Source organism: Gymnogyps californianus, chromosome 3 (assembly GCF_018139145.2).
Source record: "Gymnogyps californianus isolate 813 chromosome 3, ASM1813914v2, whole genome shotgun sequence".
Lineage (NCBI taxonomy): Eukaryota > Metazoa > Chordata > Aves > Accipitriformes > Cathartidae > Gymnogyps > Gymnogyps californianus.
Genome location: NC_059473.1, coordinates 25,034,989 through 25,139,175, shown reverse-complemented (window position 1 = coordinate 25,139,175; position 104,187 = coordinate 25,034,989). Strand labels below are relative to the sequence as shown.

At 40.5% G+C, this 104,187-nt stretch overlaps 1 protein-coding gene across 9 annotated transcripts; it reads left to right on the top strand.

Moving 5' to 3' along the window:
- Positions 1–4,602: 4,602 nt before the first annotated feature.
- RPS6KC1 (ribosomal protein S6 kinase C1) lies at positions 4,603–96,942 on the top strand. 9 transcript variants are annotated; one of them, XM_050893337.1, is made up of 16 exons: positions 4,603–4,707; positions 9,474–9,509; positions 13,977–14,097; positions 23,256–23,371; positions 25,412–25,505; positions 29,910–29,969; positions 30,802–31,164; positions 46,261–46,379; positions 54,226–54,318; positions 66,106–66,153; positions 67,755–67,887; positions 77,137–78,714; positions 78,986–79,075; positions 90,890–90,972; positions 91,696–91,791; positions 95,537–96,942. In XM_050893337.1, the coding sequence occupies exons 1-16, from the start codon at positions 4,603–4,605 to the stop codon at positions 95,645–95,647; spliced, it is 3,246 nt and encodes a 1,081-aa protein (XP_050749294.1). In that variant the 3' UTR covers positions 95,648–96,942. The 9 variants fall into 9 exon arrangements, with proteins under 9 accessions (XP_050749294.1, XP_050749295.1, XP_050749298.1 ...); XM_050893340.1 differs by lacking the exon at positions 4,603–4,707 and adding an exon at positions 8,187–8,197; XM_050893338.1 differs by lacking the exon at positions 29,910–29,969.
- The last annotated feature ends 7,245 nt before the right edge of the window (positions 96,943–104,187 follow it).

The window sequence follows — 104,187 nt, the reverse complement described above, 5'->3', positions numbered from 1 at the left end:
TGAACAATCCTCTGTCTGTCGATGTTGCTTGAATAAGCAGTTGAAACACTTTCTTGAGGTCTTCTGAGGACAGAGTCAATGCTGGCTCTGTTCACTGTAAGGAAACATAGTACAAAGCATATGAAATATGATAGTGCTGAATAGTGCAGATGCTGTGCAGGAACTGTAATCAAGTAAAATACTGTTTCTCTGCATTTCTTTTACTTGTGTCATAAAAGGGACTTTAAATAACAGTAATTTTAAAGTTTTCCCAGGAGTGGTAGGGAAGACTGGAACTGGAATAAAGTAGTTATGTTAAAAGTGTGCTAGTTAGGCAATGTGTCAAATCCACTCTGGGTTTTCCACTTCTTGGACACAAGTTACTTACTGGCAAAAGGTAAAAATACCCATCCATTTTCTGTTAGTTTCTTCACAATGTAATAAGAGAGCAGAGCTACTAGCTCCATAATACGTGGGTAGTAAAAGATCTCCCAACTATATTTTCCAGACCTACGTTATCTTGGTAATTTGTTCTTTTCTATATTTTTGAAGTATTCTTATGTATTAGATGTATTTCTAAGATAGAAGACAGTAAGCCATAGCTATAGCAACAACAACAACTGCTGTTATTTTTAGGAGCAGAGGGAATCTTCCCATGGAATGCAGTTATTTTCTGTATTTTGACCTGCATAAGACACCCAAGTTACTCTGTCACTTCAAAGGTTTTTACATAATAGTAATCTCAGTAGTGATGCTGGAAAAAAGGGAAGGGGTGAAGCTCTGGGTTTTTTTAAGATAAGCCTTAATGAAAACGAAGATATGCTGATAAGCATAAAAGATAATTGTGTAACAGACAAAATAGAAGATAAGAAAAAGATTAACCTATTGATATGATGCAAATTGTTTCTTATCTCAATGTTGCTATTATTTCTTGCCTTGACCTAGGAAAGTCTTAATAAGCCAGTAACACTTAATTGCAGATTGTTTACTCTCCTCTAATTATTATTTTGTGTATCTATCTAGGTTGGCTATACCATGTTAAGAGATATTCTTCAAAATAGGTATCTCCAAATTCTGATTTGTAACTAGAAGCCAAATTATTTTATGAGTCATTTGAGCTTTCGAAACTCCCTAGTGAACGCAGGCTACTGACTCACTGAGGGATGTTTTGATTGATTATACTGCACATAAGAACAGCCATGGTTGTTCAGATCAATGGTCCACTGAGCGCAGTTTCCTGCTTTCTAAAAACGGTTAGCAGCAGATGCCTAGAGATGTGCAGGAGCTGGGCAAACTTCAAATGAACACTCTCCCTGCCTCTAGCTGTCTTCAGTTCAGTAGATTGCCTAAGCCTGATGTGTTTGTCTCTTTAGTTACTCTCAGTGACTCTTTCCCCCAAGTACTTGGATTTGCGAACTTTCTGCGTCAGCAACATGCTTTCACAAGAGTCCTGCAGGTCTAGCACTCACTATGTGAAGAACTATTTTATTATTATTAATTTTATGACTCATTCATAGCAGCTTCACTGGCCTCTTGTGTTCTTGTGTTAAGACAAGAACCCCCTGGTTCTTGTGTTAAGAGAGACTGAACAGTCCATCCCCATCCATCTTTTCCATGCCACTCATGATTTCATGGACGACTATCATGTCCCCTCATGTTATTTCTTCTTCCATGCTGAAAAATCTCAGACGACTCCATTGTTCCGCATGAAGAAGCTATTCCATGTCCGATCATTTTTATTGTCCTTCTTGGTTCAACCATGGAGTTATACAGTTGCAATATACTCTTCTCTGTCTTGTTCTCTACTCCTACTGCTTCTTCTCCCTTCCTCCTCCCACCAAATCGCTAACTTTTGAGTTAGACAGCATTTCAAGATGGATTTTTTTTCTCAGAAGATGCATCAGTTGGCTATTGAAATTTAAATGAGATCTATTATATAATTCATCAGGGATTAGTCAATGATGGCTTCAGTCCCATTGATTTCTGTTTATACCATTAAAACCTCAAAACTACCACATCTTATGAGACGTTACAAGCAAGTGTGGCTTCATAAGAAAATTTATACCAGAACTGGTTGTCTAATCATGTTATTACACTAGAGGGTTATATGAGTTGCATTATGTATCAAATAATTAGTATACCATGCTAGAAAATGTTCCTTGTTTACTTGAGCAAGTGTATTTTCAACCAGCTGTTTGTTATTTGAATGTGATGCCACTATGTCTGAGTAGCTGCAAGCTTCCTATAGCTAAAAATAGAGAAGATAAGAATAAAAAAGTATCCTTGAGATCATTCTGTCCAACCCCTTCATTTCAGATCTAAACAAACCTCAGATTAGGTTCCCTCATTTGTACATTAAAATTACTCCAAAGAGAAGACCTCTTCTTGGAAAGTCTCTTTCAATGAAACTTCAACTTCATCATCATTGCTATAAGAGAACAGTTGCTATCTAATGGAGTTTGATGCATATCTTTTAGCTTTGGGACTTAGAAACTTGCTTTGGAAGAATGATGATCAAGACCAAATTATCTCGGAGGTGCTCCTTTTGATAGTTACTTCCATGAAGTTAGATGTACCAACACCTTGTCAAAAGATGTAAAAGACACGCTCTTCCTCTCTCAGAAGATAAGTGAGAGTGGCAAGTGAGATTCTAACAATCAATGTCCTCTTTCTTCCCCATTCCTTAATAAAATGTTCCCCATGCAAAATAGACCAGACCTATCAAGCAATTCTTAGAGATAAAAAGGATAAAGAATCTTTCTAGTAACTCGATAGCTGGGAATGTCAAAGTAATTAAAAAAAAATATTGAGAGGCGGGACGCTATAAAACTCACATTTGGACTGTTTCTGTCCTATGATGTGTTACGAAGAGTCATTGTGTTCTCCCACAGAAAACGACGTTTCTCTGGGATAGCACTATTCAAAGCAGCAGCTGTATCTGGATGCTAGAACACTTCTGCGTGGAGCTCCTCTGACCTGACTTTGCTAGGCTCTCCAGGATTGTCAAATCAACAGTTTTCTGTCAGACCAGCCCTGGGAGGGGAACAGCTGGTCCACGCATGCCTGTTTCCCTGACTCTGCATGTTTGCAGGACCTACTTGCCTCTGGTATGCAGGTTGGAATTCCCATTATAATGAGATATGAATTGAGTGAGGGCAGTGTCGAAATTAAAAGTAACAGTAATCTTGTAAGGATGAGGTGAAACTCTGGCAGTACTTCCACACAGCGTCACACTGAAACTGCTTAGAAAGACTCAATGGTGAGCTTGTGCTTCCAGATCTGTAGAAGTGAATCTGATCTGGAACTCAGAAAATGAATGTGATTATAGAAGACGACCTTTCATTTACATAGCAATAATTGAGAATGTTGTAAACATTCATGATGCCGTTCAGTCATCCTTAAAGGAGAGACACTTGCTTACTATGAGCTTCAGTACAAGAGTATCTCATCTTTTACAAAGAAATGCAATTAATTATTTTTCTTTATGTCAAAGACCTGCATGAGATCAGAGATATTAATAACCTGGTAATGAAAAGCTGATTTTTGAACATCTGCTATTAAATGAATGAAAACACAGTGATAAAAAAAGAAAACATTCTTAACAGTTTATATAATCTGAAGTGTGATCTCTATTTGTATAGATCTATGTTGGTATAGATCGTGCTACAGCCAAGTAATTGAAGGTACCTGTAATCTTACGATAGGAGAACATCTTGCAGCGCAAAGTTGCGCTCCTTTGAACTGAAGCAATACACCTCAAACCCTAGAGAGTTTCCTCACACCAAAGTGTTTCGCAGACCTGCGCGCACACGAGAGCCCATCTGCAGGGAGAAGTCCAGGTACAGCTTAAAGAATCTGGAGAAGACACGAAACACAAAACATGGCGATTCGGTAGCCATCAAACTTGCCTTTCTCTTAACATTCCTCTTTAAAATCCGTGAGTCATTTCTGTGTTGCAGGCCTTTAGATTTAGGGCAGCATATCTTAAAATAGCCCACGGCAAATGCTGGAAGCAGCGTACCAGCTCTGTCAGTGGAAGGTCTCATTACAGATTTGTAGACGCCATGGGTTGCCTGTATTTGAAGGGGGCTCGGTGGTCACTGCTGAGTGTAAATCCCTCACAGGCGTGCCCTAGCAGAGTACCTTGAACAGGACTGGACTGCCGCAGGGCTGTGCCTGGATGATTTGACCATGACACCCTGCCCTCATGCACGCTACGCAGACTTCCAGGCTCCGGGAAAGGCGGCCACATCCAAGCTGCCTGTTAGGAACCGGGCATACACAAAACCGGCACCTGGAAGCGGTGTGGCAGGGAGAGGGCCCGGCCAGGCCCGGGGCCGTCCAGCACCCTGGCGGCTGCGGCGCCCGCCTCTGGCTCAGCCTCGGCCCAGCCGCCAAACCCAGTTAAAGAACACCCACAGAAGCGCCCGGGCAGCCGCCGCAGGGCCGTCGCCCTTCGCGGCGGGCGGGCGGGCGGCCGGGCCTCCCCGCGGCGGGGCGGGGCGGGCCCGGCCCGGCCAGGCCCCCGGCACCGCCCGGGCGGGGCGGGGCGTTCCTGGGCGCCGCTTCCGCCTGGGTCGGGGCCCGGCGCGGCGGTGGCGGCGTTGCGGCGGGGGGGGCAGCATGCTGAGCCCGCGGGAGAGCGGCGGGGACCTGGCCCGCTTCTACACGGTGACGGAGCCGCGGCGGCACCCCCGCGGGCACACCGTCTACAAGGTCACGGCGCGGGTGAGTCAGCGCCCGGCCGGGCCCCGACCCCGGCCTCGGCCTCCTCCGTGCCGGCTGCCCGGGGCGCCGCGGGCCGCCGCCGTGCCCCTCGCCTCCTCAGGTCCCCGGGCCCGGCCTGCCTGTTGTTTGGTCTTTAAAGCTGCCGCTATGTGCGGAATAGAGCCTGTGGCGGGGCTGCCGATGGGGATCCTGGCGTGCCCTGCGCGGATCAGGCCGGTCGCGACGTGGAAACCCCTCTCAGGGACGCGGGTGGGAGGGAGGGAAGGCTCGGACGCGGCTGCGTCTCCGTCTCCTGGGCTGAGCCTCAGTCGCCTCCTGCAAACTTGTAGCTTCACGTAACGTTGTAATCGCCTCAAACGCGCTTTGCAATTAACTGTCAATTTCTTTCCTGTTTGCTGCAGGGCGTACGAGAATAGCTTAAAAACGAACAACTCTGTCTTTCTTTCTTTTTTTCCCCTCTTCTCCCCCAAATCTCTCGGATAGGTTACAGTTGAATTGCTCTGTCTTCCTGCCTGCCCCACAGTGCAGTCAGGGAAAACGAGGGCACAGAGTATGTAGGTACAGCATACCTGCGCTGGAAGTGCAGAGCTGTCTGAGTTGAAGAATATTTAGACAGCCCCTTTCTTAAGCACTTCATGTTCCTAGGGTTCCACCCCATCTGGGCAGAAGAGGGTCTGGGTGAATAAGAGAGGAGGAGAAGTAAAATAGTAGGAGAAGAAGAAAAGCTGAAGCAAATAACTGGGTATTGGGAGAGCTGGCTTGGTCCTAGTTTTGCTGAAAGCTGCTTCTGTTCCCCTAGGGAAGTTTCTTGCTTTCTTTTTTCCTCCACTTTCCTATTTAAGCCAAAAAGGGAGGGGAGTAAGTAAATACATGGAGATAGGTGCAAGAGGAGTGGGAGTTCAGGTCACAGGTATGGTGGGATATATTGAGAGCATCAGAAAGTGTCACAGAGGGACAGAGTTTATTTAAATGACCTGTGATCTTGTAGTTCCTGCAGCTGTAGATGTTCTGCCTGTGAGAGCAATGTATGTTTATATGCACCCTTGCCTTAACTAAAAGAATACAGTGTTCTGTATGTGTATATATATTGTAGTGATCAGGTTGTTCGACTATGATCACTTTGTGTGACTTGTGAAATTAAAAATCTTTTTTATTCTTTTGTCAAATATGTGTATACAAGTCCACTGAACACAAATATGGGATGTGTTGAAAACATTCTTTTTAGTCCAATAAAATGTAGTATTTGTTAAGGGGGGGGGGGGGGAAGAGTTGTTTTTCCCTATGATGTTTTAATCTAAAAAGCCTTTCCTGAGATAGAGGCAAGGAGGAAAACAGTGCCATCGTCTTTCTGCAGTAGCTCATGATGGGCGAAGTCTGTGTGTGTGTTTTAAAAAGTTGTGTCAGTGCAATAGGGAGTAATAGGAATGAGCCAAGACTTATGCTTATTTTGGTCTGGTGACTTTGTTCTTTTTGGCTAAAGCCGGTTAAAATGCTCTGTGATACTTTATTTTATGCAGAATTGTTCAAAAGCAAGTTGTGGCTAACTAGTGAAGAATGTCACTCTTTCTCGATGTTCCATAAGTTGTAGATGCTCTGGTGCTTTTCCAAGCGAGGCAGTGCAGAATCAGACAGTGTGCTGACTGCGTGTGATTTAGTACAGAGCAAGGAGCTGATCAGTCTGTGAGCTGTCCAAATTAAACTGAGCTAACCAGAGATCATTAGTTCTTCAGTGTGTTTTGATATCTAAAATCCTCGAAGTGAAAAAATATTTCTCTTTTATGCAGCAAAGGATGCTTTGGATTCACAAATGTAGAAGTATAAATAACTTTTGTTTCAGTAGGGCTCTGTCTGGTAATCTGTTAACATAGTACTTGAAGTGAGGATTTGAGGAGTTAGATGCTGAACAAAATGATTTAAAAATAATTCAATGTACATATCTGTTGCCCTCCCTTTTTCTCTCCTCCTATTCCTCCCTCCTGTTCCTGCGGTGATCTGGCTCCATGGTTGATATCACAGCACTACAGCTGTATTTGCTGATCTGATGCTCAGCAACTTTGGGGGACCGCCAGGAAAAAAGTGAGGTGGATCTTCCTGTTGTGTTGAATACCCTTCTGGCTGAGATCTAGGGTACTCAGTACGTGCTAGTGGAGATTTCTGGTTCCTTTCAGTCGTGTATGAGTGAATCCTTTGTGAAACGAAGTTAAAGGAACTTTCTGTTCCAATATAATGATAGATTAATAATCATGGATGAGAAAGCACTTGTTTAGTGTGTCCTAAACATCTGATCCAAAGGCACAACTACCCATGCAGTCTCTTGTGAGTGCTAAGGTGGTCTATCCTTATTGCTGCTTTTTCTTAAAGGTTTTGTTTGTATAGCAGAGAATATATATTTTATTTACTAGTAAACTGTAAAATAATTGTAAGTGCAGACAAGATTAAATGAATATTGGATTTTTTTATATCCATTTCCAAAGGCTAAAGAACAGAGATATCAGCAAGTTGTGATACGAGGAGTGTTCTTTAATGATATCTGAAAATGTAGGCCACTAATAAAAGTTCAGATAATTTAGAAGATTACAATTATTAATGATAATTAAAATTCTAATGAGTTACGTTGGATAGCTGCAGGTCAGACAAGGAACAGGATAATCTGAAATACTTTGTTTGATGGTGAGGATCCTTGTAGGATCTCTGTTTTCAGAGCCTAACACAGTAATTATGCATTTCTTGGCTCATTGGTGGGTATTCTAATGATATTTTAAAAGGTAGATTAAAGTTGCTCGTATCACAGGTATGCAGAAGGAGCTGACTGCATTGATCCTTGTGGGAGGATTAAAAAAGTGCACTGAAAATTTGGGGGATTGGATCATCTTTGCCAAGTCTCTAGGTTGATTGTAGGTTGGATTGAAGGGGCAGACCTCTTCTGAGGTTGACCTTCAGAAAAGGATATGAAGAACAAAGTAGGACACCACATAAATTATTACGTACTGACTTAAAGTTGGCATGGCTGGTAGATATAGAAGGCAATGTAATATTAGAACAAGTGTGAAACAGGGCCTCTGGGTTTTATTCCAGATTCTTACTAACTGGCTGGGTAATTACTCATCTCTCTGGGTCTCCTTCTGCCCATCTGGTAACTTACCTAGCTGCCAAAACTGTTGCAAGGCTTTTACTAAAGGTGAACTGTAAAGCAAAGCAGTTGGTGTGTGCCCTTTGGTGTTCTTCTGTGATGTGTAGCCATGCCTATGATATCTTCTTCCCCCAGCTCTACAGGCTCCTTACATCAAGTACGCCAGCTATTAGAAAAGAAGGTTAGAAATATTTCACCAATTGTACATATGAACTGCCTGGTAGTGAATGAAGGAGCAACAGCTGCCAAGGTTAAAATTGGTAAAGTTGCCAAACATTAGATTACTCAAGAGTGAGGAGAAGTTGAGGAAGGTTTTATCAATGTAGACTACGCTGGAAGAAGAGGACTTTGATGTGCAAGGTGAGAGAAAGAACTTAGACTTGTGAAGGAAAATGTTTTAGGTCTTTTGGGAGGTTGCTAGAGAAGGTAACACTTCTCTTTTCTGTCGTCTCCTCCAAAATGTGTGAAAGATTACAGTGGCTGGGCTGTGTAGTAAACTGATGTTAGGAAATCTGGGAGGCTTTGGCAAGGATTCTTGAAAAATGAAAGGGAGGAAGAGAGCTGGTTTGTGGGAAGTATGAGGGGTATGTTATTGTCACTTAGCAAGAGGAAAGTGTGGATTCAGTGACTTCCATCTTAAAGCAACAACTGTGTGGTGCTTGCGATACAGCGGGATGGTGTTTTAGTCTCTGGGGTGCAAGCTTGCGCTTGCCTATATGCATCACCTATTCACAGCATTAATTATTCTGGGGTGTGTCAGTGTGTGGGTAGTCTCAGTTTGGATTGAGAATGCCTTATTTTGCTTTAGCTAACAATAGGCTAATTATTTTGTTAAACAGCTTTGGCTGAGTTATAATGAAGGATATACTAACTTGCACAAGATAATTGCAGTTATGAATTAAAGATGTCTTTATTTGATTTGTTTATTTGTGTGGATATGCTCTTACTGCTGTTTATAAGCCCAATACAGAACTTGGATTACAAAGGCTTTTGCGATCAATATTTATTTAAAGAAAAAAATCCTGACAAAATACAGGCTTCTTTATGGTGTGTAGCCAAGCCTCGTTTTCACTGTGATTTTCCTCTGGACAAAGTCATTTATAATTAATTAGGCAAAGAGTGTTTAAGGAGAAACAAATACACAAGGATAGAGTCAGACGTGTGTGCGCATTGATGGCTGTAAGTAAAGTGGAAATACTGTCTTAGTAAATGCAAAGCCTCACATTCACAGTGAGGTTGTGTGCAGCTTATATTAAGCCAAGTAGCCTTAATTAGCTCCGCTTATTGGGAGTAATGTGGCCCTAATATGAATTAATAGGAAGAGACTGGAAAGATGATGGGGGATGTGCTCTATGTAGCTTAGTTTTGTGAGATGCCTTCTGTACCATTTTGCCTAGAATGTGCATCTTTATTTCTAATCACAGTGACTGACTCTGCTGCTAAAATACCTCACCATGTTGTATTTGGATATTAGACTTCTCTGAAACTAAATGAAAACATTTCTGAGTGCAGAGGAACATGCAACTGTTTGCCTTTTTCCAGATTTTTCTCTTCAGCAGCAAATCGTTGTATGTTACTCTTTAACTTCCAAACTGAAAATCCAAGCGCTTATATGGTTTTTTGTTTTGCTTTTCAGATTGTTTCAAGAAAAAATCCAGAGGATGTCCAGGAGGTAACAGTTTAAACTTGTGCAAATGTCTTTGTGTATCACACTATGCCTTTTGAAGCATCTTTGATGTAATTTAGCAATTTCTGTGTGTTTTGTCATTGTAATTGAGCAAACATTTTTTTGTATGTTTCCATTTGTCTTCAGCTTTCATAGTTGAAAAGGGTAGCTAGCGTAACATGTTGCAATTCTGCCCTCAGTGATGAATCGTGACTTGAAACAAAGTCTTAGGGAGTGAAGTGTCTTTTGATGACAAAACTGCTTTGATAACTTTGCAAGCTCTTTTCTCAGGGCTGGAATTGGCAAATTGATGGTTACTTAACTCCTACTGGTAAAATTAGAGATCAGTCCACAATCCAAGTCTTAGGTCTCAGCTGTAGGTACTCTTTTCCTCTTTAACCAATACTTCACTGAAAAGCCTACATCATTACTGTCTATTAGTGAAGAGAGAAAATGGAGGAGCGTAGGAACAGTTGAGAGAGATTAGACTGCAAGTCATATATTACGCCTCTCTCTCTGAGGCTCCTTAAGTATTTTCCAGTGATATGCTTTGATAAAACTTCAAAATTGCTTACTCTTTGCCTCTTCCAAAAAGGCTCTGAATAAGGGTCTGCTGTATTCTTGTGCCTCTCAGGAACCATTGTATTGAGACAAAAAAATACATCACGTTTGTGTGGGTTTGTTTTTGTTGTTGGTTTTGGGGTTTTTTTTTTTAAGATTAAAAAACTTCTTTTTCCCTCTTGATTTCTTCTGGACTAATGACTTGACATTGATACTATTATACTATGTACATGCAAAATCTTCCTTCGAAAGCACAACCTTATGGCTTTTCAGACATTATATAACATATGCATATGTTCAATTTCTGGTGCAGTCTCTTACTACAGTTGAGGAGAACCTGGATAGTTGATGAAAGAAGAGCCCATAAATGAATTCATTGCATCTCTGTGTGGTCAAACATGAGTTACTGATTAGTGGCTTGGCAGAGGTGAGAATTGGCTAATACACCTAACACCCCTTTGTTGCATCCTTCTTTGAAATCTTGAGAATCAGACAAACATGAGCATTCATGCTTTTTGCATTTTTTTAATTTCTATAAGATTAAATTTTTAATCTCTATAAGATTAAAATAGCCTATTAGAATCAGAGATGATCATGGATCTAGTTTTAGAACTGCATTACTGTAGTTTGTAGCTTGATGTTCACCTTTTCCAGGGAGACTCCTGAATTGAACCTATTCATGAGCACATTCTGCCATTACCTTAATCTTCATTTGTGGGAAAAACACTTTATAGCAGCTGTTGATGAGCCATTCATCAGAAAAATATATTGTAAGTGTCTTTCAGCTAGAGTATTGCATGAATATATGTTAAGTAGTTTTGAAACAATAGTAAAACCATATCTTTTAGTCATTGCTTTGGTTGTTGCTTTGATCTGTGTCTGTAGGTTAGCCATGCAGGATTCCACAAACTCTAGTCTGCAAGAAAACATAAATGTGCTATGAACTTGTGGATGATTGCTCTTTTCCACCCTTCGTTGTATCAAATTAATTATCTTGCATGTGATAGCATGTTAGGTGTGGTGTGAGTCTGTTATAAGCAAGCATCTGAAAGTACCTAGTTATTAAAAGGAATATCCTAGATGGTAGTTGCCATGAGGGTGAATTGTAGTCAGAAAACCACATATGTTGGGAGCTTTTCTGTTATACTGACTTCCTATGATACAAAAAGGATTGTGGGCAGCCTTTGAAAGAAAAAGAATATGCTCCTAACCTGTTCCCACTCAAAATAAATTTACCTCAGTTTTCCAGAATGCTCAATTAGAAATTCAATAGACAAAATTTTGTGCACACAACCACCCTGTTGCTTTATGATCTGTCTCGTGCAACCCCTTTCCTGCACCCATATAGGACCACTTAGCTGTGCCTGCCTACTCGCTGAGAAGTCTCTTTTAATGTCACTGCTGTGATGTTAATACATACATTACATATGTACAACTGTACATAAGGCTGCGTACTGTGACCTCAACTCTACTTGCCAGTTTTCTGTCACCTCTTTTAACTGCCCTTTGGGATACAAGCCTTTCATACAGTATCTCTCCCGCTGCAGCTGATTACAGTTCAAGATAACCTCAACTGTTGTTGTTGGGACAGGAATGAAGATAACCTTGTAAGGGCTTTCTTCTCAAAAGGATGAAAGAAGTTACTGTGAAGTTGTGTGTGGAGGAGTTAACACATACAGAAAGGCTAGCAGACTTAACTTTAATTTCCTTGCTTCTGGGGATTGATGGTGGCAACATGGCGTGTGAGGCAACTGTAGCTAGGGTAGTCTTGTGGGTTTTTTTTCTCTTACTCATTCACGGAGGAGAAAGGGTTGTTCAATGTGGAACAGATGAGTCTCATGAGTTAATAGGGATCTACTGGCTCTAGCCATGACAAGCACCTTATTGCATTACAAGTCTAACATATGTTTTATGATACACTTGCTGTGCTTCGTTGGGCCTCAAAGTACAATGTGTCCTTGCTCCAAATCTGATTTTGAATGAGTATATTAGAGTGGGAACTTTGCTAACTTTGCTGAGCCGCATGCATGCAAAGGCATGATTTCCATGGGCTTGTGAAGGGTTTTAGGATGACCTTGACTGCTTTTGCTATGCAAGCTACTTATGGATATTTATTTTTTTTTCTCTTGGCTATTGGGAGATCACTTGCAGCAGTAAAAAAATGATACTTTTTTAGTGGAACTGAATCTCATGCTCTTATTTTCTGGCAGCTTTTCACGTTGTCTCCAAGTACTGACAAGACAGTAACTTAATGTTTCAAGACTTTGCCATCTTAAGCAATTTTATGTTCTATATGCACACTGCTCAAGAAGTGCTAATCATCCACTTTCTGGATATTGGATTAGATGGAAGTACAGCATTGAAAAATTATTGTTTCTGATAGCAAAATGACTAGTTGGCCTTCTTGAGAGATTCTGATTTTTCTTCCCTTGTCTGTTGAACTCCACCAAGTACTAGTTGTAATTGAGTCCTGGAAATCTGTGCACAATAGGTGGGGCTGAATCAGGACTGCTAGTTTCAGTATAGCTAAGTTTATAAGGTGGATAGAGTGTTGCCATATTAAAGCTTTGCATATCTACTGTTAACAGTCCTGTTACCTTATATCTGCATTGTTCTGTAGGTAGGACTTGCATCTGCTGAAACTTAGAAGGCCTCTGACCTTAGTGTTTAAAAAAACCAAACGCCTTCCAAAACTCCAACAAAACAACAACAACAAAACCCCTCTAAAATTAAACCTTTTACTTAGTTCTAAATCTGATTTGGTTGAAAAAAGTAGTTTTTCAATTATGATCGCTCATGAGAAGGCAACCTCTTAAAGCAGTCAGAAATATTTGGAATCTTTTAAATTGTGGTTAGTTGTATTAAGCTAATTGAGACATTTGACTGATGGAACACTGGAATCAACTACTGAATGCATTGCAGTCTCTCTTTTTTTCCCATGTTCTATTTTAATCACTTTACATTAGTGTTGAGGTTTATTATGATGGCTTAGTGAGTCTGACCAAAAATGAAGCCAAGATACAAAATGTCTATGTTCATTTTTTTCATCCTGATAGCAAACCTGTTAGCAGTCAAGTGTAAATTTTGTTGCTCAGTTCTTTCCCTGGCCTGATTTTCCTCTTGGGTTCTCCTCCTTCCTTGAATGGAAAGCGTAAAAAGAATGGGATGGAAGAAGGATAAAGTAGATACCTGGCTGGGAGATGACTACTTCTTTCTGGAAAGGATGGATCAGGAAAAGCTGATGTAATGAACCAATGCTCTCTTTGCATTCCTGAAGCTGGAGATTTTGTCTAGATTACAAACATTGACTAGGAACATAGTCAATTTTTGATCAGGGTTATTAGTAATAAACCAATTTAAAATGTGGGCTTGCATTTACACCTGATCAACATTTTACATAAATTAGGAGCTGGTTTGTAGTCCTGGGTGTTTAATGTGCTGTCCTTAAGGATCCCTTACTTGTATTGATTTCTCTTCCCTCATTTTCTCTTTTGCTGTTTTCTCTTCCCCGTACCTGCAGCTGTGCCAAGCACAGCATGCTATTGAGCGCTGGATAGTGCAACGCTACTATTCGGCATTTTTTCCTCTCTTACTGGTTCCCTGTGTAGCTCTGGATCTCAGTGTGACTGAAACAGTTCTGCCTTTGCCCTCTCTGTTTCCTTCTTTCAGCTTTTACTTAATGTTTTTTTCTATGCACTGTAGTCTTATTAGCCAAAATGGGGGTTGGGGACAGATAATGACCATTTTCGGTGGTTGTTACAGTTGGCAGTTTAGATTGTATATTTTTGTTAAACATACCAGCTGAAGGTGGTGGTCTGATTTGGTTAAAAAAAAAAAAGTATTTGTGGTGTGATGCAATGCGAACAATGGACCTCACTAATACTTCTCTCCTCTCCCCTTTCTCTGCTTCAGATAGTCGTTTGGAAGAGATACAGTGACTTTAAGAAACTGCACAAAGATCTCTGGCAAATTCATAAAAACCTATGCAGACATACAGAACTCTTTCCACCTTTTGCCAAAGCGATAGTATTTGGTAAGCATAGTTTCTTCCTAACTTGCTGAAATTCTTTGATGACTCAGTATGTATAAATACATCTTGTTTTGCAGCTGCATGGAACTCTTTTCCATGTGCTTTTACTACTCAACTTTTTGGTTTGTTGTGTCTTACTTGTAGGTGTGCTGATGATATAGCTTGATACTTTTATTTATTTTTTTAACAGTGGTAGTTATGTCCTTGCTTCCATATGAAGAGATATTAGCTCATATTTATTGATGTATATGTTCTGTATCTTTACAACATACATTCCCTGTTTTCAGGAGCATAAAGTCTATATTAGCTTTGTGAACAGCACTTGAACAATCAATAAAGATTTTCATATATGACCTCTCTGAATTTTGGTGATAAGGTATAGTAAAGTATCAAGTGGTTGTTGCAGAAAAGAATTTTTTGTCTTAGGAATTTGATTGTAATTATGAATTTTATCTAGCTAGGCTTTTGAGATCACTTTTACATATAGCAGTTTAACTATTTCACCAAAACAACCCATAAAAGGATTGTGACTCTACATGAGAAATACATGGCAAAAAGTAATTAGCTCTTAAAAGCCAAAGGTCTTAACTTAATCCTGATGTATATGTCATCATGAATGAACTATAGGTGGACTTTCAGTGAAGTGGTATTACTCCATATAGAACTCCACCTACCACACTTTTTTTAGCAGTGTATTGTGTTTATAAAATAAAAGGTGGTTTTTTTTTTTGTTAGCGCATGTTCTTTGTGTTCAGCACAAACTGTTGCTGTTTTTTCGGTGTGCATGTATATCACACAATATGCAGTGGGTTTTTAAGCATTTTTCAGCATTTTTTAATGTGTCCAGCATATTTGGTGTCTTTCTTGCATGCATCTACCATATGCTTTGTGAGTGTTTCTGAGGCATTTCTAAGGTGTTGCTAACTGTCCAGGATGGGTTTGGTGCTTTTTGGTGTGCATCTACCATGTGCTTTCGAGCCTTTTTTCCAAGCATTTTAACATTTTTTTTTTTAGGTGTCCAACAAGTGTTTGGCATTTCTTTACATGCATCTACCATGCGCTCTTGGTTTGGTTTGGTTTTGGGTGAGCTTTTTGGTTTCTAAAGTGCTTTTGTGGTTACTAAAGCATTTCCGTGGCATTTACGAGTTCTTCTAGTGTATTGTTTTTTTAAAGCATCCAGCCTGTGTTTATGCTTTTTTCTGGTATGCACCTTGCGTGGTGTTTGGTGTGTTTTGGCATGCATCTCCCATGTGCCTTTTTTTGGGCAAGGTTTCTGATGTGGATTTCAGGCATTTTTTTGTTGTGTTTTTTTGGTTCCTAAGGCATGGCTGTGGTGTTCTTTGTGTCCAGGATTTCTTTGGTGTTTTTTTGGCGTGCATATACCACACAATTTTCTGTGGGTTTTTAAGTGTCCAGCATGTCTGGCCTTTTTTTGGCATACATCTACCACTTACTTTTTGAGTGTTTCTAAGGCCTTTCTAAGGCGTTGCTGACAGTCCAAAATGTGTTTGGTGCTTTTTGGTGTGCATCTACCATGTGCTCTTTTTTGGTGTGGTTTTGGAAGGCTTTTCAGTTTCTAACACTATCTTGGGGTTACTGAGGCATTTTCATGGCATTTACAAGTTGTTTTAGTAAGTTTTGGGTTTTTTTTAAGCATCCAGCCTGTGTTTGGTTTGTTCAGGTTTGGTTTGTTTTGTTTTTTGTATGTACCTTGTGTGGTTTTGAGCATCCAGCATGTTTGGCATTTTTTGGCAAACATCATCTATGTGCTCTCTGCTTTGGCAAGGTTTCTGGTGTGAATTCTGCGCTTTTTTTGGCGTGTTTTTTGGTTCCTAAGGCATTGCCATGGCGTGGTTGGTTTGGTTTTTTTTTTTTTGGCGTCCAGCATTTCTTAGGTGTAGCTTTTTTTGTCATGCATATACCACATGATTTTCAGCAGGTTTTTAAGCATTTTTCAGCATTTTTTAATGTGTCCAGCGTGTTTGGTGTTTTTTTTGGCATGCATCTACCGCATGCATTGTGAGTGTTTCTAAGGCGTTGCTAACTGTGTGGAAAAGGTTTGGTGCTGCTTTTTAGTGTTTTTTTTAAAGTGTGCAACATGTGTTTGGCATTTCTTTGCATGCACCTACCACATGCAATTACTGGGCATTTTAACAGGTTTTTAAGCATCCAACATGTTTGGTGTTTTTTTGGCATGAATCTACCACATGCTCTTTTTGATGTGGTTTTTGGCAGGCATTTTGGTTTCTAAGTTGTTTTTGGTGGGCTTTTTGGTTTGTGAAGTATTTTTGGGGTTACTAAGGCATTTCCATGGAGGATGCAAGTTGTTTTGTGTTTGGGTTTTTTTTTTTAAGCCTCCAGCCTGTGTTATGGTTTTTTGTATGGACTTTGCGTGGTGTTTAGTGTCCAACATATGTGGCGTTTTTTGGCATGCCTCTACCATGTGCTCTCTTTTTTGGCAAGGTTTCTGGTGTGGATTTGGGGCATTTTTAGGTGTGTTTTTAGTTCCTAGGGCATGGCTACGATGTTATTTCTGTCCAGGATTTCTTTCATGGTTTTTTTTTTTTTTGCATGTGTATGCTGCGTGATTTTCAGTGGGTTTTTAAGAGTTATTCACTGGGTTTTTTTGTGTGTCCAGTATATTTGGTGTTTTTTAGCATGCATCTACCACGTGCAATTATTGGTCATTTTAATGGGTTTTCAAGCTTCCAACATGTTTGGCTTTTTTTTGGCATGACTCTACCACGTGCTCTTTTTTTGATGTGGTTTTTGGCAGGCTTTTCAGTTTCTAAGGTGTTTTTGGACAGGCTTTTCAGTGCCTAAGGTGTTTTGGGGTTATTAAGGCCTTTCCGTGGTGTTTACATGTTGTTTTAGTGTGGTGGTTGTGGTTTGTTGTTGTTGGTTTTTTTTTTTAGTTTGTTTGTTTGGGTTTGTTGTGGTTTTTTTTTTTTTTTTTTTAGCATTCAGCATGTGTTTATGGGTTTTTTTATGCACCTTGCATGGTGGTCTGAGCATCCCGCATGTTTGACATTTTTTGGCATGCATCTTCCATGCGCTCTTTTTTTTGCCAAGGTTTTTGCACCTTTTTTTGGAATGTTTTTTTGGTTTCTGAGGCATTGCTGCCATGTTGTTTTCCATTGTCACGTTGTTTCTAATATGTTTTGGTGGGTTTTTAAACATACAGCACACTTACGGCATTTTTTTGGTGTGCCTCTATGACATGCTTTTAAGTGGTTTTAGCATCCAGCATGGGTTTGGCTTTTTTTTTTTTTTTTGGCATCCTTCTACCATGTTTTTTGGCATGCACGTAGTGCATGCTTCTGTCTGTATTTGCACATGTTTTCCATGCATTGTGCCTGTTTTCCATGTTTGTCATGCATGTTTCTTCCATGTGTTGTGCATGTTTTAGCATCCAGCCAGTGTTTAGTGTGTTTTGGCATGCATCTAGTGCCGATTTTTGCAGGTTTTTTGGTGTGTAGCATTTTTAGCAGTTTTAGTGGTGTTGGGCATGCATCTAGAGCATATTTTCCCACATTTTTTCCTCTGTGTCTCACATTAGCATGTTTTAGCATCCAGTGTGTGTTTTGCATTTTTTGGCATGCATCTATTGCATGTTTTTGCATGATTTTTTCCTTGTGTCACCATTTTAGTGTGTTTTAGCATCCGGTATGCTTTTGGCAGTTTTTGACATGCATTTACTACATGCATCACATGGAAAAATGTGTGAAAAACATTTTTAGCATTTTTGCATGCTTTTAGCATAAGCTTTTGTGCACTTTTGTGCATCCTAGCATTTTTTCATGGTTTTTCTGCATTTTTAGGTTTTTTTGTTGTTGTGTGGTGATGGGTTTTTTGTTGGGTTTGGGTTTTGGTGGTTGGTTTTTTTTTTATATCCTACTTTTTTTGGTGTATTATGCTTTTTGATGTGGGCTTTTTGGCGTTTACTATTACTTCGGATAGTCAATCCTGTCAGTTTGGAGAGTACCAAAACTGAAGTTGTTTAGTCAGCCTTTTTTCCACTGCTTTGTGTGACAGCACTGTAATACTGCCTGGGGTTACGGTTCTGTGGCGGTATTTGCTGGCCCTCCTTTGCCTTGAGTGCCGGAGAAACTTATGAAACTCTCCTGGAGACAAAACCTCAGCCTGAAAAGCACAAATTTTCCTTTTGATGTTTCAGGAGCAAATACTGCCACAGACTTGTAATTTTTGCTACTTAGTGTTCATTTTTGATGACTGCTGCATGTAGACATGGCACTGAGATGCTTTAAAGAATATAGTAACATAAACAACTTTGAACAAGTTGAAGTTAACTTATAACCCAAGTCCAGTCTGCCCCTACAGCTTTGGGGGAGCCTCTGACTTAACCCCGTGTTGTGTGGACCACCTAAGTGAGAGGCAAGGAAGCTGAACTCTGATGCAGATTTCATGGTTGTCTGCACAGAGCTGGGTAAAATTCCTCGTTTAAATTGTCTTTCACATCAGCTAAATTGTATCCAACTTTTGTGTAATTTTATTTTTGCTTATTTATGAAGTTGGAAGCAGGGTAAGTTTCGGTGCTATGTCAGAACTTGTGCACTAATGGTTAAATAGAGAATGTAGTATTAGTTTCATCTTGAGATGATTTTATATCTGATTTACGGAGTAAAGTGCTCACTGGACAAATTATTTACAAAGCTAATATTTGCCAAGCATGATTTAATTTCAGGTAGAAGATATGGTAGCTGTTCATAGGGGAGGAAAGAGAGGGGTAAAAGGAAAAGAAAATCAGGGTGGAAGAGAGTACGGGCTTCTAATATATTGAATAATTTTAAATTGCCAGAAATGCAAATTAGCTGTTTTTACACTAGCTCTGTAAGCAAGGGAAGAATTGAATGAAATCCCTTCTGAAAGACATCCTTCTTCTATTGTATTTGGTGAACAAAAGTGGCTGCAATGTACATTGTAAGAGAAGGAAATCTACAGAATATTCAATGTAGTTATTTACAAAAAAGCTCTTTGAAATTAAAACTAAACCAAAACAAAACCCACTACATTTGAATGAAGCCGAGCCACAGAAGAATACAGGAAAGAGGAGGTAATGTAAAAACACATTTTAAATGATTGGTACATGGCTGAAAGGAACAGAAATGTCTGATTCTTCTCTTCAATTTAAGAATTATTTTTTCTATTTAAAGCATAAAATTTTACTGTGTATCCTTCCATCTCACTTCTACACATAACTGTTGTGTGTTTTGTTTTAATTTAAAGCACTTATCTTCAGATCAGTCCTAGTATTTTTTTGTACTAGAGGAAAAATGTAATCTTAGTAGATTTTGAGTTTTTGACAAACTTGTTTTCAGTCTCATTCAGTTGGTGAGCTGCAAAGTCCATCTCTATTAAGATCTTTTGTTTTCAAGCTGCTTTAATGGAGCATTTCTGCAGTGTTTCTTCCCTGTGGTGATGTTTCACTTGCTGAAGCTTTTAAACTAGTTACCAATTAAAATTGCCAGTAGCTGCTGGCAACTTGTTGATTTTTTTTTTTTTTTTGGATATGTGTGCTTTAAATAATGTATACATATTGTTTTGCAGAGAGTACACTTTACAAAATGCACATGGGTGGTTCTGACAGTCGAACTTGTTGTAGAAGTATTAAACCTGAGCAGAATCTCAAGTTCAGCATTTAGAGTTTCAGGAGATGGTGTGGAGAACTGAGATGTATTTAAAAATGAATGGGTCATGCTGTGCTTCCATATTTCATGCAACCAAAGGCTTGCCACATCTGCAGAACTGAACTGCATTGCGTGTTTTACACCACAGGTTTTGATAATTATAACGTGCAAGTGCATGTATTTTTGTGCTGTTACAATAGAGCTGCTCGCATCAAAGCACAAAACTTGTTATGGGTGGGAAAAAGAAATCATCTCGCTTTTTCTGTACTTCACTTGAACCTTTTCCACCCATCTTATGGAGAAAACGTAATGAACTCGAGCATGGGAATCTAAAATGTCCTAACGGATCCAGCTGTTAAAACTTCCCTGAATTGTTATGCAGCAATTATGATACCTATTTCTGGGAAGTGATTACTCTCCTACCCTAATGTGCATCAACATAATTTCTTCAGTATTTTCAAACTACTTTTTTTTGTTGGACACTTTAAGTATTCCCATATGTTGGCTATATATGGCATTTTACCAAAATAATGGTAAATCTGTACTCAGCATGTCTTGTATCTAACAACTGCAGAAATGTACTCTAGTATAAAAAATACTTTCCCCCCCAGAAACAAAAAAACCCCAGATATTGATAACTTGCTAGCAGTTAGTCAGAAAGATGATTCACATTATAAAGCTCAGATAAGGATACTTTTTGGATTTGAAAATACCAAATGAAGTAGCATATTTAAGAATTGGATGTCATGTACAGTTGGAAGTCTTGTGAGAAACTAACTGAAACATGAATACAAACGTTGCTAGGTATTTTGTTGTTCAGATCTGCTCCACAAAATGAATTGTGGATTCTCTTTACAGAAATTTACATTTGGTTTCCATGTATATAAGAAATTTTAAATGGTTCATTGCTGGAGGAATAGCAGAACTGTGCTAATGCATTTGTTATGTGCTAAGATTGTAGTTGACACTTCCTAAAACCCTGGAAAGACTTGATCCCTATAATGAAGTTTCCATATGTCTGAGAGATGTAAAGAATAGTGGAAATAACATTGATTTAGATGCAGGAAGAATTCATGATAGAAGTGTTTGAAGAGTCAGCTGGATATCTAAGCACCTTTGAACATCTGATTGAGAAGGGTGATAATGAAAGTGTTGAGCAATACAAGATTGCTTGAAATTGTGAAAAAAGGGAGAGGGAGGAGTTAGGCAGGGTTGGCTGGGAATGAAACTGCCAGCAAGATGCCTGATAATCTGTGAACAAACCAGTACTGAATTATGTTCTTCCTTCCCCCAAAGTCCTCTAGTTCTGTAAGTAGTTGTCCTGATAGTGTATCATGATGCTGATGAGCTGGAAAATGTGACAGTGACTAATGTTTTAACGGCGCTGTTCAAACATGTATTTTATTTTTTTTTTTTTAGCTCAGCTTCCTAAGAAAATAAGGCTTATGTAATTGTGCTGTCAGAAAGTCAAACCTCTTACTCATGTGGCTAATATCAGCTAAATTTGAGAGGAAAGGTGGTTGCAAATGTAATTATATTTCTGCAAAGTCTGTGAAATGGCAGCTGAGTAAGAAGAGAGCGCGTGCTGTGGTGCTACCAAGGGCCGGGCAGGCTCAGCTCATACCTGTGAGTTTGCAGCTGCCTGGACAATTGGTGAATGCACACTGGTCAGCCTGGCAGTGCTGGTCCTGGCACGTCCTGTCTGGTGCCCAGTGGAAGTATTGAGAAGATGTGGATGAGGAAAATTAGTTTTTATTGGGTTTGACAGAGTAGATCGGGGAGAGAAAGGTCCCTGGGAAACCAGGAAAAATATAGAATTACTTGCTTGCAGAAGTTACCTGGTTTTGGCCTTGTTCAGTGTTTACTTCTTTGCAATTGATTTTCTATTTCATTACAACAGTGTTCATATTATTTTGTAGATTCATTTAACTGGCCTATGCTGCTGCGCTTTGAGGGAAGTTGTTTTTTCATGATGTCCTATTTTGTGTGGAATGAAGCAAAAGCCCTAATGCACCACCAGTGTTGCTCTGAAGACATAGGAAGTTTGATGTGCAGTTTAATAGAGCCTGATTTCAGTGTTACCACTCAATGTGGTAGCATTGCCTTTGCCTTCTTTCTGCTTGCTTGTTGCTCGCTTTTTTGTATGGCTGCTAAAGTTTGTACGGCTGAAAGGGCAGGGTGAAAAAGTCACGGAACCGATCCAGCTGAAAATTAGCCCAATGATGTCTTTCCTTTCCTTTCATGGAAAAATAACCCCCAAAAGCTTTGTTTGTGATCTTGTGAGTATGTGTGTGTCTTTCTAGTTTTATTTTCTTTTTTCTGGTACCACATGGGCAGGAGCTATTTACTTGAAGAATTTCTGGAAAGAATCCTGCTTTGATACTTTCTTCTGGGATTATTTTTTTGCTTGCTCTGAGTATAAATGAATTTTGCTTCTGTATTCAGTGTTTCTTTTGTCCTCTTCAAAGGTTAATGCCACAGAGCTGTCACAGGTGGTTCTTATTTTTCTGGTCATGCTGTTATAGCAATACTGTTTCTTGAACTTGTCTTCCCAGTCCTTTTTTCCCTCTGTATAGCTGTTCCAATATCTGTTTCATTCTCCTCCAATTATTACTGTTAACCTCTGCCCTTTCCCTTTTGTAAACTTGTAACTATTTCAACAACAAAGTGATGTTGATATGAAAAGCTAAAATAAGTTGTGTGCAACTGTGAAGAATGTGAATTTAAGGTAGCAATCCAAGGGTTTTCTCCTGAGAAGCAAATCTCTTCAGGTGAACTGTGGGATTATTTTTTCAATACGTTTTTTCTAATTGGAATGTCTTGGGTGCTGGGTAGGGAAAAGGGAAGGATCGTATGTTTTAGTAAATGAGCTGCTTCTCAGCTCTGCTTACCTCTTGAATCCAGGAGGAGATGAGACCCTGTCTGCATGGAGCTACTTCAGAGGAAAGCTTCAGTGCCTGGTAGCAGGGCTTCACCATCTCCCCTACACTGTCTCCTCCATAAATGGCACCTTGGAATTGATGGTCTGTTTGGGGGCTTTTAGCAATACTTTGTTTACTGTCTGCTCATATTGTGCGTTGTTCTTGAGAATATGTGAAGATTGCTCAGCTCCTTACAGGATTTGGGCCATAATCAAGGCTGACACTGACTGGCATATTGTCAAATTGTGCATGTATCATTTGTTGTTAGATAACACTGGACATCCGTTAGCGTCTCTTGGCTAATCAAGACTGTTGCCTCACATATTCTTACAATGAGAGGGCGAAGGATTCTTGTCGTAGCTGCCAGCTTTTATCATCCGAGTGGACTGCAGAAGACGGGACTCTAGGGACAATTGAGAATAGGGAGTTTGAAGATTTGCTATGTTCTCCTGAAGCATTGGAATGACTTTCATAGACTCAGGGCATTGTCTCCAGAAGGTTGCTTCAGTTTTGGGTTTTTTTTGTGGTAGTTATTATTGCAAAATAATTGTGTAGTTATTTCTAAAACTGTCAATCTATGTGTCTGTTCCAGGGAGATTTGATGAAACTGTGATTGAAGAAAGAAGGCAATGTGCTGAAGATCTGTTGCAGTTTTCTGCCAATATACCTGCTCTTTATAACAGCAAACAGCTTGAAGAATTTTTTAAGGTTTGTTAGTATTTGCAGAACTATTTGCTTCTTGCTGATATGAATAAAGTATAGTGCTGATTCTGCTTTACTTTATAAACTGCGGAGTGACAGTAAGCTGATCTGACATGCTTTGTGAAGTGACTGGGAGTTTTCCATTCACTCTAGAAATGTGGCTTTAAAAAAGAACCCCATGCCACACCTCTACAAGGTGGTAAGTTTTACAGGAACTTCAGGTGAAGGGATTTGGAATTTTTGTTTATTGAATGATGAGTAAAACCTGTGATGTTAAATCCAGGTGTTCAGAGGGGAAGTAATAAAAATATTGTCACTGTTTCTATATTTTATGTAGGTGTTTATAGTTTCAAACCAAAGGAAGGAAGACTGTCTAGACTGTTTTCTTATGGCCTGTTATGGATTCAGGTCAGTGACAACAAATTTGGCATATAACTAGTCAAATGTGCTGCTTGTACAGTTTTGTGAGAACCACTCTCCAAAACATATTTTAGGACAATACGTTGATCTGGACTTCCTCTTTATTACATCTGAAGCAGTTTGTTTTCAATAGTTCCTTCAAACCTCTTTATTTTCAGTAGCTTAGTCCAACATTCTGCAAACACATAAGCATAAATTTACATGTAAACATGTTAGTAACTCCCTGGAATTAAGGAAATATCAGCCAGATGAGCATGGGACTTAAGTGTATTAATGTGTTAAGTATATTTAAATGACACATATGCAAAAGCAAAATTACAGCGAAGCTTAAAAATCTTCACTTGTTTTCATGATGCGGTTATTGCAGAGTCCTTTAAAATACTTAAAATAGTTTTCTTTAAGCTTTGGTGGCAACAATGAGTGGGAGACTGAGTTAGAATATTTTACTTTTCAGTTTATTTGCATTTTCACTTTTTCAGTTCTTTGGAAATACTTGTGTGTTTTTGGGTGTTTGTTCAGAGCTCTCTTCCCCTCCTCTGCTTAACAAAAGTATTAGTTTTAGCCTTCCAATGGACCTTTTCTGGCTTTGCAAGGGAATGAATAAAACTAGAAAGACATTAATTTTTGTAGGAGCAAGTACGTCTACAAGTGGAGTTATGCAAGTGTAATAATTTAGGCTCATTTGTTAGCTGATGTTGTGTCATGTTGTCCTGTAAGAAAACCTTAGGTTTTGATCAGTCACCAGCTCAGCCCATGTCCTTTAGCTCTGCTCACAGGTGGTTTTGTTCCTTTTCAGATTTTGGTGCAAATAGCCAGGGAGAGAGAGACTTGGACAGTGAAATCTTAGAAACAACTGGAGTGCTGTGTGTATCTATGTACTATAGACTCCAGAAAAATGGGCTGGCTAGTGTGAAAATGCGCTGGGCTAGTTCAAGACAGATTAGCAATGCCCGTTAGTAACCCTGCCTTGGAAATGGTGCAGTTTCTATTAAAGTTGCATGGAAAGTGTGCACCTGAGAGGCGAAGCAGAAATTAAAAAAAAAAAATAAAATTTAGGTGGTTTCTAGTGCAATTAATTGTTCCTGTTACTGCACTTACCTTTGATTCCTTTCAGGTGTGGGAGGAAATAATGTCCTCCTCCTATGCCGGGATGGCCTTATCTTCCCTGTTTGTCCAGTCTGGACTACGACTGAACTCAAGATAGTGGGTCATGGGTGGGACACTAGCCTGCTGGACAAACACTCCTGTGTGAGGGACCTGCTGAGGCTGGGAACACCACTGAAGGGCACAGACTGTATGTACCACAAGAGAGCAGGAGCATCGCTGTTCTCTCCCTGTTAAACTCAGGGGTTTGCAGGCAGACCTGCTGCAGCCTGTATGGTTCAGGACTCTGAAGCTGCAGTAGGCTAACTGTTAGATACCTAGACAGTCTGTGGCAACCAAACATGGCCTAACCAAAACACCTTGTTTAATTTTGCAGGCGTATATAGTTTAATTAAATGCATTAACTCTAAAGTAATGGAGCATTCACTGGTTAGGAAATCTAGTTTTGACTATCACTTCTATATAATGAGACTTTCCATAGAGCACAGCAGCTAAATAATTCCTTGCCCTCTTTCTTTTCAGGGTGGAGAGGTGCATGATGGGTCTGAACTGATTGGTCCTGTTGAGCCTCTGTCTGACACTCTAACTGACAACCTGTCTGACTGCAGCTCTGAAGGTTTGCTTTCTCTTCTCGTGTAACCTTATAGCGCGATCTGTTTTAAAGCAGCACGTAAATAACAAGTGCCATATTTGTAGGAGCATTGGCATCCAGTTTCTGTTTGCTTGGTATGACAGAAATGCTGGAGCTGGGATTAACAAAAGAGAAGTTGGGCTCAGCACAGCTCTGTCTGCACTGCTGGAAGTTTGCTTTTAACAGGAAGTTTTCTGGGAGTTTGTCTAGTCCATTCTAGAAGTCCTAGTGCTCTATTGCTCAAAAAGAACTGCTTTTGGTGCTAACTGAACCCTCTGGTTTAAATGTACATAATCCTGCCTGCTTCCAAAAGGTTGGGGAAGCAGTGTGGTAGTGTTCACTGCTAATCATGACCCAAGTGTCAAGCTGTAAAAATTTGCAGAGAACTTTAAAACCATTTTGAGGTTGATCAATAAATACAAAGATGACTGTCTGAATTTGCCTAGACGATGAAAAACAGGTCTAAGATTTGAACTGCCCCATTAATTTCAGAGGGTTCTCATTCAGCTGTTCATGCTCTGGGTGTCACCATGCTTTCAGTGCTTAGTGAAATCCAGCAGAGAGTTGGTATTGTATTTTAAAAGTTTAAGTATGTCTTCTGGATTGAGCATATGGGAGTGGTGAATGTTAAAGCCTACTGCAGGGCTCAGGGAGATCAGCAAGTTAAGTCTCTTAAGAAAAAATGCTGGCAGTTTTTGTTTGCTGAAAAGAACTCCCTATTCTTGAAAGTCTGAGAGATTGTGTGTTAGAGCCAGTGCGTGCTATTTTCAATTGAAAACTGGAAATCCCTTCCTTAACTTACTGATGTTTTCTGATTGTGCTATGCCACTGGAGGGTGTGTCCCTTTCCTATAATTGCATTTTGTTAGCACAGTGTAAAGATGTACACGCTGGCTTGGATACCATGTGTAGAGTAATAGTAGTGGCACTTCACTTACACTAAATAATAGTATAGCTGTAAGGCAGGGACAGTCAGCCCAAATAAATACTGTGCTAGGGCTTCTTGCCTGCCTCTGGAGGCTGAGCTAGCTTAAGCATCTCTGTGGATAATCATCTGCCAAGTACCATGCAATCTTTTAGATATTTATGTATTTCTGAGTTATGCTTGGGTCCTTGTGACTTCTAAGAAATTCTTTTCCAACCCTTGAGATTTTCCTTTGGAACTGTTTTACACTCATGTATAAATACACATTATTATGTCAACACTTATTAAGCTTATTTGGGAGAGGGGGTGGGTTTCTTAACTACTTAATTTCCTCTGGTCTTTCTGGCATAGAACTTGCTTTGGTAAAACTCTGCTTGAATAACAAGAACTGCTTGTGTTTTCTAATAGTGGTTGGTTTGTTTATTTTTTGCTTGAGGTTGTATGACTTGCCACTGGGATCTCTCTATGTCAATAACTTTGTGCTTAGTTGAATGATACATTCTACGTGGGCAGTGAGTTTTGCATTTTGTTTTGTAGTATCTTCTATGATGTTAATGAACTAATGCCCCCACAATATTTCGTTTTGTGAAGGAAAAGGTATAGTGCTGTTTAATTACAGAGGGTAGTTATGATAAATACCGCTAACTAGTTTTAAAGGGGCACTATTTCCGTGAAATTTAACATTCCAGTTTCTGACAATGCACTCACTTTACACTGTGCTTTATAAAAGAAAAAGTGCTTCTAAAAATGCTTAATGTGAACGTTTCTATTCTTTATTCACAAGGGCCTTATTTTTAGAAGAAAACCACTTCCTTTATGTGAGATAAAATATTGAAAAGAAAAAAAATGCTGTAAAGTAGAAAAATTCTTTGATACCTTTCTGAATCGGCTGGAGTGCTTTTAGGGGATACTTGCAACAACTATGAGCACAGGATTTCCAGATGCCAAATGTGACTTTTTGTGGAGTTATGTTTTGCAAAAACCTATGTGTCTTCCAGCTCATATTTTCTTATGTTTGAAACCAAATTTTGGGCAGGGGGGAGACTAGGGACAGAAGGAAACATCTGTCTTTTAGTCCTCTAGATGGCAGTGGCAGTACTCGGCTCTGAGTCCTTTCCTTGCCTCTCCTCAGGGCATCCTGCCTGCATCTAATTTTTCCCAGTGTGATTATCATAGTTAACTGTGACTAGTTCACTGTGTTAGTTTTTGTGAGCATTCAAGGGTCTCCACGTGGGCACTGCTCCTTCAAGCTGTTGTACTGAGAAGTATCAAACCCATTCCTTAACAGGTGCTGGTGTTTGCTTATAAGGGTGGGTTGTGTTTTGTCACTTTTACCTGTTCTTTTCGGACAAAGTTCATTTTGCAGAAGGTGTGCACGTTAATGGTAGAAGATGCAAATTGATGGTAGTACAAATGTTTTTGTACCAAAATAAGCAATAAGTATCTTGCTTGTAAAAGCAGTTTGGCAGTTCATGCTTTCACAGGAACCTGCTTTTCAAGAGGCCAGGTTACCCAGGCTTTCCAACAATTTTTGGAAACTGCACTTAGTCCTCATATATCCGATGAAATTGCACAAGGCAGAGACAAGTATAGGAATCTATGTTCAGTTTCAGCATCATTTTACTCATCTAATATTCCTGACAAACAGTCACTCTGCCTTCCTCTCTGGGTACGTGGGATAATGTTCAAATGTCCAACTTCCTCTCCAAAAGTCTTTCTATACCAATCGCCAAATTCTTTAGAGAAATTCACCAGGAAGCTCATCTTTCCCCCCGCCTTCTCCTCCCCCCCGCCTTCTGTTTTACCACATTCACATTATCTTCCCGGAAATAAGCATATGCAGTTCAGACTCTTCCTACCTCTTGGGCTGACTGGAAGCCCCATGACTGTGGTTGTGTGGTGCCAGACCTGGGCTCTAAACCTGACCTTAAGCAAAGTTTATTAGCTCAGGCTCTGTGCCATGCTAGCTGTGTTCATACAGCTCCTGGTCAAGTTGGCTGCAAAAGAAGAGCAAATGTAGTTTTTTTTGGACTGTAGGGAGAGGAACGTGGGTCTGTCTGAAATCTGCTGTGTGGACGTGCTCTAATTCATCTTGTCTGGGTGGCCAGCACACCCTTCCCGCAAACCCCCAGCTTTTCGATTCATTCTCTCTATCTGCACCCTTTGTCTGTCAGTCAGCTCTGCTTCCACCTATACATTCCCTAGCTAGCAATTTCTCTTCACTGAACAAAATAACTTGACTCCTCTAAATGTTATTTCATAAGTTCTCAGTCCTCTGCACCCAAATTTGACATTGCTCTCCCTAAATTGGGCAGGTGAAAGGCCCGTTATTAATACGCTAATGAATGAATCTTCTGTCTTCCTCCAACTGTTCTGTTGTGAGGTTGCCTTCTTTCTCACAGGACTTGGGGCTACACAGGCAGTTTTCTTCTCTGTGTGGACACTTTGCTTTATGTCCCTCCCCTGAAAAGATCAGGAGCATTGTCTTCTGTGCACCCTGTCCCCTCCTCTCAAGTAGACTTGTGTCACTAAGTATCACTGTCGCTTGCTTTTCAGACAGAGTGGCTGGTAATCTGTTCTCCTTCTGTCTTTTTCCTCTCACTCACGTTGAAGGAACTGCTAGCTTTTAGAAAAGCAGTATTTCTACAGTGCCTTCTTACTCCTCTTCCGTAAGTTGTAAACTCCCTCTAACTCTAGAGTTGCAAAATCAAAAAGAAAGTTTGAGTTAGTTGCCTTTGTGTCAGCTCCTTGCTACTGCCACATACTTTTTGAAGATAAGTCAGAACACGTTACCTGATAACATGGATAAACTCTTGACTCTGTCGATAATACAGAAGAAAACAGACATCAGGTTTTAGCTCAGAATTTACTTTCTCTGTGTGTACAAACAGCTAAATGTCTTGACCTTGTTGCCTGTTTTATTGCCTCAGTGGGTACATGTGCCAAGGTGATAAAACAAACTGCTACTTGATATCCAGGTGGCACTGCCGAATTCATGGCTTGCTCCATATGTCTCATGCAGGGTACTATTCTGGAATGACATTTTTGAGACTGAAAGCTAGCTTTTTTTTTTTTTTTCCTTGGTGTGTAGGTCCCAGCTTTGAAGGCTCTCCTGTTTTAAGTCTCCTTAGCTGTAAATCATCAGAGCAGTGAGAGATAGGGATTAAAGTACTGCTGCTGTTGAAATTAGGTGAGTTGGAGTGCTGAGGTTTGAATTAGCCCCCCCCAAGCAAACACCTGGGTTTTGTTTTTTAACCTCGGAGGTGACAAGAAATGGCAAATCTAATACCAGTGTCACAATTTTAATGGTGATGGATATCTCTGATAGCTGGTCAAAGAGCAGTTTCATATTATATACTTTTACCTGTAGTAGGGTCATGCCCTTTCATTTTAATGGCAAGTGAACATCTAATCTGTTGTACAAAAGGATGTCAGAAACATTTTTGTCATTCTTGTCCTTTTCAGTTCGAAAGGATTTAAGTGGGCTTGATGATGTGACGCTTACGAGCCAATCAGAATGTGGAGGTGAGCTCTAGAAGCTGTTTCCATTACATTTGTGGAATTTAAATTATTAGAAAGTCATAATTATGAGTGAATGCTTTTTGTGAATGATAATCCTTACAGAAATGGTGTATGTGTAAAATATCTTTGTTGCCATTTATTTCCAAATAACCCTCCTAAGTTGCTGTGGTTTAGTTACTGAAGGTCAGCTTGCAGTAAGTATATATACTTTTAGCTTATGGCAAATGTAAAACAAAAAAATGTTAGCTCAAAGTTCAGTGAAAGAGGTGTAAGCTAATTCATTTTACCACGTTAGCAATGAAAGAAGGCTGTACATGATAGATGTGAGTTAGTGCTGCATGATGCATAAGCTGACAGTAACTCTGTGTTAAATTCAAACTCCGAATTTACTGGTTTTGGGATGCTTCGTCTTACTGATTTAAAACAGTATGTTGGGATTTCTTGCAACAGTAATTTGGCTCCTGCTGATTGACTTTTCTAATAGCACTCACACAGAAAGTGTTAGTTTTATAATTTCCTGGAGCCCAACTTTGAGCTCCAGGTTTTGAAAATTTAAGTTGGGTGTTAGATGTTGGTTTCTTAATTCTCAGTATTAAAATGAAGACCAGTTGCTCTGCAGAGTCTGTAGCTAATTTTAAAAAACATGTTTCTATAGCTACTAAAAAATAATTTTTAAGACAGCTTTACGTGCAGGGGATTTCTGTGCACAAAGTCTCAGGAAGCTGCGTAAGTGAGAAAGAAAGCTAAGATCTTTGGAAGGGATAAAGAATTTTGGAGGTTCCTAAGGTATATGAGAAATCTAGTATAATGTGTGTCTTTCTGACTGTGCTTTCAGGCTTCTCCAGTGACAGTGACCTGATCTCTCTGACAGTCGATGTAGATTCTCTTGCTGAGTTAGATGATGGAATGGCATCCAACCAAAGTTCTCCCAGTAGAGCTGTTGGCCTTTGCCTTACTTCTGAACCCCCAGTACAAAGCACACTGGCACCTGAGCAGGAGTGGAGCAAACCTGAAGGAGAGAGGGAAAGCCATAGTTTGTTTACTGGAAGCTTAAAACCCAAGCCTGGCAAACAAGACTACTTGGAGAAAGCAGGCGAGTTGATAAAACTGGCCTTGAAAAAGGAGGAGGAAGAAGATTATGAAACTGCCTTCAGCTTTTATAGAAAGGGGGTTGATCTGCTTCTGGAAGGTGTTCAAGGTATGGGTCTTCCCATTATGTTTGCCTTACCTTTGATTATGTGTATTTGTTTACGGTGTTTCCTTAGTTAATATCAGTTTACTGCATTGCAAAGAGGTGATACGAAATGCAGAATGATGTGTGCCTGGCTTTCGTGTGCTTGATAGCTGCTGTGCATATGAGAGAGAGAGAGAGAGAGAGAAATCTTTTCTCTCTAAGACTGAATGATAATTTAGGGTCTCATCTTCCAAGTGCCAAATATCTTCTCTTAAAATTGCGGCACAACCTTCGACTTGCAGGTAAGTAGCAAAGTGCTCCACTTTTGCCTCTTTCCTTTTTATTACCTAGGCATTAATTAATATGTGGCACTTGCAGCACTGTTGAAACATTATTTAATTTACATGGTTAAGTGAGGATTAATTATCCCCATTTTACGCATAGGGAGAGGCAGACTCAGGTTAACTTCCCAGTCACAACAGGATTAGAACTATTCTTGGCTCACAGCCTCTTGCTTCTTCCACTAAACTGTTCTCCTTTTGTAGCTAAAGGATGCAACACAAACTTACATGCCTGCAATGCTAGAGGAGAACAGGATTATGTTTTTTTCAAGACTTTGGTGTGTCAATATATGTCTGCAAAAGCTGTTGTTAACTGACTATATGCAACTACATGCAAATTTCTGCAGAGTCTCCTTGCACCTTGTCAGTCAGGGAACAACTTTTTCCCCTTCCATCTCTAGTTCTTGAGAATCTAGAGTGATAACCTCATATATTTGCATTTTGTCCAACAGTGGCTTAAAAATATAAAGCACGGGAAAAGATTTGTTCTTTCCTGGACTGAATTCAGGGTCTGTGTATTGTGCTTCTGTCCCATGCAGATCGAATGAGTAAGATTAGAATTGTAGCTTTGTTTGACGGTATACAGCACAGATGCATTATGCTGCTCCAGATCGGAACTTAAATGCTAATGTACCAAAGCATACACTAGCAGAAGCCTTTGCTGCATCTCAGTACGATGCACAGCAGTGGTCCAGACCCTCTGAACGGTTCTAGGAATGGAATTTACCTGCTGAGCTGCTTTAATGGGGCCTGGCAAAAAATAATAGATAGGTTACTGATGAAAGCTAGAGGTGTGGGCCAAGATATGTGCATAGCCTTTTCTTAAAGTGTCTTATACTTTTTGGCAAAAGTAAATCCACCTCTTTCTTTCTGAGTCCCAGCAATGTCAGTAGGGTTGCTGCTTTGCTGGTTGTTGTGGGTTTTCAATAGCATCCTATCTTTCGTTGCCCATGTTGTCAAAATGCTTTTCATTCTTGATGTTGAATGTGCTGGCAGTCCTTCTGTTGGAGAGCCCAACTATCCTTTCTTTGCTGATACACTTCTTCATAGACCTGTGTGCCATTTAGTTATGGTTTTCTGAAGAATATCCTGTTTTGTCATAACCACTTCTGTCTTCTTGCTGTGATGCAGTTTTAAACTGACAGTTCAAGTTTCAGCTTCAAAAAGCTTTCTTGATTAAACAGTTTCAAACTGTTAGGGCATGAACACAAGTTGGGCTATTGCACATCAATTGAGCTGTGGTAACTATGCATGCATACTTGAGTTGTGGCAGTGGTTAAACATGTTGGCTTTGAATCCATGGTAATCCTTATGGTAATATGTTTACCTTGAAGTTGTGAAAGGCTTTTCTTGCATGTGTTGTAGGTGACTTGCTCAGCTGATGCATACTGACTTGTTAAAATAGGGTGGGTTGAGCTTTTTACTTACATTTGCTAACATTTCCTGCAAGGACTTTTGCTTCTTTGCTGTTGACTAGCTACTCATCCAGCTACCTCAGACGACTGCTAATCCTTTTCTCTTGCCCACTGGTATTCATGCTTTTCAGGCTAGGAAAAAATTCAAGGAGTCTTAGAAAAGTGTGATATTCTGCCCTGTTTCCCTGATGCCACTCAGATAGTACAGTGAGTGTTATTAATAAATTTATAGTGGTGGTACCTCTGTGTCTGTGTGGGTGGAGGTGTTCCTGATGGATGAAGAGATGTGTAGCCAGCACCTGCAACTTCTGTGCAGTTCCTGACATTGCATCTGTACAGCACAGGAGAGGTAATAATGGGAATGAGTTGCTTTTTAACTGGCATCTTATTCCTTGGGAACATAAATGTACACAGGCTAGTTCCTAGCAGTCAGCTCTTCTTTCTCCTTTCTCTGTGTTACCTTGCACGGCTGTGAAGGTGGAAAGTGAATGAATGTTCATCCTCTGCTGGGTGCTTACACTAGATTTGGGTAGATCCAGCTCATTTCGTGTCCCATTCTCTTTGGAGTTTCTGCAAGCTTGCAGGGAGACACTGATGTCCTCTTTATAATGACAGGGCTGATTCAAATGCCTTCCTAAAAATATATGCCTTTTCAGGATATATGAGGACAGTAAAAAAAAACCCCAAACCAACAAAAAGCCGTGAATAACTGTCTGTATCACACTTTTTAATGTAGCTACTTTGTGAAGGTGGTATGTTTAGCATTGATATGTGAATATTCACTGTATGTTGCAATAAAAAAAGATACCTTAACCTAATCACTTCAGCTATTTAAACACCCCTGGTTATGTATTTCACATGGATAATAATGTGCTCCTTTCAAAGATAAGGATGGTGCAATTGTTACAAAATGCCTCCGGTCTTCTGCCATTGATTATTTTCAGCCTATTTTGTCTAAATAAGCCTTTGTAATATCTGAAAGTGAAACGCAGTGTTCATATATACTTAGACACATGTAAAGTGACATTGCCTTTCAGTGTACAGCCATTGCAGAATGTGTGGCCTCTAGAACGGACTGGAAGTGACTTTTGTATGTAAAATGGTAATACATATTTTTGCCACGTGGTGGCACTAAGAAAATAGAAATTGACACCTGAAAATTGGACTCGGGAAATGTAACCAGTGTAGCAGGAGGAAAAAAGAAACATCATCCGTCCTCTGTGTTTCAAACTTCTCTCAGAATTACCTCAAATGTAATGCCTCTGTAAGTTGGTTAGATGTACCTGAAAGATAAGGGTGTCTCTGTCAGGCGTTCCTTTAGGCTTGGTACAAGATCTGCTTCCTGCTTAAGGCTGCCTCGTCAAAGTTGTGTACAAGTAGGTTTATTACTGCAAGTTTATAGAATTGTGTTGTTTAGTTTGAAGTAACTGGCCTCCATAAAGGCTGTCGGAGCACACTTGAGTCTGTTATGTTCCTGACGACTTTCCAGCTCTCTGAGCTGATGGCACTAATGCTAGACGAGGCAGGTGTTGCATATGCTTACACCAAAGGAATGTCCATCTTGACTTTGTTTTCAGCACACAGCACACTCTCAGAAGTATGATGGTGTTAATTATACTGCGCAAGGTGCATATGTATTTTCCTCTGCTAGTCTCTTGCAGAGTTTTAGTACTAAACCTTTTAATGTCCTATTCATAGTCCTGCCAAAAGGCCTAATACGCATGTCACTTGGGGAATGAACGCTGTCTGCGCTCCTAGAGGCTGGTGTATACCTTGGACTCTGGGCATCTGCTCTTTATACATCTTGGGCCTATTTCTGCTCCGTACATGCATTTTAATATTAAACATGTTTGTCAGTGGGAAGGAGAATGAATTCTTGGACTGGCAGTAGAGCCCTTGGACTGCCGCTGAACTACCTATACCTCTTGTACCTCCCTGTTTCATTTATACCAGAGCTCCCTCGCGTGCGGTGAGAGGGAATAGCTGCCATCATTTCCTTTTTCCTCTGAATACGTACTGATTCTGCTGCCCCTCTTGTGTTTTCTGGGCATTGCTGTGTGCAGGATTTTGGAGCTTTTGGAAGGCAGGTCTGTAAGGGTTGTGTAGGATGGCTAAACAATTCTCCAGGAGCTGAAACCTTCTGGAATTCAAATTTTCTGCCTTTTTAAGCATATTAAGTATACTAACTGATAGAAACTTTGGCTTACAATTATAGCTGTTCCTTTGTTTTGTTAGCATGTCAGAGCACTTTGAGGTCAATGCGTTGCTTCAGGCCTAGTGATGGAAAAAATGCACTAATCGATAGCAAGCCACCAACTTCTAGGCTGGAAGTTAACTGTGTTTTATGCGAAGTAGTGCTTGCCCTGACTTTGGTGTAGGGCATAGTTTATGTTAGGAAAAAATAGATCAGGAGGCTAAAATTATGGAAAGAGTTTTTTGTAATAAAGGAGGGAGTCCTGTTTGTATAAACTGCTCCTCTTTTTCCAACTCCAGCCGTTCTCAAGGTATATCCGTTATGGATCTGGGCAGTCTGAGCTGTGTGATAAACACAGAGTTAACACTATTGCTTATTGCTGGGTTTCAGTAACTTCAGGCACATGATGAAGCAAGAACGCTTCACAATATGGTCAGTCTAATTCATGTAGAAAAGTACAGGATCTAGTCCATGTGGTTTAGAAAGCAAATGTGTTCATTGCTGGTCTGTTACATACAAGGCTTCATGATACATATTAACATCCGAAGGGAGATGAGCCATTTAGTCTGTCAGAGATTTGGGGTGTTTATTCTCACAGGTGTAGCAGCTGTGGCTGGGCACAATGAATATTTATTTGTTTTAGGGGGCTGGTTCAGCTAGGCAGCATGGACCTTGTTGCATGAAGTATGTGATGCCTCTTAAGTCACAGCAGCCACAAGCTGTTTTCCAGGTATCTGTGTTTTGCATTAGGTATCTACAACTTCTAGATAAGCTGCTGGTGTCTTTGAAAGCAGACTGCGAATGTCAGTTTTGCACTGCTCTGTGCTATTTTAATGTTTATCCAGTAAACAGAGCTGGAACAAAAATTACACAAATTACTGGAACCTTGCTAAAATGACTTTGACTTTTAACCCAGAAATGCATATACAATGAAATGCTGGGAATACTTTGGACAACTAGATGATATTTTTGGATATACTGAAAACAAACCAACTTGTGCCTAATTACTGGGATTATGATGGGCTATGATTTGAACTTGTGATGGAGCCAGGGATGCAAACAGGAGCATGCTTGACAGAATGCCAAGAAGACAGTACTTTATGAAAAGAGGAACAGCTATGGCTGTTCCACGAGGGCGTTTCTGGCTTCCAGAGTGAAAAGCACCTTTGCTTGTTTGTTGAATGGCACTTATGAAGACAACTTCTGTTACAATACAGTAGCTATTTTAAGTTCCTTTCACTTGTTAAGTCCTCTAAGTAGTGTTTCTCATTGAGAGTAACAATCTCTTAGGCAGTTTCTGAGCTACCCAGCAGCTGTGCCTGATTGGAGCAACGTCTTTGAGGAAACAACAGACATGTTTTCTGAGAAGATGCATTGGGGTGTGAGCTGATGTCTGCAGGGAAACCCTTAGAGTTGTGCTGGGCCCCACAGGGAAAGGTTAATGACAGGGTGACTGATGGAACTGTAATTCTCCCCAACCTGATCTCAGACCTCTGTGCTCCTGTGGTGTATCATCACTCGCATTATTTGCTGTTGTAGCCTTATGCTTCCACTGAGGCTGGAACCAGTCAAGACAAAAATTTCCTGCCCCAGTTCCTTCCAAAGGAGCTGAAAACCATCTCTGTTTCCTGCTATTGGACTGTGAGGATGCTGTAGAACTGTTTGGGTTGGGCTTTCTAAGCAACCATACAAAGTGCTCCCTCTTTCCTAGTGCTTCATACAACTTTGAAATCACAGTTGCTGTTCCAGAAGGTTAGATGTTTGTGAGAGGACTTGTCTGTTGACAAGCAGCTAGATTAAGAAGGGATGTTGGAAATACTGTGGTTTGCTTAAAAAAAAGTCATCTAATCCCACTGTGCTGCCAGTGATGCTGAAACCCATGCTAATATGGGCTATGAGCTATTCATGACTGAAATGTGTTGGCTTCCAAGCCCACTGCAGACCACACAGAGCTTCAGAGCAGATTAGTGCTATAGGATCCATCACTGTGCAGTAGATGCTGGGTGGATCACCCTGAGTGATGTCATTCCATATGCAAAAGTACTGGCTTTAGATACTTCATCATGGCAAAACACTAAAATACAGCATCTGCCAATAAAGTATGGTGAAGTTGGTTAATGTATAAATACAGCCAGATTCAGCTATGTAAAGGAATACTTAAGGCAAAGTTCCACTTAAACTGCGAGACTTCTCTGCACCAAGAGGCTGATAAAGGTCTGGGGTTTAGTACTTGCTGCACAGCTTAGAGCCTTACAATACATATAAAGGTGAATTGTAGCAATACCTGTAAGCCAACATGTAGGGCATGATGCAGAGATGACTCTGAATGTGGTTGCTTAGCATGTGGCTGTTAAAGAATGAATAAATATGTGACGAGGTGGGCCTTACAAATCTGTTCTTTCTTCCCTCTTCTGGGGGACACAGCTAGCTGCATTGGCTTGGTGTGGATCTGACCTTTCCAAGATTTCTGAGTCTGTCCTCATAGCAGCTCCTTGCCAGGTTGCTGCTTGTGCCCAGCCTCTTCGACAGACCTCTCTTCCTGCCTGCACAGCCTTTTATCTCAGCTGTTGTTAGCCAGCACTTAGCTGCAGCTAAGTGCATTAATCTTCTTTTGACTGTTGCTATGTGGGGTTTCTACCTCCCATCAGAAGACCTAGTAGGGTTGCCACACTTCTTCCAGCATACAGTGTAGACAGAACAGACTGATCTAGGTTATAGTGCCACTTCTGTCCTTAGGTGAGAAAACTGACGTCTCTGGCTGCAGAATTAAATGCCTCAGGCAGTGTAGGTAAATTGAGGCAAATTACTAGCTGGAAGAGAAAAATTGCATAGATATGTTTAAGGGCATGAAGCTGCATGATAATCAGTGCTCTGATCTCTCCCCCCCCAACCAGTTCTTGCATATACAGCTTCTCTCTTTTCACATCCTCCCTTTCTCTTTTCCTGTCCTCTTTCCCTCTTTTTCCTTCCAGTATCTTAAAATAGCCTCTCTAGCTTCAGACCTGCATAGAAGGACTAGTATAGGTTTGATCTCTACAGGGCCTGCCGCTGGCCCTTCTGTTTTAGATATTTTAGTGATTGCTCATGGAAAGATACCATTTCCCATACTACTATATAAAAGTACATATGAATTGTATTTAATGCATAGATATGAGTACTATTAGACCATCAGGATTGATGAATCTCATAATTGTTTTTTCATCTGTCTTTTTTTTTTTTTTTTCTTTCTGCCATACTTTATGCTTCAAACTGCAGTAACTTGTTCTTAGTTGAAGGGGTAGGTGTCTGTGTGCCTGGGTTCTCTGCTCTGAAACAAGGAATGTTTGTGGTTGCTAAATCTAATTTGGACTTGTCCTTTTACTTAAGAAGGAAGAGTGCAGAGAACTTGGAAAATCTTTTCCTCTCTTTTGTGGTGGTGGCCCGTGTAACTTCTTTCCTTGCTCTGACTGTCAGTGCTCTCCTCCTGTTCCTTTGGTGCTTGTGTTGGAGGACCTGCTGCTGCTGCTGTCACCATTTTGTTTACTTATCTGTGCTAGGGTGCCACTGCTTGTCCTTCTGTCTTGCAATGCTTACAGGTTTGGTTTTTTTTTTTTTCCTTATGTAGTTTTACAGGAAAGTGTTCAAGAATATTTCTCACATTGTGAAGTCTTACTTTGGTGAAATACCTTGCAGTTGAAGACTACAAGTTTTAGCAGATGGATGGGAAGTTAGGCTTTTCCTCCCTGAAATCGTGTGTTGTGTGACCATTCATTTTAGTTTCTTCCAAATAGTCACACACGCACATGAAAAGCTACCACCACCTTGTGGATTTAACATGAGAGTTTCTCTATAAACAGATGTTTGTTGATGAGTGTTTCTGGAAAGTTATGTTTCTTATTATCTTGAGTGTTACTAACTCCTGCTTTACTGGTCACTCAAACACATTTTGCCCATACCATTCTTCTGTGTAATCTTAACTTTGGCACATATGCCAACATTTTTTTTCCAGAGGGGTGTTTACCTAGACATTTACACCACTGGTGTGTAACCTTAGGTTTTCTACAGGATGCGGAATTAGTAACTTCACAGGAAATGTAGATGTGTAAGTGTCCCAAGCAACCTGCAATGAAGATGATGTATAAAATGTAGACATGATAGTTATGAGCACACTGGAAAGCTGGAAGAAGAATTCTTAGGTATTCACTCACTGTCACGCATTTGTACTTCAGCATGAGAGCTTTAATTTTAAGTGGCTTTTCTTCTTGGTTGCTAGAGTACAGTACTGTCCTGAATCTTGAAAAAGCAAGAAAGAATGGTTCTAATAAATGTGGTGCATCTTAATAAATTTTGACTCTCTCAAAATGTAAAAAAAAAAAAGGGGGGGGGGGAAATAACTTCAAACTGTTTTACCATAATGGGTTTAACCTTGGTCTTGTTATTTAATATTTACAGGGTTTTTTTCAGCTGCAGAATTTGGCCACCACCTCAAAGGCACTCATCATTAATGTAATATATAGCATACTAGAGACAATGAGCTAGTGGGCTTAGTTCACAATTCCAAACTGCCACCTGCTGCTAAAATCTATAGCATCTTTCCTTGATGCTGAAGTGTCCATCTACCCCAGCACCTGCCACATTTCTCTTAAGTAATTGTTTGAAAATTAAAGGTTACCCACTCTCCTGTGAAAGTTGGTAGAGACTTGTTCCAAACCCAGCAGCTCTTCCCCTTCCTGAAATAAATTTTGGGGTTATAAAACTGTGTCCGCAGTGGTCACAAACCTGTGCTGGATTATGAGTCGCATTGTCACTTATGGTGTGCCTGAGCTTTTGTTTGGCTAATATGGACAAAGGAGTCTGCTTCACATGATGTAAGAAGTGTTTGCCCTAAGAAGAACAGAGGTCCTCTTGAACCAATTAGGCAAAAATAACAGCTGGGCTACCCACTAATAAGGAAGGTGCTGCTAAACCTCTTTTCATTGTGAGAAGAAATAAATCTTTTAAGGCTTACTCCCTTGCATTTTTATAGAGAGCAATTCTTTGAAAAATTCAGCAATCCAGCTGGGTGATATGTGCAGGAAGACTGTGAAGAAGATAAAGAAACTTTTAAAAATAAAAAATGGTATTATAGCTGTTAGATTTGGCAATTATAAATGTTTCATTGAAGATTTCAGTATTTAGAGAAAGTTTTAGTGTTTAAATTGTTAAGAACATGGAGTTTGGGGTTAGCACAACAGGCAGTCTCCCACAAGTTCCTTGTAGCCTGTTCTGCAAGAGGACATTCCTTCCTGGAGCAAATCTCTTCTGATATCTTCTTTAAATAAAGGCAGCCCACATATATTTTTAGTAAGGCTGAGAGAAAAGCAGGAAGATTTGGAATATGGAGGTTATAGAGGATTGTGACAGGTAATGCTAACTTTTTAGCCTTACCTTTTCTGTGGAAATATGCACATCCTGGTCAAGCAGCTAGTTAGGTAGGGAGTGCACTAATCTTGTCCTGACAGATTGGCTCTTCCTGAGGAAAATCTCTAATGCCCGGTGGGGGATGATTTAGGGGTGGTCAGACACAAAGGAAGGAAGGAAGGAATATCTAGAATTCCTGGGTGGGTGCTATATACTGTGATTTACTGAATGTGGGATATTGTATATGTTAGTGGCAAATGGCGACTAGAGCTATCTTTGTTACGACCCAGTAAGATACACATCTTCCACGGTACTTCATCCTGGATCTGTGGAGGAGAATAGTTAAGGACCAGAGCAAGTTTGACAGCACTTCTGTGCATCTGAGATGTGTCCTCTTAGTAGGACCCCAGATGATTTGAGGGAAAAGGACAGATTTTTTTTTTCCATGGTCCTTACTGCCCACTTGTTTGTTTGAGTTTATTGGATATGGCCCCCTTTCAATAGCTTTTTGCTATTAATATCTGAACATAAGTCATTTTCCTATATGATAGAGTTACAGAAGTTTTGATGCCTGAATAAACATTTAACTGAGCTGAACACTTAACACTTCAACATTGAGTTAGCTAATCTCTTAAAGGTGTGCACTCTTCTGAGGTGCTGTGAGGTGTGAGTAGAAGACTCTTTTCAGTAGAAAACAAACAAAAATATTGCTAGTTTTCCAGATGCTACTGCTATGTACATACTCTGTGGAAATGCTGCTTCTCTGTATTTTTTATTCAAATCAGTGGACTATGGGAAAACAAGCAGGCAAGTCGCAGATAAACTCAGTGGCACAATTATTCTGATATTTGTGGTTTTCCTCTATCAAACCCTCAAGATCATTTGAATGTTGTTAGGAACGTCTGTTTTTGTAAATAATATTGTAGCTGAGCTGTCCTTAGAAATAGAAATTAAAGAACAAATTTTTAATCATTGGCTGCTGTCCTAATGTCCTGGCTACTGTTGCTTTGGTCAGCGGGTGGCCTGGTCAGCCTTTCCAAAGCCAATTTTAATTTTAAGATATTTTTATTTCTTTGAAATAGGCAAAGCCTTTGGAAAATGAGGGAGCAGTCTGCTTGTGCTTGTATAGATGAAGGCTTATATGTGCAACAAAGTAGCTGTAGAGTTTTTATATTCTGTTTGCAGTAATAGTAAACAGAGCATCTAAAATAACCACTTGCACATTGCAACAAACACATCATCATTTGCTTAAAAAGAGTTATAATTACAGTTGACGAAGCATGGACACCATAAAAAATGCATTAGTTTGGCTTGACACATTAATTACCTGTTTTTGCAGATGTTTTTATATATTGTTGTGTGAACAGTTTACAAAATAATTACAGGAAAGTCATATGGAAAATAAACTAAGTGGGTGGTTTCTCGCCTTAATATTTTCATTCATGTGGATCTGTGTGAGGCACAGCTGCTCCGTAGCAAATGCAGAGGGAGAGAGAGGGAGAGAGACGGGCAATCTTGAGGGGTTTTTATTCTAAGGTCTCTATGATCAGCCTTGCTACACTTTTATATCTTGCTTTAGCAGTGTAGTTTTTAAATGTGTAAAATGACATTGCTGATTTAATCCCAGTGATCAGGAGGGGGGAGAAGCTTTGATCCTGATCAGATGAAACGTAAATCTTCTAGTATCTAGGAAAATAAATGAAAAATCAATATTATTTTAAGCAGGATGATCTTTTATGAGCAGTTGTAAAGATTCATCAAAGGCTTTGACACAGTTTAAACATTTCCTGTTTGCTGCTATTTAAAGAGAAATGCCTTTCAAGTTTAAATTGTAATTAAAGAGAGATACCTCTTTAGATTATTGTAGGCTAACCACAGAATGGAAATAGGAGCTCAATATGCTCACACAATGTTTAAATCAAAAGTTCTTAACTAGGAATAAATTAGTCAATTCTTTTGAGAGTACACATTTTGCGTAACTAAAACCACTATCCCATAGCAAAATGTAATATTGCATTTAAAAAAAAATAAATGCATAAAGTCTGCATCACAGCTTTAACATCTGTCAAATATAAGATTTGTTCTAGTGCTGTGTTTTTAGTGATTTATTTGGTTTTAAGTGAAGAGTTGTATGACCTGAAATTTGGCATAAATGCTAGAGATTATTTTTAGTTTAATGGGGTCTTTATTATTACTCATCACCCTGTGTTTAAGGCTTTTAAAGTAACATTTATTTTAAAAATTCATATCCTATATTTCTTTACAGAATTTTGTGAGATATTGGCTGTTTAAATGGGAATTTCTATTGGAATGTAGCTTTTTACATTTTCTTGGTTAAACTAATGTAAAGAATAAAAAGCCAAAATCCCACTTCTATAAATCCAATTCTCAGACATCCACCTGTTAAAGAATTCAGAGACTGAACTGTTGGTGATCTTATTCACAAATAAGATGCAAGAACTTGTTGAGTAAATGTTGTTTTGTAAATCCACACCCTCTTTTATGGCTGAAGATTTTAATGAGTGAACAGTTTGCAGACGTTATTTAACAAATTACTCAGGAAGGAAAAGTAGAAGGAAAACTGAAATGAATGTCTTATGAAAGTAGGGAGAACAAAGACAGCTCTAAGGGGACATCCTATTTTGTTTGCATTAATTACTGTAAAATTACTGAAGCATTGAAAAAAGGCAATAAACATCCAGACTAAATACACATAACTAACAATTAAGCAGTAAGCTTAACTTTTGTGATAGCCTTAGACACTAGCCTAGCAGTTTTCTACCAGTCTGCTTGAAGAAGACGCTGGCTGAAGAGTTTATTGTTGCTGTGCAGATGACTTGTTTTCCCTGAGCGACTGCCACTTCATGTGTCTAAGAGAATGTGGGTGATCACCAGTGGATCGGCACAAGAAAGTTTTATGGTGCCGTAAGATTAAGTATAGAGATGAAAGCAAGAGTGTTAGTCATGTTTTAAGAAATTACAACACACACACACTTATAAAATACTGTATATCTGTTGTCTTCTGATAAAACCAAATCCAAGTTCAAACAATTGAGTGTTGCTATTTTTTTATCCTAGATGGGAATAAGACTGGCAGTCTCATCTAGGAGAATTTCACCAGGAGAGTCCCCTCTGTCTTTAGAATGAGAGAAATTACTGAGAAATTGGTACATATCCATAATATTGTATGCTGAAAGTGCACTGAATTTTTGACTGTCCAGCTTCTTCCCAAACCAAGCGTAGTCAAAGGTTTTTGCAGAGCAGGGTGCTCTGTCCAAGGAGGTGACAATCACTTTTCCTTCCTGCTGCGAGGTGGATAATAAGATTTACAGTAGATCACTTAGAGCAGAGCTTGGAGTAGATCGTAAGTCTCTTCTGCTTATTCTTGATGGAGTCTGTGTGACGGTTCTGTGTGTTTAGGTAGTTTGCAGTCATGATATGAAAGGGAGGGGGAGTCTTTATTTTATAGCAGGGTCAAAATGACTAGTAGTAGCCCATGGCAACATAAAGTGGAAAAGAGCCTCTGCCGCCTTCACACTCTGAGTCTAAGGATTGTTTAATGCAAGAGCTATGATTCATTTTCTATTGTATGGGGCAGGGGGAAAACAGTAGGTCTGAGAGCCTACAGCAGAGGAACTCTCCATGAACTAACTGAAGAGATCTTGTACTTAGTTTTTCATTATTCTCTGCCATCTAGATAGTGTTTTGGGAAAACTGAACAGTCAGACAACCTGCTCCTTCTCCTTTATTAAGGAGTCAGTGTTAAAGCTAGCCAGACCTGGCTGACTGAAGGATCAGAGTGATTCCTCCTGCACTGAGCTGCTGGAGAGACGTGGCTGCAGCTTACCCCTTCTTTGGGTCCTACCAGTAGCGAAGCTGAGTGCAAATTTCCGAGAGGGGCTTGCATGTGTGCACGCGTACTCTGTATGGACATGGTTGACCACAAACAGATTGACACAGGCAGAAGCATATTGGCTTTACAGACACCTACATAACTAGAGGCAGTGTGAACAGCCCAACCTCTTTTGAACTATTGCTGCTCAGGGAAAGACCTACTGTTCAGGTCCCTCTGGTAGCTGGCCCCAAAGTCGATTGTCCAGCTCTCAGACATTTTGTCTGACTTGCCTGCTTACCCGGCTTGAAGTTTGTTGGCGTATCTTATGCACAGAGAATAATGAGCACACTAATGCAGGAAATAGTGAGGTATAGAGTTTCATAAGAAGGTGAGACAGACAGTGGTGGTCAGGTACAGGGCTCAGTCAGACAAGCATATTGACCAGCAGCTTTCTTATACACAATCGACCCATGAAATTCCCACCTCTGCTTTCTCATGCTTGTGACTCCCCTCCACCTTGACTCCTCCCTTTCCTCACCTTTAATCCTGCCCTTAAACATCTCACAATGTCTTACACGTTGCCACAATCCTCCCCTGAAAACCTCCCCCAATAAGTTTTGCATGCAAGCATTTACACAGTAAGTTCTCCCTCAGACATCCCATAATAAGTTTGCTCTTTTTTATGAGACTCATTCTTGATAACACACAATAATCCTGTTTTTTTTCTTATCAGTTACCAAGTTTCTGGTTGAACTTCTTCAAGGTTACACTCAGAGGTTCCTTTCATGGCCCATTGATCAGTGTCTTATGAGTTCTAGTCTTTGTTATTGTCTTTGTTATCTGCTATTGGTTAGAGTTTGTGTATTTGCGTGTTTAATTTATTACTTCTCCTGTTCCTTGGCTTGTCTTTCATGTTGAGTAGCTGTTAGGCAGATATCCTTGCAGTTCCTTGCCCTGTTTGAGCATCGGTTTGTGAGAGGTGCTGGCTTGCACCTGTCGGTGCAGAAGCCCGTCGCAGCCAAGGCTGTGTTTCTCCAAGTCTTGGATAGCCTCAGTTAGGGCTGGAAGAGACTGTCAGGGCCACATGAAGTCTCTGCTATTGTTCAGACTTCTTCTGGGACAGTTGTCTCTAACTATTTTTTAGCATAGTAATCTCAATTCTCCGTTATAACAATTGTGGCTCACAGTCTTTTTACCTTTGCTTGGTGGTTGACTGGTTGGGTGTTGTCATCACAAATTGAGTCTATTGTAACAATATACTGCTCATTGTGTGAATGCCTAAACATAAACTGTAAGTTTTAGAGCGAATACAGAATTTGCGCAGTATCATGGGATTCTTACCTCTTGCAAGAGTTGGGACAGATTAGACATAACACAGTGGTGGTTCAGCCATCTGGGAAGTGACGTAGTTGGTGCAAGCACTTCTTCCTTTCTTCCTGTGTCACCCCAAGCCAACGGGCAAGGAGCAGCTAGCATCGGAAAGCTGTGAGCAAGAGTTCTTGGTATCTTTCATGTTGCCTTCTGGCTGTTATAGCATTTCTGGCTTTCCTTTATACTTAGGAAAGCCCATATTAGAAACATGAGGAAAAAAACAAGTTTCTTTATTGTTTTGTTGTAAACGTCTTACCATGTCTTCCCTAATTGAGTTTTTTCTGGAGTACAATGTTCAGATCAGTGGTTTGTTTCAGTTCTTACTTATGTTACCATAGGAACATATACCAGATCACAGAAAAATGAGGTAAGACTTTTTATTTACCTTAGTCTATAGCAAGGTTTAAATTGTTATTTTTGTAGAACTGAGATCATAGTACTTGCGTTTTATAAGATGCATATTTGTAGGTTTGATTATGAATAACCCAAAGGAAATCAAAAAGGTAGAATCAAAGCAGTCATGTGCTTTGATTACTTAGTACCTCTCTCTCTATAGAAAAAATAACTTTCTTTTTCTCCATTGAGGTGAATCAAGTCCAACTCGTCGAGAAGCAGTGAAAAGGAAGACTGCAGAATACCTTATGCGTGCTGAAAAAATTTCCAATCTCTATCATAAAACCTCTGAAGATGCATCTGTTTCTACGGTAGGCTTTAATTTCTTTTTTCTGAACCAGAATTTGGTATAATTAAGTTGTCCTGTCTTCTAGCAAAGCATATTCGAGCTTGAGGTTCAGAAACTGTCTAGAATTTCTCTTTCAGGAGGCCTGAGGAGTATTTTGATGTTACATTTCTGTTAATTTGCCATTCTTTTCTGATTCTTGTTGGTTGCATTTCATAGCATTATGAAGAGTGCTTGATTTAATACAGGCCTGTTTTTTCGCATGCTTTCCTTCTACTCACAGTTGATGATGTAAACATTTTTAGTCATGCTAAAGAATTTCAAGGTAAAGCAAAAAACCACACTAGAACATAACATTTCTTTTGACTTTCCTGTGAGACTATTGCTTGGTCCTGTAGGGAACGAGAAGGCTGTTGGTTTATTTAGCCTAGCACATAATGCTGTATCAGAAGTGAGTCAAGCATGTGGTGGGGGGGATGAGATGAATTTCCCACAAAATAAGTACTTAATTGAGCAAAGGTTCTTCCTGATCCCTTCAAATGTCTCTCTTGGATATGGTTGAGTGATCAGCTGCTGCTTGATTTTTGAGGAGTTTCTGTAGTAATTCCCACCTTCTTAAGCAGAAACACCCTTATCTGTACTTGTACAAAAGACAAACAAAGCTTGTTCCAAGATACCTTCAATAAATTTCTACTTTGCCCTTCCCCAAACAGTTCCTTTGGGACTTATCTGTTCTTACTTTAGACTTCTACTGCAGTCATGCTAAACCGTGTGTGATTGTTGATGACCGCCCTATTGTAGTAAATATAAAAGTTACCAACTTCCTGTCTCTCTACATTTTATATCAAGTGAGGACAAAAGGGGCAGAAGATTATTGCTTCTTATTTTGTACAGATCTAAAAATGCTTTAAGGAGACCACTGCTGCAAAAATGGGAAGCCTTATAAAATCCAACTGCCTAATAAGTAAATTAAAAAAGCAAAACCACTGATTTTGAAGGGTAGCTTTTTTTATGTTGAGAGCCCACAAGTACAATTTGGAGGATGTTCCAAATGGGATATATTTTGTGAGATTTGGAGTCTTGCTGCTGCTATGAATTGTACTTTGAACAATTTAGTATTTTGGACTGATATGAACTCCTACTAGGTAGTCTTTCTTTGGGTCAAACACCCCTGAAAATGGGGAAGAATCTATATTGAATGAAAACCTCGGTGTGTTTGGAAACTGCAGAACAAGAAAAAGAACCCATGAACAACCTATTTTTGCCTTTTTATAAGTTTAAAAACTAATTGTGGTTGGGAAGGAGGAAGAAGTAGGTTGCATTTTTGTATGTGAACTCAAGAGGTAAAGTATTTCCTCTTTTATGCTGTACTGAATAAGGCACATGCCTTCTTTGCAGGTCCAAAGGAAAGCAGGATTACTTGGGATAAGACAAGGAAAAAACAATAAGTGATGAGAATAGAAAACCATTCTCCTTCTGTGTTGAAACTCAAAATTGACAAGTTAGGGCAAATCTGACTTTGCGCAAGAAAAATGTTGCACCTGGCTTATTCTCCTTTTTACAAAAGAAGCCATATTTCCGTGACTTGGCTTTGTTTTACCTAAGTCTATATGCGTATTTTAATGTCCTTTATTTGCTGCTCTTCATAATGCATAAATTTGACTTTTATCTTAGAGCTTTGGAATTTGCTGACGTCAAGGGCAGATGGTGCTGATGGGTCATGATGGTTGTGGGGAGGAACAGCTTGTCTCTGAGTTGATAGCTGAAAGTTAATTGGGAGAAGGACTTATCTCCCAAAGTTATTGTAAGGGTAGTGGTAGGAACCACTAAGAATTGGCATGCTCTGTACTTTGGCTTAGTGTCTTAAGGAAAGTGAGGAATGTGACTCTTCCTGCACATTGGTTGCTGAGCAGACCTGAATTCTTTCACCTTAGTTACTGCTTATCCTTTTTACTGCCCAAGATAGTTTATATTGGAGTTTGCATGAATTATTCCACCCCATGCAGACAGTGATAAGTGCACTGAAATGACCTGCATCTATATACAGTGTGATTCTTGGGAGATACTGGTGGAAATATGCAGATATTTTGTGTCCTTCTCCTAAAGAATTTAAGTCTATAATGTACAAGGTTAGTGTGTATGCCTCCTTGCACCATCACTTCACACCAGCTTGATGTTTCTCTAACTGCTATTTACATGCCTTTGGTCATGGGGCAAGGCTGGTCTGTTACCACTAGCACCTCCTACTGCTGTAGGTCATGCTGACTGATACCACCCTTTGTTCAAATGCCGGTGCTTGGACAGGATATAAATGCGAACATTTAAATAACACTGTACAATGCCTTCTTTGCTCACATGAATCTGTAAAGAGGTCTCTCATCACTTCTTCCATGCTGGAGGGACACTGAAGTCTTTGAGAAGAATCACTGCGTTAGTACACTTAGGAAGCCTTTCCTAGAAGCATGGCCAAGTGCTGTTACACTTATTAGTCCAGCACAGTTTGAACTATTTAACTGAAATTGGTTTGCAAGAAAATGATGGACAAATACTATACCCTAGCAGTACCTGTGCCTATATTACAATGGGCAGAGTGCGGTTTTGTTATGGGATGCATGGTTCAGTGCAGGAACCTTCATGGGCAGTGGGGGTGCTGAGACCGTTTGCACTTTGGAGGAAGAGGTCTGACTAGTAAGCAAGCATTGGCATTTAAGGCAAAGTGTTCTTGTTCATGATCTAATGTTACAAGGCAGAACTACTTGGTCACCCATGTCTGGTGTAGATAGCTTTGAGTTTCCTATTGTGCCCTTACAAGGAACAACCACAGTGATCAGCATCAAAACTAGGCTCACCTGGCCTTCTTAGACATGACATTTTACTACTTTGTCATCCACCAGGCCAGAGAAATGTCCAGAGGGAAGCTCAGAAGTGCAGGTTCAATTATTGTCCTGTGCCTCTCAGCCTCTCATATCTCCCAAAAGCTCAGGCTGCCAGCTGTGTGCTGAACCATGTGCAGCAGTCTCAAAAGACTATGCCTGCTAAACGCACCCCAAGCTACCCATTTGCCATCTGAACACCATGTGACGGTAAAGCACAGCGGCTTTTCTCTGGGGACCTGGGGCAGAAGGAAGCGAGCTATTCTTCTGCGGCCCAAAATGCCAGGCCCTTGCCTCTTTGAAGACCAGATTTCCCTAGAGGTGAAGGCCTGGCATTTCGGAGCTGAGAAGCAAAAATTATCTTTGATGCCATGGAAACCAAACAAAGAACAATAGTAGTTTGTTACTTTTCTTGCCTCAACAAAAAGCCAACAGCTTAGCCCTCAAGGATAGCATCCTTAGCAACCACCCTGCTGCTGGCAAGTCTGAGTGGTGAAGAGAGGAGCACAAGAGAAGGTGTTTGGAGAACCCTTGGCACTGTTAAAAAAAGGTTATGGGTAGAGGGCTTAAGGATGGATAGAAGATTTCTTAAGGCTGAAAAGAAGCACAGGGAACTGACGCAACTGTGGCTGACCATGAACTGGGAGCTCACTTGACAGGGTCTTGTAAACATTGAGAAAAGCCTTGCTGTGACCCGTAGGAGTGGGAGACGTGGAGACAGCTTCTGGAGGTTGTAACCAGGCATGCAGACCTTCTGGAAAAACAAGCTGCAGCAAACACTGTCCTTCTCTTCCTCCTCTAGCACAGCACAGCAGCCTCAAGGGCCTTCTTGACACCAAATGCTTAAGAATGCTGTGTAACAGCAGCAGCAGGCCATTTTGCACATTCTCAAGCTGTATTTTCTCCTCTGCCGCTTTATAAGTAGCAGCTCTGGGGAGCCACCTCCAAGCCTGAGCGGGAGCTGCAGCAACAGCCTTTGAATCACACTGGATTGACTGTCAGAAAGCTGCAGTCTTATATAGCTGTCAGCTGTGAGGCCCAGCACAGCTACATGTACAGGCTGTGGGTCCGTTTTAACTTTTTTGGTATTTTTATAATGCATATTTTTTTTTTCACTCTTTGAAATTATTTCTGGTTCTACTTATGCCCAATTTTTTATATTCAGAATTGTCTCTTTTTGCACTGTTCTAAAAGCTGTTGTCTTTTAAAATGTCAATTATTTTTGATTTTCAGAGCAATTTAGTAACAAGAGTTATATGCAAGCCTGATGCCCAAACAAGAAAAGCAGTCTTCAGTGTTGCAGTTTTCATAGGGTATCTTACTTCCTAAAATTCTCATTAAATGTGCATGAAAAGTACATGAAGTATAAAGAAAATACACTGCTGTAGTTCTGTGAGATGTAAATTTAACATTAAATAAGAAATTCAGTCTCAAGGCTTCCAAGATCACATTCTGCATTCCTGTCTGCTGCTGGTTCCAGATGTGCCTGACCCCAGATGTGTCCCAGCTTCAGGGAAGATGCAGTCCCAAATTGGTGATCACTGGGGACCTTACGAAGCACACCATAGCTCTGTCCGCGTTCAGATGCTTGCAGAGATGCAACCTTGTTTTCCCGTGGTGCAGAGTGAGGAAGGGGCCAGGATGTTCTGCCAGGCCAGGAGAGCTGGGAGCTCTTTCACACCCATGGTGTGGAGCCTCGCACCTCAGGCCAGCAGTATCTGCTTCAAAACAAGGCATCTCCTTGCTGCAGCTGAGGGTTTGGCCATGCTACAGGGGGATGGTTACTGAAGTCATCAGACACAGACCTCTGAATGGTAAGGGGAGATCGCATTTTGATGTGGAGCTCTGCACTGGTGTTCGTGAAAGTGCTCTTTTTTATCCTGAGGTTCTGTGGTGACTGCTGTCAACGGTGGCAGCATCAGCAGTAGAATCATTTCCCATCAAATGGTGTTTGTGTCACCGGGCTAGGGATAGTGCTCTTGCCTTAAATGAGGTTAACATGAGAGGCTCTTCCTCTTGTTCGGCTGGTGGTGTACTTCTCTTTCTCCCCCTGCTCTTATAACTGCTGGCAGTGATGCCAAAGGTGAGGCAAGAGCTATTGCCATATTTCATTGTGTAGCTTGCAAATCTAGAGCCTTCCGAAGGCAAGGGTTGGCCACAAGCTGCTGGGTCTTTGCAGAGGCCAGCATCACAATCAGCATCATCCTTTTCCACTTGAAATTAGCATAGGCTAGCCAAAAGGCGATGGTGGGAAAGGAACTGGTGACACCAATCCCAAGTCGCATAACTCCAGCTGTGCAGCTCAGTGTAGTCTGGAAATAGTTTCAAAACATATAGGGCCTAGCCATAGGAGAGAAGGTCCTGGGATACCTGAGCAGCATGCTGAGCATTTGGACAGGCTGCTGAAGGCCTTCTGCAGGCAAAGGTAGCCTGCCACTTTCTTTAGAATATAAATGCCTTATTTCTGAAGGCAAATGAAGCCTTTGAGTTTTTGTTACTCTCATTCCATGTTTTGTTTTGGGGTTGGGTTTTTTTTCCCCTCTATTTTTGATGAAAGAGCTGTTTTTTAGTTATTTTTCTTATCGCTGGCTAGATGCTGAGCTTGGATTTTTACTCTATTCAGAGGAGCAGGCAGCTTCATAGAGTGCTTAATTGCTGTAGTTCTGGGAATTGGGTATTTAGAGTTTGCTTCCGGCTTGCTTCACAACAGAATGTGATGCCTCCTCATCACTGGGCTCCACTATTAGACTTTGCAACAGTGAAACCAAAGTACTGTAAAGAGCAAAAAATAATCTGAAACTGATAAAAATGGAGAAGCTACTGGGAGCTGTGGAGATGTGGATGTGATTGTTAATCGCTTTAAGGTAAGAAGTGACTGTAGAATGCGTATGTGGAAAACAATGTGTGTACACAATATTACTGACTGTACCGCCATTGGTGATATTTTAGAGAAGGACCCAAAAATATGTACTGTTTTTTTTGGGCTCTTCAGACATGATGGGTGCAGAAGTCTGATTCTATAGCATTATTAGACAACTGTTAACTTCTGTAGAGATGTATGAACTTAATTCGTGGTTGAAATGTTATGCATAAGAGAAAATTTTAAAAGCTTGACTATGGAGGAATAGTTATAAAATGTAATAGCATACAGATAGAAGTGGAAAGGTTTTATAGTAGTCTAGAGGATTTGGAAATATTCTCTTTCATTAAATGTATTCCTTAGAATGCTCTTGAAATCTTGTCATGTATAAACTCTGTGTTAGCACGACTCTTTGTTTCAAAGCAAATATTTCGTTATTGCAGAAAAATTGCACACTCTTAAAATACAATCCAACAAAAGAACTCCCTCGATCTTCCAACAGCTTGCTAGAATGTGGAACCTAAATTAGATTTGGAGAAAAAACTTCATGTAGAGTTTTTTTCTTCTTCACACTAAAACCTTTAGTGATTTGTAGAATCTGGGCTGTTTTCTCTTAACTGCTGTTGGCACTCTTGCTCGGCAGTGTTTACATGACAAAATAATTATAAGACCCAGATAGATAAATGAAGATAAATAATAAACTCTTTTTAGCATAGAGCCCAGTAGGTAAACACAAAAGAAAAGCACACTTTTCTCCGTGCTTTTTGAACGTGTATTTTTGAACCTTTCTGTTTAATTTTTCAGGCAATGCGAAAACAAGAGTTGATTTTTGGGAAAGAATTTGGAAGGAGAGAAGGTGGTTGACTGGCAACATGAAGGGGACCCAGTTTTGGGGAGGTGCTCTGGACTTTGAGGATAGCACAGTAAAGATGTTGGAGGGGAAACACTAGGGAGGAAGCAAATGGAATTACCTAGTTCAGGATCTTCAGTTTTTCTGGGAGTTTCTCATCATAAGGGAAAATGTCTTGATTTTTCCTGATACTTAAACATTTCATCCACAGCATAATTGCTCACCAACAGTTTTCCTTTGTGATATATTTGTTAAATATTGCCTCAGGATGCTGACAAATTAGATAAACAGCTTTTGCCTCTTAGAAGTCTAAAAATCAAGGAATTTCACCTTCCTCTTCTTTTACCTTTGTGCAATAGAAGTGTACTTGGGGAGGCCAGGTTATGCTTAAAAAGATTTTGGCATTCAACAACTCTGCAAATGAAGTTACCTTATTTGTGAGGAAGAGATCCAGGTCTGTGGTTCTACTAGAAGCTGCATGTTGAATTGTTGGAGGAGGATCTAATGAATTCTCTCAATTGGCAACTAGAAACTTCTGAAAATGTTTGTTAACATGCCAGAGATGTATGTGATGCCGAAGAGGTTGATCTTAGTCCCAGATCACTTCCAGTTGAAACATTGTTCCTGCCTTTGACATGCAAGCTTTGAGTTTGCCCTGAGAAACTACAAAACATAGCATGGACAAAAAAATCTGTGCGTATTAACTACTTGAATAGTTAGCACCTGCCAATTCTCTTGCTGTGGTGTTAATTTCTAGATTAACGATACGAGGCTAGCTACCTTTTTCTAAGGCAGTTTTAGGAATTGTTTCTGTTGTGCACCTTGTTATTAAAAGGATTTCATAAAGCTCACCAGAGAACCCTGTTTATAATTCTGTATTTTATGTTCTTCAGACTTAAAAAGCCTCTAATTTGCTTTCTCCTCCTCAGTGATCTCTGAATTATTTTGTATCCAGAATATCTATATGGCTTTGATTGATTATTGTGATGGGGTAAGAATTGAGTAATCAATTGCCAAGTTCCATTAAGCATAGAAAGTATAAAAATTCATTATTTTTGCTTTTTAAAATTTTTGTTTTCAATGTTATCTCGATATTTTTTTTTTTTTATTTACTTGCAAGTTGTGTTTTTTCCCCCCACTAAGGACAAACAGAAAACTTCTCCTTTCATCTTCACTCTCTCTGATTTATGATAAATTTAGTTTCCTTCGGCCTGGCATTTGCTTCAGCAGGCAGTCTTCCTTCAAGTACCACCCTGATTGATGTATAATCTTTGATATCTTCCATTAGCCTCCAGGATCACTAAGTTCAAGGCCCTCTTGGAACCTAAGGAGCCCTGCCGAGGAACTGAAGGCCTTCAGAGTCCTTGGGGTGATTGACAAGGTAATTCTTCAGTGTCTTTTCAAGAATTCAGTCATAAATCGACTGCATGCTGACATTTTGTCTTTGAAGCTGTGGATCTTAAGGATATGAAACAAAAGGGGAAAATGACTCAAATGCATCTGCACTTTAAAATAACAAAAGTAGAAGAAAAAAGGCTTTTATCTAAGCAATTCATGTAAGGTCATGCAAAATATATTTGAGCTAAAGGATAAGGTACATGTTTGGTGGCATTCAATAGGATGAGGCCTGTTTTTCAAAAATGAAGTCATGGTTACAATACTGCGGTAAGGACGAGTTGATGTGTATTCAGTTGAATAATCTGGTGGATACGTGAAATATAGAAGGGTAGAAATTCCTACTTTTGAACTGTCACTTGAAATGGGGGCCGGGGACACACACGACTGTTCTCCTTCCCTGAGAATTTGGACTTGAAATCCCCCGCCAAGACAGAGATTCAGCAATGAAACCAGGCTTATTTTTGACTCATGCAAATAATGTCTTTTGAAATCCCAGGGTAATACCCCTCTGTAAATAGTAAAGGACCATATGGATTTTTTGCAAGCCTAATTAAGAGACTAGAAGAATTGCTGCATTGTTTTGATAATGCTGATTAGTTATCACCTTACCAAATACTTTTAAGATGATGTATTATTCAGCAGTGTGGCAGTGGCTAATGAAGACTGTAAAGGCTCATTTCCTTTTTGCCGTGCCAATTCCCTTGTGCCTTTTGATAGTTCCTTGTGTAGTCCCTGCTTTGAGCATGATGTACTGATGGCATGGTCAATTTATGCATTTGTAACGTGCATCAGAAAATCTGTAGCTGGTCTCTTAAGGTCTGTATTTCTCGGTTTCTTTTTCTTGTTGGACTGAACCTAGCTATGGGGACTGATTTTTGTTTTTCTTTGCCTGTTTTGTGGTAATTATGTGCATAAGTTGATAACTTCTCCTCAGAGGGCTGTATACATTAGGTATTATGGTTGTTTTTATAGCACACAAGGTTTTCTCAGCTCTGACTTCATATTCATTGTATCTTCTTTCCTCGGTTCTAAGTACAGAATTTAGCCTGTGTTCCACTCTGTATACATATCAGAGAGACAGGTTGGAAAGAGCACCTATCTGTTGGATTAGTAGGCACTAACTAAACTAGTAGCCACTAAATGGATGCAGTAGGCATGGACTTTGTGAGTTAGTCTGACGATGTGAGGCTGTAGAAGTGTTGGAAGTGAACCAAGACAGACCTTTTCGGTATCTTCATTCTTGTATAAGAATAATGACCAGTGACTGGAGAAGGTGCTTGATCAGAATGAAGCTTTTGTAGTCCTCAGTGCTAGCAGATCTCCTAGATCTCTCTGAGCACAGCTCTAGTAAGTGTCCCAGGTGCGAGCTGAATGTGTCCAGATCTTTGAGGCAGAGCTGGGAAGAATCAGGGGTCCGGTGATGACAGAAATAGAAGATCTTAGTGTTGGAGATGTGCGCGAGAAGTAACAGGCCCGTGTATACAGCTGGTATGCTCATGTGTAAACAATATCATAGGGGTCAGAGTTAATGTTTAATTATTGTATGAAAAAGGGAGCGATATTCTTTCAGGTGTTTTGGTGCTCTGTGTACCTGCTTCCAGGTTCTCCTTATTATGAACTTAATCTTATTCTGAGTATGCTGTCTTTTTTGGTATATTTTTAAGTGTTCATAAAGTTGTGAGGCAAATGAAAAGCTGCTCTAAGCCCAAATGTTCAGAGCATGTTTTATTTGGTTTTATAATGCATACACAAAATGCATGTAAGTATCAGGCAAAAGTGTGCACATGTACCTGTGTGCTGGAGACGATGGCCCTGCCTTTGGTTTAAAGCACCATCGCACTTCCTTCCTCACCATCACTGTGCTTTGCCTCATGCTCTGCTTGCATATGCCCTAAAGCTCACATCATGGAGAAATCCAAATAGATGTGTAAGTATCCTCGCTGGAGCCAAGCAGATGACATAGCATGTTTGTTCTTGAAAATGAATTCTGATTTTCAGGGCCAGCGTTGAAGATGCCATGCTTTTGGGCACAAGTCTGTAACTGATTCAGCATCATGCAGAGTTTTGCCTAAAAATACTCTTCTCCTATTCTAACCTTGAGGTAGCTGCTTCGGTTTCAGCAGAAGATGGGTGTGTGGATAGTAATGAGCCACTGGCATTTTTACTGCTGTCTTGCCTAATCCTGTGCAAGACTAGCTTAAACAGACTGGCTTAAAAATGGTGGTGGTTGGTTTGCAGACTTGTTCTCCCACTGCTGCTTGAAGCCCAGAGTGGTGTCTGCCTGCTACAGTGCTGCCTTGAGAAAACCAGCTGTTAACCTGCACTCGATCAAATGCTGAAAGGTTCAGTGCCTTCCCTTAGAGTAATGTCAGTCTTTGTTCTTCTTTTGAAGCCTCTTGAAGTGTTTTGAATTGGCTTCATTTTCACAGACAAAATGCTTGTTGCTACCTGAAACTCTGGGTTTTTCAAACTATTTTAGGCTAGGCAGAATGATTAGACATTTAATTTTAGCCTAGTTTATTCCCAATGTGCCATCTTTCCCTCTCTGTCTGCCTTTCCACCTTCCTTGTGACCTGAATAATTTTTGCTGTGTTGACCCTTTTCTGCGGAATCTGAGAGAGTTAGAGATCTTAGCATTATTAAACTCCTTAAAATATTGTGAAAATTCACAGAAGAATGACCATATCTGTGCCTCGCCTCCAATCCTTCTGCTTTCACGCAAAGGCTGTGGTATAAATCCGACTATTAATAGACCCAAGAGGACCTACACTTTGCTTGAGGAAACCAGGTTTCTTGAATTCTGCTGCTGCTGTGTTTGCTCACTTCATGGTGTCAAAGGTTAACTAGGTGGTGTTTGCAGGTATTTTATGTGTTTATTATGGGAAGAGTCCACCTGCGAGTAGGTTTCTGAAAATAGAGGTTTAATCTAATTATAAAGGTGGCTTTTGTCCTGCAAATGTTGTGGTCTCTGAGGTGCTGCTGATTGGGCAGCAAAGCTCTTGTTAGTGTTACCAGAGGTACCACATTGAAAACAGGCTAATATCTAAATATTTTAGCTACTGTTATCACCAACCAAGAATGATCAATTATTTTATCAGTTCATGTACCTTAAAGTAGAAAACTTCTTTTTTGGAATAGCAAAGATTTTTGCTTTCAAAATTTGCCTAATTAAAAATCAAGGTTGCAGATTCTGTGCTGAGTTTCTGCCCTAGGCAAATCTTTCCTTTGAAGCTACAACTGGCCCCTAAAGAAACGACTTTGTTATGGTGCTGCTGGATACCTTCACAATGCTGTTTCAAACCCAATTTCTTATTCTTTAGAACCCTCTGTTATTTAGATTCATTCAAAAGATTCATCTTGAAAGCAGAGTGCATTAAGTAATAACTATGCCTCTGTAACCAATGACTGTCTTTTATGTCTTTTCTATCCCCTCCCCTGGTCCCCCATCAAGCCATATTGTCTGTATTGGCACTGGTGTGACTGTGATCAGTTCTTCTGCAGATGTCTGTACATTTGAGCTTGTTGTTCAATACGCTGTTTGTTAAGCTTTATTATACAGTCTGAAACCTTATAAAATAAAATACTCTCATCAGGGCCTTGCTAAAATTATTTTGGGAGTTTCAGAAGAGGATTCTAGAAGTAGATAACTTCTTTTCTGAAGAACTGGAAGCAATTCTGTTGATCTTGAGTATAGGTTATTTTTTGTGACTGTCGTGCTATCGTGAGAAGTCGTAACTCTGATGGTAGTACATTTTGATGAATTGACCTTAGAAATATGCAGAAGAACCAAGTCAGTATTATTAATTATTTAGAAAGTGCGATTACTACTTGTCTACTTGATGAGTGAAAGTGCCAAAAAGCAGAAGTATATAGGATACATGTAGAATTCACATGCATAATCTGCAGACCCATAGTTGAATTCAAACAGGTTATGGTTAGTTTTAATGAAATTTAATCAGAGGATAGGAGAAATGGGCTCTTTTTATGGCAGTGTGTGTGCTGTGCATGAATAAGAGGATATAGGTAACTACGTCCTGTTAGTGTTTGTTAGAAACTTAAATACTCAGCATTTTATTTTGAGGTGAAGTTAAAGACTGTTGCAGTTGTGAAGTTGAGTTGACCGCAGCAGATGTTTTCTCTCACCTGGCTCTCAGGTGCACGCTGCCAAGCGTCTTTAGATCATCTTACGGATTTGAATGAGTGGCTGTGTGTACCTGAGAGGTGTGGGGAAAAGGGAGCTGTAATAAACAGCATGATCGAGTACAGACATTCATTCTTGTTTCATTACGATGCTGAGAAAGAGAAACTGGCTGAAAACATGTTATAATGAATTCAACCGACGAGCAAGTTTCCTCCTCTGAACATGGCATAATGGAAAACAGCAGTGGCAAAAATGGTTAAAAATCTGAAGCTGAGTAATAATAGTAACTATTAGTACAAATAAACTAAAGGGTTATCAAAACATAAAACAAGCTCTTAAAAGTTTTTTTTAAGTGACTTGTCAAGTCCTACAAAATCAAATCAACTACAGAGTCATTGTCAAAACTGATTTCTTGGCTCACTACCTTCCTTTCCTTACTGCTGTGGGATTATTCCTAAGCTACAGTCAGGTTTCAAGCCCCAAGTAACAAAGCTTGCTCAACTTCAAAATGTGATCTCTCTCCCAGCTAGAAAGAGTCCTGTCCCTTCTTCCCTGCCCTCAAACACCTGCCACTTGTTTTCCTGAAGTCTTTCCATTTATACCAGTCTGAACATTGTGTTTTGTTGTTATAACCCTTAGTCTCTCTCTAGCTTCTTTCTTGTTTGTCTCACTAAAGTTTCTTTTGACTCTGGTGAATGTTTTGTTTCATCTGACATGAAAGAGTCCTAAGATTGGTAAAGTAATGCAGATTTTGCCCTTCCCTTTATAAAATAGAAATTAAATTATTGAATGTTCCAGTGTAGGCTGAACTACATGTATCTTCTGGCCTCCAGAAAGAAATAATTTATAGAGATATTTTCTTTTAAACCAAAATTATTTGTCTTCCTAACTGTTACTAAGTTGCTTAGTACATAATTGGTGCCAGGCAATTACTCTGTGATGCTGAGTGGCATTTCATATTGTAAACTGTATTCTCTAGTAAAACCTGCCAGATATATTTTCTAGGTTAGTATTTCACCATTAGTCATTTATTGGCCAGTTTTTAGTTTGCTCTAAGAAAGTGGACTTTCCTCTCTGTTACCAACCAACTAGAAGTATTAAAAAATTCAAATTTGAATATATGCTGCTTTCTTAGCATTTGCATTATTTAAAGCTGCGCCGTTTGTCTTTTAAGTACACTATTATTGCAAGTCATAGAATATACGAGCTGTACGTTCCCTAGAATAATGGTTTGAAAGGAGGAATAATTGCAAACTGAAGATAATTCGTATTGCACAGGTACAAGGATAAGCAATAATCACATTTTTCATACATATTAGCCAAATGTAATCTCTTTTTATAACGACAGAGGGAGACGAGTGAGAGTCTGGGTGGTGTAATCTGAAAAGTGACAAGAATAAATCTGTGTTAAGTAGGTCTTTTAATCCTGGTAGCCTTGACAGCCGGCACAGCTGAGGAGAGCAGGGGGAATTGCACGCCTGCTTCTGCCTCATCACCGCAACCAGGCCCTGAGTGCGGCACCCAGCCGTGCACCAGCCCCTGCTAAGGTTTTCTTGCAGTCCTAAGTACTCATGCTAGGATCAGGTGACCAACTTGTCTCGTTCCTGGTTGTCTGTCACTACCTGTAATGGGATTTTCCAACTGGTGAGGTAAATGCAAGGAGAAAAATCCTAGGTGATCACCTGATACATCTTCGAGTTTGTAGGACTTTTGCTAGAGAATCTATCCTATGATAAGAGTGCGTTTGTTTGGGAGATAAGGACCAGAATTAATAGATGGCCTGCTGGTGACGTTATTACATGATGTGTTTTCAGTGTAGAACGGCAATTTAATAACAAAATGGAGCTGGTTTTAAAGTAATCCCTTAGCTCTGGTGTGTCTTCAAAATCTTTCTGATATCTGGTACTGCAGTAAGAGATCCTATTCCATTTTCTTTGATCAAACACGAGCTATTTCTCAACCTGTGTTAGTGAACTTAAAGCCACGTTTTTGTAAGCAAACGTGTTTTTGAGGTGTTTATCTTGATCAGTGTTAAAACCTGCTCAAGTAAATAAAAAGCACAGGTAAGTTCTGTGCCACGTCCTGAAAGTGTGGAGACTGGAAAAAAAATCAGTATTAGATGCTGGGTGGGGGGGAAGGGAGGGGAAAAAAAACCCAGAAAAGAAAGGGGGACTGGGGAAGCAAACGTCTGCAGTGTGATAGAGGACTGCATTTATGTTAAAGCCACCCGCAGGAGAGCAGTGCATTTAGAGCAGTCCTTAGTTCTTCCAGTGTTGTCCCCTGCGACCTTGGTTGGGTGCTCGGTAGGGTGACTAATGGTTCACCACGTTCTTTTTTCCTGGTGAATTGCCTGTTGCCTGCCTCTGGGTTTGTGATTCCCCTTATGCTGACTTCTGCAGTATTCCTTCAGTCTCTTATCTCAGGGCTTTGATGCATATGTTCTGAAGGTGGCCACCGTGACTTTGGGTGGCAGCAGATGGTAAACCTTCAGGCTGCCACCGGCTATACTGGTGTTAAGTTGGAAACTTAACGTTTGATGAAGAATCAGTAGTGCATATGAAAGAGCTTTTACTGCAGAAATATCTTTTAATTAAAAAAAATTAGCATACTGAAACATTTGCTAATTTCTGTGCATTTAAAGGATCCTAAAATTAACTGTTTTCTTAAAGCTAGACTGTGGTTATTTACCAGGCAGGTTTTATTTTATTTTTCTTCAATTAATTGTACCTACTATATTGAATTGAATTTAATTTATTTTCCACTAAGCTGTTGCATACACTGTAAATCAAATCTAAGAAGCTAATTTTTTTAAGTAGCTGCTGTCAGCATCAGAATTAACCCCTGACTTAGAAAAAAAAATAAAAATCACAAGTAGAAAATCCTGTTTGGCGTCATGGAAGGGTATTGCTATCTGCCACTTTACTGAGATGCTGCCATGCAGTGCTGCTCTGTTCACTTGTTTTTTGGGATGTGCCTGAGAGCTCAAGTGTTTGTACAAAATAGGGATGTCTGTGCTGCTGAAGACACTTATTTACATTCTATATTTATTTGTGGCAATTGCTATTTGCCTGTCAGTGTTTTTGGCCATGTTGAGGTTGTCATCAACGCAGCAAAATAGGGAAAGAACGAGTAAGCAACAGTGCCGTAAAGCCAGCATGATGTGTAGACCTTGACTCTGTTCGTACATTAGTATTACAAATAGGATTTTGCCTTGTCTCCTTCTGTGTCACAGTCTAGTTGCTCAGTGCCCAGGAATGCCCTGCTGTGCATTCTTCTCCCTCCCCTCTGAGACAGGATGCTGAACGTTACAGCCGACAGCTCCTTGTTAGGAGATATTAAATATTACAAGTTACACAGTAGTCATCATCAGTGAAAAAGGTTCCATTAGCTTATGCAAGCTAGGAGCAGCCTAGTCTAGTGCGAGCATCTCTGTGTGATCTGCTCTGGAGAAGAACAGAGTTATGCCGTAGGGAATGCTATGTGGGATCCTGTTTTGTCCCATCGTGCCATTAGGGTGGAGACTTGTCACTTTGCATTTTAAAAAGAAATCTTAGAAAAAGAATTACTGAAGCACTCCCTGTTGCAATGGGAGAGAAGCGTGAAGGAATGCAAACAGGAAAAAGTTGTTGGGCTAGCACTACTATCTAGAAATTGGCTGTAAAGCATGAGGTGAGGAGAATAAGTTGGCATTTGGGTCAATGGCAGGCTTACTGTTACGCACTTCTGCAGCAGCCTGGTAATGCATCCAAGAGCTGCTCACCTTTCTCTGCTCTGTGTGATTAAAAAGTCAAGCAAATATACTTGTGACTGTCTCTTTCCTGGTCTTATTCCTTCCTGAAATGTCAGCTTTCTGATAGTGATTTATTCATTCATGTAGTCCTTTAATTATTTGCGTGAATCTGGTTAACCCCCCTTTTTGCAATATGCGTGCAGGCTGCCTCCCCTTGAAACAGGTTTTTGGTTTGGTAGGCCCATGTAAAGTCTGCAGTCTGCCAGGGCCAAATGGAGTGTCACTATGTGAATTTCTAAAGTTACTTTTATGGCTCTTCCTGGGCTTCTTGGAGTCCCTTTTGAGGTAAACAGCCTTGCAGAAAGGTTGGTATTGAATCAGCAAAGAAATAATTTTCCATGAAATGAAGTGGAGCTGTAGGTGATGATCACTGGGGGGAAGTATGATGCTTGATGGGAAGGAAAAAAAAGCTGGTTAGTAAGACTGGTTAGTCCATCTAGGTAGTTAACCTCAGAGGCACACAAATATTATTTGTTGTTATTACAGTTATAAAACTGTAGCTGCTACTTTCATTTTGATGTTGTAATAGAACAACAGATGAAGCTAGCCCTAAAGGGACCAGTTGTCTGCTTTATTCACTTTAGTGGTAGTCATTCTATATGTCGTCTTATAAGGCGAGGGCTTAGTAATCTGTTCTGTTACACCATATGCTAATACAGTGCTGATAAGCAAGTGTGAAAAATGAAAGGGAGGAATACATTAATTGTATTTGTGCAATAAGGTATGCTATCAAAGGTAATTATTTCATGACAGTTTTAGTTATAGCAGTTGTTTTATCATGGAATAAAAGATGGCTTTAGGAGCCTTTTATTGGAAAGACAATTGTATCAAATTAGTACCAAATTAGATTTTTGTCTTTATAAAGGTGAGCAAACCCATGAGCAGTTTTTAAATTGGTGTCTTCTACTCTACAAATGAACAAATCCTGTTTGAGGGTTAAAGAAGCTATTATTCTGTCCTTTATGCTGACAGCTTCATTACTGATTGGCCTACTGTTGGTATTAAAAAAATGTTTGGCTCCTTATGATCTTTGTGCACGCAACTATAATATTAATACAGACCATGGAACTGTTCATTAAGAAATGACTTTAAATGAGGTTGATGCTTGTAAATCTGGAGAGATACAGATGTTAAATGCTGCCATTCCTTTTCATATACAGCCGTATGGCTAATAATTTCCAAGTGGCTAAAGCTCTTGTTAGCAAGAGTGCTGGTGTGTTAAGAATGGCCCTATAAATAACTTTAAGAACTGAAGTTGAAGGTGCTTCTTTTAAAGACTATTGTTAACTAAACATTATTGCCAAACAGATGGAAAGCATTCACCAGCCTGATGTTTTTAGGTCTAATTATATTATCGCCAGTCCTGTACGGCTCAGTTGAAGAGGTGTATCCAGAGGCCAATTTATAATCATTTAGCTAACACCTGTTTGGGAGATATTGACAGTCAAAGGGCACATTTAAAAAAAAAAAATCACATATGTTCTCGTATTTATTGCCTCAATGTGAACAGTGTCTAGTTACAAACAAACTTGGGAGACGAAGAAGGAAAGTGACTGTAAACACATAGTTGTTTCCGAACCATTTTTATCTTCTTTTGGCACCTCTTGTAAAGTGGCTTTTATTTTTCTCTTGTTCTTTTGGTTTTCTTTATTGTTTGTTTGTTTGTTTGGGTTGTTTTTTTTTTTTTAATTCTAATTTTACACCTTTTGGTTAAGCAAGGATAACAAAACCAGTTTTACAGTTGTTATTTATTCAGCTGGTTTCCACTGTTTCTGGAAGCCCCAGGTAAGAGGCCTGAAAAGTTGTTCAGCACACTCAGTGGCCTGTGGACATTTGCATTGCCTTACCATGCCCTTGACATGGAAACTGTGTGTCATTCCTTTGTCAAAAAATCTCAGTAACACCAACTTCTGTTGATATTTTTTTTGCCAGAAGATATAGAACAGCTTTTAAAATCGGGTGCAACCCTAGTAAAAGAGGAGGTCTTTGAGATGGAGGGGCGTCTGTCACTTTATTTCTTTTGGTGAAATTTGGTGAGAGAGAAATGATTAAAAAAGACTCCAATTCTCCTCCTCTTGCCTGAGACGCTCAGGGGTGCAATGGGGAGAGACGGAGGGCAGTGTTTTGAATGCAGCCATCCCAAAGAGCAAAGGTTGCTTAGCTGCAGCCGCTGCTTGGGGGAAGTCAGCACAACCCTGCCCTGAGACCTCCCCTCCTGGCCCAGCCGCCTGGGCCTTTTGCATGTCTCCACCTCACCTCGCTGTGTGCACTGCACGGGATGGCTGTTTCCGCAGTTCCCTGGACGTGGGGAAAGTCAGCATGTCAACCTGGTAGACTTCAGCCTTTCAGAGATAGCAGGGCACGACTGCTTCGCTGCCCCACACAGCAGGGAGATAAGGGAGACTGTGTGCTGTGTTGTCCTTCTCCTGTCACCTGATGAATCCAATACCATGTTACTCCTGACACGTCATTCCTCTGCAAGAAGTCTTTTTTGATGCAAGCTGACTTAGTCTTCACTCTGTCTTGTCTATTGACTTGGAATTGCTGCATCTTGTCTATTGAACTCAAAGTTTGGTAACCCCAGTGCTGGCATTTGCAGCCCTTTAGGTGTTTGATTTTGCAGCCTAAATATTTTGGTGTAACTGGATGTGAATATTTATACTGGAAGTTTACAATGTCTATTGTAAATGAACAGTGAGTGCACACTCTTGTTCTTGTTCCTAGAGGAGGATTGGGCTTGTGCTTGTGCTGCTCCTATGGCTGTCTTGCAGCTGGTGCTTTTCAAGTATGTCTGTGTTCTTAGAGTTTGAAAACAATTAATTCCTGAGCAAGGTGATTTGATAGACGGAGATGCGGAGGGTTCCAGCTCTCTAAAGATGCAGTTTCCCAAATATATATACACATACATATTTTTGTTCATTTTGTTTTCAACACATAAATAAATGGAGCTTGCTAAGAGGGTAGTCGTTATTTACTACTTTTCTCATTGCTATGCTTTGTTTAAAGTGCTTTCAGGAGAGGTGATGCATTCCTAACAGAGATGCTCTCTGCAGCTGTAGGTGTTCTCCTCTCTGCAGCGAACCCATCCACTCTTTTCTTCCTAAATAAATCCTCTTTTTTTTTTTTCTTACCTTAATACTAGTTTACAGTAGCACAAAGGGACTTTCTTGCAGCCATTTCTGTTGTGGCTTGTGAGTGCTGCAAAACAAAAATGGCAGTGGAGGAATGAGACAGCAGTGACTATACAGTTGATAAAGCATTTTTTGTGGCCTGGGCATGTGTGTGGCCAGCTTTTAGTTTAGCTTCCTGGAAAGCAGGTACGTAGCCACCCTGCAAAAAAACCCCACAAAAAACCCCCTCTGGTAACCCACTGGTAGGCAACACATTTGATGTATAGGAAGCCTGATGGGAAAAAGTTTTGCACTAGGAAGGTAGGTACAGTGAAGATTTAAGTGAATCGACATAGGAAGGTAATGCTATGTGAAGGTTACTTTTTGTGCTTCATTGTGTTGCTACCATTGCATTTCTATAAATTGGGTTCTGCTAGATTATTGCTGTAATTATAAAGTACTGGTTATTTCTGTTACCAAGTTAGGATTCATTCTTTAAATTAGCTGATTGGGAATCAGGTGACATGCTGGTAGTTCTCTAGAGATCTATATCCTCAATCATATTTCTTTCCTAAAAAAAGACTGGTTATCAAATGTATGCTGCAGGGCTTTAATTTTTTTTTAATCATTACTTCCTTTGTACGCATATTCAACGTTAGATTTAAGAACTGTGTTTTGTTAACTTACTCATGTGAATCTTAAATATTTCTCTGAATGCTTTTTGCTTAGGTTTTGCTTGTAATGGACACTAGAACACAGCAGACGTTTATACTGAAGGTGAGTAAAGTCTTCTTCTATTACTCCTCTAAACAGTTTGGCCTCCTAAATTACACCAGCACACAAAGATCAATTTGCATCTAATGTATAGAGTTATCTCTGCCATATATTGTTACATTAATACATATATCCCTATTACGTGCACTGGAATTCTTTTTGTTGGTGTTCAGTTGCTTACCCTTCCTTTCTCTGTAACGTCTCTAGTGCTCAGATGTGCTGTTTTACTCACTTGAGTTGCCACCGGTTATTGAGACCAACACCTTAGCAGGCTTCGGTAAAGAATCACAGTTTCAATGGGCTGCTTAAAACATCTGTAAAGCCCTGGTGGCTCAGGACGTGCGCAGGCTGCTGCTGAAGGTGAAAATTCTCCTTAGCCCAAGTACATCCACAACACTTTGTGTTTGGTCGTCTCTTAGCTGAAGAATATGATACTGGCCAAAGTGGATTCTGGATGAAATGGACGACTGGTCTCATTGAAAATCGCTTTCCTATGTTTTACATCAGTAGGCTGTGAAAACTGATTTTAATGCTACTAAACGATTGAATTAACGAATAGTTAATTGGTCAGAATAAATTTTTCACATTACTCTTTTGTGTTTCAGAAAGTGCTCAGATCAAGATCCCAATATGCTTGGAGCATCTGTGATGCTGAGAATTAGTTTAGTATGAGTATTGTTATTGTCGCCGTTATTTCAGGCTCCTCTTGACATGAATTCCACTGCTGATGGGAGGAAGGGCTGAAAAACTGTGTCCCGAACATGGAGCTCTAATTGATTATTAACATTTTGTAACTTTGCTTCAGGTCTGGCTTACAACCCTGTCTTAACTTTGTGCATCTGGCCTTTGAAATTGTTTGTCTTAAGTATGTGCAGGGTACAGAAAACCTGTTTGTTCCTCAGAAAGGATTATTTGTGAATATTGTATATTAGAACCTCACTTTATCTACTGGCAGATAGGGTAAGATTGAATTTCCCATTTAACTGCTTATGTTTATCAATATTGTAATAGGTCACACTATTGATGTAATTTTTTTTTCTCTTTCTCTCTCCCGTCCCTTTCTCCCTCCCACATCAATTTTTTCACTTCTGGCAACTTCATCTCTGTGCTACCTCCCAAAAATCATTACCTCTCAAGGAGACTAATCCTTTCCTTTCCTTTTTGTTGTGGTGGTTGTTGTCTTTAGTAAAGTACAATGGAAATGTGAGGATTACCTGTAAGGCTAAGGCATTCTTTTGTCTTTAGAACTTGAATTGAATTTTTTTAATAGTGTCTTTTGGTCACACACAAAAATAAAATTTTAAAAAAAGGTCACAGGGAAATAACTGAGTGTCATCCTGATGACTTAGTTTGAGAGAGATTCTAATAAAAACATTGACCCATGTAATTGATTTTAATGGCAGCTTTGTGCCATCTTCTGTTCTCTGGAAATGCGCCAGATGCCATCAGCACAGCCTCGGGGGACCGAGGGGCATAGAGCAGCAGATGAGTGGTTTCTCTGAAGCCCAGAGTAACTCGGATAGATTAGTTTGGTTGATAAACACAGAGCACAGCAGGCTCCAAAGGCAACTGAGGGTACAACTGACCTTTTTGTTCTCTGTCAGGGTCTAAGGAAAAGTAGTGAGTACAGCAGGAGCAGAACGACCATCATCCCCCGCTGTGTGCCCAACATGGTGTGTCTGCACAAGTACATCATCTCCGAGGAGTCTGTCTTTCTCGTGTTACAGCATGCAGAAGGTTTGTCTCTCGTTTAAATATATTCTTGAAAAGAGTCAAAGGTTTAAGTTTTAATCAATGGTACATTTCACTGTCAAATTAATCTCTTATACATCTAATTAAAATATTTTTAGTGTGCCTAAGAGATGTCATGTAAGACACCCCACTCCCATCGTCTGTCCCTCCCCCTTTTTTCCCCCTCATTCTGTGGTGGATCTGATTCCTGTTTCAAATGGCCTCAAATCCTGATGGGTTACTTGAATTGTAGCAATATTGAAAGCTTCCAACTGTTTATTTTCTACAGGAGAGTGAGTGCTTTGACTGCAAACAACTATCTGCAGTATTTACAGTCATCTCGGAGATAAAATCTTTGGCTACTTTTGTAAACTTTGGCTAGTAAATCTTTTTAGCATCTTATAGTTAAAATGACAAGTATTTACACAAGAATTTAATAACTCTGCTAAAAAACATGAACATTTGCCTATTGGTTAATATTGCATAGTTATTCTGATCTGGATTTTTAAGAAAACAGCTAGTGGCATCACACAGGAGTTCAAAGCAGAACCACAGAGTTGTGCCTTCAAACTATTTATAAAATTCCTGTTAAATGTACAGGGAACAGGTGGCACAAAATAATTACATTTTTATTTTTTCGTCTAACACCTGGATTTAAATATTCCCTAAATGTAATTACCCATATTTGTTTAGAATGAGTGCAGAATATAAATTTTGGGATTGCTAATAGTTCTCTTTTTAGGAAATGTTAATAATTCAGTCAGAACGGATGATGTGAAGGAACTAAGCTAACTGATAGAGAAGATAATTTTATTACATTGAATATTATTTCTTTTTTTCCTAATAACTTAGATTTTTGCATTTTCATGAACAATTTGTCACATGAGGCCAGTTAAAGTTAACTTTACAACATGAATGACTGTTTCTGCTATGTGTGACTTAATTTTGCTATGAGCAGTGATGCATGAAGAAAAGCCTCACATTACAGTACTGCCTGATGGTGATCTCGAGGGTTTACAGTCCTGCTCTGTACAATGCTACTTTTCTTGAGGTGTGTGTAGTTCAGCAGAATAACTTGGAGACTCTCACCTGAACTGTAATCTCTACATAAGCTGGAGAAATAATATTTAAAAAAAAAACTACCCCAAACCAAACAAAAAACCCACCCACAACCCTTGTCAGATACCAGCTGCCCTTAAGGCTAGCATAATCAAAGGATAGAGACAGGATAAAATAATAATTTAAAAAAACTGTTCCTCATATTTCTGCAATTTCTGAAGACCTACAGTTTTGCTCTTCTCTTCAGGAAGAACGTTCCTTCTGAAGACAGTTGGAAAACTGGGTGAAGAAGTAGTGGAATTTGGGATGAGTAGTGGTCAGATGGAGGGAACAAAAATTTTAGGGAAGGCTTAATGTGACCAGTTGACAAAGATGATCTGAAAGTGCAAATTTTATTGTGACAACAGTGAGAAAAATGGAGACATTGCATGATCAGAGCTCTTTCATTTAAGAACAGAAACCTTAAAAAGGAATGACTTTCTCCTGGTCATCTTTGACATGATCACAAATGGAGTGAAATGTGCTTGGCCTGAATGTCTTGCTCTTACCAACATCGGCTGTGACATGTTTTGAGTTCTATGGGGGAAGGATTTTTAATTTACTAAGTGCCTTCTAAATCAAGTTTGTGCAACACACAGCCTTGTGCAGCGCCCCACTCCATTTGTTTGTTTGACTATATTCAGGGACTGGTCTTGCTCAACCCACTGATGATGGTCTTGATCACATCAGTCTTATGTTAGTAGCACTCATCCTTCAAATTACAAGGATAATAATATCAGGAATCCCTATAGATAAAGCTATCTTAAAATTTTATCCATCTCAGACCAACTATAAATAGAGAAGGTGCTTGTAGTTAATTTTGGAAAAGGATAAAAATTTCTAGGACAGTACTTTGTAAGTGATAGTGTCTGAAATTTTATTCCATGACTTTATGAAAGCTCTTAACATTCATACTCCAGGTAGTTCTATTCCAATAGGAAAGAAGATTCTGCCAGTCAAATTTATAAGTGGTAGTGATTTATTATGTTAGGTATGTTAGCTACACCATCAGGAAGTTCAAGGGTAAAATATTAATTTAAGTGGGCAATGGCTTGAATTATAGCAAATTCAGAGGAGATTTTAATGTTATGTGCAGACAATTATGTATTTGCTAAGCAGCTTACTATTTCCTGTTCGTAGTAAATTTTAACTGTGTTATTAAGTGCAGCACTATTGGGTTCTGTATGGAATTCTGCAAGCTTGACTGCAGACTGTTGCTCAAGATGAAGACTTTTTTTTTTTTTTTTTTTCTTTTGGTAAATCATGATGCCATTACATGCTCAGAACTGGTGAATGAGGTCTTGGGTTCTCTTGCAGGCTTTTCTCATGGCCACAGTTGGAGGCTTCAAGGGTGTCTCAGAAGCATGAAAGTCCATAAAGTTATCTTGTAGCTTTGTTGGAAAGCACTTGGCAAATTCTAGTGTGGTAGAGAGCCAATCTGATGTTAATGAGGCCTCGCTTCTTCTTGGCACTACTAACTCCAGAAATTTTAGAAACAGATGCTTCAAAAATAGGCTGGGGGGCTTCCATGGGACATCAAAGTTTAAGTGGCTGTTAGAAGCTGTCAAATCTCTTTAAGCGTAAACAAGCTGGAGTTCCTATCAATCTGGAGAGCACTCAAGAAACTTCATGCTGAAGAGGCTTGCTGCACGCAGGAATTGATAGACAACAACATGGTAGCGTTCTGGCTTGCAAAGCTGGAGATTTGTCGTTAGGAAAGGAGATAGTACTAGCTGTAAATATTTGACAGCAATCGGAAAATGTAGGAAAGGTGATATGGTCCTTGGCAAGTGACTTTTTCAGGAGGCTGCTTTGAAATAATAGCTTTTGCTCAAAGTTCATCGGGAACTGGGAGCTTTGCCTAAACTAGCAAACTTTCTAGCAGAGATTCACCAGCAGCAGTGGAAGCAGCCGTGTATATAAGGCTCTGGTGTTTGTAACTACTGTCATGTTAGAGATTAGGTTGGCGATTAGCTTCCAATTCATGTGTACGCTGCAACCCCACTGTGGCTGCCATTGGGATGCTGTGAAACATTATTGTTGTATCATGGTAGTGCCTACATGTCTGGTTCCCTTTTGGCCTAGAAACTGTGCAAGCATAATTTTATGTAGTCATTGTATATTAACATGATGAAGTTTACCAGTAGACATGTCCTTCTTGAAAAGGAGGACAGTGATTCTAAGTAAACCATAAGGTTGTTCTTTTTCCAGTGTATTGGGTTTGCATGGCAAGGTTTTGGTAGCAGGGGGGCTACAGGGATGGCTTCTGTGAGAAGGTGCCAGAAGCTTCCCCTATGTCTGATAGAGCCAATGCCAGCCGGCTCCAAGACAAACTCGCTGCTGGCCAACGCCAAGCCCATCAGCGACAGTGGTAGCACCTCTGGGATAACATATTTAAGAAGGGGGGAAAACTGTAACCAGAGAGAGAAGTGAGAGTATCTGAGAGAAACAACTCCGCAGACACCAAGGTCAGGGAAGAAGGAGGGGGAGGAGGTGCTCCGGGTGCTGGAGCAGAGATTCCCCTGCAGCCCGTGGTGAAGACCATGGTGAGGCAGGCTGTCCCCCTGCAGCCCATGGAGGTTAATGATTGAGCAGATATCCACCTGCAGCCCATGGAGAATCCCACACTGGAGCAGGCGGGTGCCCGAAGGAGGCTGTGACCCCATGGGAAGCCTGCCGCTGGAGCAGGCTCCTGGCGGGACCCATGGAGAGAGGAGCCCACGCTGGAGCAGGTTTGCTGGCAGGACTTGTGACCCCGCGGGGGACCCACGCTGGAGCAGTCTGTTCCTGAAGGACTGCACCCCATGGATGGGACCCACGCTGGAGCAGTTTGTGAAGAACTGTAGCCTGTGGGAAGGACTCACGTTGGAGAAGTTCATGGAGGACTGTCTCCCATGGGAGGGACCCCATGCTGGAGCAGGGGAAGAGTGTGAGGAGTCCTCCCCCTGAGGAGGAAGGAGCAGCAGAAACAATCTGTGATGAACTGACCGCAACCCCCATTCCCCATCCCCCTGCGCCACTTGGCCGGGAGGAGGTAGAGCAAATTGGGAGTAAAGTTGAGCCCAGGAAGAAGGGAGGGGTGGAGGGGAAGGTGTTTTTAAGATTTGGTTTTATTTCTCATTATCCTACTCTGATTTTGACTGGTAATAAATTAATTTAAATTTTTCCCTGAGTCTGTTTTGCCTGTGATGGTAATTGCTGAGTGATCTCCTTGTCCTTATCTCCACCGACAAGCCTTTCATTGTATTTTCTCTCCTCTCTCCAGCTGAGGAGGCGCTCAGAGGAGTGATAGAGCGGCTTTGGTGGGCACTTGGCATCCAGCCAGGGTCAACCCACCACATCCAGCAGGGAAGAATATTCAGTTTGCATGAGGTGCATGACTTATGGTTGAGACTCCTGGCCATAAACAAATTCTTATGCAGTGATGTAGAGAGTTGGGCCTGGTTTTGGAGTATCATTCAAGCAGATGTCTTTCAGTATGCTGTTTTTGTTCCCTGACGGATCACAATTATTTGGAAGCCTGGATTGTTCACTTTGACTTTGTTTGGGATTTCCTAAATACAGTGACTACTGCATTCTTAGCTGCATTCCAGTTCTGCAGGAATTGGAGTATATCATCCTTCAGAGTAAACTCATGGGCCAAGCTAGCAAAAGCCATTGATTTATTTTGGAAAATGCCTCCTTAGTCAGCCAGTCTTTCAGGATGTGAAGCTGAAATGCAAAGTGTCTGAGCACCGGGTAAGGAAAAATCCAACAGGTCATGAATTTTTCTTGTCACCTAGGACAAAAACATGTTTAGGAGACTAAATTTGCTGATGTGTGAGGTTTCATTTTATCCTGTGATAAGTACTATATAGTCTCTGTATCTTCTTCTCTTTGATGTTCCTGCATCAAGTGCTATTAATAACAAAAAACTGCAGAAATGTTTGAAGAATATAAAAATATTATGGAACTAACAAGATTCCTAGTCAGCTTCATCACTTGGTCACTTCATGCTGAAATTTACTGTTGATTATTTTGGACACTAACTTTTTAGATTCTGCCTCTAGAAGCGGAGTTATAACCTCTAGAGTGCTGGAAATGTGGTTAAGTGAGGCAATTCTAGTAAGTAATTTTACATTGAATAACTGCAGAAGAATGTAGAGCTTGGTGATTTTCATGTGCTAATAAAACCAGAAAGAGAGTGGGCTAGACTGGTTGTAGAGTCAGTTCACAGTAGAAGAAAATAATCTTAATAATTAGTTATGTTAATACTGTACTTCTGAAATTGTATGAAACTGATAAACTTTAGCTTAAAACGGTAGCTTTTATGGTTATTTAGTATGTTAGACTATTTGACAATGACTGAAGCTTACTTGTTTGGATTGATTTCTGTAATTTTAGTTTTTATAGATTCCTGATACTATATTAGCATGGCTTGCTAATGGGTTTTCTTGATCTTACACAACACATGGGGAGAGGGGGAAAGATTATTAGTATGTCATTCATAAAGGCATAATTATATATCCAGATACAAATATCACTCTTGTTTGACCCTGGATTGGACATTTTCAGAAAGGAATAAAATTGTTGTTTTTCACTATAGAACACAATTATTGAATAGCATTTATTTATGTATTTCCACTTGACCAGGAGGCCAGTCTTGAAATATTTGTATGTAAACATATTTGGACATAATAAATTTTTTTTTTATTTACTTGCATTTAACTCTAAATTGGAGTTGCAGTAAGTAGTCATTTCCACTGTGATTTCTAAGTCCAAGTGATTATTAATGAGCAACTTCTTTTTTGAAAAGGTAAGATAATACATTTACAAATGGAAAATGAGTCACTGTTGCAGTTCTCTCTGTTTTCACAGGTGAACAGTGGTGAATTCGTGAATACTGTAAGGATAAAGAGGTGTTGTGGTTTTTTTTTTGTCTATTGCAAATTTTAGGTTTGCTGAAAGCATTTGAAATTGAACATTTTTAAAAACATAGACTGAACCTCTTGACTCTTCCAGTGATTTTTCTGTGCGGTTTTGAAGGATTGATCTCAACACGTCTGTTTTCCTTCCTTTAACCCTTCTTGGGTCTCCTTCTTTAAGCTACACTAAGACTTTGAGTAGAGGCCAGAATCTATTGGAGGCTGCATGAAGTGAGGTGGAGGGAGCAGAAGACAGGAGTTGTCCTGAGAGCAGCTTGACCTGTCTATAGGTGAAAAGCTATGTCGTGCGAGGATAATTATTGCACTTTTCATACTACCGGGCAGCCGAGCCCCTTCTTACCTTAATGTAGGGGTACGAAACATTTAGGTCATTGAGAGCCATTCAGGTGTCTCATGTAAAAACACACCTGGTGTCTAGTAATGACACAGGAAAAAAACATGACAACATCACAGAAATAAGGTTTTGAGCTTTCTGCATCCCTGGGTCGAAGCTCAACCCACGCCTCCATTAGAAAGACCTTTTCTTACTACTTGCTTCTGAGGAAGGACTGATAGTGTTAATATTTGCATTAAAGCTGTGCCTGGAGGCTGAGGTGCTGTTGTGCCAGGCACTGTCCAAAGCTGCAAAAATGTAATGTGGATCTTCGTGAGTCGTGTTCTGTGGACACTCTTTGAAACCTGAGATTTGTGTTTTCATAAGAAATTTGTGAAGCATAAATAATAACCACTAGTAATATGAAGACGGAAGTATTTAGCATTTGCTTGTACTAATTAATATAATGTAGGTGGGATGGGGAGACTTTGTGTTTTATTAAATGCAGCAGGGCTGTGGTTGTCGAATGAGGTTTTATTGTTTGGTATGAAAGGACCCTGAATAATTCCATGCCTAGTTAATAAACTGGGCAAAGTTATTTTGCAAGCACTATTTATTTAAGGTAATTTAATTGAGATTTTTAAGAAAATTAATTGTTATAAAAATATTGTTCCATCAGGGTCTTGGGGTAAAATTAAACTTTTGTGTTGCTGCTTTTGTCATGGATGAAAGTGTGGAAAAGAGGAGAAAGTCTTTCACACATATATAAAAATATGTATGTTCTCGCTCTCATTCTCTTTTCTGTTGTTTTCTCTCCCTGCAATTCCACAGCAAAAGCATGAATAAATGTAAAAATGTAGTATTAGAAAAAGAATTATTGGTGATTATGGGATGAACAACTTTTAATTTTACCAAATCAGTTTAAAACCAGTAATTCTGAAGTCCTGTGCAAGCTGCAGGGCTCAGAAGGCACGGCAGTGCCCTGGCTCTGCCTTTGCCCTGCTGAACAGCTGTGTAACACGTTGTATTTAAGGCAAGTGGCTTCATCTTAGGAGTCTACACGGACTCACTGCTTCTCACGGAGGCAAGGTCCTGCTTGTCAGGCACTTCTGGCAGGACCAGAGCCCTTGGTCTCACCGATGCAGGGCGGCGGGTAGCTTGTGTCCAGGCAAGCTCAGAGTCAGTCGCTGCCCAGGGAGGCAGCCTGCTTCGCTGGGCTGAGGGCTGCTGCTCTGCTAGGAGTGACTGATGAGCCATGTCTTGCTACTGTGGCATGGCACACTTGCAGGTATTTTGAATGCATCTTTGGGTAAGTATTTAAAGTGCTTATGCGATACAGTGGTCAGTATAGCAGTTCTTGTTCCCTTCTCTAGGAGCATTGCTTCCGTTTGCTCCTGTTCGTTTGCCTGGCATCCTTTCTCATCATCTTCTAGAAGGTGGCAAGGGTCATTCTGGCCTCCTAAGTCTGTTTCTAGCTTATGGCAGAAACCATGGGGATTAATAGATCTAAATTGTCATTTTTACCATTGGACTGAAGCTGTTAGAATTCCCTCTTAATATTTTTAATATACTTAGTTTCACCACAACCAGCAAGATTCCCCCCCCCTTCAAAAACAAGTCTTGTCTTAGCCAGGGGGATGGAGGGCAAGAAAACTCCACATTATATTATTCAAATTCATTTTTAAAGTATCAAGGTTTTTCTGCCTTTGATAAGTTATTTTTGAAATACCTGGGCATACAGAAAACCTGTTCCTAGGCAAAGAAAAATACTTTCTTCTTTTATTGTACTTTTTAAAGGAATTTTGCCTGATATGAAGAGTGTTTAAAAATAACTATTAAAGTCTGTATTTTGGAAAAATATAAAACTCTGTTTTATCCAAATAAGTTAAAAAAAAAAAAAACAAAACAAGAAAAACCAATCAAAACTTTGCAGATGCCCAGTGGGCTGGATACTTTTTTCTTCTACAAAGATTTTGTTAGAACTCCTGCATTTTCCAGAATTTCTGTACAATCTTTTAAATTGAAATGTCTTGACTTTGCATTTTTCCATAAGTTATCAAATGTGGCTTTCTAGCTTCAAGCCTAATTCTTTGGAACGTGCAAGAGATGCAGTAACTTCTTGATTTGTTTTGTGCAAATTATGTTTTGTAATCTGCAAGGTTTTTTTATATGTACAATGTTTGGAAACATAGAGTCCTATCTTGTATTTTTAAAATGTAACTATTACTTTTGGAGCTGTAACTTTCTTAGAGTCTTTGATGTGAAGGAACTGGTTTGCCAGTGTAACTTACACAAGGATTTATCAATACTCTAATGCAGCAAGCAAGGCGTAAAAACCTTTCTTGAGTTCTGAAGTTAAAGGGAGAAATACATCCATATTTAACTCAAAAAACACTTCTTCAAAGAGAGAAACAGATCTTTAAAATATCCTGCTAATAGGTAATTCCCTTCCCCTTACCAAACTTGCTAATTAGTAGTTTTTAGTCCGTCTCCCCTCATGTTGCTCATGAGCTTGGAGCTGTGATACAGAAGTATTTAGTACAGGCAGAACTGGTGATGGGCACTAAACCATTTGATCTTCCTTAGTTTTTGCTTTCTTTTGAGACAGCAGATGGAGAGTAGTCACCACCATGCAACTTGAGACAGACTCTGAAATGAGACTTTACTGAAGTTTAAAAAAAAAAAAAAGACAGCTTAATCTCAGATGCAGCTCTTTAAATATTTATGTATTAATACAAATCTGCTTGAAAAGCAAGTTGTGGTCCCTGTAATTATTCCTCCTGAGGTAGCGGATCCAACTTGCTCTATGGGCATAAGGAGGTAGTGTATTGTGACAATGAGGGTATTTGCCTGTTTCATAATGAGACTGATTCTGTTTTGTGTGAAATTAAGAGATTCTCCCCCCGCCTTTTCTTGCAGGAGGAAAACTGTGGTCTTATGTCAGTAAGTTCTTAAACAGAAGTCCCGAAGAGAGCTTTGAAATTCCTGAACCCAGAACATCCAGTTCAACTAAAGTTTACCTGGAGCAGCCAACACCAAGTCCTAAAGAAATCAGTAGCAGCACTGATTCCAGAGAAAGCTACGGGGAGAGCACACTGAAGGTGGTCCCGCTGAAGAGCAGCCTAACGCCAAGCTCTCAGGATGACAGCAGCAACCAGGAAGATGGCCAAGAGAGTTCGAAGTGGATGGACTCAGGATCCAGCTCAGAAGAAGAGTGCACTACTAGTTACTTAACGTTATGCAATGAATATGGGCAAGAAAAAATTGATTCTGGCTCTCTAAATGAGGAACCGGTGGTTAAACCGGGGACCGAAGGTCTAAATACCAAAGAGAGAAGTTGCTTACAGAAATACAGTGTCATTGGCAGTGATAGCTTCACCTCTCAGATTGCATCTCAGGAACGAAAGCTTTTCATTGACGATGCTGAGTCGGAAAAAGCTAGCCCTACTAGGATATTGGACTCATTAACTAAATCAAAGAACAGCCCCATGGAACTCTTCAGGATAGACAGCAAAGATAGCACTAGTGAGCTCCTGGGGCTTGATTTTGGAGAAAAATTATATAACCTGAAATCGGAACCTTTGAGGCCATTGTTTTCTGTCCCAGATCATGACAGAAGCTTGGATGCCCTAGAGAACAAAACGGGTGTGAGAGCTCATGACACCATAAGCAGGGGTTCAAACGACTCTGTGCCAGTTATCTCCTTTAAGGATGCTGCTTTTGATGATGTAAATAGCGTTGATGAAGGAAGGCCTGATCTCCTAATAAATTTACCCAGTACGTCTGATGAAACAGAAGAGGCAGCAGTGTCAAGGCCAGCAAAGTTTACAAAAACTGATAGGGACATGTTGGAAGTAAAGTTATTAGAAACACCTGATGTCTTACAATTAAATAATTCTGCAGAGCCGTGCAAAGCATTTGATCAAGAGCCAAATCATGTGGCACCAGAAGTGGGTGATTCTTCCTGCAAGGAAGCAAATGGACAAAGTGGTGTCGCTCAGGGAGCTCTTGGGACCCTCTTTACATCTGAGCAAGAGGTAGGTAGTTCAGAAGACGGGGCTCTGTTTCAAGGGCTTGGAGCCTGCTCCTTAAACGTGACAAGCAAAGAAGAAAGTTTATTTGTTTCCAACCCACTCTCAGGTGCTCAAGATGTTAGCTTGGACGGAGACACGTTAAGAAATGAAGCAGTGTTGCTGTTTTCCGATCAAACTGAAGACTTTGAGAAAGAGGGAACAGACCTGGCTTTGTTACCAGCAGCTGAAAGTGAAAAGACAGCACCAAAGAGGGAAGACAAAATAGCAGTAGCAGGGGAGAAGGAAATACATCAAATTTTTCAGGACCTCGACGAAAGATTAGCGATAACCTCCAGGTTTTATATCCCAGAGGATTGCATTCAAAGATGGGCAGCTGAAATGGTTGTAGCCCTTGATGCTTTACATAGAGAAGGAATTGTGTGCCGCGATTTGAACCCAAACAACATCTTATTGAATGATAGAGGTCAGGAACTTTTGCAAATGCATTTCTTTTTATTCGCTGTTGCTTCCAATTAACTGAGTAGGCGTTTTATCTTGTAATTAGTATCTTCATTTCCTGTCTAGAGCTTCATTATCAGTGCAGCAAATTCACCCCCAGTAATAGCTTCTAGTACTTAATGATGCCATTATTCTTAATGATACTGTTTTTAGCTACAAAAGGAGTAATTACAGTTCACTTCTGCAGAAAATGGAAGGGAAAAATGTTTTGATTTCTCCTGTCGTTTTGTTTTTAGGACACATTCAGCTAACGTATTTTAGCAGGTGGAGGGAGGTTGAAGATTCCTGTGACAACGATGCCATAGAGAGAATGTACTGTGCCCCAGGTTAGAGCAATCACCTACAATGTTTCACTTGGAAAGTAGATTAGCAGCTCTCATTTTCTCACGGAGCCTCTATAGCATAGAGCTCGAGATCATGCAATATCTCAATTTTCTTTGCTTTTTCCTGAATGTCTTAAAAAACTAGAGGGCTCATAACTGCTTTATTGTTGAACTGTGGTGGTGTTTGTTAGATCATTTCCATAAAGTGTAATTGTATTGAATGTCTTGTTTAAGCAAATTTAAGGAATGTTTTGTTTTCTTGCAGTTATTTGCTATGTGTAAGTACATCTTGATAACTGAAAAGAGCAAATAAGAGAAAGGGCAGACTGAAAAGATGACACTAAGAGCCTTAAAAAATACAAAAATTTATACATGCAAAGAACATGGGGGAAAAAAGATCACAGCAGTTTGAAAAATACAACCCTAATAGGCTCAGAGATGCCTCTGACATTTTTGATGAGCTACAGTGGGCTTTGAAATAGTTTAGAGAGCTCTTTTCTTAGAACTGCTTTCATCAATCATGAGGGTGATAAAATCAATATCTCTTGGGTTTTTATAGCAAGGATAGCACTTGAAACCGAGCCCTCCCTCTTTTCCTTTTTCCAATTTATTTTCTGCTAATATAGTGGTCAAATGGTAGTGACAGCCAAAAATCAGGTGTTTTACTTATAACTTCGTATTTTAAAAATTTCATAGCTAGCTTAAAACTAGTTTTAGAGTTGAAATGACTACTGGGAGGCTATTCAGATTTTCAGTTTCTGTTTTTTATTCTGAATTTGAAATGCCAACGTACTCTTTCTGCTGAGCGCGTGGTCTGGCTAGGCATTGCAGCTTGCCATGCAGGTAGCCCTCAAGCTCAGAGTCTGCAAATGTTCTTGGAAAACTTTAGGAATAAAAGTTACCAGCAGTGGAAGTTCTGAACTTAGTTTGGCATCAGGTGTTTATTCTGTGACTTAGTCCCACAACTGAAATACAGTAAAGAACTGCTCTCTGTGAATAAAGATGGTAGGATCTCAACAAAAATTTGAATGCTAGCCTCTTGAGATAAATAGTAAATAAAATCTTTTCTATCCAGGTGCAAGTCAAGAGGGCAGGTATTGTAGAAAAGAATTCTTTTTACTTATCAAAGCAAACCCAACACCTTCGTTCTACCCTCACCCCACTTTAATTCAAGAACAAGAAAATTGGAGGATCCCAGCAATTCTTGTGGATGTTAAATAGAAATGTGTCCTGGTTGCCAGCGTGTGTGACGTCCTGTTAGAAAGAGGCGTTTTCCTGCCTCCCTAACCCAGCGTCGAACAAAGTGCTCCCTAGTTGAGTAGTAGCAAAGATGGAAGTGCAGCCTTTTCCCACCCTGTCATCATTAATGAGCTGTGAAAGTCAAAGCTTAATTTTTCTGTATTTTAATGAGGATCGAAAGAGAGGCTTTTTTTGCCCCCTAAGCCCCAACCAGCCAACTCCTGCAGTAATTAAGTGTTTAGGGAGCAGTTGAAATAATATTTAGAAGTCCCCAAATGCAAGAATAAAGTTTTCCGCACCATCATTATTTCCACCTCACAGCACAGGTGTGGTATCCATCCAGGCTTTTCTTGGTTAAGTTGCCCTCTCCTCTCCGCCCTCTCTGCCCTACCCCAAGCTGCAGTTTGCTTTGCGTGTCTGTAACTGGTGAGCTGTAAGATGAAGATTTGCAAGTGCAAATACTAGATATATGCAAGATGGCTGAATTGATACTGCTCTATGATTCTTACCTTTCATATTTCTTGATCTTAATGTTATCTCTGCAAAGCGTACTCTTATTTTAGTGTAGCTATTTCATGCTAATTTTTGCGTAGGAGAGTAATACTTGGTATAGCTTAGCAGTACAAAATATGTTTTGGAGCCAAGTGCCATTCTATTCTGAGCAATGATTTAATACCTGTACTTTCAATAATGGTGTATGGCTGAGTCCAAAGCAGCTTTCTTAGGGCGGCTGCTGCTGGTAAATCTTGCTGTAGAACTTCTAATCAGTATTAAAAAAATAATCATGTTAGTGGGCTTTCTTTAGGCTCCGATGTTACAGGAAAAAAAAAACCCCTTAGTTAGATGATCCTTTTTCATTTTAAGGAGTGTACCATGTCCGTGGAATCCATGTCTCCCCTTTTATCATGGTAGCATTGCTCCTCAAGCTGCTTCTTGGAATAAGGATTTTGAAATTATACTTGTGCTTCAGTTCAGTACACTAAGAGAAATTGGCAAGTTCGGGATTTTTTTATTCTTTTTAAGTTGCTTTTTAAAACTGATCGTAAAAGTTTCTCAAGCTTGCTTTTTTCCCGCTGAAGGAGGGGCTGCAGTTTTGTAGAGGTGAACAAGTGATCTTCACAAAATTTCATCAGGTCTTATGATTTCTTATCATAATACAACACAGTGACTAAATAAAATGACTCAAAGTGAGTCTTTATCTTGTTTTGAATTTTCCTGGTGTTTCCAGTATTGTGTGCTGTGTTGCCCTACCTCTGGGTACTCAGCCTTCCCTCTCCTTTTCTCTCCTAACTGAAGGATGCAGTGAAACTTGGCTTGTAAAATTTTGTCCCCATGTGTTTAGCTTGGTGTGTGTTTTCATCCGAGTTCGGGATAGAATAGGATTTGGATATAACTTGTACGTTACGTGATTTCAATGTTATGTTATTTAAATGCACTCGTTAAAAGTATGCAAGAAAGGGAAGATGTCTTTATCAAAACACTGTCTTTTAGGGTCTGGTGGTAGAGACTGAGAACAGATGATAAGTCTTGGGATGCAGTTCTTTTTCTGCATTGCTTTTTGAGGAGCAGATTTTGGAGGCAGAAAAAGGAGAGGATGAACGTGAAATTTAAACAGATTGCAGGATATCTTCAATTTAAAATAGGTAGGAAATTGTATTGCAGAGTTATGTGAAAGATGTAAAAATGTATTTGAAACAATTTTATCTTTTTAATTGATAAGGTTTCAGGTGTTTCTTTTTTACAGCACAAGTTACAAAGTGCTTAGCAGTGAAGTGCCTGAGGACATATTTAAATTTTAAGTCGCTTTATTGGTTGAAGGAGAACATGGAGTCTAAATTCTACAATTTGTATATCAGAATCTAATTCCTGGAGGGGCTAGGGATAATAATGTATTAATGTTGAAGCTTTTCAGACCCAGGGGAGAACGAGGTCCAACTACATGGAGCTTGCTTGCAGGATCTAGGATTTTGTGTTTGAGGCTTTCAGTACCCCAGGTTGTAACCCTGTATTAAAGCAAAGCAAGGTAGTATTGGTACAGAAACAGTGATCTGATCCTTGCCATGGTGAATAGCAAGGACTTGCTCAGCTCTTGTTATCCTACAAAAAGCAGAGAGGCAATGTGACTGCATATGTAGAAAAGAGATTATGCAGTGTGTGTATAAAATAATAGAACAAATGCAAACATTATAAATGGAGAAGTGTCAAAAAGATGAGGGAAGAGATAATTTAAAAAGCTGCATACCGTTCCCTGCTAGCAATATAATTAATTTTGTATGAAATAGCAGTTGTCATTTTATATCGTGCATAAATTAAAAGCAGGGCTAAATCTGTCGCAAGAAGTGGCACTTCTCCACTGTTGACGGCAGGTGGCATTGTACCATTAATGGATTTTACTGTTGCACTTGGTGGCTCTAATTTGCCTAACTTCACGTAAGAACTGGAGACGAAGATGCGGTTTGTTTGTAATGATTTGCATATCAAGAATTGTACTCGCAAGCTCAGAGTCGTGGTGTGTTATAGTGCTGTTGAATCTGTTGGTAAAGCTGGATAACTCTCTTTACTCCTGCATAGCTCTACTCAATAAAAAAAAAAGTTAATGCTGAACGAACTACTGCAACAACAAAGCTATCTGCAGATGCGTAAAAGTAGCGCCTGTGCTATACTTTGATTAATGGCCAAACTAAATCTTTGCTGTTCACCTATGATAAGTCAAATGTTGTTTCTCTAACCCACAAGGGAAATGATGGATTATAAATCATCCCCTATAAACTCAACACCACTTCAAGTAAAACTGTGAGGGTTTTGGCCAAGAATAACCTATGTAAAGAATTTTAAAGAAGAAATTAAGCACTTGTAATGGAGAATTTCTGCTGTGTTAATATGGTTAAGCTGACTAGTGTGAGGTTTATGAGTTTTATTCTTTAACTTTCCTCCTCTTTATAGTAATTTTGTTTTCTGAATGTTTTAAAGTGTGCTAAGCAGCTGATGTCTGAATACAAAGTTATTAGCAGATCAGATGAGAATGATTCACTTCTGTTTAAACAGCCTTTTGCTCTCCATGCCCCCTGAGAACTCTTATCACATATTTGTCCAAAAAACCCTACAAAAACTAACAAAAAATCCCTTGCGTTATCCACCTGCCTGGTGGCTGATAGTATCAGCAATGTATCTCTTTATCTCTTGGTTAATGTGCCTTGGTATTCTGAAGGGGGGAAAATTCCAGTAACAGATTCAATTTACACGAACAGAAACTTGAGCAAATGCCAGCCTAGCAGGGGGGCCATTATTCTGCTCTATAAATAAGTTTAAAAAAGAAACAAACACACACACAAACCTGTGAATCAACATGTTTTGGTCTAATTGAGGGAAAAGCAAGATAGATGAATTTTGAAATGCAAATGATCACCTTCTGTTATTTAAGTATCGGTTTTGCCAACTTTGTGATCTTAAATATAAAGAGTTGTCACCTTTTAAATGGAGTAATAATTATATTCCATTCTTGACAGTCATGATTTTTAAAATCAAATTGGTAACTTTTTAAAAAAAAGCTCCTTCATAGTATGCTTAATACCTCTGAGAAAGACAAAATTGTCTACAGCCACAGCCTAGTCAAGGCTGTCTTCAACTGAAACAGATTAAGCTGAGGATTTACTCATAAAGAGAAATCTTTTAGGTACTTTTTCGATCTAACCTGTGAAGCGTCATGTTGTAGAAGCAGCTTGCTGGTCTAACATCTTGTGTAAATACGGTGTGTGAATGAGATGTTTTATTTACACTCTCCGAGTTCTTGTTCCAGCAGCAGGGACGCGTTCTGTTGCATCCCGGTAGTTTTTTCAGAGGATGAGATTTCAGAACTGGGCTGCCTTTGGAGTCTTTTTTCTTTCTTGTCCAAACAATGAGTTTTCACCAGACTGTGTTTACTAAAAACTGGAGATTTGCTTGTTGAGATCGTAAAGCCAAAGGGAGCTTAGCTTCATAGAAAATGTAAGTAGGAAACTGGCCATCAGTAATGCATCATATTATTCTGATGCTTTCATAAGCTGTGTGCTATAATCAAGCCTTATTTGTACGAACTAGCCTTCACAGAAGCCCGCACATAAATGTATGGTATATTTGGTTTTATCTAACCTGCTACTAATTGTACACAATGCAAAACCGAAGCAAAAAGAAGACTTTGTGGGTAAAGGATTTTGTTCCAAAAAAGACCAAAATGTTTCAATGTGCAACCTGATTTTCATACTCCCAAATGAAGATGTCGCTTCTGCTCTTAGACAATTGAAAATACAGATGCAAAGTGCAGCTGATAACCTAAAACATATGGCATGAAAATAAAAATTGGTACGTCGCTATTATTAGCCTGTATGCTATAATTTTTATTTACTGAATAAGGAAAAAATGGTTTGCCTCTGTTTACCAAATAGATATTTGATACTGGAAAACCTGCATATTATTTGTGTATGTGTTTTTCAGTAGGAGTTTGCAGGCGCTCATTAAATCTGCTATTCTGTATTATAGTAATTTAATTTGAGTAGATTGTTTAAGAAGCAAAATAACTGTGGTAGATTAAAGAGCCATTGACCCTGAGAGGTGTCGAGGGGTGGGCTGCTCTTGTGGTTAGAGTGTAAGACTGGACTTCCTAGATTTTATCTCTGACTCCGTCCTAGCTTTTTGTGTGACATTAATGTCTCGGGATAATCCTAAAAAGGAAAGGAAAAAACAGGGCAGGTGAATGAGCTTTGAGCAGCAAAGACAGAAGGATGGACTAGCTTGATTTGAAAAGCGCTGGCAATAAGAAGCAGGACTAAACATTAACATGAAAAATATATGGCTGGCATGAATAACGAGGAAAGGTCTGGAGCTGCAGAAAAAGTACTGATTATTGTGAAGCTGGGAATAACAACTTTACAACAACCATTTGGAGTGGTACAGCTCTCCAAAGACACCTGAGTGTCCCACAGAAAAGTGACAACTGACTGCTCCCAAAATAGCAAGATGTCGTGAACCTGGAGTAGGTAATTGAAAGCATAGGCCTGGGGAGAGAATCAGGTATTTTCTGAAAATAATCTAATGTGGTTTGGCACTCAGGCCTGTTGTAAGTACACTACACGTTTCAGGTGAAGTACATGTTCGTGTGGTTTTTTGTAGACTCTGTAACTAGAATAAGCAGTAAGATGTACAGAAGCTGTTGATTTGTAAAAATCTGGTATTTTAGTCCTGCTGACATAAAAGCCAGTTAATAACTCTGGAAGAAACTGTAATTTACCTGTGTGGTGTGGTTGTTTTTGTTTTTTATTTATGTTCTTTTTAAATTTTTTAATTATTATTATTATTATTACTACTACAGATGGGGCTAAAACTTGAAGACAGTATAGAAGATGCCTTTTGAAAATAAATGGAGCTAGCTGAAAGGTTAATTAGTGTTTGCTTTGTTTTGATAACAGAGCAGTAAAAAGTTCTTTGTCTCTCTTGTCACCTGATTATTTTAGAGGAAGTTTTAATTCCATCTTGGGCTGCTAAAAGGAAGAAAGAACACAGTTCCCTCTATTAATATTTTTTTTTTCTTTTAGTGACATGAGGAAATTTCTTCCAAAGAGGAACATAGATCCTCATATGTTTTTGAATACCTTTAAGATGAAACTTCCTATTTCCATAGTCCATTTGATCTTAGCAGATGTTCATTGGACTTGCCTCACTACTTTATTGTTTAAAGACCATGTTAAACTTTTTATACTTAACTGTAGATGGTTCAATACTGTGTTTTATAAATTGCTAAAGCATTTTAGGCAAAGCATTATGGCCAGATTGCTTGTGTGATGTGTTATTTAGTGACTGTATCTTACGATATCTTGGCTGACTGAGTCTGCCTAGAGTAAATTAGCTTGGACTCATTTTACTTGGTTGTCTGCAAATGCTCCTTTACATATATAGATATTAAAATATGATAAAATAGTAAGCTTTTAAAATTAAATGAGTGTAAGGTAAATAGAATTTCCGAAGCGACTCTAATGGTTTTTCGTGCAATACTGTTTATCTTAATGGCCACAGAAGGGGAAAACATTGTGTCTGATGTTTTCAGGGTGTTGGACAAGTCCATTTCCTCCTGAATGATTTCAGACAGCTGATGGTAGTTCAGATGGGTCTCCTTGTTTTCTTGTCAGTGCAGAAACGACACTTGAAGGTATGCTGTTTCTGCTTGAAACACGGGGTAAGGGAAGGGGTATCCTCAGGTTTTGAAATTCTTATCAATCTACCAAGAATCAAATGGTTCCCTTCTTAATTCCAGGAAAACCACCTCAATGCAAAGCTGTTCCTGACTCTTAGGTGTTTGGAGAAGCAGTACTTCCACCTAGAGCCTATTTGCTTGTGAGCTGACTTCAGATGCGTTTTTTTGGATGTTACAGTTTATCCTACAAAGTTTTTGATTGAGTTCTCAAGCCATCTGGCCTGAGTTGCACAGTGAATGTCTAAGTCCACCTTTAAGCCTGGCTTCTTTTATGTTAACTAGTGTTTGTGTGTGCTGGTCGGGAGGCCTTATTGTCAGCCCTGGAGGAAACTGTATTTGGGAGAAAATATTTGAGGTGTGGTAGTAAAAGCCTTTGAAATCCTTCAGCATGAAGGATATATTTCAGGTTAAGGTGCTGTAGAAAGAATGAGAAAATCAGCCTTGGTGTTACGGTTAATAACTTTGTCAAGGATGTGCGTTCAAGAGAGGAGAAGTTCTGCTTTTTTACTTTAGAACTGGCACTTCTGTTTAAAAATACAGAGAGTTGTGAGCTACGTATCCCTTATCAGGAAGTAAGGTATTACTGTGTGTAATGCAAATAATGAGATAAGTATGAAAACCATAAAGAAATGGCTTTTCAGTTGAGACCAGCTGCTCTGGAAGGAGGACAGTGCTGGGTAGCGAAGGTGTTTACCTGTACCATCTGTCTCTATCTGAACCTGATAGCATTTTACAAATCTCCTTCCCTTCAGTTACTCCAACGGCTGCTGTTGAAATTGCTTCTGTGCAGGAATTTAGCATTGCTGTTGACATGTGCTACTTGGTGCTAGATGTTGTATGGGCATGCATCGGGAAGGGAGAAAGAAGCAAGCTCTCCCTTTTAATGAAGTTGCAGTAAAGTTGGAAGAGCTACTGATTTTTTTTTCCCCCACCCTACTTTTTTATTTCTCTGATTTAAAAGGATTTTGTATTTGAGAATGATACGAGTGGTCTTTTTTTTCTGCAAATTTTGTACTGCTAGTCCTAGAAACACCAACATTGTGCACATGTGTGCGCACGCTTGTTTGTACAAATGTGGATAAGGTCCTTGATTTCAAGGTTCATGAAGTAAAGAATTGGCACAAATACTCCCATGTTATTCACTTAAGCTTATGGGTTGCTACCATTTATTGTCTAAATTACTTTGCTGAGGGATTGAGATGAAAATGTTTTCTTAGTGAAGGCAGATATTGTAGTTCAGATTTATTGCAATATTAAAGCTTTAAAAAAAGCATATGCCCTGTGTGGTATATTACATTAGCTGGCTACTCTGTATCACTTGAAAGCACTTCATAATCTATAGTTTCTAAATTTTCCCATGATGTGTAGTCAAGATAAAATGCAGTAATATTGATGTGATATCCTGAACTTATTATGATCAGCATATTGCATCAGAAGTAATGTGACCTGTTTGAAGTACGGGAATGTAAACAACACATGTTTATTTGTAGTATTCACGATTATTATTTTTCTTTTTTTTAAGGAAAACATTTATTTTATTCTGAATTAAGGAAACTTTGGGACCTAGGAAAAGCAGCAGGAAAGCAGACATTGGGTAATAGGAGAAAAGTTGAGCTGAAATTTAGTTTTTGTAAAAAAGGATACCCAGATGTTCCCCTCAGCTGAGTGTTCCATTTTCTGTTCTGTGTTGGTTCAGATGACTTGTCATGTAGTTTCTGCTGTGTGCATGAGAACCCAGCCAGAGCCCTTCAGCCCAGGGAGAAATCTGTGTTACTTGACTGTTCTCAATTTATCCCACTTGTGTCATTTTGGTCATTGTCAAAAGTAGATGGAAGAGTTCAGTGCTGCTCTCTTAAGAGATCTGCAATGACATTTGTTTTGACTTGGCATATATTGAAAGTGGTCTTACAGTTGAAAATATGAGCTTGGATTTTGGAGAAGTGGACTCCAGTTTACGTTTTTACTCTAATTCTGTGTCCATTTTCTTCATCAATGAAGTAAGTGAGGTTACATCAACTTCCCGTAATGAACAGTGTGTGATTCTGTGAAAGAAGGCAGCATCACCTTGATGCTTCAAAGACCTGGATCAGCATCTGTGATTGCCAACATAAAAGGAAATAATATCAAAACTCAGAAATGAATTTTTTGTAGTATTTCTTTTCCCTGTGCTCAGAATGATGTTTTTTTCACCTTTAGAGTATTTTTTTATATTGGGCTGTAACTCAAGAGGCCCATCCCCACTGAATGTCTTTGGGGAAGAATGGATTATCGCCTTTTGTGGCATTATTCTAAAATTTAAGATGTGTCATATATGGGGAAGTTAATGGTAGTATAGGAACTGAGAATGTAGTAGTCAATCTTAATTAACTCTTGGCTTTACTGTCCTTATTCTGGAATAAGTGTGGAATTTAATTTAAGAATAAAAATCTTCACTTGTTTGGAAGAAAGCTCTCTTAGTCTAGAATATCCACAGGATTAAAGCCACACAGGAAAGAAAACTCTGCTCTAAAGAAGCCTAAAGTATTTGTTTTTAGATTTTACTTTCCATTCATGTTATCTGGTTTTTGAATGTACATTATTGGAACATACAGCACTAGGAAATCACAATCAGACTGGAAAGGCATTTCCATTCAATAGTTTTCACTGAGAGATGCTATGAAAACCTTTCGCCAGCTGGTTCATGTGGAAAGGCCCGAGTTTGGTTTTTTGTTTTTCTTTTTTAAAGGACAGTTACCTAGAAGGTCTGCCTTTCTGAAGGGTTGTAAAATTAAATTGCAAGAACAGATTTTGATTTTTACACAAATTCTCTCAATTTACCATAATTTCAACTTCATCTGGATGCTTGCCTGGGATCTTAAAACATTTTAAAAATGCATGTAATTATGCTGATACAGTTCCTCATGTGGCTGCCATTATATCTTTGTGAAAGTTTCTCAGTGCTGATAGAAGTATTCATCTGTAAGGAATGGAATAAATTCTAATGTGTGGCACCCTTATAGTGATGTATTGGGCATTCAGACGCCATTAACTGTAATAAACTTTTCAGCGTGAGGGATGTCCTACCTAAAGAAACAATGTCTGAGCCATCCTTCCTTGTTGCTCTTGCAACAGCAACCTCAGCATAGTCCTATAACGTGCTGAGCTTCTTCCAGCTTGTGTGGCAGCTGCCTGAGGGGGCAGCCCTCTGCACATCCCCATGCTCAGCGTGTGTGTGCATCTCCGCATCTGGGGAGGTCTGGGGCTACCGCCTTCCTTTCCCTCACCCTGGAGTGTGACTCATCTCTAGTTCTCCTTGGCCATGCTCAGGCTAAGCTCCATAAAATGATGAGCAAGATTTTTCGAACATGCCACGATGCTTTTCACAGCAACGACTATGTGACTATATGCTAGTTGTTGTCCTCTGCTGGGAAGCTGGTGTGACTTTTGCCACCAAAGCTATTTTAGTGCAGCTTCTGCATTTTTTTTTTGACAGTCAAAATGAAGATTTCATCTTCATTGCAATCTGTTTTTCTGCCTGCTTTAGAGCAGACAGCGTGGTGTGTTTGTATTTAATAATTTTGGTAGTTTAAAGCCTGAGTCAGTGAAGGCCAAGTTTTCTGCATGCATCACGCTATTGAATACATGAATGTGTATGGCAAGGGGCTCTGTAACTTCCATCTCACCTCTCCGCTGTCTCTTGTGCACGGACAGCAATAAGAGAGTGTTGGGTGCTGGCTGGATGCTGGGGGGAAAAAAAACTTTTCGTACCTAGGTACAGTTTGGGCTGAGCTGTCGCAATACACAGTTGCTGGCTGTGGTTAGGCTATGTGAAGGAGATTTAGCATCTCTGTCTGGTTCCCAACAGACAAGAGAGGCTATTGTGAAAAGCCTCCCGTGGTGATCCCAGCAAAGGGTGTGGGTTAGCCATGAGACGAATCCTGCCCTCTAAGACAAAATTAAGGCATGCAGTAGACTATTATAACCTCCCTTGTGCTGCTTGTATGGTTGCGTCAGGCCACTCTGGTTAGTCCAGCTCTTCTGACCAGGGTAAATTCTCTAAATATGTTTTGCTTTACTGTCTGTCACTGTCCAGTTTTAGTCCAGTATAGAAGAATCTTAACTGTAATGCCTACAAGTCTTGAAAATGCCTATGTATGCACGGAAAAGGCAAATTATGCATGAAATGTATAGTGTTGCTGTGTTTGAACAATGCAATCTGTAGGTGGCTAAAGGGCTAACTAAATTGCAGGCATAATGAAAGCTCTGTGGTATTTAGTATACGTTCTGTCAGCATTAAACAGTCACCTTGTAAATATATGTTAATTTTGAAGGTGTAACTGACCTTTTTAATATTAATTGAAATGTCTCGTGTTTAGAGGTTGGCGCTATCCTAGAAGAGACAGAAGCCTGTGACTGGTGGAGCCTGGGTGCCATTCTTTTTGAACTCCTCACTGGGAAGGTAGGGCTGGGGGCAAGTTGCTCGATAGAACTGACCTCTTGGTTGGTAGTTTCTCACAAGTGGTGTGCCCAGTTGTGAGTTCCTTGCTTGTCTTTCTCAGATGTGCTTTGCTGACCTGAGTACCCTCAATTTGCTTGGTCTGCATGGGACCAGAGAAACAAAACGTGCTCAAGCTTCAGCAGAGCGACTTGATAAAGCCGTATCAAACTCAGGACTAAAAAAATAACCAAAACCCATGCTGCCCTCTTAACCACAGTGAAATCAAAGTTCTCTAATATTCCTTCTGTACATCTACAAAATTTTTGCCCTAATAGTTTCAGTATTATTTCCTGGGACAGTGTAGAAGCCATATGTTGCTGTTACACTTTAATTTGGTATTTTGAGACAGAGTGCTCAACCAAATCAAACTGGTGATTAGTTGACAGTTCTGCACAAAGAAAGCAAAGTCCACCAAATTCCCAGACTCTTCAAGTTTGAACAACAGAGCACAAGCACTAAGATGTAAATGTTCTAAACCAGTATTTCCAGGGGGACATCAGTGCCTGTAGACATTCCTCCCGGAATCAGTACTTCATGCTAGGAAGCACTGAAGTTCTAGCTGTGTGTGTTAATTTGCATGTATACTAGGAGATAATCCAACACTACAATTTTTAAATTAATAAATGTATCTGCCTGCTTTGATTTTTTGTTTTCGTATTTTTTTGGGTTTTTTTTCTTCTCCAGACTCTGGTTGAGTGCCATCCATCAGGAATAAACACTCACACTTCTTTGAGTATACCAGACCATGTATCAAAGGAGGCCAGATCACTGATTCAGCAGGTAATTGAGGGGAAAATTTGTTTTCTATATAGGTACATGCATAGGCTGGACAAATACTTATCTACCTAAGTTGTGCTGGTGAAGTAAACGTAAAAACAGAAAGCTGCTGATAGGAATGTGGATGGGTCTTTTGTCAGCACTGATGAATTTTGCCCAGCTGTCTTGTTGCATCTGGAAACTTTGACTTCTGCTGCCAGGTGTCTCTGTAGAAAACTAGAGTGCTTTGCCATTTCTTCAGAGAACAAGTTTGGTCAATGCTGAGTGCTTTGGAAACACCTGCTGGTGATGAATGAACATTTTAGGAATTCTGCCCTAAATGTTCATGGAAACATTTGTCATTAATTGAATTAAACTAAAAAATGTTGATGCCAATTCAGCAAGATAGCTCTAAGTACTATGAAACCTGTAACACACTGATTAGAAGTTATGACCTTGCTGTGGTTGAAAATCTGTAGCTGTCCTGCAGGAAACCACCTGGATGCCAGTTGTTAAGAAAAGTACTTTAAATTGTGAATACAATGACTTTTGTAATAAGATAACTGGTAGGTTGGACAAAAGGCAGAGTAGGAAACCTCAAAATATAGACAACCTTCCAGACTGATACACTGTTTGCAAACTAATGGGAATAGTACTGACTGCTGGTTTTAGTTTACCCTTAGCTTTAGGTAGTCATGACTAAGAGAATAAACTGGTAGTACAGGGTCTTGAATTTCAGGTAATGCTATCTTCCTTCTAGTTAATTTTGACTTAACTGAGGAAGTGGAGCCTGGATCTGACCTATTCCACTTGAGTAGAATAAGTGATTGTTGTGGTTTAACCCCAGCTGGCAACTAAGCACCACACAGCTGCTTGCTCGCTCCTCCCCGGTGGGATGGGGGAGAGAATCAGAAGAGTAAAAGTGAGAAAACTCATGGGTTGAGATAAAGACAGTCTAATAGGTAAAGCAAAAGCCGTGCACGCAAGCAAAGCAAAACAAGGAATTCATTCACCGCTTCCCCTTGGCAGGCAGGTGGTAAGCCATCTCCAGGAAAGCAGGGCTCCATCACACGTAATGGTTACTTGGGAAGACAAATGTCATCACTCCGAATGTCCCCCCCTTCCTTCTTCTTCCCCCAGCTTTATATACTGAGCATGGGTATGGAATATCCCTTTGGTCAGGTGGGGTCAGCTGTCCCAGCTGTGTCCCCTCCCAACTTCTGTGCACCCCCAGCCTGCTCGCTGGTGGGGTGGTGAGAGAAGCAGAAAAGGCCTTGACTCTGTGTAAGCACTGCTCAGCAATAAAACATCCCTGTGTTATCAACACTGTTTTCAGCACAAATCCAGAACATAGCCCCGTACTAGCTACTGTGAAGAAAATTAACTACCCTAGCCAAAACCAGCACAGTGATATATGTGAACTCTGTTGTTCGGCTTTGAAGAGTATCTTGCTAGTGGATGCATAAATAATGACATCACTTAGATGTAGATTTGAACAGAGCAGAGTGGAAAAAATAGTTCTTGAAGAAAACAAGGAAAGAGATTTTGAAAATTCAGTGAGTCAAAAGACCCAGTGACAGATTGATTTCTGTGCCATTACTGTGAAATGATTAATGGAAATGGAACTAGACATTTGGACCTCCTATTTTACTAGGTGACATGAAATCACTGAAGGTGAAAACATATGTCTGTGTGTTTCTGGCAAAGGTACAAAGGGAAGTGACTAAAGAAAAATCCCATTTTTGTATAATCTGCATTTATATTGTTAGATGGTAGCAAATTGTTACCCTCACCCACAGGTGCTACAGGACTCAAATGGCTAAGGGAAAGCAAAACCACACTTGATGAAGGGAATTCCTCCCATTAAGACTAGAAGTGAAGACAAATTAAGTCATCCAGTCCACTTCTCCCTGCCAATGTAGGATTGTTCTTCGCTGCAGGCTAATGTATTGCCTATTTTCAAATATGCCAAAGAGTGACTCTCTTGCCACTTGCAGTTTAAGTGGCAAATATATCTCTGCCACTCGCAGATATATTACAAGGCCATATCTGTTCAGAGAACAGTCACCCCAGTGCCTGTTATGTTACGCCTTCTAGTGTAGGGTGGTGACTTATCTGGTGGAGGTTTGGCTATATGAGCTAGTAAATCACATTTTTGTTGTGTGATTATCCAAGGAAGCTGCCATTCATTGCTGAGGAAGCCTTGTCAGGAAAAGGAAGAAAGCTCTCTTGGCATGGGTAGCAATTTGTCATTGCGACTTTCCTTCCCCCCACTGCCAAGGGTAAACAGGTCAAAGCATCACAGAATAACTCTCTGGGATCAATGTTCAGCTATACAGAAAACTGTGTCAGACGTTGTCTCCTGCTGTGGCTTCCAGTGCAGGTGACTTCGTTGTAAACACCTCCTTCATTTAGCCAGCTTCTAAGAAAACAGAGATCTGTTTATTTCTGGTGAAAGATGAAGTTGTTATTTTTATGTTGGTTTGGTATTTTGCACCCAGTATTTTTTTTCAGGCACGTCCAGGCTTTACTACCAACAAAATATGCAGCACGACTTTTCAATAGGTATCTATTGCAGTTTGTGTTGCATCTGCTTTCTAAGATTAAAGTTCTTCTGGAAGGACAAACTCCAGAAAATAAGTGTCCGTGCTTACTTTCCCCCTGCTGGTGCTGGTTGTATTTCAGCAGAAGGCAGAGACCCTGGCTGCATCTGTTTCTGCTGGCTTGTGGAAGATACCAGAGCAGCACTATTCACTGTCACCGAGCTACCTTTGCTGTGTGACGTTATGACTGCAAATAGCAGAGCCATCTTAAAATGTGTAAATTCCTATGTTTATGGATGTAGACTCACTTAGATGTTGACTGCATTAAGATATGACTACACATTGTTCCAAGTGACAACTGGGAGAAGTTATCCTATTAGCTGTTGCAGAAAAAGCAAGAAAGAAATCATGCCTTTGTACTGGCTGTAATTGAATAGAGTATAAACAGTTCTCTAAAACTGCAAAATATTTTTGTGTGTCTTTATTAGTCTCTTTGGAGTATTACCTTTGCATTCCCTTTTATATGGATTGGTATCTTTAAACAGATGTAAATATTGTGATTTCCTTTTCACATGAATTCAGCATGTGATGTACAACTAAAAAGCAAATGAGGTGCTGAATTTTAGGAAATTTCCATGAAGCCATTACACTGTTTTGTTTCTTTCACTGGGGTTTTGATTTTTCAGTTTTAGTCCGTTTGTAGGACTCTTTTAAAACTTTTTTTTTAGGAAATAGAGAACTGGCTCTAATATCCTGGTATTTTAGGATCAGCTCACAATTTATGAAACGGAAAGTTACAGACCACTGTCCCTGATGTAGCTGTAATGCAGTGGTGTGAGCAAAGGTTAACACAAAGCAAACGCAGTGTCCAGAGTTCTACCGATGCAGGCTCTGGCTGCTGCTCTCTCTTTTTTTTTTTTTTTTTTTTTTTTTTTTTTTAAATGAGGTTACACTTAAAATGAAGTCCCAATGTGCAGTGCTTCAGGGAATTGCATGCTGTGATCAGTAGTCTCTGAAGACTGTAACACTGAGACTCAAGGAAAGGGGAGTCTTCTTCCATTTACTGGATTTTAGGAATTTCAAGTATGCTTTCGCACTCTTGAAAGTAATTCATAGAGCAGGAAAACGGTAGGATGTCCCTTACCTTAGACCTTTCTGGAACTTTTAAGCAGTTGTTTTTGTTCTTACTCACTGAATCATATATATTTTTTTCTTTTTATGTCAAGCTTTTGCAGTTTAATCCTGCGGAGCGTCTTGGTGCTGGCGTTGCTGGTGTTGAAGACATCAAATCTCATCCATTTTTTGCCGTTATAGAATGGGCAGATCTGCTGAGATGAGAGATGCGTGCCCTCTGAACAAACTCAGGTCAAGTGGACAAGTTTCTCTGGCACAGAAGCACCCTTACTGGTTTCCTTTGGATGTCCCAAACCATTTGGACTTGATGACTAAAGGACGCTGGAGCAATCAGGCCAAAAGTGAACACTTTTAATGGGAGTCACTGGTTGTACAGGGTGCTAGCTTATTTTCACGGCAACTGGTTGCTACGTGTGTGTAAGTCTTTTCACCAAAGGGTGGTTTGTGATGAAACTCCTGGGCAGCATGTTTAGCACTGCCAGCTTGTCGACTAAGTAGAAACAGGAATGTGCTCCTGGTCCTGTCTGAGGGTGGAAGTGTCTGTAGACTCTGCCAGTTGAAAGTATCTTTTATAGTGTCGATAGACCATTTCCCTGTGCTAAGTGCAGCTCAGGGGGGGTGAGGGGAGGAAGGAGCAAATAATTTATTAATGGTATATGCTGAATAAAATACGAAAATGCTTTATGCAAAAGTTGACACGTTAAAAATAATATATCCATTAAAAATTAAGAAAGCTGTTGCATAATACTGTCGAATGTGTCTTGAAAATGGCATATCATTTCCCACTGTGGAAAGAGCATATAAAAGGCAAATAATACTGTCAAATGTTGTACTTTGTTGGCTGGCAATGTCTGTTTAAAACTCTTGACTCTGTTGTATTTGATGAGCTACATGTTAGAGTCACTACAGAAAGGGAAATCATCTTTTCCTCAGCCGGATAAGCACTGCTTTAGCGCTCTAATAAGGAGCAAGAAAACATAATGCTAAATAAGTGTGTAGATTAAAAAAAGGAAAAACCCTTCTCTCATCACTGCAGCCACCACTTTATCACTTAATGAACTTTACTTCCTCTAAGTGTCCTATTTTTAGCTGCTACTTCAGGAAAAAACCTTTCTGCTTGTGCTCTTCTGCTTGAGGAAGCTTCTGAACTCTCCTGTTTGTTTGTTAATAGTCTTAATAAATCAAAGAAAGCCTTCACCCACTCTGCCGCTCGAACAGGAAGAAGCCTGGGATTTGCTCATGCCAAATGACTAAGTGACATCTCTGAGCAAACCCTGGTGGGTAAGACTTGGGCGTGAGCCAATTAGCTGACCTGTTTGTTTGTTAGAAAGGTCTGGAGAATGGGAGAAGAATATAAGACATGCAGAATATTTTGCTGTGCGCTGCTGTTGCTGCTAAGCAGCCATGCTTGTATGGGTTCCTGACGTACAAATGCTGTACGCTGTGATGCTTGTACAGATTATGGATCTGTGGGTTTTTTCCTAAATGTTCCCTTCGCTCTCACTCTTTTTTTTTTTTTTTTTTTTCCCTTTTTCTTCTTCTCCCCAGCTTTATCCGGAGAACAAAGGGCAAATTCCTTTGGGAAAGTGAGGTGACAGCAATGATTATTGAATTTACAACTCAAAAAAAAAAAAGTATCCCTCCATTTGTATTTTAGCAGTGTATTTTATGGGCACTCCCAAAAGTGCATCTGCACAGTCTCCATCTGTTAGACACCAGGTCGGTGTATTCAAATAAAGTGGAAAAGGAAAATGCTTCACTTAAACAAAGGAAATCTGGAAACTTTTTTTTTCCTTTTTAAATTATTCCACTCCCCTCGTTTTTTCTTTCTTCCCTTTCTTGTGATCACCAGGCCAGCAGAGGGGCTGTAACAACACCGCAGGTTGTAACCAGGTCACTAGTATCACTGCCTACGGAGTGCTGTCCAAGATTACATCACTCTCAGAAACTGTGTTTCAACCTACCACCCTCTGGCTTCATAACAGGAACTCCCTCAGGTGAGCCACAGGAACAACTTCCTGCGCCGAGCGGGTCGGAAATCTCTAATGCGGAGACCAAGGTGATCCAGAGCTTCCTTCCAGCACTGCCCTGGCTGTGACTTTGGAGAGGGCTCATTGCTCAAGGGAAGCCTCCCTTCCCTCGGCCACCTCGCTCCATCCCTGGGGCTCTCTAGCCTGGCCACCAGATAATGTTGTTGCCCGTGTTGATCTGTCCCATTGCATTTGCCTGGCGATAACTGTAAAAAAAAAAAAAAAATTTCCATGTTACTTTAAAATGCTCTCTTATTCAGGTTGTGCCTGTGTGCTGGTTGCAAGTAAAGGCAGGATAAGATAGCACAGGAGCACGAGCTGGTTTCTGTGAGCAGCAGAAGGAAAACGCTGTTCTAGCAGAAACTGGATGACCACCTCACTGCAAAGCATTTGGTTTAGTTAATGACACAGAAATACTTCTTTTTCAAGTATGTTAGTAGTGAGGAAATCTAGATCACAGCGACTAGAAGGAATGGGGTGCTTGGCAAGACAGCTTGCCAGAAATGAGCCTTTGAGATGCTACAGGTTTTCGTAACCTTGCCACTGACTCAGATAATGGTTTTGCTAAAGGAAGCACAGTCTCTTAATTGCACAAGAAAATCCTGCTTTTTTTTTTCCTTTAACATGTATTATGTTGTATTGGTGTTTACATGTATTCCTTTAATAAACAAAACCTTTCAAGCCTAATTCAGACCTTGGATTTCTGAACTTTACGTTTAGTTCTTGAAAACAATCCTTCCTATCTAATCAATGCTTTTTGTCCTCGGGTTTTATGACTTGAAATGTTCTAGATATCTTCTTTTTGGTGCCTCTTATGAAGCCTTGTGGTGCACATCTCTATTTTGCTGACTGTTAAGTAGTGCAAAGTCCATTCCACCTTCCTTCTGTTACACCTAATGGCTGATAGCAAAACAAATCAGTGCCATTTTGTTCACAGGAATTAGTGAGAGTCTATGTAAAACACAGTAAAATAAACCTATAGATTTTTCCTATTCTCCTGTGGGTGTTCAGGTAAGGCAGATAACACGTAGGACATCTCAAAGTGGTAGTTCATTGTACCCTGTTGAACCACTCTGTAATGTTGTTTTGTATCCTACTAAGAGCAACTGGGAGACAAAATGTTTGAAGGCTTGCACTGGATAGAATTGCTGTGAGGTGAGCCAGGGCCCCTGCCCAGACCTACGGAAGAAATTGCATCTCATGAAATACAAGGGGCATAACTTTGTTAGCTTTTAATGGCTGTATTCACAGCTTCTGTGCTTGTAGCACAGCTCCTATATCTCCTGTGAAAATCACCTCTCAGACAGCAGTCACTGTCACACTGACTTTCCGTGCACCTTTGGGATGCTGAGTCGGCAGGGTTACCTGCGCCGGAACATCCACCCGGCTCCTCTCTCCAGTGCTAAACCTGTTCCTTGGTGTGTCCCCGCAGCGAAGGGCACTGGGATGAAGAAGGCTGGGGAGGTCAGCCTTCTCTAAATGAAGCACTCAGCATAACAAGGTACAGGGAAGTGCGAAGTAAACCACTACGGGATTTTTTTTTTTTTTTCCTGAGTGTGGTGTCATTTATTTTCTCAAGGACACTGAGTAGGAAGCTGGAGAAACAGCAACTTCCTCTCTGGTGAGATTTATGGTAGGGATTTTAGCAATAAAATGAAAAAGTACATTTATTGATTTCTTCGGGTTTGTGCTTTCTGCATGGGCTTTGCTGTGAGCTGAACTCTGTGGTTCCCGGCTGCTGCCTGGCCCCGCGCTTTGCATGAGGGGACCTTTCCCTGCGTCCCAGCGCGTGCCCGTGAGCCAGCCTGTGGCCTGGTCTGTCCATGGCTAAGCACCCCAAATCCTCTTCCAGTCAGCAGCATCTGCAGCTGAAGAGCACCTCTTGCAGCTGGCCATCGGCTCTGCATGTCTCCTGAGCCGCATGTAGCTTTCAAATCAGAGCCCCACAACTTTTTGCAGGGTCTAAGAAGTTGCATGGACAGGATTTCTGTCTCTCTGCAGCAGCGGCCTGTTAAATGCTGCCCCTTCCCTCACCTCAGCGGCTCGTTACCTCAGGACTGCCTGTCCTCACTGCACGGCGTCCTCGGGTACAGTCGGAGATGCCACTGGAGAGGCCCTTTGTGTGACCAGTGCCCCTTGTTTCCTTCTGCAATGCTTCTGCTAGCAGCCTCCTGCGCGGCATGGTGGGCCGGACCTCCCGCGGGCTCTCGCTCTGCAGCAGTACGTGCCACCATGTACGTGAACGCTCGTTGTTTAGTGTGTACCCACCAACAAATGGCAGGCAGGGCACAGCGAGGACCAGACCAGGCCTGGGGCTTTGGCCACCCTGAGTGCCGAAGGACTTTCTATGTGATCTCACCTCCAGGGCTGGACCCCGTGAGGGTGCCGCACCACGGCGCTGCAGGAGGACAAGCGCCTCGGCGAGGTCGTGAGGCTGGGGCACGGCTCCTGCTTAGGTGAATGTGTGTGGGGGCGAGATGGGGGAGCGAGGGACTTGGCCGAACAGCAGCAGGGATGCTGGCAGCCACAGCGGGGGCATGGGGTGTGCGTGAGGGGCTCAGGCAGCCCCCAAGACAGGGTGCCTTGTGCAGCTCCAGCTGCTGTTTGGGAAGGGGCGGCAGAGCCAACTCCCAGAGGGGGAATGGGACTTGCTTAAAAGGTGCCAAGCAGCTGCTGCTGGCAGCAGTGGTTTAGATTGTCAGCGCACGGCTGTCTCCTGCGCCGTGGGGCCGGTGGAGGGCTGGTTGCTGCCTGAGCCATCTGCAGGGGCAGAGCCAGGGAGACCTGGCCCAAAGGTGAGGTGTCCTCAAGAAAATCCCAACTTCTGGGTGGCATAAGCAGTGGAAGTGGTCCCATCTTCTACTGCCATGCGGTGCAATGTCCTGTGCCCCTGCTGCTGGGCAGAGGAGGCTAATCAGGGCGCAGCAGAGAGGATGTACCAGACTCCGGGCAGCGAGTGACAGCTTAACGCGCTGCCCCAACAGGACCTCACCGCCTCTTGGCAGACCAGAGGCTTTCCTCCTCCAAAGGCAGCTCGGTCTCCATCTTCTTGGCCCAGGGACCCATCAGGAGGGATTAGAGCTGCTGCCGGAAGGCTGCAGTGACACCGTGACGGGCAGGAGGGCTGGGGAAGTGTGCAACGCCGGGCAGTGGGGAATTAGCGTCCTCTTGGGAAGGCTGCGGATGGTCGCCTTGATGCTTCGCTGCTGAGATTCTAAGGTTGGCAAGTTTTGGAAAAGTCCTTCTGGGGGTAATAAGCTAGACAAGCCAATTGGCAAGTGGTGGAGCTGAATAAAGATGGGCCAGCCAGGGAAAGAGCAGATGTTGCGGGGGTCAGCAGTCCTCCTCAGCAAAGCCTTGATAACCTCATTTTGCTTTGCCTTGGAGACAGACCCGTTTTGCCTCAGTACAACCTCAGCTCTACCAGTTTCTCCCATCCCCTTCCATGAGCTGAGCCGTTTATCCGCAGCATATTTTCTAGGTTTGCCCAGCTGTCTCCATCCATGTTCTGCATTACATCCTTCAGCCCCGGTCACAGGTTTTCTTGCCCTTTCTCTGCCTTTGGTTCTGAAATGTTGCCCCAAAATGTTGGGACCCAGGAGTGGATTATTAGATGCAGCTGTTATCCCCACGTACCGATGAAAACAGAGAGAGAGGATTACTCCCACAAAATGAAAGCGCGGGGGTTGTAAAAGCGTTAGGAAATTGCTTACCCCAGCAGCATGCGAGTAATGAGAGTTTTATGGTACCTCGCGCAGTGGTGGGATAACGAGGAAGGAGCCTCCATGAGAGGGGCCAGTGCTGCGCCATGATTTAGAGCATGGCGCTGGCTAGCTCCGCTTCGTTTGCGGTCTTGCTTGTGCACTGTGGTCTGACATTTGCCAGCTCATAATCTTCCTTTACGAACCAGGCATGGAGAAGAGCTACTTCAACAGCGTGAATAGACCGTGAGCCAAGTGGAACATATCCTTTCTCCAGGTTTTTAAATTTTTTTTTTTTTTTTTTACATCCTTCCCTACTACTCTGCCTCCTTGGGCTCCTTCCTTTCCAGCCTCACGCCTGCTTTGACCTCAGAGAAGTCCCCCGCAACCAGCCCCTGGTCTCTCATGGTGTCCTGCCAGGCCCAGCAGAGCTGAGACCCGGTAAGGTGAAGCAAGAGGTGAGTTCCCGTGAGAAGGACCTTGGCTGCTCCGGCTCCTTGCAGGCACCTCGGCAGGTGCTCTGTGATACTGCAGAGTCCTGAGCTAATCGGCTTTCTAGCGTAAAGTAAGCGCACAGTGTGAAGTCCCAGCCCCATTAACATCACTGGGAGTTTTCCCATTGACTTTGCTGAGGTCAGGAGCTTACCCTTCAATTACAGAGAGAACCCGATTTCATGAAAACAGGTATAGAGAGCTTCTTTGCTTTCCTACTTTAAGCATACCGATGTAGTTTCAGCCTCAGTGTTAGAGAAATAAGCTTTTTTTTTTTTAAATTTATTTGCTATTCTGGTGGGTGCAATTAACATGGCTATCCAGTTACCGTTGCCGGCTGGGGTGAGGTCTGCAACTCTTCTCCCTCAGCCTTTGCTGTGCTGCTGATTGACTGCGTGAGCCTCCCTGTAAAACAGGGAGGGCATTTTGCTAAGTGGCAGAGATGGGAAGAGTTAGTTAGCGCCTGCCCTGCGTTTTAAGGCTGAGAAGTCTTTGATGAGCAGCGCTGCACATGCCCCGTTAGGGTGACTGGAGCACAGAGGGCTGAGAAAGGCAGGCATCTGGTTTCCTCATTATTTCTTTTCATAAATAATCCCTTGTCCTTGCACCCTGGACTCTGACAGCATTTAGAACATGTTGGGTCTGAGGTTTTTTTTCCCCCTCCGAAACTTATTCATTTGGAGAGCGGTTAAACAATAGGTTTTTGTCTAAATCTTTACCAGTGAAATTGTCAGGAGAGATTTCTGCCCCCCTCTCCCATCTATCCTCCTTTTGTCTCCTTCAGTTGTCGGGGTCAGGATCCGCCGCCAAACGGAGACCGCGGTTGCTTTTCCAGGCCCCAGATGCCAATATGTGGCAGCATCTGGCTGGTTGGCAGGCGCCGGGGCAGTGGTGCTGGCTGCGCCGCTGCCTGTCATGCGGCGGCGGCGCTTGATGGGCGCCCTGCTTCTTTGAGAATATAGTCCCAACCAAGGAAACAGATAATAATTAAATCTACTAAAGGAGGTGCATTATCGGGTAGGGCGGCTGCCGTCGGAAGCTGCGCTGACTCCCGGCCCTGGGTTTTTTTTGTCCTCTTCGGCAGCATCTCGTGTAACCTTACGTTCTTGTGCTGTGAGCGTTTCGGGTGCCTTAAGGCATGGAGCTCCTTGAAAGAGAAATACAAATCACTAAAAATGTAGAGATAAAACCCTCTCCTTAGAGGCCATGTGTTTGGCATGGGAAACACATGATAACAGCTTGCTTTAGAAAGGTGACATTTCCACTGAAGGCTGAATAATAAAAAATGCATTCTAAAAGCCGAGCTTTTCTCTCTCTTCTGATATATTAGACTTTTGTAATGAAGACAGCTTCTGGGACTGGGGAATCTACTGCTTCCTTGAAATATATGCGTGGGAGCTCTCCCTGGCCCTAATGGGTGTCGCATGTGGCTCTGGCTACATTAATGTTGCAAGCTCTATTAAAAGGGATTGTCGGTAGCCTTTCACGTGCTGTGAATCAAAGCTGTCTTTCCCTAACTTTGCTTTAGCTCAGGCTCTCCCGTGTAGACAGACTTGCCCAGGGTTAAGTCACTTTTAATATTAAGATGGATAGAAAAGATTCTAATACGTGGGTTTGGTGGTTTTTTTTTTTTTTTCTCCCTTTTAATTCAGAGCTTGCTGGTGAAGGACTCTGGAGGGATGGGGAAGGAGGAGACAGCCAGGCAGCTTAAAGAGGCCTCTGAGGGTCATGTTGAGTCTGTGCTATTATGTTCCAGCGAGGAGAATAGCTTTATTGACAGACAGCTGTTTGACTCCTGCAGCCGTACAGTATTTGCTGCAGATCCGCATAAATACTGAGCCCATGTTGACAAATTCCTCGTCAGTGCAAGATAGTTAAACCTGCTTGTTTAATCATTTGTGTGCTCTTACCTCTGCAGCTCTGAAAAGAACGAGCTGCTGTTTTACAATACGATGCATGAGAAATCTGTAAATGCCCAGAGCTGTTTCACGTGAGGTTTTCAGGGTGTCTTTTTATTCAGACTCTCTTAGAAATATAGTACTCTATTTTTTTATTATGGTTAATTTCGTTTTTCTTCTTTTCTTTTTTTTTTCTCTCAAACAAAGGTGTAATTTTTGTTTTTCAAATAAAAAAATCTGGCAAGCTGGCTTTACAATACAGGCAGCAGATCTCTTGGCAGAACTTAGGTCCTGTCTGCGATATGCCACCACCACTGGCACAGCCCCGTTAGGAGTCCCACACCTTGGTTTGCAGCACGTGCGCAGGGGCATGTGAGGATGTGTGTTTTGGTTTGGCTTTTCTGGCACGGGGGTATGGAACCTGTGCTACCGGTCACCTCCTGTCTGTAGCTCAGGGGATGGCTTTTTGACCTCCCTCCCATTTCACAATAATATCTGCCTTCATACCAGCATACTATCTTGTCACATTGTTGGCCTCATCTCTGGAAATATAGTATCTAAAATTAAAGATTTGCTTCTGTTTTGGAAATTTCGAGTTGACCTTTGTCACTTAAATAGGGAG

Excerpts from the sequence above, each read along its gene's own strand:
- RPS6KC1 (XM_050893337.1), top strand. The coding sequence starts at position 4,603 with ATGCTGAGCCCGCGGGAGAGCGGCGGGGACCTGGCCCGCTTCTACACG. Across the intron at positions 23,372-25,411 it reads AGCTTGAAGAATTTTTTAAG|GGTGGAGAGGTGCATGATGG; the intron begins GTTTGTTAGTAT and ends CTTTCTTTTCAG. Across the intron at positions 29,970-30,801 it reads GAGCCAATCAGAATGTGGAG|GCTTCTCCAGTGACAGTGAC; the intron begins GTGAGCTCTAGA and ends CTGTGCTTTCAG.